At 43.2% G+C, this 143,842-nt stretch overlaps 8 protein-coding genes across 9 annotated transcripts; 1 reads left to right on the plus strand and 7 right to left on the minus strand.

Annotated features, from left to right (window-relative positions):
• Positions 1-5,481: 5,481 nt before the first annotated feature.
• On the minus strand, positions 5,482-29,494 carry slc66a2 (solute carrier family 66 member 2). Of its 2 annotated transcripts, XM_029735241.1 has the most exons (5): positions 28,493-29,494; positions 28,069-28,202; positions 25,997-26,047; positions 20,506-20,722; positions 5,482-8,196 (listed from the first exon to the last, which is right to left on the minus strand). In XM_029735241.1, exons 1-5 carry the CDS (start codon positions 28,693-28,695, stop codon positions 7,986-7,988), a joined length of 816 nt encoding a protein of 271 aa, XP_029591101.1. In that variant the 5' UTR covers positions 28,696-29,494; the 3' UTR covers positions 5,482-7,985. The 2 variants fall into 2 exon arrangements, with proteins under 2 accessions (XP_029591101.1, XP_029591102.1); XM_029735242.1 differs by lacking the exon at positions 25,997-26,047.
• Positions 29,495-29,905: 411 nt separating this feature from the next.
• On the plus strand, positions 29,906-31,291 carry hsbp1l1 (heat shock factor binding protein 1 like 1). Its single transcript, XM_029735243.1, has 4 exons — positions 29,906-30,034; positions 30,315-30,450; positions 30,539-30,605; positions 30,928-31,291. Exons 2-4 carry the CDS (start codon positions 30,406-30,408, stop codon positions 31,020-31,022), a joined length of 207 nt encoding a protein of 68 aa, XP_029591103.1. The 5' UTR covers positions 29,906-30,034; positions 30,315-30,405; the 3' UTR covers positions 31,023-31,291.
• A 1,227-nt stretch (positions 31,292-32,518) lies between these two features.
• Positions 32,519-42,229, minus strand: LOC115175764 (thioredoxin-like protein 4A). Its single transcript, XM_029735247.1, has 4 exons — positions 42,151-42,229; positions 33,811-33,989; positions 33,596-33,699; positions 32,519-32,890 (listed from the first exon to the last, which is right to left on the minus strand). The coding sequence occupies exons 2-4, from the start codon at positions 33,961-33,963 to the stop codon at positions 32,719-32,721; spliced, it is 429 nt and encodes a 142-aa protein (XP_029591107.1). The 5' UTR covers positions 33,964-33,989; positions 42,151-42,229; the 3' UTR covers positions 32,519-32,718.
• On the minus strand, positions 37,610-42,265 carry LOC115175763 (thioredoxin-like protein 4A). Its single transcript, XM_029735245.1, has 4 exons — positions 42,151-42,265; positions 41,710-41,888; positions 39,461-39,564; positions 37,610-38,033 (listed from the first exon to the last, which is right to left on the minus strand). Exons 2-4 carry the CDS (start codon positions 41,860-41,862, stop codon positions 37,862-37,864), a joined length of 429 nt encoding a protein of 142 aa, XP_029591105.1. The 5' UTR covers positions 41,863-41,888; positions 42,151-42,265; the 3' UTR covers positions 37,610-37,861.
• Positions 42,266-42,464: 199 nt separating this feature from the next.
• Positions 42,465-55,815, minus strand: LOC115175762 (activity-dependent neuroprotector homeobox protein 2). Its single transcript, XM_029735244.1, has 4 exons — positions 55,503-55,815; positions 46,962-47,083; positions 46,516-46,629; positions 42,465-46,227 (listed from the first exon to the last, which is right to left on the minus strand). The coding sequence occupies exons 2-4, from the start codon at positions 47,067-47,069 to the stop codon at positions 43,558-43,560; spliced, it is 2,892 nt and encodes a 963-aa protein (XP_029591104.1). The 5' UTR covers positions 47,070-47,083; positions 55,503-55,815; the 3' UTR covers positions 42,465-43,557.
• A 2,106-nt stretch (positions 55,816-57,921) lies between these two features.
• LOC115175766 (nuclear transport factor 2) lies at positions 57,922-62,827 on the minus strand. Its single transcript, XM_029735249.1, has 5 exons — positions 62,722-62,827; positions 62,062-62,182; positions 60,988-61,059; positions 60,780-60,878; positions 57,922-58,460 (listed from the first exon to the last, which is right to left on the minus strand). Exons 2-5 carry the CDS (start codon positions 62,158-62,160, stop codon positions 58,344-58,346), a joined length of 387 nt encoding a protein of 128 aa, XP_029591109.1. The 5' UTR covers positions 62,161-62,182; positions 62,722-62,827; the 3' UTR covers positions 57,922-58,343.
• Positions 62,828-63,208: 381 nt separating this feature from the next.
• On the minus strand, positions 63,209-72,349 carry LOC115175765 (biogenesis of lysosome-related organelles complex 1 subunit 4). The gene is made up of 5 exons (XM_029735248.1): positions 71,986-72,349; positions 71,759-71,830; positions 70,832-70,933; positions 70,348-70,482; positions 63,209-64,754 (listed from the first exon to the last, which is right to left on the minus strand). The coding sequence occupies exons 1-5, from the start codon at positions 72,277-72,279 to the stop codon at positions 64,659-64,661; spliced, it is 699 nt and encodes a 232-aa protein (XP_029591108.1). The 5' UTR covers positions 72,280-72,349; the 3' UTR covers positions 63,209-64,658.
• Positions 72,350-72,557: 208 nt separating this feature from the next.
• Positions 72,558-115,808, minus strand: LOC115175767 (partitioning defective 6 homolog gamma). Its single transcript, XM_029735250.1, has 3 exons — positions 115,409-115,808; positions 110,999-111,221; positions 72,558-75,614 (listed from the first exon to the last, which is right to left on the minus strand). The coding sequence occupies exons 1-3, from the start codon at positions 115,481-115,483 to the stop codon at positions 74,533-74,535; spliced, it is 1,380 nt and encodes a 459-aa protein (XP_029591110.1). The 5' UTR covers positions 115,484-115,808; the 3' UTR covers positions 72,558-74,532.
• Between the last annotated feature and the right edge of the window lie 28,034 nt (positions 115,809-143,842).

The following is a 143,842-nucleotide window of genomic DNA, read 5'->3' on the forward strand; positions in this document are numbered from 1 at the left end:
ATTCGGAAAGTATCAGACCCCTTTTTCCACATTAGGCATATTCTAAAATGGATTACATAGTTTGTTTTGCTCATCAATTTACACACCATACCCCATAATGACAAAGCAAAAACAGGTTTAGACATTTTTGCAAGTTTTATTAAAAATAAAAAACTAATCACATTTACATAAGTATTCAGACCCTTTACTCAGTACTTTGTTGAAGCGCTTTTGGCAGCAATTACAGCCTTGAGTCTTCTTGGGTATGACGCTACAAGCTTGGCACACCAGTATTTGGGGAGTTTCTCCCATTCCTCTCTGCAGATCCTCTCAAGCTCTGTCAGGTTGGATGGGGAGCGTCACTGCACAGCTATTTTCAGGTCTCTCAGAGATGTTCGATTGGGTTCAAGTCCGGGCTCTGGCTGGGCCACTCAAGGACATTCAGAGACTCGTCCCGAAGTCACTCTTGCGTTGTGTTGGTTGTGTGCTTTGGGTTGTTGTCCTGTTGGAAGGTGAACCTTTGCCCCAATCTGAGGTCCTGAGCAGGTATTCATCAAGGATCTCTGTACTTTGCTCCATTCATCTTTCCATCGATCCTGACTAGTCTCCCAGTCCCTGCCGCTGAAAAACATATCCACAGCAGGATGCTGACACCACCATGCTTCACCATAGGGATGGTACCTGGTTTTCTCCAGACGTGACACTTGTCATTCAGGCCAAAGAGTTCAATCTTGGTTTCATCAGACCAGAGAATCTTGTTTCTAATGGTCAGAGTCTTCATGTGCCTTTTGGCAAACTCCAAGCAGGCTGTCATGTGCCTTTTACTGAGGAGTGGCTTCCATTTGGCCACTTGACCATAAAGACCTGATTGGTGGAGTGCTGCAGAGATGGTTGTCCTTCTGGAAGGTTCTCCCATCTCCACAGAGGAACTCTGGAGGTCTCTCAGAGTGACCATAGAGTCTTGGTGGTTCCAAAGTTCTTCCATTTAAGAATGATGGAGGCCAACTTGTTCTTGGGGACCTTCAATACTGCAGACATTTTTTGGTACCCAGATCTGTGACTCGACACAATCCTGTCTCGGATCTCTATGGACAATTCCTTTGACTTCGTGGCTTGGTTTTTGCTCTGACATGCACTGTCAACTTCGGCGCCTTATATAGACGGGTGTCGAATCATGTCCAATCAATTGAATTTACACCAGGTGGACTCCAATCAAGTTGTAGAAACATCTCAAGGATGATCACTGGAAACAGGATGCACCTGAGCTCAATTTCGAGTCTGGTAGCAAAGGGTCTGAATCCTTATGTAAATAAGGTATTTGTTTTTCATTTTTAATAAATGTGCAATCATTTCTAAAAACCCGTTTTCACTTTTTCATTATGGGGTACTGTGTGTAGATTGATGAGGAACAATTGTAATTTAATACATTTTAGAATAAGGCTGTAACGTAACAAATTGTGGAAAAAGTCAAGGGGCCTGAATACTTTCTGAATGCACTATATATCCACTATCAGAAAAGAATAACATAGCTGGGCAGCTCATCCTGGAGAATTGATCTACAGCTACCCTTTGGTCTCCCATCAAGGGTTTTAACCAAGCCCAGCCCTGTTTAGCTATGATATTTGTCACTGACTTTTACCAATGTGCTATTGTGAGAATGATTGTTTGTTGAGAGATCTTCACTTAAACTAAATAGATTCACTGGTTCTATCGAAGTCATTCCAAAGGGTAGGTTTAACGGAGCAAATGAAATGTAACCACCCTTATTGATCATCAATGACGCTATTTAGGCCGATATAGCATTTGCAAAGTCATCAAAAGCAATTGTTTGTTTTTTTACCCAGAATTCAACAAAATGTACAATACAATAGGCCTAAGGTTTCAAGCTCTGGTTGATTTAAAATGTAATGATATTGAATTGTGTTTGGTTGTCAACACAACAAAATATTAGCATTTGAAGTAGATGTATATTCTGCTTGGACAGTTCCATCTGTGCTGTTCACTTAATTCCAGTTTGTCTTCAAATAAAACAAAATTATATGTTGGATTCAAGTTCCCATCTCAACCAAAAATCTTAAAGAATAGGACCAAATCAAACTATATTTTAAGTGCATTTAATGTTTGATTCAATTTAGTCCTATTCGATAACTTAGATTTTTTTATTAAGATGGAGACTTAAATCCAAGATATATTATTCAGTTCTAGACAAACTGGAATTACGATTTTTTTAATTCATTTTTTTTTTTTAAACAGGGAGTCACCGTTGAGACCAGGGTCTCTTTCACAAGGGAGCCCTGCATATACAATTCAGGAGAAAAAATTAAGTCAAAATCAGATACAATGTAAAACAAATACAACACAAATATTCAAGAAAAACAGTAACATTACTTAGTAAGAAGTTTCCCAATCAATATTTTAAATTGCATGAGCAGCACCAGACCATCCAATTATAATGTTATAATGTATTTTGTAGTTGGTTCCAGCAATGTGGTGTATTAAAACTAAAAGCGGATTTACCTAGTTCGGTGGATACTCGAGGAACCTCCAGAGTTAACCAACCCTGTGAACGGGTTTTCTTATCTCATGTTTTATATTGGAAGCTTGTGTAAATTGGAAGCTTGTGTAAATTGGAAGCTTGTGTAGTCGAGCTTTGTTAACAAAAAGGGATTAATGAAGATCTACGGGACTTTAATAAGGACCAGCCAACCTTTTGATACAGGATGCAGTGGTGAATATTAATTAAAACTGTCACTTGTGATAAAACGAATGGTTCCATGGTAGGTGGCATCCAAAGGTTTAAGAGTAGTGGCTGCTGCAATCTGGTAAATGGTGTCACCACAGTCGAGAACTGGCAGGAAAGTTGACTGTACAATCTGCTTCCTACCACTAGGGAGACGCAATATCTATTTCTAACAAATAAGCTTTAAATCTTAGCGTTTTACCTAGCTCATCCAAAGGCTTTTTAAACATGATCTTTGTCAATCCAAATGCTCAGATATTTAGAGTCAGCGAGACAGATGGAACTATCCAAGCAGAAGATACATCTCCTTCAAATGTTGATATTTGGTTGAGTTGACAACCAAACACAATTCAACATCACTTTTGAAATACAAAAAATAGCCTATTAACGTGACGACAATTAAAAAATAATATGTTGGATTCATATCTCCAATTCAATCAAAAATGAAAGTTAAAGAATGGGATTAAGCCAGTGGCTCAGGTGGAACGATCCAAGCAGTAGATACAGACGTAGGATCTTAATTTGAGCCAGTTTGCTACAGCAGGAAAAGAATCCTGCAGCAACAGGAATGGATTGATGTGGATTATAATTAATATACATTTTTGTAGGGGTTGATGGGTTTTCGTAAGGGAAAATCAAGGCCTAGATTCCATCAGATCAAGTGTTAACTGGCGATCATTTATTTTATTTAACTATGCAAGTCAGTTAAGAACAAATTCTTATTTTCAATGACGGCCTAGGAACAGTGGGTTAACTGCCTTGTTCAGTGGCAGAACGACATATTTTTACCTTGGCAGCTCGGGGATTCCTTTCGGTTACTGGCCCAACGCTCTAACCACTAGGCTACTTGCCGCCCCTATAATGTTGCTCAAATGAAAAAAATAAACAAAATAATGAAGGTTTCTACCATCATAATTGAGGAGTAGATCACGTCTCACATTCCAGTGTTCCAGCTTGTAAACAAGGCTGCATGGGATTTCTGTTAATGAGACTCCAAGCAGCCAATGGCGATGTTGCTTCAGGTAGAATGCCAGGCGCTGCTCGTGGATTTGATGGCTCTCACTTCCACCTGTTGACACCACTATGCGGATGTCGGCTGAAGCGGATCTGACTGAATAGAGACGCAAGTCAAAATTACTACATTCAGAAGGCTTTTTAAAACCTCAAAGTTTAAAATGTCCTGCATTGAAAGTTCTCCTGAAACAGGGTGATCAAATGAAGATCAGACATCTATGTCTTCACATCTGTGGAGATCTTCACAATTTCTGTAATAATCTGCACAGAATCTTGGCATTGATCACTTGCACCATGTACTTTAATGTAATCTCAACTACTATCCAGGTAATTTGTTTCTGCTATTAGATGAAGCACAGTGAAATCACATTAGTATGTTGTATAAATAAACACTATGTATTCCCATTTTAATTTAGCTGCTTTCAACCTTTTAAAATGGTTGAAAGCGCAGTCATATACATTTGGGTGAAAACTAAACCAAAAATCAGACATTGTTTTTCCATTGGAATTTAGTTGTGCTTTCAGATGGTGGAAAACATGGTGATAACAAATTGGAAATTCAACTAACTTTTGTCTGTCTTTGAGTGGGTGAATATAGGTCGTAATCTCATTGATCAACAACTCTGCCAAATATTACCCAATTATCTACGTTGAAATGACGTAGTGTGCCCAGTGGGTTCTGTACACTAACTGAAATCATCCACCTCCCAAAATAAAGTTAATTTCATTTGCATAGTCAATACAACTTATTAGGACTGTGCAGTATGATGTTGTGTTCAGAGCCAAGTGGGTAGGTGGTAATTACCAGTAGTGAAGTCATAAATACGAGTTGGGTGCATTCACATTTTGTACTGGGAAATACCATCACAGATAAAGGTCATTAGAAGGCTTGTGATTGTGTTGCTCTTTTTTTGCCCATAAAAAGTATACCCAGAACTGTTCACTTTCTAAATTAAAAGGAAGATGAACAGAATACATTTTGTATCAACAACTTGTATTTTGTTCTTACCATAAACAACTGCTGAAGATGCTGCCATGCAAGTAGGAAAGATGCCGCCATGCTTCCCCTCTGCAAGTGGGAAACTGAGCACATGGACGATAGATGAGTTTCCCACTAGTAATTACCAGTTGGAGGGGCATTCAAGTGGATTTTTCCCAGTGTATGCGGGTATTTACAAAATTACGAGATGTGATCGCAGCATTAGTCCAATCTCATCATAGGAGGAAGAAGCAGCTCTTTTGTTCCTCCCAGTTCTTTTCCAAAAGGGAACACTATATCCTATACGGTGCACTACGTTAGACCAGGACCCATAGGACTTTGGTAAAAAGAAGTGCACTATGTAGGGAATAGGGTACAATTTGGAACAGACCCCGGTATAATTCTCTCTGGACTAGTTCTGCTGAGGCTGGCCGCCACATTCCTGTTTGTTTAGAATACGCTTTACATAAACCCTGTCGCCTAATGTTGGTATTGTGTGGTCAACACAGTGCTTGTTGTGAAGACACAGCGCAGGTGCATTACCATGTAAGTGTTGTTGATAGCTGTTGAGGCCACATGCCTGGAGCCCAAACATAGACTGTGGTTGGTGAGCCAGTGGTTCCTCTGACAGATGATGCGAACCAGGTCTCCTCTGCTGATGGAATAGTATTATCAAGACAGAGCTAATAGGTCTGCGTCAGAAATGGTACCCTATATTGCACACTACAAACATCACTAGCATAATGAATTTACACAAAGCACAGTAGAATACAAGTTCTCATTTTGGCCTTTAATGACAGCGCCACAGAGCTTTCATGAATACTGGCAACAAGTAACAGCATACCAGGCAGAGGTTGAATTAAATTGTCTATTGACGATGAACTGGCAATTCTATAGAAAGAACTGGCCATTCCATGGAAAGAGATGTGGTAATGTACTGTGTAGAAAAACAACATGGTAATAAAAGGTAATCAAATATAAAAATGGCCAAAAAAATGTATAACACAAATGGTTTGATAACCATAAAAAAAATGGGGTACATAAACTGAGGCTGTGATTCAGTCCAAGGCGCCTTAGAAAGCAGTGCACTGGACTGCCGAGAATTTCCCCCGCGTTCGCAGAGATAGAATTCATGGTATGGACACGGCGAAAGCCGGCTTTGGTGTAAATTGCCTTTAAAAGTGGCATTGTCGGCAGTCCCGTGCACTGTTCTATAACACAACTTAGATTGAATCCTGACCTAAAACTATGTAAAAAATATTCAAAAATCACAAGGATTGGCATTGTTTGATCAGCATCTACATAAACAGAGGAATAGTTTTGCAGTTTTACCCATGAACAACTAAAACTGAACAACCACCAAAATAATACAACTTAACATCAGAAACAGTGAGTCATTTTGGCCCGGTTGATACTACACAACCAGAGTTAACTAGGTGCACAACTTCTTCATACAATGACAACAACGGTCACCATTTGACATGCGGCACCGTCCTCATCCTTGTAAAAAAGAGCTGGATAAAGGGCAAGTGTACAAGGTTTGTGATTATACAAGCGTTTCAGGATTATAAAAAGATGGATAGCATAACAAAACAAATATTCCGCATCGCCAGTGATTAAAATAACATTTCCCAGAGTATCCAGCGTAAAAAAAATATATCTGCGTCTGAAATGGCACCCTATTCCTTATAGTACTTGGTCAAAAGTAGTGTAATAAACAGGGAATAGGACGCCATTTTGGACGCAAACGCCAACTACGTTTTAGCCAGCAGTTCAGAAGTGAATATAACAGCTGTAGTGCTGGTATCGTCTTGGCTACACCCAGAGAGATTCAACTTACCATGTGGTCAAACACTTCAAGAGGTTGAGTCTGGACATGCCTACTACTTGGCTAGAACAAAACCCTGCACCCACACCAGCCCTCGGCAGGATAAGATTTGTCCACGCCCGACCGATTCCAGATTCAACCACTGTTCCCACGTCTCCACCCAAAGCACACATCTAAAACATTTGAAGAAAGCTGAAGAAAGAAATATTCATATAAAATTCTAAAGGTCCTATTTAAACAAATAAAAAGGTTTCTAGGGGTGCTTGAGGCTGAGAGGAGCAGGGAGATGAGTTGAGTTGTCCATAGACCAGCAAACAGACTGTCACTAGGTCCTCAGAAGCCTTGTTTATACCTGGCGCTAACATGCAACCTTTGTCCTGATCTTGTCCACATTCTGATTGTGCCTACACCTGTCTGAAAATGTGGGCACGATCAGAATGTGGACAGGATAAAGGATGCATGTTAGAACCAGGTATAAACAGTGCTAAAGACAGGAGCTTTGTACTTAATGTCCTTCCCGATGCGTTGTTGTTGTTGTTTACCATAAAAAACACAGAAGGTCCTTCCAGTTCCCTGGCCTACAAACATGGCTGCTACTCCTTTAAATGAAAACAGTAACATAAACATAATATTTGTTTCACACAATGTCCTACCTCCCTCTCTCCACTGACTCCCTTACTGTCCGTAATACCAGCAACACAGTTGTCCACTGAACCACTGAGTCCTTAAGCTTCACCTCAGAGTCATCTGAAGGAAACGTGTTGGGCTCCCAGGAACCAGGCCTCTGGCCCAGACAGCCTTTTTCATTTTTGGTAAAACTGCTGTTGCTTCCAGTTGAATTAATCTTGTGAATTTTCCAAGCAGCAGCAGCAGCAGGAGGTCTTCCAACCAGACCAGAAGAGGCCTAATGGATCAGACAGACCAGACCCGTGGAGAACATGGAACAAAGAGCTATCTAAATTAAATGTAGAATCTAATTTCCCCAAAAATAATAATTCCATTGTACATTCAGTAAGGTTTCTGTTAGTTACTTCGATGATCCGTTGTACATTGTGATCACTGGCTGAGTAACCAGCCCTTTGTGAATGTCTGTTAAGGTTTTTCATGCAACAATCTATGGACAGGAAAGCCGGTCCACATTTCCTTAAGTGTCCATCCATACACAGTGCATATGACTGCAATGTAGACCGATGCATGTGCATAAGATTGTGTGTGTATGCTCAGGTATATTCATATACAGGGATATATTCTTGGGATATACTTGTATAACCATCTGCACAACATACAAACACATATAACTGGAGGTCCTATCTGTTTTGAAAAGAAATGGAACAAGTGTCATTCAGCAACGTTCTTCAGGCAAAGTAACTCTAACTAGTTTGTGTGCTCATGACCGATTGGTAACGATGTGTGTGTGTGTGTGTGTGTGTGTGTGTTAGGGGGTCTCAGAGTGCCTTGGTGCTGGTTGTGTGTGACACGGTGTGTGACACGGGTTTCTGCGGGTAGCGGCTGTAGTAGTACACCTGGAATAGAATGGCAACGTCCACTCCCACCTGCAGCAGACCACAGGTCCAGAACTGGACAGGAGCCTCGGTCAGCAGGAAGTAACCCGTCTTAAAGGTGTCCCCACTCGTCCACATCATCACCATTTTTATACTGCAGGGAGAAAAGGGAGGAGAAAGAAGAGAGAGGGGGGGAGATAAACATTTCACTGTTAGCAGAGCTAGACAGTGGTTGTGTCCAAAATCTGTCTTGCCTAATACTTACTAAAATGACATACTGTGTACTAAATCATACTACGCACTATTTATTACGTGCCGTTTAGTATAAATGCACTCACGGTGCGGTGAGTTCACCCATCTGCTCTCTGCAGCAGCACTTCTCCCTCCTCTCTCAGGGAGCTGCTTAGGCTGATCAGAGTAAATAAACAACTATAGTTCTGTTGTTCAGCAGTATAGCTTTTAGAACAACTCTGTGGTTTGTTTCAAGTGTTCCTTTAGTGCAGGGCTCTCCAACCCTGTTCCTGGAGAGCTACCCTCCTGTAGATTTTTGCTCCTACCCCAGTTGTAACTAACCTGATTCAGCTTATCAACCAGCTAGTTATTAGAATCAGGTGTGCTAGATTAGGGTTGGAGCGAAAACCTCCAGGAACAGTGTTGGAGAGCCCAACTTTAGGCTGTGGCCCCTCCTCTCTGTGTTACTCTGCAGGATTGTGAACTATAATGAGGCGATAGGGAAGTAACACACTAACAGTGACAGTAGAAGGGCAGTACAGCAGGAGGTCTCTAGGTATGTTGTCTACTGTACAAAGACCGAGCTTTGAAAGCCCTCTACTTTTTAGATGGAGAAAACAGCATTGCTTATTATAAATGGGTATATGCAAGGTTTCTTGGCATGCTGGGCTCCCAGGATCTCCGCTCCATGTTTCTAAAACACCCAAGTTAGTTTTTATAATGAGAAAAGTCTTGACAAAGGGTTGGTGATTATGGATAAATCACAGACAGACAGTCTCCCCAGCTACTGCTATCCCTCTCCTCCAACCTCCCTCTCATCTTTGGGACTCTTTGTTTTTCTCCCCAGGCTTTGTACTGAAACCGAGGACGGAAGGTAAACGCTGACAAAGGAAGGACCGAGGCACAAAAACAGTTAGCTAACAGCATTCAGAAGTGTTTACAATAAACCGCCTACCACAACAACATTCCCACAACAACACTCCCTTCTGAACGCAGAGGCATCCTCCATCTGCTGTTCTAAATACTACCTGCCTCGTGTCGTGACATTTTGGAGTAGGGACCCCTGCTCAGAGTGCCAGAGCCAATCCTGACATGTCAGCACTTTCCATTCATGTGTAAACAACACAGGTTAGTCAAAGGACAGAATGCTAATCTGAATATAAACACATTTAAAGGGTGAGGGTGGGGGAGAGGGAGATGCCTAATCTAATTGGTGTCAAGGGAAGACCTGTCAAATCAAATCACATTTTATTTGTCACATGCGCCGAATACAACAGATGCAGACCTTACTGTGAAATGCTTACTTATACAAGCCCTTAACCAACAATGTGGTTCAAAAAATAAAGTAAAGAAAATATTTACTAAATAAAATAAAAAGTTAAAAATAAAATAAAAAGTAACACTATAAAATAACAATAACGAGGCTATATACAGGGGGTATCAGTACCGAGTCAATGTGCGGGGGTACAGGTTAGTCAAGGTAATTTGTACATGTATTACAGACTCGGTCAGGGAGAGGTTGAAAATGTCAGTGAAGACACCAGTTGGTCCACGCATGCTCTGAGTTCACATCCTGGTAATCTTTGTGAATGTTGACCTGTTTAAAAGGTCTTGCTCACATCGGCAAAGGAGAGGGTGATCACACAGTCATCCGGAACAGCTGGCGCTCTCACGCATGCTTCAATGTTGCTTGCCTCGAAGCGAGCATAAAAAGGCATATAACTCGCCTGCTAGGCTCGCGTCACTGGGCAGCTCGTGGCTGAGTTTCCCTTTGTAGTCCCTGTAAAGGGTTTTGTATGGTTGCTGTGTACGTTTAAAAATCCAAATAATTAGTCATGATGTCATATTCCATCATGGTATGCAGTAGTAGGCCCAATAAACGAATCCATAATAAATCCAACACACATCCTATGAATATTATACTGCAACTGTGACGTTATGACTGGGTCATAAACATACAGTACTGTCAAGTATTGACTACACTGCCAATACCTCTAATATAGTACCACTCTCCCTACGTCATTTGTCTGACCCTGTATCAATGTTATTGGCAAGGCAACACGTTCAATGATCCATACAAGTGAACTGATGAAGATTTGCTGCATTGAGGCTACAAATGGTGGCTTCAAAGTACGAAGACTATTGTCTAGCAGAAGCCACTTAGCAGAGGTAATTGTCTTCAGGCTGATTACAGGGTACAGGTTCACCCCGTCTCAAGCTGTCTGCTTGGTCCAGTTGAAATTGGAAGTTTACATACACCTTAGCCAAATACATTTAAACTCAGTTTTTCACAATTCCTGAGATTTAATCCTCGTAAAAATGTCCTGTCTTAGGTCAGTTAGGATCACCACTTTATTTTAAGAATGTGAAATGTCAGAATAATAGTAGAGAGAATTATTTATTTCAGCTTTTATATCTTTCATCACATTCCCAGTGGGTCAGAAGTTTACATACACTCAATTAGTGTTTGGTAGCATTGCCTTTAAATTGTTTAACTTCGGTCAAACGTTTCGGGTAGCCTTCCACAAGCTTCCCACAATAAGTTGGGTGATTCCTCCTGATTCCGCCCATTCCTCCTGACAGAGCTGTTGTAACTGAGTCAGGTTTGTAGGCCTCCTGGCTCACACACACTTTTTCAGTTCTGCCCACAAATTTTCTATGGGATGGAGGTCAGGACTTTGTGATGGCCACTCCGATACCTTGGCTTTGTTGTCCTTTGGGATGGTGTTCTTCGCCTTGCAAGCATCCCCATTTTTCCTTCAAACATAACGATGGTCATTATGGCCAAACAGTTCTATTTTTGTTTCATCAGACCAGAGGGCATTTCTCCAAAAAGTACGATCTTTGTCCCCATGTGCAGTTGCAAACTTTAGTCTGGCTTTTTTATGGCGTTTTTTGATGAGTGGCTTCTTCCTTGCTGAGCGGCCTTTCAGGTTATGTTGATATAGGACTTGTTTTACTGTGGACAAAGATACTTTTGTACCCGTTTCCTCCAGCATCTTCACAATGACCTTTGCTGTTGTTCTGGGATTGATTTGCACTTTTCGCACCAAAGTACATTCATTTCTAGGAGACAGAACGCGTCTCCTTCCTGAGCAGTATGAAGGCTGCGTGGTCCCATGGTGTTTATACTTGCGCACTACTGTTTGTACAGATGAATGTGGTACCTTCAGGCGTTTGGAAATTGCTTCCAAGGATGAACCAGACTTGTGGAGGTCTACAATTTTTTCTGTGGTCTTGGCTGATTTCTTTTGAGTTTATCATGATGTCAAGCAAAGAGGCACTGAGTTTGAAGGTAGGCCTTGAAATACATCCATAGGTATACCTCTAATTGACTGAAATGTCAATTAACCTATCAGAAGCTTCTAAAGCCATGACATAATTTTCTGGAATTTTCCAAGCTGTTTAAAGGCACAGTCAACTTAGTGTATGTAAACTTCTGACCCACTGGAATTGTGATACAGTGAATTATGAGTGAAATAATATGTCTGTAAACAATTGTTGGAAAAATTACTTGTGTCATGCTCAAAGTAGATGTCCTAATCGACTTGTCAAAACTATAGTTTGTTAACAAGAAATGTGTGGAGTGGTTGAAAAACAAGTTTTAATGACTCCAACCTAAGTGTATGTAAACTTCCAACTTCAGCTGTAGCATCCACAGGATGAGGGGAGGAAAGAGGAAGGGGTGAGACCTGTCAAACCTTCTATATTATTCATGTCTCCAGATTCACCTCGCTCTCCTTCACTCATTTCTTTTTTAACCCCCTTTTTAATAACCTTCCCATGCTTCTACTCATACTACCTCCCTTGCATCTTTCTCTCCCTCCAAATCCATCCAAGGTAGGGAGCTTGTTAGTTCTGGGGAAGAGGAGGAACATTTATTTATTTCTCTCTGAGTGCTGACGTAGAGTTTGGGCCAGCTCTGTGTGTAATGATGTGAGAGCAGGATGGAGGATTTGATCAGCCCTCCTGAGAACTCGGTCTGCGTCTCCAATGGCACCCTATGTACTGCACTACTTTTGACCAAGGCCCATCTCTATATGGAATAGGGTGCCATTTGGGACGCAACCTCAGAGAGAATGCTGGGAGGTCAGGGATGGGGTCAGAACATGCCTGGGAGATGATTCTAAAAGTCCCCAGCCACTTACAGAAGACTAACTGGGAGGTAAAAAAAGCCTGTATGCATCGGAGGTGGAGGAGGATGGAAGACCCTCTGCATTTCATCAGGTAATCAGCAACTCCACAGCCCAGGTGGGTGGGCAAGTTGTCATATACTAGTCTGACAAGGTAGTGATGTAGTGTTGTGAATGCAGAGACAGACTTGTATATAGACTTGTATACTGACTGAATTTACTGGTCAAAGAACAGGCAGGCTAAATAAGGCACTCCCTCTGAGCGTGTTATCTGTCCATGGGAAACAGCTCACACAGAGAGGACTTATAAGGACAGTCAGTCAGTAGGCGGTCTGCAAAGCCTGTCTCTCCATGTTCCATTACCTTTATCTCAGGCCAGGGGCCCAGACATCAACGCCAGCACCCCAGGTATCCCCCGCCTAGCTACCCTCCCCCGCCTCCCACCCCAGTCATTAGTTTGACTGCTCCTGTCGGTTTATGTTCATTGCTGCCCTGCTACATACACAGACACACACCCACACACCGCTGGAGACCTGACATCATGCCAGCACACCTAGACCAAAGTGCCATTAATTCTGCACACAGAGAGGCTAATAGGGGGGGAAAGACACACACAGAAAGGAGAGGAGGGAAGACCACAATAACTAAGTACATCCATCTCCAAAACCACTGGGCAAACCAACCCCATGCTAAATCACCACACCAGAAAATATTCACAATATAATACATCTCATCCAAGGTGACCACAGGTGATAAATTCAGCAGGATTACATAATGTGTGTTTCATAAGTTCTCAACTTCAAACAGTTCACACAGCCCTATAATTAAGCCTCAAATTCGAATGAATTGTCTTTGAACATGGAGCTACGTTAGACAATGTATCTTGTTTTGACCATGGAGCTAAGTTTGAGAGAGAGAGTGGCAGAGAGAGAGAGAGGCAGAAAGAGAGAGAGAGTGAGGCAGAAAGAGAGAGTGAGGCAGAAAGAGAGAGAGAGAGAGGCAGAAAGAGAGAGAGAGGCAGAAAGAAAGAGAGGCAGAAAGAGAGAGAGAGAGAGAGGCAGAGAGGGAGAGCGAGAAGCAGAGAGAGAGAGAGATCTGTTCTTTACTGAGGTTGACTTGACAATCTTGAAGTAAATATGTGATTTGTAGCTGTACTGTAACTATAGAACAGGAGGACTACATTTACATCCACTTTGGACTTCATTTCCCATCAAACCATGACAAGACAGATCAGAATACACTTCCTGTATACAAGCTTCCCCCATTATCTCCTCCCCCACCCCAACCTTTAGAGCAACCATGTTGTGTCACCCACAGCCCCCAGTCCCCCTCCTCTTTGTGTTGTAGTAATGTTCTGTTTGGTAACTGTCTGCTAAAGGGGTCTTGCGCCTGGCTCTGACAGGTCAATATAAACAGGAAGTGATGGAAAAGCAAACATATGCCTTCAGCCTGTCATTAGCAGGCTGAAGACATACCCTCGTAAAACTGACTATCCTACCGACCCTCGACTTTGGCGATGTAATTTACAAAATAGCCTCCAACACTCTACTCAGCAAACTGGATGCAGTCTATCACAGTGCCATCTGTTTTGTCACCAAAGCCCCATATACCACCCACCACTGCGACCTGCATGCTCTTGTCGGCTGGCCCTCGCTACATATTCGTTTCCAAACCCACTGGCTCCAGGTCATCTATAAGTCTTCGCTAGGTAAAGCTTCGCCTTAGCTCACTGGTCACCATAACAACACCCACCCGTAGCACGCGTTCCAGCATGTATCGCTCACTAGTCATTCCCAAAGCCAACACCTCATTTGGCCGCCTTTCCTTCCAGTTCTCTGCTGCCAATGACTGGAATGAATTGCAAAAAAAAATAAAAAATCTGCTGAAGTTGAAGACTTATATCGCCCTCACTAACTTTAAGCATCAGCTATCTGAGCAGCTTACCGATCGCTGCAGTTGTACACAGCCAATCTGCAAATAGCCCATCCAACTACCTACCTCATCCCCATATTGTTTTGATTTACTTTTTTGTACACCAGTATTTCTACTTGCACATCATCATCTGCACATCCATCCCTCCAGTGTTAATTTGCTAACTTCTAATTACTTCGCTACTATGGCCTATTTATTGCCTTACCTCCCTTATCTTACCTCATTTGCACACACTGTATATAGATTTTTCTATTGTGTTATTGACTGTACGTTTGTTTATTCCATGTGTAACTCTGGGTTGTTGTTTTTGGTCGCACTGCTTTGCTTTATCTTGGCCAGGTCGCAGTTGTAAATGAGAACTTGTTCTCAACTTGCCTACCTGGTTAAATAAAGGTGAAATAAATCAAATAAAAAACATTTGCACCAAGTGTCCCAAATGGCACCCTTTTCCCTAATAGGCCCTGATCAAAAGTAGTGCACTATAGTGCATTCAGAAAGTATTCAGACCCCTTGACTTGTTCCACATTTTGTTACATTACAGCCTTATTCAAAAACATAAAAAAATTAAATAATCTACACACAAAGCAAAAACAGGTTTTTAGGAATTTTTGCAAATGCATTAAAAATAAAAAAAGGAAATATTACATTTACATAAGTATTCAGACCCTTTACTCAGTACTTTGTTGAAGCACATTTGGCAGTGATTACAGCCTCGAGTCTTCTTGGGTATGACGCTACAAGCTTGGCACACATGTATTTGGGGAGTTTCTCCCATTTTTCTCTGCAGATCCTCTCAAACTCTGTCATGTTGGATGGGGAGCGTCGCTGCACAGCTATTTTCAGTTCTCTTTAGAGATGTAAGATGGGGTTCAAGTCCGGGCTCTAGCTGAGCCACTCAAGGGCATTCAGAGACCTGTCCCGAAGCCTCTCCTGCGTTGTCTTGGGTGTGTGCTTAGGGTCGTTGTCCTGTTGGAAGGTGAACCATCAGCCCAGTTTGAGGTCCTGAGCGCTCTGGAGCAGGTTTTCATCAAGGATCTCTCTGTACTTTGCTCCATTCATATTTCCCTCGATCCTGTCTAGTCTCCCAGTCCCTGCCGCTGAAAAACATCCCCACAGCATGATGCTTCCACCACCATGCTTCGCCATTGGGATGCGCCAGGTTTCCTCCAGATGTGACGCTTGGCATTCATGCCAAAGAGTTCAATCTTGGTTTCATCAGACCTTTTGGCAAACTCCAAGCGGGCTGTCATGTGCCTTTTACTGAGCAATGGCTTCAGTCTAGCCACGCTACCATAAAGGTCTGATTGGTGGAGTGCTGCAGAGATGGTTGTCCTTCTGGAAGGTTCTCCCATCTCCACAGAGGAACTCTGGAGCTCTGTCAGAGCGACCATCGGGTTCTTGGTCACCTCCCTGGCCAAGGCCCTTCTCCCCCGATTGCTCAGTTTGGCTAGGCAGCCAGCTCTAGGAAGAGTCTTGGTGGTTTCAAACTTCTTCCATTTAAGAATGGAGGCTACTGTGTTCTTGGGGACCTTCAACGCTACAGAAATGTTTTGGTACCCTTCCCTAGATCTGTGCCTCAACACAATCCTGTCACAGGTGGACTCCAATCAAGTTGTAGAAACATCAAGAATGATAAATGGAAACAGGATGCACCTGAGCTCAAATTCGAGTCTCATAGAGAAGGGTCTGAATACTTATGTAAAGAAGGTATTAGTGTTTTTCTAAAAACCTGTTTTCGCTTTGTCATCATGGGGTAGTATGCATAGATTGATGAGGATTTTATATTTTATTTAATCCTTTTTCGAATAAGGCTGTAACGTAACAAAATGTGGAAAAAGTCAAAGGGGCTGAATACTTTCCGAATGCACTGAATATAGGAAATAGGGTGCAATTTGGGATGCTGATCTGTTGTCATTAACCATCTCTGGACCTGACTGGCATGGCAATGGCATGTTCTGGGGTTTGGCTTAACACATTCATTATGTTATGAAGGCATATTTTCATTATGAGTCTTTGATAATCAATATGATAATGAGCTACTCAATCTTTCTATTTGTAGTGATGTTTATTTTTAGTCTGTTGCATGATCATTCAGAGACTATTTACATTGTGTTGTGTGTGTGTACAGTGCTTTCAGAAAGTATTCACACCCCTTGACATTTTCCATATTTTGTTTTACTACAGCCTGAATTTAAAATGGATTAAATTGAGATGTTGTGTTACTGGCCTACACACAATACCCCATAATGTCAAATAAGTGGAATTATGTTTTTGGAAACTTTAACTAATTAATTAAAAATGAAAAGATGAAATGTCTTAAGTCACTAAGTATTTAAGCCCTTTGTTATGGCAAGCCTAAATAAGTTCAGGAGTAAAAATGTCCTTAACAAGTTACATAATAAGTTGCATGGACTGTGCGCAATAACTGTTTAACATAATTTTTGAATGACTACTTCATCTCTGTACCCCACACATACAATAATCTTTAAGGTCCCTCAGTCGAAGTGAATTTCAAAACAGACTCTACCAGAGACCAGGGAGGTTTTCCAATGTCTCGCAGAGAAGGGCACCTACTGGTAGATGGTTAAAAAAATATCCCTTTGAGCATGGTGAAGTTATTAATTACACTTTGGATGGTGTATTAATAAACCCAGTCACCACAAAGACGCAGGCGTCCCTCCTAACTCAGTTGCCAGAGAGGAAGGAAACCGCTCAGGGATTTCACCATGAGGCCAACGGTGACTTTAAAACATTGTAGTTCCTCCACAATATTAACCTAAATGACAGAGTGGAAAGCAGTGGTGTAAAGTTGTTAAGTAAAAATACTTTAGAGTACTACTTAAGTCTTTTTTTGGGGGTATCTGTACTTTACTTGACCATTTATATTTTTGATAACTTACTTTTACTCCACTACATTCCTAAAGAAAATATTGTACTTTTTACATTTTCCCTGACAACCAAAAGTTCTCGTTACATTTGGAATGCTTTGCAGGACAGGAAAATGGTCAAAATCACGCACTTATCAAGAGGACACGTGGTCATCCCTACTGCCTCTGGCAGACTCACTAAACACAAATGCATCTTTTGTAAATAATGTCTGAGTGTTGGAGTGTGCCCCTGGCTATCCATACATTTTAAAAACAAGAAAATGGTGCCGTGTGCTTTGTCCCTTTACCCCTACCTACATGTACATATTACATCAATTACCTCGACTAACCTGTTCCCCACCACATTGACTTGGTACCTGTGCCCCCTGTATATACTGTAGCCTTGTTACTGTTATTTTATTGTGTTACTTTAGTAAATATTTTTCTTAAAACTGCATTGTTGGTTAAGGGTTTGTAAGTCAGCATTTCATGGTAAGGTCTGTGCCCGTTTTATTCAGTGCATGTGAACATTTTATTTTGATTAATATAAGGAACTTTAAATGATTTATAGTTGTACTTTTGATACTTAAGTATATTTAAAACCCAGAAATTTTAGAGACTTTTACTCAAGTAAGACAATTGGGTACTTTTTCCACCAATGATGAAAAGTAGGGAGCCAGTACAGAATAAAAATATTCCAAAACATGTATCCAGTTTGCAATTAGGCACTAAAGTAAAACTGCTAATAATGTGGCAAAGAAATGTACTTCATGTCCTGAATACAAAGCGTTATGTTTGGGGGAATTCCAAGACATCACTGAGTACCACTCTTCATATCTTCAAGCATGGTGGTGGCTGCATCATGTTATAGGTATGCTTGTCATCGGCAAGGACTAGGGAGTTGTTTGGGATAGAAAGAAACGAAATAGAGCTAAGAGGAAAACCTAGAGGAAAACCTGGTTCAGTCAGTTGCTTACCCAGACAACACTGAATGTTCCTGAGTGGCCTAGTTCCAGTTTCGGCTTGAAAATCTATGGCAAGACTTGAAAATAGCAGTCAAGCAATGATAAACAACCAACTTCACAGAAGTTGAAGAATTAAAAAAATAAACAAAGTGTAAATATTGTACAATCCAGGTGTGAAAAGCTCTTAGAGACTTACCCAAAAAGACACAGCTGTAATCACTGCCAGAGGTGATTCTAACACCTATTGACTCAGGGGCGTGAGCACTAATGCAAATGCAATATTTCTGTATTTCATTTTCAATACATTTGGAAAAATGTCAAAACACATGTTTTCACTTTGTCATTATGGGGGTTGTGTGTAGATTGTTGAGAAAGAAAATATATGTAACACATTTTCAAATTCAGGCTGTAACACAAAATGTGGAATAAGTAAAAGGGACGTGAACACTTTGTGAAGGCACTGTATGTGTGTGTACACGCGTGTGTGCGTTGGTCATGACTCGGTTCCAACTGTGTGACTAATAATAGGAACTCGGAACACTACTGAAGATCCTCAATTAAAACTCCATGATGATGACAGCAACGGCACTAAATGGGTATAATATAATCATCATCATAATAACAGCATTAGAATGGAGCGTTAACAATGAAGCGTCATGTTTTATTTTTATTTAATTGTCTGTGCGAATCCTGCCTAAGGATTTAATCGCTAGGGAGAATGCAGTAAAAAGGCAATAAGTTAAATTAAAAAGACAATCTAAGGAGGCATCCTGTTCAAAATAAGGTCTCAGTTTAAATAATACACTATATATTCACAAAGGTATGTGGACACCCCTTCAAATTAGTTGATTTGTCCATTTCAGCCACACCCGTTGCTGACAGGTGTATAAAATCGAGCACACAGCCATGCAATCTCTATAGACAAACATTGGCAGTAGAATGACCTTACTGAAGAGCTCAGTGACTTTCAACATGGCACCGTCATAGGATGCCACTTTTCCAACAAGTCAGTTAGTCAAATTTCTGCCCTGCTAGAGCTGGCCTGGTCAATTGTAAGTGCTGTTATCGCGAACTGAAAATGTCTAGGAGCAACAAGGGCTCAGCCGCGAAGTGGTAGGCCTCACAAGCTCACAGAATGGGACCACCAAGTGCTGAAGCATGTAAAAATCTTCTGTCCTTGGTTGCAACACTCACTACTGAGCTCCAAACTGCCTCTGGAAGCAATGTCAGCACAACAACTGTTCGTCGGGAGCTTTATGAAATGGTTTTCCATGGCCAAGCAGCCACACACAAGCCTAAGATCACAATGCGCAATGCCAAGCGTCGACTGAAGTGGTGTAAAGCTCGCTGCCATTGTACTCTGGAGCAGTGGAAACGGGTTCTCCGGAGTGATGAACCACGCTTCACCATCTGGTAGTCCGACGGACAAATCTGGGTTTGGTGGATGCCAGGAGAACGCTATCTGACCGAATGCATAGTGCCAACTGTAAAGTTTGGTGGAGGAGGAATAATGGTCTGGGGCTGTTTTTCATGGTTTGTGCTAGGCCCCTTAGTTCCAGTGAAGGGAAATTGTAACGCTACAGCATACAATGACATCCTAGACGATCCTGTGCTTCCAACTTTGTGGCAACCGTTTGGGGAAGGCCTTTCCTGTTTCAGCATGAGAATTTGCCCCTGTGCACAAAGCGAGGTCCATACAGAAATGGTTTGTCGAGATCTTCGTGGAAGAACTTGACTGGCCTGCACAGAGCCCTGACCTCAACCCCACTGAACGCCTTTGGGATGAAAAGGGAACACTGACTGCGAGCCAGGCCTAATCGCCCAACACCAGTGCCGACCTCACTAATGTTTGTGGATGAATGGAAGCAAGTCCCCGCAGCAATGTTCCAACATCTAGTGGAAAGCCTTTGCTGTTATAGCAGCAAAAGGGGGGACCAACTCCATATTAATGCCCATGATTTTGGAATGAGATGATCAACGAACAGGTGTCCACATACTTTTGGTCATGTAGTGTATAAACCAAAGAACATGTTCACGTCTAGTAGAAAATCCTTTCACTGAATGAACTAAAGTCAGTACCAGTTAGGCGTCTGAATTACATATCCAAGTATTTAAGTGTTACATAAATTAGACTGAATTTATACACAGGTGTGCAAATGAAAAGACCAGTTCGAGGTCATAGGTCTCATAATAAACCACTGAAGGTCAGCAGCTGGGCTATGAGTAGTATGGAAGCAAGAGATGGGATGAAAGACAGCGAATGTCAAGTGAGAGAAAGGGGAGACAATCGAATGGCAACTGTGGTGACTTCAGTGTGTATGTGTGACGTCCTCACCTCATCCCCTCAGTACTCTTGTTCTGGTAGTTGCAGTAGAGCTGTGGCATCCCCAGCATGGCCTCAGTGAAGACAGCCAGGAAGCCCAGGCTCTCTACGAACACAGACGAGTCCAGCAGCAGGTAGGTGACGTAGGCCGCCGACAGGGTGAACGCCACCACACACTGCAGGTAGTCCACGAAACGACTCCACGACCAGAAGTGGCTCCAGTCAAAGTCTGAGGCAGACAGACATGCGGAGAGAAAGTAAGACACAATACTAACACCGATAAACTGACGGTTCTTACCTTTTTCAGGTCGATCTTTCTCCATCATGATACGCTGGCTCGAGAAGACTGTAATAAAAAGCATTGCATGTGACGTGAAACAAGGAGGCATAGCTGCATGGAAAAATTCATTTGGAACGAATTTGGAAAATGCAGAATGATTTACTCTAAATGTTCCTGCCTCACTGACTTCCCAAATGTACCCTAAAGGTTGAATAGTTTTATTCATCAGGGAAATAAACAAAAACAAGTGCAGTTCAAGTTCACTGAAGAAGGAGCCATATGAAGTCATGACTTCAAGATGAAAATCGTCGTACAACTGCAGGCCTGCGATACAATCTCTAGTGATCCGACAACATCTCAGCTAGGAGACTGGCACCTCCACACTGCATTGTGCTGCTACCACCTAAAACCTCTAACCTATAGGAGTAGCTAAGACAACCGTAACGCCATCAGTGTATGAATAAGAAGGTTAGTGATGAGGATGCTTCCTCCTTTGGCATGTTGACGATTATGTTACGTTAAACTGTCAAATGTTAGTCTTTATTGATTCATTCCCTTTCCCTGCGGTAAATCAATGACGTCACCACTGAGCTGCACATAACGCGTTTTAAAACTTCACTGAGACAACAATACACGGAGCCTGACCCCGCTCTAAATGACGTTAGGGGAGAGAAGAATAAATGGAGGAGATTAAATCACCGCTGAAAGGGGGGGGGGGGGAGAAGAAGAGGTGGAGGGGAAACGCGCTGTGCAGCATCTTCCATAGGATTTTACACAAACCTCTACGTTGTACAAGGTCATGTTGAAATGAGATTCTACTCATCGGAACATCAAGCTCCTCTGAGGCGGCCGGTGGAACAGAGTATGGGACGAGAGCGTCAGAAGGATTATGGAGAAAAACCGTTTCAGGAGCTACTGGTGAACCATCGCGACTCAAACACACTTAAACTGAATCAAATAAAAAGAGGGCGTAAACTCATACATCTCATCTAGAATGACATGGTTGCTTTGGTTTCCTACCGTTCTCCATAATCACATTTCCTTTCGACAAACCACAAGAAGAGGAATGGCACATTACATGACGTGTCCTGCTGACTTACTGAGATTGTAATTTAGAATGCACTTCAGAATTCAATGGAATGTATTTTGCTGAAATATCGATGTTCACCGGATCTGAGATTTAGATGGCATTTCTGATACGCATGGCAGACAGGTGTATGTGTGTATGTGAGAGTCAGAGTATGTGTGGAAGTCAGGGTGTGCATGATGGATTATCATGTCTATGGTCTGCAACTAAATCACCTAATCATGGAGTGGGGTGAGTCCGTCTTGCCCTCGCTGATAACAGCAATGCCTTGAGGGGGGTGAGGATAGCTCAAAGAGGCGCACACACACACGGCTTATTGTAATGGTAGAAGAGTGTTGTTACAGGGTGTTTACAGCAGCACCTTTGCATGCTACACCACACTGTACCCCTCCACCACTGTGCCATTCATCTACTCTGGGCGCTCTCGTTCCATCGCTTCCCTCATCTCCTCTTTCATCCCTCTGTTTAATCTGACACGGGGCCCCTGTCTGTGTGTGTGTGTGGGTGTGGGAGAGAGAGCTGGAATCATGTCATATTGCTTTGCATGCGTTGGTCTCCTCAGAACATTAGTTTAGAAGCTGTCATTTAGCCTGTCACGTCTACACTTCCTACAGTTACATGTTGTCATTCATAGTCCATAATCATGCAGGCAAAACAACAGCCACCTAAAATAAAAATGGTCCAGAAAAAAGAACGTGCTTTTTGGGGCTAAAAGCTAGAAGTGTGAGGAGAGTAGGAGGTGATACATTGGAACCGGTCAGATTCACGCCATACAGGAGAGACTGTGATGACTAATAAACATCGAAAGAAGAATATAGACTATTCCCAATGCCCAGCTCCCCTGTCCTCCCTGATTGTCCCTTTAACAGTACACAGGCCTAACAACCAACCCCCCTCACATATCTGGTACTGCTAAATACTGCTCAACGTTCTTTGTTTGAACTGACAGGGAGGTGAGCTTAACGCACCTGCACTCCGTGGTTATTTCTCCAGAGAGATTGGGAACCTGCTGTGATAATGGATCCAAGACGAGGTGCCATAGAGAGAGAGAAGCCAGGGAGGGAAGCCAGGGAGGGAAGCCAGCTCTGAACATCACAGAACATTAAACAGTTTGGTACAACCACAGAACACACACACACACACACAACAGTCTCAGGAATATACTGGTTCAACAGGTCCGTGTGACAGTCCGATGATAACGTGTCAGAATACTGTTGTTTCGTCTGTCTCAGTTTGACACTCATGTTTACAACTTCAGTGAAAGCAGGTGAAATTATATTCAAATATTAAATTGTAACCAACCTCATCAAAGCCTGAAACCCCAACAAAGATAAGGAGACGTCAGATCTATTTGTTACTCCCAAACTACATTTAGACAAATCGCCGTTTAGGGAGTTCACCAAAGAGTAGTTTGTTGATGAATTCCTTCTTTTACATCCCATACATACATAGCACTTTCCTTCCCTGTTTTATTTCTTTACCTCCACCTGTACTCTTTCATCCTTCCAACAATAGTGGATTACAACATGCCTCTCCTTCTTATCTCCTCCTGGATTAATCTATAGAGGAACAGACCCATGTCTATGCAACAGACAGATGAGCAACAGACACACACTACATGGCCAAAAGTGCTCGTCGAACATCTCATTCAAAAATCCTGGGCATTAATATGGAGTTGGTTCTCCCTTTGCTGCTATAACAGCCTCCACTCTTCTGGGAAGGCTTCCCACTAGATGTTGGAACATTGCGGGGACTTGCTTCCTTTCAGCCACAAGAGCATTAGTGAGGTCGGGTACTGATGTTGGGCGATTAGACCTGGCTCACAGTCGGCGTTCCAATTCATCCCAAAGGTGTTCAACGGGGTTGAGGTCAGGGCTCTGTGCAGGCCAGTCAAGTTCTTTCACACCAATCTCAACAAACCATTTCTGTACAGACCTCACTTTGCGCACACGGGCATATTGTCATGCTGAAATAGGGAAGGGCCTTCCCCAAACTGTTGCATTCGAGGTTCCATTCTGTGAGCTTGTGTGGCCTACCACTTCTCTGCTGAGTCGTTGTTGCTTCTAGATGTTTCCACTTCACAATAACAGCACTTACAGATGACCAGGGCACTTCTAGTAGGGCAGACGTTTGACTGACTTGTTGTAAAGATGGCATCCTATGACGGTGCCACGTTGAAAAAGTCACTGAGCTCTTCAGTAAGGCCATTCTACTGCCAATGTTTGTCTATGTAGATTGCATGGCTGTGTGCTTGATTTTATACACCTGTCAGCAACGGGTGTGGCTGAAATAGCCAAATCCACTCATTTGAAGGGGTGTCCACATACTTTTGTATATATAGTGTATGGCTATGGAACAGGCAGGGGCAAATAGTGAGGCTGAGGGAGACGGAGCCAGGGAGGAGAGGAATAGGGTCTGGGAGACAAAGAACCAGAAAGCCAGGGAGGCAGAGCTCCAGATCCAGACCTGTGCAGCCCAAAGTCAGGAAGAGGCTAAGGAGAACACACCCTGGTTCTGGTTCCGCCGCCAAGTACTAACTGTTTCATGTACAGGCCAGAACAGTGAACGTAAACGTGGGACACAAAATGCCAGCTTTTGATAAGGTAAGTTGAAGCCAGAATGAAGCTTTTTCTACTGTGATGAGAAGAAAGCCAGCTTACCATACCACTGGAGTTGTGCTGTAGAACAACATCATGCTGGGTGGAAACACTTTGATAAGCAACTCCGCCAGTCAACTCCCAGTTCCCAATGACACAAACACACAACACTCAATTCCAAACACAGAGGCTGAATAAAAGGGTGGCAAAAATCATTTTGATTGCTGAAATCAATATCTTCAACAGTCTGTGCCTTTCTGTACAACTATAATTGGATTCTACAATGCACAATCAAATTAAACAAAGAGATTTTGATGGGGATTTTTGAATTATGTTACTCAGAATGAAGCATGGATTTTAAGAGAGAAGACGATTGAACCCAATAAAGTGTGTGATGGATAGCAGTTCTGAGAGGGTAAACTACATCACTGTCAGTGAGGACTCTGGACAACATACAACACAGAGCATTACTGCGTCTTCACAGGTAATGTAGGCCTTTGTTATTTCCCAGCACCCCCTACTGTCCACACGGAGGATAGCAACTCCTTCCCAACTACAAAGCAGCAGTGTTAACCAGAACTAACCACAACATTGAGATCCATTGTTAGTAAACGCATACTTATGATGGGCATCACACGCTATTCACAAAAACAAAGTTCTCAGCACAATGAAACAGGTACAACTGATTGCTGGTCATCAGCCTCAACTGGCTGGGTGAGGGCTCCGTACAGTAACAAGAAGAGGGAGTTGAAACAAAAGGGCAAAGATAGAGGTTGTATAACCAGGACAGAGTTAGGAAGACTACAGTCTCATAAACTGTCACATCTGTGAGCTGTCTGTGCATATTTAGCAAGCTGGTGTGAATCCAAGTCGTCATCATTGTTTTACCAGACACGACCATGGAGCAGAGGGCAGTGCACACTAGCTTTCACATGCAGCATTTGATAGAATTGTTGCTGTAGCGCTGACAAAATAATAATTCATTTCAAACCAAGAAACATAGCCGAGCAATTAGTCTATCAAGGTCAATAACATGGCAAGCAAATAGCAACAATCAAAAGTCTTAATACATATGGTTAATCAATATATGAGTCTAGAATGCATGCATTTTCATTTTCTGAGTCAGAATCTGATGGTCATCACAATCAGACAACTCAAAGAACTGAAGCAAAATGAAATGTCCATGCACAATCACTGCAATACAGTAGATGCATGCTATAGTAAACTAATATCAGTAGCATAAAAAGCATTTTACAAACTGAAACAATTCAAGCTATTGACTATAGCTAACACACATTGTGAACTTCCATGCGAACACTATACCAACTACATTGGTTCTTTAGGAATCACAAATGGAGATATAACGATGCAGGAGGATGCAGGAGGATGCATGCCAGGTTAAGGCATGATGATGCTGATGAGTTAGTGGCAGTTAATACTGTGAATGGAGCAATACGAGAGGGAGAGCCACACAAGACCATGCGGTAAGGAAAGAGAGAGAGATGAAGGGAGGAAGGCAGAGAGAGAGACAGTACCTACCCAGAAAGAACTTCTTAGGGACTTTGATCTCCTCGTCCTTACTGTCTGTTGCTACAGACACAAAATAAGAAGAGGGAACAGAGAAAGAGAGCTTGGTTTCTCTTGTGCTACAGACCAGAACTGACCCACAGTTTGAAGTCAAGAGAAGTTTATTTTTGACATAAGGTTAGTGACTTCAAAATGGACAACCCAATAACTACCCTGTGGGAATTAACATAGTTGAAACCTCAACATTTGGATCTGACTGAGTTGAAACCTCAACGTTTGTTTTAAGTTAGAGTTGAAACATCAACGTTTGGGTCGGACAGAGTTGAAACCTAAGCTGTTGGCCGGAGTAGGGACCTCAACGTTTGGCCAGAGTTGAAACTTCCAACGTTTGTTTGACGTCAGACAGAGTTGAAATCTCAACGTTTGACTAATCATAAAACAGCCTGTTTTCTCAAATCATCTGACCCGCCTACCCTGATCCTGTCAATTTGATTGGCTACCAAACTCTGAATTGAGGCCACATGATGGCAGCACTGAGCATTCAACGTTCTAGTATTCCGTTGGCAAGGAAACTGGTGTAGGTCAGTCAGTCAGTCAATCAACAGGCTGAGGAAGGGAGTTATGAACCAGATTCAGCAGCCAGCCCACTCTAGTTCCTTAAACAGATTATCAACATCCTGTTATGACTGCAATGGGAATATTTAGGATGAATAAAGTTCATGTTTAACATGCTACATGTTTCACTTTCTTTAATACACATGATTCTGCCAGTGTTCTGTTTGTGCAAGGTGTGGGTTGAATTGGAGATGAATAATCTCTTTCAAAAGAGAGACCTGGCCAAAATAGCAGCACACAAAGTTGCAGACACATTGACAACATAAAACACAAAGCACTAGAGTTTATATATATACATTTACACAATGAACAGCAAGGTGTTTTGGGAAAGTGTGGTACAACTAGGGGTCAAAACATTGACAGCCCCCTGCTTACATGTTCCATCAGTGTGAATATTATGGATTGTTCTCATATCTGTTGATAGTGTTTGACGCCAGACTGGAGGTGCAAGGGCCGAGGACACCCTGATTATCACTGTATTCTGTGACACTGTGTGATTATGTAGGCACTAACAAAGTCACTGGCTTTATGTTTTCTACAAGCCTCTCGGGCTGGTGTTTACAGAACATGTGGTCAGTGCTGTCTGATTAGTATATTTATGGCTGTTAGCCATTCTCTCTGCTCCTGTGTGGGATATTGTTCTCCTTTTTGCAAAGTCTTTTATTCACATGGAAATGACAAAGACAAACTAGAGTTGTACAGTACAAGGCCACATTCAGTAGGCAAATGTCAAATGTTGCAGATATAAATGTTTGATTTATTTAACGTTTATTTAACTAGGCAAGTAAGTTAATAACAAATTCTTATTTATATTGACAGCCTACCCCGGCCAAACCCGGACGACGCTGGGACAATTTAGCTCCGCCCTATGGGTCACCCAATCACGGCCGGTTGTGATACAGCCTGGAATCAAACCAGGGTCTGTAGTGGCGCCTCTAACACTGAGATGCAGTGCCTTAGACCACTGAGCCACTCAGAAGCTCAGAAATGTCACGAAGAGCCAACATGATTCATTATTCTACATGTCAGAGAGGCATGTTTGATCTACATAACACATTTCTAACTGACCGTTTCACAACATCATGCCCTGCTGAATGCACCCCATAGCACTGGGTTGGTTTAGATTGTCATACAACGATTTGGAGATTTGTGCAGCACCTTGAGGTTAGCTGGGTGTGTATCTCTGTGAGTGGGTGTGCAGTCAGATTTGAGTTGTGTGTTTAAGCTGTAAAATATATTACGAACATGAAGGAGTTCCTTTGAGAGGAAGGACAATTGGTTAACTAAGGAATGTGTAACACACACACACACACACACACACACACACACACACACACACACATACACTCTCCAGAGGTTGGTGATACAACCAAGCACTATCAGTAGTTCACACCATGATGTGAACAGAGGTTATAAACTGATTATAAAGCTATAAAGAGTAGGGACAGGCCAGGGAGGAGGATACCGACCTGTGAATGAACGTCGCTTAGTCTGGAGTTCGGTGGCCACGCGGACGTTGGTACACAGGTCGAGCATGATCAACATGGTGGCGATCATGACGATGCTCTGCCACAGGAGTGGCGTCTCAAAGTAGCGCCCAAACCTGGAAAGAGGAGACAGGAAGTAGTCAGGGCACAGGCTCCAGGGTGGCAATACTATTCTGCATGGAGACAATAGGCTTCTGTTGGAACCAAAGAAAAACTGTGCTATCCAAACCAATACAAGAATTCCCGTGAGAGGCAGTATCATTTATAAACACTGTAAAATCTGAAGGGCCAAACAGTTGAAGTCTGTCTGTTCTTCAAATGCACTTAGGCTACAGCCTTCACATGCATCAATGCACATTTCAATAACATGAAAGTGCAAGTTTACTGCACCTATGGCAAAACTTACCTGAACAGTATACGCAGAATATTGGCCACCAGTAGGACGAGGCAGACATAGGTGGAGAATCCCTCTGCGTTCTGTGTCCGTCTGATGTCCCTGTACTGGGGGATGTAAGGCACCACTCCACCGAACACCATAGCCCCCGCAGCGATCCATGTCACCAGTTGGTTCAGGACATACATGAGCTGCTCAAACATCTCATCTTCCATGTTCTCTCTCTGTTATCTAGTCTACCAGGGCACAGCAAATCATGGGAAGTGCCAAAGGTGCTGCGCAAAGTTCTAGTGAGCTGCACTTGCCTTTCAATAATGTGGTGTAGCCTAGTCAGAGAATGTGAATTGACCAGTGCCTTCGTATGCTTATTGACAGTCAACTATTGGATCAATAACCAATGAAGGGGACAGAATTATATGTTCCTGCCATAGAAAAAAAGTTCCTTCTTTCAAACCGGATGTAAAGCAGAAATAACTATGTCCATCAATGATGTTCTATTGAACAGTTTACAGTAGACTCCAGAGGTCTACCTTAGCAGAAATCCCGAGTAGCGGCGCTACTGTTTCATACTATTGTAACTATATGAGATGTACAATGTAACAAGTTGAATGTTAGGCTACAATTGAGAACATCAACAGTCGGCCAGAGAAATCTAGCTTGTCGGTCGACCAATCAAATGAATGCAATATTATTCAATAACAGTTTCAATTGACTGGACTTTTCGCGATTTGTAAAGAAAACTAAAATAGTCAACCCTCGATATTTGCTTTCCAGTTGTCCCCAGTCTAATCGAAGCGACTCAAATCCCCAGTCTTCCGGGTGGGTTTGTAGTTACAACTGGACAGCAGCATGAATCTGTGCATCACATGATTGTCATTTACAAAACAAATCCCGTTTGTCTGGAAAATATAATTCCAGCAAAAATCGAAAGAGCGTGAATTTATCGGAAAGTGCAAAAACCCCTGCGTCCACTGCTCTCTCACCGCCACACAAACAGAAAACTAGAGCAGCACTTCCTTCTACGTCAAAATCGTCGCTCCCTGCTTTGGTAACATCTGAGTTTGGCTGCATGGTCCTAGACAGAATCAGGTTTAAAGGGGGATCAACCATTTATGTATATCCTATTGTACTTGTCCTATTTTGAGACATTGAACATAGGCCTATATATATGTGTTTTTGTATTTGTATTTTCTTCCATCATTATCATGATGAACAGTTGACATTCTGAGAATAAGGGATGATTGCTGTGAGTCCGGATTACGACATTTTGCCGAGGTTACATAATCGTGATGACTGTAATCTGTTTGTCACAAAACAACGTTCTAAATGGATGGTCTCTTACGTAAAGAAATGGCATGGAGAGTCCCAAAGGATCTGAAATACCCACTGAGCTCAGTTCAACACAGAAAGGTGCATCATGGGTTAACTGGGTGTCATGAGGGAAACGCCTACAGCTCAAAAGCTAGAACATCTCGGGAAAAGTCAGAAAATTCAGCAACATAAACTATTTGATGTTTTAAACGATACAAACAGTAGCAAGCATGTCGTGAAACAGTAAGTTCAGCCTACGGTTTTGTAGTCCATTCTCATAAAACTTAGTTTCAGTTTGACTATCATTCTGTGCTATTTAACTACGCCTATTAGGACTACACAATGTCTTATTAAAGTTGCTGAATTATACATGTCTTTCGTCTAAAAATATCTGATTGATCTGATTGTTAGCCTACTTAATGATTTATGAAAAATGTACACACTATAGTTTTTATGGAGGCTACACACACCCTTTAGTAAAGTTCTCCGAAAGTATTGTTTCACACCCACTTGTGCGTTTCAGTTGAAACTGTTGCCAAGAACGACCCGCAGCGACAGGGACGCACAACTTCAAAGACAAATCCCATTGATTTTGAAACGACAGCTAAATCAGGATGACGGAATCCAACTCAAAAGCCGCAAAAGAATTGACAGAAATTGTACGTTTATTTTCTGTATAGCTTTTTTCTTACGCCGATGGTAACGTTGGTATCTGAGAAATAATCCTTTGTGTTGTGTCTCCCACAGATGGAAGCGACTATGCAGAATCTTCACAGTAAATTTCAATGCATGTCTGACCAGATTGTTTCAAAAAATATCCTTTATCACACTCTACTACTAGCAACCGTCTTATTGAATGACTAGCTGCTATTGAAGAACGGTATTTAATAGCTACCAGGTGAGATTATAGTAAACAGAAATCATACATATTCAAGCAAGACCGAATCTCAAAATTGCAGCTATTTTTTAAATCAGATTTTAAAAAAAGGCTTTATATGAAAATCCTAATCTGGTGGATTTGAGAATAAAATATGAATTTCATTTATTTTCTCTATAAAGAAATGTTTAATGTACAACCTAGACACAGTGTATAGTAATAACTACATATATTGCAAGACTGCCCTTAACCAACCCACTGGATGACATGGGGACTCGAATTGATGACCTGGAGAAGAATGTTGCTGACCTCATGACCCAGGCTGGTATGGATGAGCAGCAGACTTCTAAGTGACCAAGCCATCGGGTTAACACATATCAGATCAGCTAACTTCACTTGATTTGAGGTTCCACTAAAGACAGATGTGGCATGACAAAAGTCTACACATAGGTGGGCTATTACTGATCTATTGTTATGTAACAGCCTATTGCATTTGCTTTCTCATTTAACTGGATGTCATCTGTGGGGGATTTTACCATGTAAACACAATACATTGTTTTTTCTATAATACAACAAAATGTTTATTCAACTGTTCATAAACAATACAATGGGGTTGAATAATTCCAAGTCTTTCCTCTATCTTCCTGTCATCACAGCACTACCCATAGCATTTCAGGAGAAACAAGTCACATATACGTACAGATTAAACATATGGGCCAATTTTCCAGACCCATATTAAGCCTAGTCCTACACTAAAAACACACTTTCAATGGAGATTCCTTATTGAGAAAGAAGCTAGTCCTCCACTTAAAAATCAATCTGGGTCCAAGAATGCAGGCTGTGAAGTGATAACTAAATGGCAATATAAAATAAAACATAACATTTAAATCAAAGAGACCAAATTATGGTCTTCAAAAAGAAAGGAGGACCAAGGCACTCTTCATATAATTGATTAAAATGCCTTTATTAGTATGGCATGTTCAATAGAAACAATGTTTTTTAAAAAACGACGCGTTTCGGCTGCATGGCCTTCATCAGGGAGTACAAAGAAATAATACAATGTTCTCTGTTTAACAGCTTTTCACATTAACCCTAATTTGAAGAGGGAGTGGTTAAAATTGATTGGACACACCTAGTAAGCAATAGTATACACACTTCAAAGTGAAATGCTGTAGCTATGTTATCATAAAAATGTAACTCCAAACTAGAAGTATCAGAACACTTAGAAAGGTAGTTCTAACCTTAAATATGTCTGGGCGAAGTGTCAAGAATAAGAAAGCAATACATTCCATAGTACACTAGAACACAGCAAAACATGAACAACAAGAGTCTAAACATAGCTGAGGGCAATTGAGCAAAATATCCACTAGATGACAGCAACCCTACAGGAAGGGTGAGAAATCCATATCTTCATTTAAACCTGGGTATTTAGTGGCCTGTAGTTTGTAAATCCAAAAACTTTCCATTCGGTTTAACTGTTTAAGACGGTCCCCTTTTCTAATAGAGGCCGGGATATGATCAATACCCATAGCTTGTAGGGAGGCAGGGTTGCCATGGTGTAAGGACTTGTAGTGCCTTGCCATGGGGTAGTCTTCATTGCCTACCCGTATGGCGTACTTGTGTTCCGCTAGGCGATCTTGAAGGCGTCTCTTCATCCGTCCAATGTAGAACACCTTGCACTGTGGACATTCCAATCTATAGATGACATGAGTGGTTTTGCAGTTAATGAAATGCTTGACGTAATACTCCATTTTGGAAGCTGTATCAACAAAATACTTTTTCTGTGCAATATTTCTGCAATGGTTGCACTGGTTACATTTAAAAGAGCCCTTGGGTTTGTGGCCAAGCCAAGTTTTTTGAGAGTCACCCGGAAGATAACTGTGGACTAATTTGTCCTTTTTATAACTGCTGTTGAAAAAAGATAACTTGGCTATAACATAAAAGAGAGCAGGACACCTCGATCTGAGCCTTTTTGTTCTCCAGCTGTCTAGAAAGTCTCATAATGAAAGGACATATTTGCTCCCATTGGGCTTCACAAGAGAAGAACCAATCAGTATCTGTATTTTGTGGAGTAGTCCTTAGGAGATACGACCAGACCTCGTCCTTTTCTCGCCCCTCGGTAAACGGTCTCAACAATGTCAATCATCTCCTGCTTGTCCTCCATGGTCCAGTTGATCTTGTTGTTGTTACCAGTCCCCAGATCTATCATTATGTGCTTGTTCCTGGAAGAGTACAGAAGGAATATTTCAGTTTTCACAAAAATAGGGCAGCAAAGATGGGAGCAGGCTGTCCACTGAAGCAGCTTGGAGCTGTTGTATTAAAGACATGATCAGGAACCCGGGCGACTAGTATTTTTTAAACCTCCCGATTTGGGCTGAATGTGTCAACGTGTAGCTCATAAGTGCATTAGATTTTTACATTTTAGTCATTTAGCAGACACTCATCCAGAGCGACTTACAGTAGTGAGTGGATACGTTTTTGTACATTTTCCATACTGTATAATCTAGGAGCAGAATTCCTGTTTTTACCTCAATTAGCTACGAAATCCCTAGTTTGAAAGTAACGTTATGCTGCGCCATTTCCCCTACATTTTACCCCACGTGGGCCAGCCCCCTAGCAATTTGAGTTCTAGCCAATGAGCTTCAGTCCCTCGTCATTTGAGTGACAGCTAGCAAGATGCACACAGCAGAGCAATGACAGTGCACATACGCGACGTAGTAATGGGACAAGGAAATCCCAGCCAGCCAAACCCTCCTCCCTAACCCGGACGACGCTGGGCCAATTGTGCGCCGTCTCATTGGTCTCCCGGTCACGGCCAGTAGGGTCTGTGTTTACTAAACCCATTTTTGGAACCTGGTAAATGTTCGCATCAAAACTAGAGATTGGTTTGAAATGGAGGTGCAACGTGATGACAACGTGAAACTCACCTGAAGAAGAACATGACGGTGCACGGGTCATACAACTCGTACATCTTGTTGAAGTCCGGCACCGCTGTGATGTCCACCAAATAGATGACTGCAAAGTTCTTCACCTGTAGGGAAGGATAGTGATGTTTCTACAGTAAAAATAGCAACGTTCAATTAAATGTCTTAACAAATGTGAAATCCAAACATCAACAATGGTACAGTAAAATACATATTACCTTTTCAGCTACGCTGTACAACACCTCGTCCATTTTCATACATGTCGGGTCCCAATTGTGGCCAAACCTAATAACCAGGGCTCTGTCCTCCTCGGATAGAATGGCTTGGTCGACCTGCCAGCCGTTGTGGAGATGGGGTAGCATGTACGACATCTTGATGCTGCAGTGTTAACACGTATCATGGGAGAGTAATGTTGGGAAGTAACACGTTTGCCTAGCTAGCTAACGTTATAGCGAAATACTTGATATCTGGGCTGGATCTTGTCAAAAATGTTTACTAACGTAAGCTACATATACTGTGTACAACGTTGTTCTCAACAAAGAGTAACAAATGCCGCTTACATAATACCACTTTCTTTAGATATTAAACTACGATATTGATAATTGGAAGCCTCGCTAGCTAGAAACATGGCTTAACTAGCTAGCAAACGTTAACTAGCATGCCTGGCTTGGGATTTGCTAGAAAGTCAAGAGTTACATTTTTTATTTAACTAGGCAAGTCAGTAAATAACACATTCTTATTTACAATGACGGCTTACGCCGGCCAAACCCGGACGACGATGGGCCAATAGTGCGCCGCCTATGGGACTCCCAATCAAAGCCGGTTGTGATACATCCTGGATGAATGTACGAAATTATATTAAGCGCCAAAGCCTTAACCAAACTGTTAGTAGCTACAGTCTGAATAGACCCAAGCTATCTTTGATCCATTGTGCGTGAAAAGATGAACGAAATAAAAAAACACTTCTGTTGTTTACACTTGCGCTTTACATCACTAAAAAGCGACAAAACGAACAGACGGTGCATAACATACCGCTAGCTGGCTAAACAGATACAAATAAGTATGCATCAGTTTTTTTTTTTTACAATAGCGCACTTTGGTTATAGACCACCTAACTCACATAATTCTCTTAAATATAAGTTACAACAGTGAATATTCATAAGAAATAAACAATTATTCTGCACAATTCAGCAACAACGCATTAGTAGGCTCAAACCAAGTCGTGGAAACTGGCCAAGTCGTAATGATGGTGGACCCTCAGCTGCCTCGAGCCTCCTGGCCTGTGGGCCGTATCACTAAGATCATGCCTGGGACCGATGGTCGTGTTAGATCAGTGCTTACCGGACATATATCCGGCCATTTGCCCGACAAATTCCTCTCCCTGAGATGACAGGGAGCAATGAGCCTTTTTTGAGGAGTGTGGAATTTAACAAATGTCTAGGGTGGCTGTAGAAAAGGCCCATGGAGTTGGTGGAATAATCCTTTAATTCATTGCCACTTACTCAGCTGGGCCAGGAGCGCTTTAATTAGGTCAGGTGGAAATGTCCGACAGATCTCAACTCCATAAAAGGAGGAAATCGCCATCGCCTGACCGCGCTGCTTTCTCTTCCTTAACTCTGTCTAATCCAGAAGTTCTGTGCCTCCATGAATCTGTTACCTTTCATCTGAACTATCTGTTGCGATGGGGAGAGTGGGCCATCAGTTGTTTAGAGTTATTACCGCGGAGCGCGGCTTGGAGCGCACGCTTCAAACATAGTGTAATGTGAATGGTCAATGATCACGGCCCTACGGATCATAATAGGCCAATTATGCAATTGATATGGTTAATATGTAATGAAATTACATGTACACATGAAGACACTTGAAAGGGTGAAATAAGAAAGTCATTGTTTGTTGAACTGATCGACTCTGATATCCAACTAATGGCGATTATAGATTGAATAACCGAGCATTGTTTGTATTATTCTTTCATGAGTTATGATAAATAGTTACGAGCCTAAATTACTCACAGATGATTCCCATTGACTTCATGAACTGGATTGTTGAATTCCCTAAATTATGTTAATGATTGATTATGATTTGATCTATTATGAATTTGATTGGATACATGTTATTCGGTTTCCTTTGTTATGCAGCAGACTAACCATAAAGTGGTATATTTACTGAGTAAAGGAATTCCTGCCTCAGTCTCATCCATTCCTCTGTCACCTGACCCATGACCACCTGTTCACCCTCACTGTCAGTCATCCTACCTGTCCAGCTACCCACACAGATTCCACTAATCTTTCAGTAATGTCAGTTGAGTTGAAATAACAAATCAGATGGATACCCTTCCTGCTTTTACTTCCTGCAATGTCTGCTAGTCCAACCATTATGCCATCACTAGCTACGTTTCAATGAATTTTTCCTGTGATTTGTCGACATTTTAAAAGTTAGCATAGAAAATAGATACAATTGCCTCCTGCGGTGAATTTCCATTTAACTATCTTGTGTCGATAAAAACAGCTGGACTCAATGTCATCACAGCTAAAAATAAAAAAGTTGTCGCAAAAACCTAAGTGTCAAATAAAAATGATTTCCTTTACCCTTTTAGGCAAATTCTGCATTAATAAATTAGCGACAGCCTGTATGCCCTCCCACCTACAGTATCTGTCATGTCTCCGGTATCCAGTGAAAGCCAGAATGGATAGAATGCAAGAATCGATTGATAGGCCCATTTGCCATAATTATCATGTGCCATCAAATCGCCACGGTGAAATCTGCACTCCTGTAGATCTGAAATAAGTGGATGGTGAAAATTGCATCCACTCAAGCGGTGAAGCAATTCAGGCATTCCTGAACTGCAAATAAACATTTTTATTTTGAGAAAAAATAAATAACTTCACAAGCAGTAGGCATTTAGAATGGACATGGCGGCACCCCACCCTACGGGAGTTAAATCATTGGATCTGATTCAATACAATTCAATCTGAGCACTGCAACCATATTTTATTTATGCCTAAAGTCATTTTTTAAAAACTTCCATCTGGTTATTTAGCTCACATTCACCCTGTTTACATAGGCTATGGATTTCGTACAGAAAGTGTTTGCAAATGCAACTGGGGCCATGACATTAAGTTCCTCGCGTACCTTCAACATTATCAAGCAATCATTTATTCTAAAAAAACACCGTTTCCATCATTTTGTCACAATACGTAAAGTGCGACAGAAGAATCCACCTGTCGAACGGATAACTTTGTCGATCCTTCGAAAATGTATGCTTTATCTGCTGTTCACGTAACAATTTTTGTTTTGCAACATTGCTTTGGTTGAATAAACCCGAGTCAATGGGAACCTGCCTATAGACATGAATGCGGACGGCAGTTCTATTCATTATATTTTATAGGCAGCACATGCAGTCAGGAGCGGCGGGGAGGAGACAATGTACATCAATATATTGTTTTGTTATTCAAACGAGTATTACGGTGACCGTGGTCATTTGGCTGGCCAATTACCATCATCCAAAATACCATGACTGTCACAGGCCTAGCAACAATAGGAAGCCTATCATCTCACAGCCAAGAGGCTATATTATTGAACATACAGCTACTGTAATAACGCAGCACAATCATTTCACATTTGCCAAAACGCAAACCTGATGGAAGCGGTTTATGACAGATGAAAATCCCTGTTATAAATTTAGAAAGAGGGGAAATATGAAGATGCAACAACTAGGATAAGGGTTGCTAATATGACTAGGATTGTGCTTTTAGTTTGGGGACAACGAAATAAAGTTAATATGAAAACCAAAATAACAGGAGAGAAATGCTGGTTTCAATGAGTAAGCCTTTATAAAATAATTCCAATGATTCTATGGTCGGATTTTTGGCATGGCTACTTTGGAGCAAGGTAAAACATGCCTCAGTATCAGGTAAAACATCCAGTTTTCCAAAACTGTTTTAAACACGCAAACTGCCTGCATCTCAGAGGGGTGGTGGGTGATGCCCTGTCTTGAAAAGAAAACACATTCAATGGAGATTTTTCATTGATAATTATTTTTAATAAAGGACTAGCCTTATTCTAGGAAACTGGCCTATGAAGTGATATCAAATATGAACATGACATTTATTAAATCAGAGAACTAAATGGTGGTTTTCATAACTGCTGTTGAAAAAATATGACATGGCTGTAACATTATTTTTTTTTAAAGAAAAGAAAGTCTCATATTGAAAGGACAGATTTGCTCCCATTATTGGGCTTCACACAAAGCAATGGAAAGGGAAGAACCAATCAGTATCTGTATTTTGTGGAGTAGTCCTTAGGAGATACGACCAGACCTCGTCCTTTTCTCGCCCCTCGGTAAACGGTCTCAACAATGTCAATCATCTCCTGCTTGTCCTCCATGGTCCAGTTGATCTTGTTGTTGTTACCAGTCCCCAGATCTATCATTATGTGCTTGTTCCTGGAACAGTGCAGAGGAAAAGGAATATGTTTCACAGAGTCATGCAGGACTAAAAGAGGGGAGTGCTCAGTCAACTGAAGTAGCATGGGGCAGTTGTTGAGCATCCCTTAGCCCTGATTTAGACAACTTTATTAATCATTTCATTTATTAATAAGCCGGGTCTAAGGGCAATCCATAGCAACAGCTTGCGAGATTTCGCCCGACCCGTTGCTGTACCTGTTTAGCAGCATGTGTCCCGTGTTGGATGGTATTCATAATTGGTAGATGGTTTTGATGGAAACGTCATTGTTTGTATTACCAAGCAGTGCCCAAGAAAGTATTAAATCCAATTGTTTGACGCTACCACCACCCACTCAAATCTAGCTGCAATATACATTGATGTTATTTTGTTGACCAGTGCGTGGCAGCACTGTGCCCATTTTGTGTGGCTTCTGCATGTGAACCACAGACAGGAAGTGGCATGACTGTGAACAGTCTGTTTACTTGTCTAAAGGTGAAAGCATGCCATCCGTGTGCAGTCACAGATGGAACAATGAGCCAGATATTTCACCAGATGTATAAATGTGAAGCATCTGGTTGGCATTTCCATTCACTACCAAATACGGTAATGAGAGGAAGCACTGTGACCAGCAATAGGAGAAGATGGAATGAGATGGATTTTGGCAGACATTCTACAAATTATTTAATTGATGAAACATTTGAGCTCAAAACAGTTTTTTGTTCGCAAAACTAGAATCTGTTATAAACAGAGTGGACTACGTTTTGTAGACTTTACCAATTGTCAAAGTTGAAAAAAATGGTGTTGTTTAGAAGGAGTGCAAGGACAAATTGAGTTATTGCACACGCACACTTTAGGGTAGGTGTTCCCTACCGGAAATATGCAAATACACGCTAGAACGTGCCAATAGGATCTCGCTAGCTGGTGCTTGGCTCTGCCCCTCCCCCCTATTCTGCCCACTATGACTCATTTGTTCCCATTGGAAATGGCAGGCTGTGGTCTATCTTGGGTTAGTTAAAAAAAATACTTGGCACAGTTGTGGAATGCTTCTGAAAAGAGATTGGATATAATACTTTCTTGGGCACTGCTTGACGATGCAAACAATGAGCTTCCATCAGAAATGTCTACTGATTAAAAATACCGTCCAACACAGGACACATGCTGCTAAAACAAGTACAGTCATTGGCCGAATACTAATCTCACATGCTTCTCCTATGGTACGCCATAAGGCGGAACACGTTACTGTACTGTTAAACTGTACCTCCTGTATACATGACGGCAAGCATCCCTGTTTTCACAGCTAGCCTATATGGCATGAGAGCCTGTATATGCTACACCCATTTTTGTTGAACATTTGCAACAATTTAGCAAGTCAAAAATAGATTGGTTTGCAGGGCTAGGTCAGACATGACGACAACGTGAAACTCACCTGAAGAAGAACATGACGGTGCACGGGTCATACAACTCGTACATCTTGTTGAAGTCCGGCACCTCTGTGATGTCCACCAAATAGATGACTGCAAAGTTCTTCACCTGTAGGATGGGATAGTGATGTTTGTACTGTAAAAATCACAACTTTCAATGAAATGTCTCCACAAATAGGGCTGTGGCGGTCACGGAATTGTCAGCTGGTGATTGTCAAGCAAATACCTGTCGGTCTCACGGTAATTTACCATTAATTAACAAACATTTAGCGTCTCCCGGTTTCCACAAGCAACTGATGCAGACCTTTGGAACATCTACAATTTAAAACGTCTAATACATCTGTGTAATATAGCCTACACCTTCACAATAAATCCATAATTTATTTTAGACAGGTCTAAAGAAGCATGATATGAAGAAAATGTAGTCTATTTCAGAAGAACAGAACAGCACTCTGACTTGTCTTTATGTTAGGTCCTGATCTGGCTATGCCAAATGGCTGTGGGCTACACTAGTTCATTTAACAGACAAGATTTGCTTATAATACCGTGCCATTATTTTATAGTATGAAGAATACAACTGAACATAGCTGAATAAAATAGAAAGGATATTTTCGGCAAATGATTTGAGGGAGTGCCACAAGCAGCTATTCTGTGTTGAGCGGTTAACAAAATAGGTACTCCTATATGCTTAATTTAGTTAATGTAACTTTAGTTGTTCTACACATTTTGGGCTATATGTTTTGATTTTTAATACATTGTAAGGCTGCATGATGCGACTAATGATTTGAAAAAAGTCACTTGAAAGTCATGAGCTCTGCTTTTTTTGCGCAGACTGTTCACACTTCATCAGTCTCATTCACCTCATTCACAATTTGACAAGCACTTGATAATGCCTCAAATTTCAAACGCACCCCTCACTCATGACTCTCCATCACATGATTGGGTATTTCTCACAGGCTATAAGTGATGACAGTAACACATCAGTTACACAACTGTGTGCGTCCTTATCCAGTTCTGAAGTGCATATTGAAAATATTGGAAGAAATGTCCACATTTAGTTTGTCAGCCAACAAGATGAGTAGGTCTAACGAACAGCAAAAGCACTAGCCTATGTCAGTCTACTATCCCCCGTAATACAAATGTTGACCTATTCTGTGCGAGAAGTAAATATTCCAAACATACTCTGGGACAGTTGTGGGATGCGATAGATCGCAAATTAATACAACCACTAGCATCAAAAAATATTTTTTACGCAAATATGGCTGATGCAACAGATCAGAACGTTTAGCTTAAAATGTTCATAAACTAATAGGCTATTTCTTCACATTATAAGCTCAGCAATGCACACACGGCAGTAGGCTATAAGCGCAAATGTTCCATTAGCGGGAAAACATCAAAAGTGACCGCAAACGTGATTATGCATGTAATGCTTTTATTATAAAGGTGCATTTCTATGGTGAAAATGATTTTCCCCAAACTTGAAACTCACACGGTGCTTATTTATGCCAGTTAGGCTCTACACCCCTTGTAAAGCAGGTTCATGTGCTTAATTTTAAGAAGTTATTTGGCCACTTTAATTGTGATTACAAACCTTATCAAAACATATAGCCCTATGGGCTAGGCTACATGAGATGTGCGACCAAATCCAAAAAGTGGCCCCAAAAAAAGGCACTTTGTTGCCTTACGCTGTGCATCATTCACAAGTGATAGGCTAATACTGTCACACACCATTCTTGATTTAGTCGTCTTTACATATACTAAATAATGTGTCTCGAAACATCTATAGTGAATGGAGGACGCTTTTCCCGTGGTTCATTTTCATGCCAGCCAGGTAGGCTATAGCAATGTGCTTAATATTAGGGAAAGTTGAGAAATACATAGTAGGCCTAGCCTATAGAAAGCTGATGTGCGCCTCTTTTTAAGAGGCCATCAGCCGTTTTCTCGTGCAATTGCATAGCCTATAGAAATGTTGTGCATTATGTGCTCATGGGCTCTCATTACTTGTTTGATTAGATTTTCAATTACATTGTCAGAGTGATTAGAGGGACAAGAGTACTGAATACCAAGCAGTTAGCAAGTTCGGAAGGCTACTAATGACCATCAGCAGCATCAGATCTTGGAGAAGCCCAATTACCGTGACTAAATGGTCACGTGAAATTTGATTGCCGGTGTCGCGATAATACGGTCACGCAACAGCCCTATTCACAAATCTGAAATACAAACAGCAACAATGGTATAATAACATACATCTTACCTTTTCAGCTATACTGTACAATACTTCGTCCATTTTCATACATGTCGGGTCCCAATCGTGGCCAAACCTAATAACCAGGGCTCTGTCCTCCTCGGATAGAATGGCTTGGTCGACCTGCCAGCCGTTGTGGAGATGGGGTAGCATGTACGACATCTTGATGCTGCAGTGTTAACACGTATCTTGGGAAAGTACAGTAAGATTAAATGTTGGAAGTCACGTTTGTTTATGACTTGTTACAACTGTTTTTCTGAGCCAAATGTTGTTACTATCTCGGAACAGCAGAAACCCCGTTTCTTTAGATATAAATTAGAAGCCCAGCTACTAGCTAGCTAGCTAGTTAGCTAGCATGGCTGGTTCGGACATTTACAGAAAGTCAAAGTTGAAAGACAATATTAAAGTATAGAAAATATAAAATGTGCTTAGGTTTCAAAACACACTTACCGTATGAAATTCTCAAACGCCAAAGCCTTAAACTGAAACAAACGGGTAGCCTGGGTCTGTGGTGAAAAGACGAAGACCAGGAAAACGTCGTCTGTTTACGGTCACTGTCACTTATAAAGCGACAATAAAAACGGACGGCGCATACCAATCGCGTCAATATGTCTGCCACTGGCTCAATGTACTGGCTACACAGAAACATAATTATGATCTTTATAGATAGACACACACGCAATAGCTTTCTTTTACAATAGCCCACTTTGGTTAGACAAGCTTTCTCAGACAGACACCCATTAATGAGCAAGCTGAAGCAGTGAAATATTTATTGGAAAAAGTTTATTCTGCACAATGCATCAGAAGGCTCAAACCTTCCAAGTCTATACACATTTTAGCTTCTGAAGGACTGAACCCATCTAAAACCCAACAGGTATATAGTACATAAAAACCTGACAATCAATTGCAAGTGACACAGGAAGAACTAGAAACAAGGAAGAAAAACCCACAGGGGAATTAGCATACGAAAATAATGGTAAAAACACCAGGAGAGGTTGTCCGTGTTCACCAAATAACTTACAACAAAATGAGTGGACAAACATAAAAAGCAACAAGGGTGAAAGTGATGGAGGCTACGGCAAAAATCTGTATTTTTTTGCAAACTGAACGATCCACTACATAGTTCCAATAGCGGGAAGAACAGCACTCGATACACATTCTGAAAAGAAGATGGACAATGTCTTACAGTTATGAATATACTCAGTCTCATCTGGTCAATGGATTCATATAATCACATAATAGATTTGAGTTACTATTGAGAACAAAGGACAATAACTATTATACATACAGAAAATAAGTCTTATGATACAGAAACACAAAATTGACAAATACTGTTCATTAACATTCTGAACATGAGAGTTAAATGGTGTAGTAGTTTGAAAGTCCGCCAATGATCCCAGTTTGAATACTTACATAATACCAAATACAGGTGTCTTTATATAGCTTTAACATTTGACAGCATTTCAAAATATTATTCAAACTGAATCATGGTCATTAGGCTGAAAACATCTTAAAGATGCCCCCTAGGAGGAAATGGTGGATTTAACCGTGCTGTGGTTGTATGAAACAAACCCCTGAAAACAGTGTCTAATACTAATACAGTCCTCACTTGGCTTTACATTTTTTACACTTGTATACAGAGGTTTGTTTTAACATGTAGCCTGTGAGAATGTCAACATTTGATTTACAGTTCTACGAAAAGGAGAATAATAAGTCAACATCTAAAATTTAGTTGACAATTACTAGCAGGGAGATTAACATCAATATAAAAGTATACATTTCAGGGCACTGCAGTCTGTTGCAGTCATCCAGGTAAAAGTATCTATACAGACTGTACATGCACTCTGAAGTGACAACTCAGACAGCCATTGGCTGTGGTTCTAAAGGATCCATCTCTGGAACATCCATCTGATGTGGTTCTGAAGGATCTTCTTTTGGAACAGAAATTTCTGGTTTCTCTCCTTCTGGAGAATCCGTCTGTTCTGGTTCGTCGGGTTCCACTTCCTGGTCAGCCATCTTTTCTGGTTCCGCAGGTTCCACCTCTGGGATGAGGAGGTCGTGCTTAAGTTTCTTCAGCTCTGTCATGTTGAAGCCCATGAAGATGGTAGGGCTGTTCTTCTGAATGGCCTTCATGCACTTGGTGCGCTTCATTCCAAACAGGGTGGACACCTCAGTCCGGGTCAGCCACAGTCTCTTGGAGAGCTCCTCAGACTCCTTCTTGGTGGGGTACGGCTTAGTGTGGAAGTATCTGGTGAGGAAGTCTTTCCGCTCCTCAGAGGGGCGTTTCTCCATCCCACTGGGGTCCAGCGCCAGCTGAATATAGGGGTCCATCTTGGGTGCCTGCTCTCGTTTTTCCTTCTCTCGTTGCTTACGGAAAGCTGCCCGCGCATCCCTCTCTTTCTTGTTGGCCTCCATGGCCTCCCTGAAGGCCGCCTCCAGCCTCAGCTTGCTCTGTAGCTCAGCAGGGGACTCAGAGGGCAGGGGGACAGGGATGGAGGCCTGCGCTGCCATGGGGACTGGAGGGAGCTGGGCAGAGTACAGACCTGGCACCTGGACCATCTGCTTAAAGGCCATGACCTGCTGTTGGCGTCCGTTGGTGGGGGCAGGCTGGAGTCTGTCTGCGTCTTTAGGGGTCTTGGGGGCACGGCGGCAGCGCTGTAGATGGATTACTATAGCTCTCTGCGTGGTCTTGCCTGTGTAGACGCCGTTGCAGTAGATGCATTTGAATGCTGCGGTCTTAAGGATGGCGTGGACGGTGGGTGCGATGCAGTGCTTCCCACTCAGATGGGCCTGGTAGTTCTCCACTGTGACACACTTCTCTTCACAGAAGGGGCAGTCGGTCCGCGTCGTTTTACTGGGGTTCCGACACACTTCCTGTTTACCACCAGGCTGCATCTTGAGGAAGATCAGGTCTAGGGAGTTGGTGACCAGAGCCAGTTTCAGCTCTGCGTCTCCCAGGATCTCTTTGGGGGCCATGGTGTTGATGTCGAAGTAGGGGAACAGAAGGTTACCGCTGTCGTCTGTGTACAGTCTATACTCCCGCCTCATGAAGTCACAGTTGGCCTTCTGTGTGGGGTTGTGTTGTGTGTTTGTGTGTTCAACCAGTTGTTGGATGGAGTAGAACATCCCAGGACAGTAGAGGCAGTTGAGCCCGTGCAGTAGGTGTTCAAAGAGGCCCTTCTCAGACAGCAGGATCTTACACTTCAAACACTTGACTGTCTTGTCAGGCATCTTCCTGAGGAAGGGAGCGCGGGCAGCCAGGCCCTGCTGCTTAGCTGTTCTGGGCTGGGCCTTGTGGGCAGCCTGTTGGTGAGCCTCATAGACGTTGGAAGGGAGCAGTTCATTACAGATGGGACAGGTGATCCACTTCTTGGCTTTGGAGTTGAGAGCAGGATTACCTGCTGGTTTGATTGGTTGAGGAGCCTTGCTGATCAGCTGGATGTTACTCGCCTGGCTGGGCATGCCCACCGGCGTGGCGAAGGTGTAGGTGGGCATGCCGTTGACCTTGTTGCCCGTGGGGAAGAGGTGGCTGAGGAGGGACTGGGAGGTCAGCATGGTGCCCTGAGGGTTGCTCTGGAGCATTGTACCCTGGGGGGTCCCCTGGTTCAAGGGGAGGCGCTGAGTCACCATGAGGGCCTGGGACATACCTGGAATGCTGATCTGCACCCTCGGGGGCAGGAAGACCTGCTGGGGCTGCTGCTGACCTTGGACCCCTATGGTGAAAGGCACCTGGTTGCGAGGAGCACCAGGTAGTGAGGCGCCAGAGGGCAGTCTGACCATGGTCTGGCCGATGGGCATGGTGGCTGAGATGGCCCCCTGTGGCAGAGCACTCTGCAGCTTGACAGTAGCACCAGGCTGGACGAGGCCCTTTGCCTCAGCACCGGCCAGCTGAACCAGGGCCTGGGGGGGGAGGAAGCTCTGGTTGGGCCCTGCTAGCTGCTCAGGACTGGACACCTGTGGCAGCTGTTTTTTAGGGGCCAGTGTTTGGTAATTTGTGGGCTTGGCATACTGAGTGTTCTCCAAGATCCAGGTCCTGATCTGAGCGCAGGCCCACTGGTGAGTGGGAGAGGCCAGGATGTGGTGCAGCATGTGCTCCGTGCTTTCAATAGCCATCTTACACACCTTACAGAACTGCCTGGAGGCTGTATGGGGGAACTTAGTGTCTGGTATCCGTCCTGAGAAGTGGTGCCACAGCTTCTCCAGGTGGTTCAGCAGCACGTGCTTCTTCATTGAGAACAGGTTTGAGTCCACATATCGGCACTTACGACACTTAAACCGGTCCCCTTTCTTGGTAGTTGAATGCAGAGACGCTGCATCTTGGTCCACGTTTGGAGAGCCATGGAAGAGGAGGAGGTGCTTCTTGAGGAGTCGGGGGTGGGCGACAAAGGAGCAGATCTGGCAGGGAGCCAGGACACACAGTTTCCTCTCATACTCATGGCTCCGCTGTAGATGACTCTTGTAGGAGTACCAGTTCCGGGTGGAGTACTTGCAGAGGGAGCAGCACAACAGCCGCGTGCGGTACGGCCACTGGGGGAAGGAGACGCGTGATTAGCAAAATAAGACCATTTTATATTGATCCGTCATTTCACTAAGGAATGCATGTTATATTTTTTTGTACGAAGAGTGTGTCCCTACATAGCCATTTCAGATGCTGATTAAGTGTGAACTGAATTAACTGATGCATATTCATCAGTGGCTATGCATTTCCACAGAGGCCAGAAATATTGGCACATTTAAGCAATCACTTGATTTCAAACACTGTTGGTTTGTTGACATCCCTATCAGACTTCCTCATCTTTCCAGGAGCCATTTTACCTTTTTCTTCCTCTTGCCTGGGAAGGGCTCACTGAGGTCCACCCACTCAGTCTCCTGGAATGCCTCATCAGAATCAGAATCTTCATCAGAGTTCTTCTCCTTCTTCTGCAGCTCCTGGAAGTTGGTGACAGACAACAACATACAGTTAAGGACAACAAACAGCTAAGTATCATGGGAAGAAAACACTGATCAATGATCTCTGAACATTCATTATCATTTGTACCAAATGGCACCTTATTCCCTTTACAGTGCACCATCTTTGACCATCGGGAATAGGGTGCCATTTGGTACAGAGTTATGGGAAAAGTACAATCCATGCCTATAAACAATGGGTAATATGGCAATAATTTCGGCCTCATCTAGCCCCCAAACAATAGTTGCTACAATACTCTGATACCGATAAAACAGATTGTTGTGCAATTTTTATGTTTAAAACTAAAACATACTTCCAGAAGGTTTTTGCAATCCTCCAGTCCAAAATCACTCAAAATATGTTTCACTCTTCTCCTTGTTTTTCGGATGTTCTCCAAGTTTCCAACCGGGACCTGATACATTGTTCCTCAGCTTCCTGAAAGAGAGAGGCCTCATGTTAGGCCAGGTAATATTATACACATCCAAACTAGGGATGGGATTTGACTGAGTACTTGCATGATTCTTTTTCCTAGTTCTCAAAATGTAAAATAAATAGGCCTATGTACACATATGTCTATGCCAAGAGTGACGATGACTAATTTATCATATCCATTACATATAACAAATCCTAATTGCCCTAATAAATATATCGTGCCTTCGGAAAGTATTGAGACCCCTTGACCTTTTCCACATTGTTACATTATTCTAAAATGGACTAAATAAAAACAATCCCTAAGCAATCTACACATAACTGTCAGTTGTACAACTGAAATGTGTCTTCCGCATTTAACCCAACCCCTCTGAATCAGAGGTGTGGGGGGCTGCCGTAATCAACATCCATGTCTTTGGCTCCCAGGGAACAGTGGGTTATAACTAGCTCAGGGGAACGACAGATTTTTACCTTGTCAGCTCGGTGATTCAATCCAGCAACCTTTTGGTTACTGGCCCAACACTAACCACTAGGCCACCTGCCACCCCTAATTTACACAAGTATTCAGACCCTTTGCTATGAGACTTGAAATTGAGCTCAGGTGCATCCTGTTTCCATTGATCATCCTTAAGCTGTTTCTTCAACTTGGGAGTCCACCTGGGGTAAATTCAATTCATTGGACATGATTTGGAAAGGCACACACCTGTCTATATAAGGTCCCACAGTTGACAGTGCATGTCAGGTAAAAACCAAGCCATGAGGTCGAAGGAATTGTCTGTAGAGCTCTGAGACAGGTCTGTGTCGAGGCACAGATCTGGGGAAAGGTACCAAAAAAATGTCTGCAGCATTGAAGGTTCCCAAGAACACAGTTGGCCTCCATCATTCTTAAATGGAAAAAGTTTGGAACCACCAAGACTCATCCTAGAATAGGCCTGCCCAGCCAAACTGAGCAATCAGGGGAGATGGGCCTTGGTCAGGGAAGTGACCAAGAACCCGATAGTCATTCTGGCAGAGCTCTAGAGTTCCTCTGTGGAGATGGAAGAACCTCCCAGAAGGACAACCATCTCTGCAGCACTCCACCAATCAGGCCTTTATGGTAGAGTGGCCAGATGGAAGCCACTCCTCAGTAAACGGCACATGACAGCCCACATGGAGTTCGCCAAAAGGCACCTAAAGCACTCTCAGACCATGAAAAACAAGATTCTCTGGTCTGATGAAACCAAGATTGAACTCTGGCCTAAATGCCAAGCGTCACGTCTGGTGGAAACCTGGCACCATCCCTATGGTGAAGCATGGTGGTGGAAGAATCGTGCTGTGGGGATGTTCTTCAGCGGCAGGGACTGGGAGACTAGTCAGGATCGAGGCAAATATGAACAAGGCAAATATGAACAGAGCAAAGTACAGAGAGATCCTTGATAAACATCCAACAAAGTACAGAGTAAAAAAAATATACAAAAAAGTAAGCAGGCACTGTCAACCGTGGGACCTTACATAAACAGGTGTGTGCTTTTCCAAATAATGTCCAATCAATTGAATTATTCACTCCAATCAAGTTGCAGAAACATGTGAAGAATGATCAATGAAAACAGGATGCACCTGAGCTCAAGTCTCATAGCAAAGGGTCTGAATACATATGTAAATATATATTCAAACCTGTTTTCGCTTTGTCATTATGGGGTAGTGTGTAGATTTTTTTTTAGAATAAGGCTGTAATGTAACAAAATGTGGAGAAAAAGGTCAAAACTTTCTGAATGCACTGTCGACTAAACCATTCCATTGTTTCTGCAACTAACTACCCCTAACAAGCAAAGTTTGAAATGTGTTCTATCCTCATGGCTTTGAGTCTAGTGACTTGTCAAGGAGTGAAATGTAAACTTAATATACAAGAGTTTGCATGAGATACACAAGTATGTGGATACCCCTTCATATGAGTGGATTCGTACATTTCAGCCACACCCGTTGCTGACAGGTGTATAAAAAAAAAATATCAAGCAGCCATGCAATCTCCATAGACAAACATTGGCAGTAGAATGGCTTTACTGAAGAGCTCAGTGACTTTCAACGTGGCACTGTCATAGGATGCCATCTTCCCAACACGTCAGTTAGTCAAATGTCTGCCATGCTAGAGCTTCCCTTGGTCATCTGTAAGTGCTGTTATTGTGAAGTGGAAACATCTAGGAGAAACAACGGCTCAGCCGCAAAGTGGTAGGTCACACAAGCTCACAGAACGGTTGCAACACTCACTATCGAGTTCCAAACTGCCTCCTGAAGCAACGTCAGCACAATAACGGTTTGTCAGGAGCTTCATGAAATGAGTTTCCATGGCCAAGCAGCTGCACAGATGCCTAATATCACCATGTGCAATGCCAAGCGTCGCCTGGAGCGGTGTAAAGCTCACCGCCATTGAACTCTGGAGTGATGAATCACACTTCACCATCTGGCAGTCCGACAGACGAATCTGGGTTTGGCGTATGCCAGGAGAACGCTACCTGCCCCAATGGATAGTGCCAACTGTAAAAAGTTTGGTGGAGGATAAATAATGGTCTGTGGCTGTTTCATGGTTTGGGATAGGCCCCTTAGTTCCAGTGAAAGGGGATTTTAACGCTACAGCATACATTCTAGGCGATCCTGTGCTTCCAACTTTGTGTAAGGCCCTTTCCTGTTTCAGCATGACAATGCCCCCGTGCACAAAGCGAGGTCCATACAGAAATGGTTTGTCGAGATCAGTGTGGAAGAACTTGACTGGCCCAAAATCAGTGCCCGACCTCAGTAATGCTCGTAGCTGAATGGAAGTAAGTCCCACAACAATGTTCTAACATCTAGTGGAAAGCCTTCCCAGAAGAGTGGAGGCTGTTATAGCAGCAAGTGGGGGTACCAATTCCATATTAATGCCCATGATTTTGGAATGAGATGTTTGATGAGCAGGTGTCCACATATATTTGGTCATATAGTGTATATTCAGTCAAAATAAATTGCCATTTAAGGTACATTTATTGAAACGGTAATAAACTGGTTATATTATATGGTGGAATACAATCTCTAAAAAGGAGGCAGTAACTGCACCAGCAGCACTTGCTTGTAGAAGCCTATGGCTGTGCAATGGTATAGCCTTGCTTTGTTAATTTAGTCGACATGACGCTCTTATTTCCCGAGCCCTTTCAAGGGCATTCAAGACACCTTCAAGACACCTGTTTTCTAGTAAAAAAACAAAACACATGTCATATAATAAAATAGAACAGAATATTTTTCCAAATGAAAAAAAAAAAAGAGTCACTGCGAAGTGAAGTGCATCTTGCATATGGAACTGTTATTCAGAGTGATCGTTTCAAACGTGGTCCAACCTGGCAATTTTTCAGGATTACAAAATAATTACGGCCACGAAATCTGTTTGGTGAGGCCTAGGCTTTATGATTCTGATGAAAATACGCTCTGTCTTTATCAAACTAATGCATTTGCGTATTTTCAGCGTGGAACCTGTATGTTTAAGGCCCTAGCAGTTCGCAAAGTAGCCGAAGTGGAAAATAGACAGGACACAATTATTCCAAAACGGCAGCCCTCTGTTGGAACACATTTCCTACTTCAATCAACCAGTCCATTTTGAATGTGACAAAACTGTCATTTGGCAAGGAATGTAGCTTGTGTATCCCATCATTTAGATAAGTTTTTCTAGGCATTTATTTCTGTAGGCCTAACAGGAGTTTGTGTGCCCCCTGAGCATGCGTGTGTAGAGGGAGCAGTAGGAACGCAATAGAGTGAGTGATACACAGAGGGGAAAGGGAATTTAAGAAGAACTGTGTGATGCTTGGTTTGGTTTCTTTTTTGTTGTGCTCTGCAAATGCACATGTACAAATGGAGCACTAGAGTCAAAGCAAATTAACGTCTTCAAAAAAATTAAAACAGGACAATTTCACTTGTCCGTTCGGGCAGCCACAAAGCACATTCCACCAAATAGTTTTACAGTGTGTGTATAAATAAATAAAAAATAAAAAAGTGATCTCTGGTTAAAAATCGAGCTTTGACATCCATGAATGTAGCCTATGGATTAATGTGTTTATGACTCATAGGCTATTGGTTTACATTTACGGCCTAATTCTTTTAGATGTGTGTATTGTTAGATATTATTTTTGGAGCTAGGAACACAAGCATTTATTTACACCCGCAATATCTGCTAAATATATGCATGCAACCAATAAAATGTGATTTAGTGACAAGAATTGGAAATGCCTTTCATGATACCCTCACCCAATATAGCTACTCTTGCCAAATCTAGCACCATGCGCCACACAGCAAGATAACATGAACATTTGGGTAGTTGCCATACGGCCAAAACAAAAGTAAAAAATGTAAAGATTTAAAGCCAAACATATAGCTGTAATAAACTGTCTAAACAACTCAATGTTATACAGCCACCTATTTTTAAGTTTATCCAATTTAAGGAACCATTTCATGCATTAGTGCCTTGAACGTGTCCTCTGGTGTGACATTACAATACATGTTAACAAAGGTTGAATGATAGAAGTAACGAATTAGTCAATTATTTTGTCTTTAAAATCAGTAATCATATTTTGGCATTTCAATTAAACTATTTGCATGTATAACGATGATAACCAAGTGTCTCACCATTACATTTAGGGTATGATTCAGTGATTTCACTAAACCTCAATTAAAAAAAAAAGAAGCAATTCTTACTTGTGTATTGATCAAATGTTACCTGCCTCATGCTTAACAATTATTTGTTAAGCATGAGGCGGGACATTACGTCACACCGATGGACAATATACAACTGGCAGTCAAATTTGACTGTTAAAACATAATTAATAGCACTTTCACAAGTTTCTGACCACTGGAAAAATGCTTCTAAACATCAGTAATGTATCCTCATTAAAGTCTATGAAGTGTACAGGTGCTGCCAACAGGCATTTGATTGTCCTCACACCACATCTTATATCTCACGCACTGAAAAGTACTGCTGTTATTTGTAGAATTAGTCCATTGTATAGTCAGTGTGGTAACTTTTAAACTGTGCTCCAAATCGTTTTTGAAAATCAGACTCTGTGCCTGCAACTTATCACGAGCAGAACCTCTATCATTGGCCTGTCTTGCAACAGCACTGTGAACCGCAGCACATTGAAGCATATGATTGGTCTACTTATGTAAGGCAGGGGTTCCCAAAAATGTTCACTCTGGGTCCCCCTACAAGCATTGGAACATTCCACACCACCCCTATGTGCACAAGAACTGTTCATGACAAACTGTTCACACCCCTCTTCTTGGTGCAGGTTTAAAGCTTATTACCTGCAATTCTACACATTTTGTCATGTGGTGCAAAGAACCTTTTATAGTTTTAAAGCAAATTTTCTTGCAATTCTATACATTTTGCCACATCTAATGTGTATTCATGTGATTTGAATGACATATTACAACATCTATGGGCAAAAAAACATTAGCTGACATAGGCTAGTTGATCTGGACATTTCTGACAAGTTATAAATAGCTCTAAGGTATACAATGACTAACATGACAAGAGGAACTGATGATACACTGCCCACTTTCGAAATTGCACCTTGTGCATTCTATTATTACAACTTTCAAGAGTAAGTTTAAAGCCGGACTGAGCTCAAGTGTGTGTGTGTGTGTATGATATATATATAGATATATATATAAACCTGCCCCCCTCCCCAGGGGGCACGTCGCCGTTTGGGAACCACTAATGTAAGGGATCAACGGGATTGGATGCAGTCTTTAAAAACTTTTTTTTTTAAACATCCCTCAAGATTAGAGTGGAGCTAAATAGAGAAAGAGAGAATGTACTCCACTGCGTTTATAAAACTGATAGCTGTTTTATGTACAATTTTGCCAAAACTAGGTTGCTGTTACTCCCGTCCCGATTGCAGAATACAGCCTTTTGACATGATGTACTTAAACCGATTTAATCCACACTTGCATTAAATCTCCTTATTTGGCGATTGGCATTTAGGCTGTGACAACGAAAAGACAGCAGACAGACCTACAGTATGTTTTAGCAGGGAAGTTTGGTAGGGTGACATGATTTGAAACTATGAAAATAATTGTCAAGATTGTGAACCCAAGCGGCTTCCCGGGTGGCGCAGTGGTCTAAGGCACTGCATCGCAGCCGAGCCCGGGCACTGCATCGCAGCCGAGCCCGGGCTCTGTCGCAGCCGAGCCCAGGCTCTGTCGCAGCCGAGCCCAGGCTCTGTCGCAGCCGAGCCCAGGCTCTGTCGCAGCCGAGCCCAGGCTCTGTCGCAGCCGGCTGCGACCGGGAGGCCAATGGGGCAGTGCACAATTGGCCCAGCATCGTCCGGGTTAGGCCGGCAGGGATATCCTTGTCTCATCGTGCACTAGTGACTCCTGTGTCAGGCCAGGCACAGTGCACACTGACCAGGTTGCCAGGTGTACACATTGGTGCGTCTGGCTTCCGGGTTGGATGTGCATTGTGTCAAGAAGCATTGTGGCTAGGTTGGGTTGTGTTTCGGAGGACGCATGGCTCTTGACCTTCGTCTCTCCCGAGTCCGTACGGGAGTTGCAGCGATGAGACAAGACTAACTACTACCACCAATTGGATACCACGAAATTGGGGAGAAAAAAAGCAGTTAAAAAAAAGAAAAAAAAAAGGAAAAAAGATTGAACCCAAAAGTGTAAGTTTGATTCTGGAGCGGGGACAATGAATATATATATTTTTTTTGGTTAGGGTGTAGGGGCAGATTTATGGCATCTTGTATTCAGGAGATTTTATTGACTTTATTTAGCCTGATCAGTGGAAAAATTCTCATTCTTAACAATGGGCTAAAATATTGGGGAATTAGTGTGCTTGTCAGCAAGAACACTTGTTCCCCAAACGTATTTTATTATTCCACTTCTTCCCAATGTTGCCAGTGTAATCACATATTTGAAGTCAGATATGCCTACGTGTCTTTGAAAATGAATTATGAGGCTATGTATTTTTGCAGCCATTAATGGACAGTTTTGAATAAACCATACAAATAAGCATTGGATATTAAATACTCCAAGCCTCAAATCATTTTTTATTTTAGTATTGTGCACATGCTAGGCAGATGGTAGGGGACTCAACTCAAACACATATTTCATCTCGGTAGAGTAAGATTATGGCAAGGATCTTCAATTAGTAGACATAAACCACCTGAATATTGATATTCAGTCAATTGTGGGTGATTGAGAGTTGGGTGATTGAGATATGAATTATTATTACAAGAACATTTTCAAACACCCAGCACTTGGGAAACATAGCTCAGGGGTGGTGAACCCTCCTGGAGAGCAAGCAGGATATTTTTCAAGCCTTATTTTAAAAAGAGTTCACCCAAATTACAAAATGTTTGTATTTACCTTGAAAGCAGTCTATGGACAAGGAGACTGCAAACTATGATTTGGTTACACACTGCTATCAACCATTAAAGTGTTAGTATTTCCTGTGCAGAGCCTTGGTGTAGTGGTAACACTACCCTGCACGTGTCACATACTTTCCATCTGAGAATAGGGATCAATCCCCGTTTCCAACCTTCATACTGTTTCTCCCCATCTTATTTCTTTACTGTCTGAATAAAGTGTCAATCAACCTAAATAAGGTTTCACAAAAATATGCATAATGGAGGTGTGAAATGTTAAAGTCGACAAATGAAGTTAATTTCATGTTCAACGTATCCTGAAAAACACCGGACCTGTGGTTTTATTTTCCACCCTGGTCATAGGCCTAAGCCATGTCAAAATACGTAGAATTGCAGGAAATTAACTTTAAAACAGTAAACTGTCCCTAATGTCTAGGGGTTGTGCCAGGGAAAAATGAAATTCACATTGCAAATCTCACTCTAAGCGTTCTTAAAAAGTTGGCAGCCCTGAGTGTATTCGTTCAAATTACAGGCACTCGAAAGAGTCCTGTATTGTTCTTTTTCGTCACTAGCTAGCTAACGTTAGCTGGCTAGCTAAGTAGATCCCCGACACAGGAGGTGAACATCTGCGTGCCTTCCTTGGATGTGGCAGCCGTTTTACAGACTCCCTCTCCGGAAACAAATCCTGAATTCCCCCCCCCCCCCACCCTTGGTCACCATGCCCCATGGTAGGCACAGAAATTACCATCGAAGTTGAAAGGGCAGTCATTCGAATGGGACGCCTATGCCACGAAGGGTCACCAAAAGCGGCCGGTGGACTCGACAGCAAAAATATAGCTAAAACCATCTAATTGTATGCATTGGCGGGAATAAAAATAAGCTAAAATGCTAGCTAGCTAGCTGTGTTGAACTCAATGATCAATCATTGGTTGAACTGCATACAAACATGCCTGGTTGGCTGATTTATGGAAGTGGATCTGCGCAAATGTCGACAATGGCTACAATAGGTGTAGATTTGTGATGAACTGTTGAAGATGTTGACTGACCGGGCTACATACAATTACCTTTGCTTTTGCTTCTTCGGTTATAAAAGGATGGCTGTCGCGTCTTTTTTTTTTTTTTTTTTTTACCGTGTATGGATAGTTTCACCAATCCGCCAACGCTTTAGTCTCGGTGTCACGAAAGTGTGCAATCAATCCACCTGGACGAAACTCTGCCACTCACCTCCCCGGACAAGATGCAGCCGCCAAAGTTAATTCAGGAAATAATGATTCATATTAAAGTGAAATAATTGATGTATTGTGCTGTTTCACCCTCCTCCTGAAGTAAAAAATGGCGCTTGTGTTCAGGACATGACGTGTGGGTCCTAATTAGCATATATGGAGGATGACCAATGAGATTGAAGTTAGCTGTGGACTAAATTGGGGAATTTTCCAAACATAATTGAAGTTTCGTAGTGATTTCCTTCCATTTCACTATTAATTGATGAGTTAATTGGGCTAATAAACATTATATAAGAGCACAAAAGAAGTGTGGGTGTGGCTACAGACAGAATAAAGGCTCTGGAAAAAGCTAGCTAGTCACATGGTACAATTCAAAACAACCAATAGGCTGTCAGGAAATTGAGGCAAAGGGGAGGGCCAAAAAGATTTTATGGTGACCTCATATCATGCCACTGTTCATCAGCCAATGGTAGACTTCCCTTCCAGTCCATTATTTGAAGAAAAAAACAAGAATTGAATTACATGCTACCTTTTAATACAATAAAGTAGTGTGTTAGAAATTACAAAAAGAAAATTGCAATGGTATTTGAAAGGTACGAATCAAGAATAACAATTTCTTATTATCGTTATATTTTATATGTTACGCAAAAACAAATAAATCTACTAATTGTAGCCAAAGGTGTAGCCACAGCAAAATTTGGCTCGCCAGCTAAAGCTATTCAATCAACTCCATTCTGTAAAACTATCTTCAGGAACGAGACATAAACACAGATTTACACATTGTCAATTGGGTCATCATATATGGTTGTTAATGTATTGATTGGTGCCCTAACGCCATGGTCTACTAGTGGCTGGCGAGTGACTATCTCTTGAAAGCCCATTGCCGATACATTTCTTTTTAAAGCTGAACTTTCCTCAACTTTCACTCCTATAGTCAGGTTTGCATTGTCAACAGTTGCATTGTGACAGTAGACGTGTCCGAATACCCATACTAGCGTACTACATACTAAATTGCATACTCATTTCGGAGTTTAATCTATTTACAATTCACTCGTCTTTAATGAATAACATTTGACAACAGCTGATAATCAGATAAATTGTCATACTGTACCAAAATATGAATGGTGGGAGTCAACGCAATCACGCATTAGGAGTACTATTTTCACATACTATAAAACTTTTTTTCACGTAGCATGAGTATTCGGACACAGCCATTGTCTCTTCAAATCACCACCTTCAGGTGAAAATAAATTACTTCTAGCGAATTGTCGCCAAACTGTGATCGCCCCCTGGAGGCCAACAGTAATATTGCAGACCTATCCTAAAACTGTTACAGGCTTGTTATCTTCTCAAATAAAAACGGTCAGTATTCTTTACTCATTATTGTATTCCTCATGATGGAAATATATTTAAGAGCAACACTCAGAACAATGGCCTTGAGTGCGAAATTGCTCGATATGCACCTTATGTGAACAAGGTGCCAGTGAAGATAGCGAGAATACGGTGTACATTGTTTCCGAAGAGACAAACCAAGTACTGTAGCAGAATGCGTTGACAAAGTTTTGCACATCTTTCTGTGAGAGGATTTGGTGTTTGGGTTGCATTTGCTATCAGGGTCAATAGGTCATCTGGGTTTTTAGTCTTGGTCTCAAGCTAGAGGGCCTGCTGCCATCATTTGCTTGTCTGCATCTGACACCCTATTCCCTATAGAGTGCCATTTCAGACGCAGACTGAACTAGGGACTTGCTCAATAACATACTCCTTGTGTCCTCGTCTCCTCAAAACCCATTGGATGAGAAAGCCAGAGGTCCTTCTGACCTCGAACGGGAAGACGAGGAAAGTGGACGTGAGGCGTGTGCAATTGAGATCTTCCCATAGGGAAGTCTCCAGCCAGGTACAGACTGTCATAAATGGCTGCTTCCTCATAGCGTTTTGATGCTGATCCAGGAGGCACATGTTCAAATGAAGGCCAGCCAGCTTCATCCTCGCTGTTTTCTTTTCTTTTTGTGTTATGAAGAGCCCTTGACCCTTATACACTAGTATAGTAAGGTATGTCATTCATCATGTAAACTCCTAAGTTTATCAGGCTGTGTGTCTGTTGTCTTGCAACACAAAATAAATGTCTGCTTACGAAATGGCAGCCTATATACTGCACTACTTTTGACTACGGCTAGTGCCCTATATAGGGAATAGGGCGCCGTTTTGGATGCCCTAGCTCTGGTCAAATGTACACTATACACAAATTATACAGGGAATAAGGTGCCATTTCAGATATGCAATTTATTGTTCACAGAATGGTAGCATTATGCCAAAAGCATCACTAAGAGGATCATCCATTCCTTTTTATAGAAACATCAACATTATGGTCCTAATAACAAGGCATGTATGGATGAAATGTTAGCCAATATTGGGAACTAATAGGGATAGTTTGAATAACAATAAGGCAAATTGTATCAAACGTATTTGGGAATGCATTTATTCTGTTGTGTTCCTGTGCATCATTCACCATCACTGTAACAGTTTGCAGTTAACTGTCCAGAACAGTCTTAAAATTGGTTAACATGAGCTTATTGAAGACAATAGAATCTGACAAGCATTCCCTAACAAAACACATACATGTAAAGTTGAAATGTAATATAAAAAGCTAACTCTCTGGAATGTACGTGATCCTTCCATTTCCTCCTATGCGCCAAAGTTATGTAGTGCCAATCTGAACATGTCGTTGGTGCAGATCCATTTGTTGTCCACGTTCTTCAGCAGGAAAGTTTGTTGAAATCCCATCACCTGGTCCGTGTCAGCCTTTTAAAGAAAAGAGAACAGATGAACATCATCCTCTACAAATATACTGCTCAAAAAAATAAAGGGAACACTTAAACAACACAATGTAGCTCCAAGTCAATCACACTTCTGTGAAATCAAACTGTCCACTTAGGAAGCAACACTGATTGACAATACATTTCACATGCTGTTCTGCAAATGGAATAGACAACAGGTGGAAATTATAGGCAATTAGCAAGACACCCCCAATAAAGGAGTGGTTCTGCAGGTGGTGACCACAGACCACTTCTCAGTTCCTATGCTTCCTGGCTGATGTTTTGGTCACTTTTGAATGCTGGCAGTGCTTTCACTCTAGTGGTAGCATGAGACGGAGTCTACAACCCACACAAGTGGCTCAGGTAGTGCAGCTCATCCAGGATGGCACATCAATGCGAGCTGTGGAAAGAAGGTCTGCTGTGTCTGTCAGCGTAGCGTCCAGAGCATGGAGGCGCTACCAGGAGACAGGCCAGTACATCAGGAGACGTGGAGGGGGCCGTAGGAGGGCAACAACCCAGCAGCAGGACCGCTACCTCCGCATTTTTGCAAGGAGGAGCACTGCCAGAGCCCTGCAAAATGACCTCCAGCAGGCCACAAATGTGCATGTGTCTGCTCAAACGGTCAGAAACAGACTCCATGAGGGTGGTATGAGGGCCCGACGTCCACAGGTGGGGGTTGTGCTAACAGCCCAACACCGTGCAGGACGTTTGGCATTTGCCAGAGAACACCAAGATTGGCAAATTCACCACTGGCGCCCTGTGCTCTTCACAGATGAAAGCAGGTTCACACTGAGCACATGTGACAGACGTGACAGAGTCTGGAGACGCCGTGGAGAACGTTCTGCTGCCTGCAACATCCTCCAGCATGACTGGTTTGGCGGTGGGTCAGTCATGGTGTGGGGTGGCATTTCTTTGGGGGGCTGCACAGCCCTCCATGTGCTTGCCAGAGGTAGCCTGACTGCCATTAGGTACCGAGATGAGATCCTCAGACCCCTTGTGAGACCATATGCTGGTGCGGTTGGCCCTGGGTTCCTCCTAATGCAAGACAATGCTAGACCTCATGTGGCTGGAGTGTGTCAGCAGTTCCTGCAAGAGGAAGGCATTGATGCTATGGACTGGCCCGTCCGTTCCCCAGACCTGAATCCAATTGAGCACATCTGGGACATCATGTCTCGCTCCATCCACCAATGCCACGTTGCACCACAGACTGTCCAGGAGTTGGCGGATGCTTTAGTCCAGGTCTGGGAGGAGATCCCTCAGGAGACCATCCGCCGCCTTATCAGGAGCATGCCCAGGCATTGTAGGGAGGTCATACAGGCACGTGGAGGCCACACACACACTACTGAGCCTCATTTTGACTTGTTTTAAGGCCATTACGTCAAAGTTGGATCAGCCTGTAGTGTGGTTTTCCACTTTAATTTTGAGTGTGACTCCAAATCCAGACCTCCATGGGTTGATAAATTGGATGTCCATTGATTATTTGTGTGATTTTGTTGTCAGCACATTAAACTATGTAAAGCAAAAAGTATTTAATAAGATTATTTCATTCAGATCTAGGATGTGTTATTTTAGTGTTCCCTTTATTTTTTTGAGCAGTGTAGTTTACTCAACTACATTACATACAGTAGAAATTAACCATAACAGGCCCCATCGATTTGATTTATTTAAAGTTTATTATAGTTAAAGGGATACTTCGGGAATATGGCAATGAGGCCCTTTACTTCCCCAGAGTCAGATTAACTTGTGGAAACCATTTTTATCTTTCTGCTAGCAGATACCATAGACTTCCAGTCATTTTACTAACGCTAGTTAGCAACTTCCTTCATAGTGCACGCAGACAAAAATGGTATCCACAAATTCATGTGACTCTACGAATGTAAATAAACGGCCTCATTGCCAAAATCCCAAAGTATCCAAAGTATCCCTTTAAACTCAAGCATCTTCAGGTGCTATTGAAATTAAAACAGGAGCAGCTCCTTCCATGAAAAGCTCCCGCAATTCAACGTGCGCCGTTTCAGCCCCAGCGTGCAGATAGCAATACCCAGTGGAACAGGTGTCACTGTGCTAGCTTAGCAGCTTAATTTCTTCCCTCAACTTGCCACTGACTTCGTTTGAACTACGGTCCTCTGCCTCGCAAAAACAGTTAACACACGTGACCGCCAACTCTAAAACGTATACACCAGCTGTGTCACTGAAAAGGATGCAAAATCACTGGCACCATCTTAAGCTGTGGTTGAGTTTCTGGTATGAACTCTTATGCCAGCGAGTCACAGAACGTGCGTCCACTACTTTTGAAACAACCTACCTTGAGCTGTCCCATCACCATGCTCATCACACAGCTGTCTGGCGTGGGCTGGTGGTCCTGTGCGGTGATGCTGTGCTGGATCGACTGGAACGGTAAACTCTGCAGTAAGGGAGACAATAAGGTCTATATGTCTGTACCATGTGAAATAATGAAGTTATGCATTATAATTAGTTAGATGAAGTGCAGCTTAAATGAAGATGTCACTTACAGTGATCTTCTCCATAATGGCTTTGTGCCCCTGGAAACCAACTCCTTCCCATGTTAAACATGATGCATCAGTCTGGAAACACACAGTCATTTATTAAGACTGAGCTCTCACTGAACTTATCAGTTACACACTGAACAACATGAGCAGGGGTATATCCATTAGTTTTGCAACAGAAACCGTTTAGCATTTACTCTAGGAACCAAACGGGGAGGGACCTACCCAAATTTGTCCAATAGAAACTCTTGTTATCGTTGCAAAACATTTTCCGTTTACAACTGAATCTGACTAATGAATACACACCAGGGGTCCATCTCAAAAGTATTTCCTTGAGTCCTTGTTTCCTTTTCATCCATGCCACTTTATCAAAGCCGTTTGAAGGATAGATCTAGATCATCTCTCAGTTCCATTACATTACACAAGAGTCATTGGACGAAGTCGTCTTCTATACGGGGGAGTTTTGTTAAGAGTCCAGACGCTGACGTCACTTGCAGTACAGTTTCGCAAGGATAAGTACCTTATAATTTTCAAAAAACTAAAATGTACACCTTGATAGGGTTATGTCCATGTTACTGCGCTTGTTTACAGAAAACAGACAGATGACAAGAGGTGACCACCTGTGCTACCTAGCATGCCACAAACACCTGTGTGTAAGTGTAACTCAGGAAGTGTAGCAGAACTGTAGTTTGGCCAGATGGAAGCAACCATAGCTGTATGGATCTGCAAAAAAAATGCTACAGTAATTGTACGTTTTATTTGAAGGATGCTCTCGATGAAAGATAAGGGCCCTATGTTCATGTTTCGAAAAACTTATCACAAGCGATGATTGACATTTCTAAACGTTAAAACAGCGTCAGATAGTAGTTCACATGAGCCAGTCGTGGGCGAAGCTAATGGCTGAAAACTGTAGGGAGAAGGCAGAATGCCTTCTAGAGTTTAAGAGCTATTTGGAGGGTAGTCCCAGGGGAGGATGCAAGGAATTGAGATTTGAGATTTACCCAAAGGTTTCCAGATGACAAAGTTGGTCCATGAAACACCATTAAACATCTCTGAACGTGTTGAAATGAAAATACTCACATAGAGGTCAGCAAGTTTGGTTCTATCAGAATCAAACTGTTGGTAATAATGTTGCACAAAGCCTGCACCTATCTGCTCCCACACCGGTTTGCTTGCCATGGTTCAACGTGCAGGTTGGAATCTGAAGAGGAAAACGCGCCATGAATATGAGGTAGTCAGCAGCACATTCTTTATACCTGGTGATGAGCACACCCCACGTGTTTCAGAATCACCCTGAATTATTGGAATTACAATCAATCAATGGAAGTTATACACTTATCAAGAGAACATCAGCACGAGAATGGCTTCCTATATCTCGGAAATGTATAGGAAAAGCGCATTGGACCAGTAACCAAAAGGTTGTTGGTTCAAATCCCCGAGCCGACTAGGTTAATAATCTGTCGATGTGCCCCTTGAGCAAGGCACTTAACCCTAATAGCACATATACGTAGCTCTGGATAAGAGCGTCTGCTAAATGACTAAAATGGAAACGCTAGCTTGTTAGCTAGCAAGTTAACGTAGCTATATAGCTAGCTCGCTAAACTCATTTAAAGTCAGTACATCATTCCACTCAGAAAATGACAGCTAAACTTTCACTTTGCATTGCAAGTAATAATTTCCCTTTATAAGGTAAACGCGGTTATTCCTTAATGGTTGTTTAAAACTTAATATGAAACTTACCTTAATATGCAACTAGCTAGCAATCCAGTGTGGATGCACGCCTTTCCCGCTTCATCCGGAATACAGGTCGTGCTGTCATATACAGGACTAAACGACCAATAGAGGCGCGCCTAGGTTCGATTGACGGGTACCTAAGAGCGTGAATGCCCCCCGAAAGGGCGTTTTACTTCAGTGCAACCAACCTTGGTAATCAATTATTTTCAGCTCATTGATAATAAAATGTATATAAATATTAAATTAGTTGTGTTCAATATTATGTCAGTAAATGTGGACAATTGTGAGTTAATGGATATGACAATGTATACTTTTGTATAACATTAATAATTTGAAGTTATTTTACACAGATTTATGGAGCCAAAGTGAAAGTGACAAAATTGTGCTTCATGTTGCAGCTAGCTGTGCATAACTGCTACCTCTTATATATTTTGATATCTGTAGTGACACTCAATAACATCTTTCCAGATGAGGGTTTACTGAAAGTCAATCAAGAACAAAGAAACCACTTTATTTGTAATTATTTGGTATGATGATCATTAGTGACAAAAGTAAAAAAATAATATACAATTATCACAAAAGAGTATGTTAAACAAATAAATGTTGCTTGGTGCAGTGTGTGGAGGGTTTACTGAAAGTCAATCAAGAACAAAGAAACCACTTTATTTGTAATTATTTGGTATGATGATCATTAGTGACAAAAGTTAAAAAAAAAAAATACAATAATAACAAAAGAGTATGTTAAACAAATAAATGTTGCTTGGTGCAGTGTGTGGAGGGTTTACTGAAAGTCAATCAAGAACAAAGAAACCACTTTATTTGTAATTATTTGGTATGATGATCATTAGTGACAAAAGTAAAAAAATAATATACAATTATCACAAAATAGTATGTTAAACAAATAAATGTTGCTTGGTGCAGTGTGTGGAGGGTTTACTGAAAGTCAATCAAGAACAAAGAAACCACTTTATTTGTAATTATTTGGTATGATGATCATTAGTGACAAAAGTAAAAAAAAATAATATACAATAATCACAAAAGAGTATGTTAAACAAATAAATGTTGCTTGGTGCAGTGTGTGGAGGGTTTACTGAAAGTCAATCAAGAACAAAGAAACCACTTTATTTGTAATTATTTGGTATGATGATCATTAGTGACAAAAGTAAAAAAATAATATACAATTATCACAAAAGAGTATGTTAAACAAATAAATGTTGCTTGGTGCAGTGTGTGGAGAATTACAAATAGCCAATTCCACTCCAGCATTAGGCCATACAATCAGGAAACAATAGCATTCTAAAAGATGTCTACAGACAGAATGTCACTAAAACTACCATATCATGTTAAGGTTTAGTCAAGCTTGAACATCATATACTTCAAATCATACTGTTGGTGAGAGTACAAGTGTGATGATTAATATAATTTTCCTGACAGCAATTCAATATGTGACCACAAGATCAGAAATGGGGAAACACTTGGAGGAACTTGGAAAAACTGTCTTAAAAAATAAATCTTTAGATCAATAACATCATTTTCCTATTTCAGGTGTTCGCATCCAATAAGAGTCTGATTTCTTCAGCATCTTCACAGCCACTTGTGAGAGAGAAAGAGAGAGAGAGCCAACACTATATTGCTAGTTGAAATTGTTGCACCTCAGATCCTCCAGTCCAGAGCACATTAGAATGATTGTCCCGATAGTCAGGTCCAGAGCCATATCCATCTCAATCTATGGCTCTGGTCCAGTTCAGACAGCCATGAAGACTGAAGTCCCCTGGCCTAGAGAAGGAGTTAGGCTGACCATTGCATGTGTGATGTGTGGGAGCTGCAGGCCTGTTTCAAGTTACCTTCTAAATGGCACCCTATATAGTGCACTATTGTTGACAAGAGCCCTATGGGACCTGGTCAATACTATAAAGGAATAGGGTGTCATTTCAGACAAACTTTCAGTGTCCTGGGTGTTGGGTGAAATAATCATCTGTTTTGAACACTGGGGGAAGCTCCTGATCATGCTGCTGATGCCTTCTGGGGCTGGCTGGTTTCTGCAGAGATAAATAATATGGCTCATAATTTATATCCACTGAGAGCAATGTATAGGCCATGAGACCTACCATTAAATACAAAATAAAAAACATTACTAAAGCAATTAAAAAGTAAAAAAAATAAATCATGAATAGCAGATGATCATAGGGAGATATGAACCAGTATCTGTGTGTTAGGGACCTCTCTAATGCCCAGAAAGCTCCGGTTCAAACTCACATTCACCAGCTCTGCAAGCATTATAATGTCAAAATACATTCGTTGATCACCATATATGGAGTTTAGCTGAGCAACCATCTTCATGTACTGACAGGCAATCAAAAAAAATGCCTCTTCGGCACCTTCAAAAGTTTGTCACGTGCGCCGAATACAACAGGTGTAGACCTAACAGTGAAATGCTTACTTACAGGCCCTAACCAACAGTGCAAATTTTAAGTAAATAAATTGGTATTAAGTGAATAATAGACAAGAAATGAAAACAACCGTAAAAAGACAAAATAACAGTAGCGAGGCTATAACAGTAGCGAGGCTATATACAGGCACCGGTTAGTCGGGCTAATAGAGGCAACACGTTCATGTAGGTATAGTTAAAGTGACTATGCATATATGATAAACAGAGTAGCAGCAGTGTGAAATAGGGGATGGCGGGACACAATGCAGATAGTCCGGGTAGCCAATGTGCGGGGGCACCGGTTAGTCGGGCTAATTGAGGTAATAAACTCAGCAAAAAAAGAAATGTCACTTTTTCAGGACCCTGTCTTTCAAAGATAATTCGTAAAAATCCAAATAACTTCACAGATCTTCATTGTAAAAGGTTTAAATGATGTTTCCCATGCTTGTTCAATGAACCATAAACAATTAATGAACATGCACCTGTGGAACGGTCATTAAGACACTAACAGCTTACAGACGGTAAGCAATTAAGGTCACAGTTATGAAAACTTAGGACACTGAAGAGGCCTTTCTACTGACTCTGAAAAAGACCAAAAGAAAGATGCCCAGGGTCCCTGCTCATCTGCGTGAACGTGCCTTAGGCATGCTGCAAAGAGGCATGAGGACTGCAGATGTGGCCAGGGCAATAAATTGAAATGTCCGTACTGTGAGACGCCTAAGACAGCGCTACAGGGAGACAGGACGGACAGCTGATCGCCCTCACAGTGGCAGACCACGTGTAACAACACCTGCACAGGATCGGTACATCTGAACATCACACCTGCGGGACAAGTACAGGATGACAACAACAACTGCCAGAGTTACATTAGGAATGCACAATCCCTCCATCAGTGCTCAGACTGTCCGCAATAGGCTGAGAGAGGCTGGACTGAGGGCTTGTAGGCCTGTTGTAAGGCAGGTCTTCACCAGACATCACTGGCAACAACGTCGCCTATGGGCACAAAACCACCGACGCTAGACCAGACATGACTGAAAAAAAGTGCTCCTAACTGACGAGTCACGGTTTTGTCTCACCAGGGGTGATGGTCGGATTTGCGTTTAACGTAAAAGGAATGAGCGTTACACTGAGGCCTGTACTCTGGAGAGGGATCGATTTGGAGGTGGAGGGTCCGTCATGGTCTGGGGCGGTGTGTCACAGCATCATCAGACTGCCTGCAATGACAACAAGCTCAATCTCAACGCTGTGCGTTACAGGAGAGACATCCTCCTCTCTCATGTGGTACCCTTCCTGCAGGCTCACCCTGACATGACTCTCCAGCATGACAATGCCACCAGCCATACTGCTCGTTCTGTGCGTGATATCCTGCAAGACAGGAATGTCAGTGTTCTGCCATGGCCAGCGAAGAGCCCGGATCTCAATCCCATTGAGCACGTCTGGGACCTGTTGGATCGGAGGGTGAGGGCTAGGGCCATTCCCCCCAGAAATGTCCGGGAACTTGCAGGTTCCTTGGTGGAAGAGTGTGGTAACAACTCACAGCAAGAATTGGCAAATCTGGTGGAGTCCATGAGGAGGAGATGCACTGCAGTACTTAATGCAGCTGGTGGCCACACCAGATACTGACTGTTACTTTTGATTTTGACCCCCCTTTGTTCAGGGAAACATTATTCCATTTCTGTTAGTCATATGTCTGTGGAACTTATTCAGTTTATGTCTCAATTGTTGAAACTTGTTATGTACACAAATATTTACACGTTAAGTTTGCTGAACATAAACGCAGTTGACAGTGAGAGGACGTTTGTTTTTTTGCTGAGTTCATGTACATGAATGTATAGTTAAAGTGACTAAGCATAGATGATAAACAGAGAGTAGCAGCAGCGTAAAAAAGGGGTTGGGGAGGGACAATGCAAATAGTCCGGGTAGCCATTTCATTACCTGTTCAGGAGTCTTATGGCTTGGGGGTAAAAGCTGTTGAGAAGCCTTTTTGTTCTAGACTTGGCGCTCCGGTGCCACTTGCCATGCGGTAGCAGAGATAAGTCTATGACGGGGGTGGCTGGGGTCTTTGACAATATTTAGGGCCTTCCTCTGACACCGCCTGGTGTAGAGGTCCTGGATGGCAGGCAGCTTAGCCCCAGTGATGTACCGGGCCGTACGCACTTCCCTCTGTAGTGCCTTGTGGTCGGAGGCCGAGCAGTTGCCATACCAGGCAGTGATGCAGCCAGTCAGGATGCTCTCGATGGTGCAGCTGTAGAACCTTTTGAGGATCTGAGGACCCTTGCCAAATCTTTTTTAGTTTCCTGAGGGGGGTAAGGCGTTGTCGTGCCCTCTTCACGACTGTCTTGGTGTGTTTGGACCATGTTAGTTTGTTGGTGATGTGGACACCAAGGAACTTGAAGCTCTCAACCTTCTCCACTACAGCCCTGTCGATGAGAATGGGGGCATGCTCGGTCCTCCTTTTCCTGTAGTCCACAATCATCTCCGTTGTCTTGATCACGTTGAGGGATAGGTTGTTATTCTGGCACCACACGGCCTGGTCTCTGACCTCCTCCATATAGGCTGTCTCGTCGTTGATCAGGCCTACCACGGTTGTGTCATCTGTTGTGTCAACTTAATGACAGTGTTGGAGTCGTGCCTGGCCACGCAGTCGTGGGTGAACAGGGAGTACAGGAGGGGACTGAGCACGCACCCCTGAGGGGCCCCCGTGTTGAGAATCAGCGTGGCGGATGTGTTGTTACCTACCTTTACCACCTGGGGTCAGCCCATCAGGAAGTCCAGGATCCAGTTGCAGAGGGAGGTGTTTAGTCCCAGGATCCTTAGCTTAGTGATGAGCTTCGTGGGCACTATGGTGTTGAACGCTGAGCTGTAGTCAATGAATAGCATTCTCACGTAGGTGTTTCTTTTGTCCAGGTGGGAAAGGGCAGTGTGAAGTGCAATAGAGATTGCATCATCTGTGGATCTGTTTGGGTGGTATGCAAATTGGAGTGGGTCTAGGGTTTCTGGGATAATGGTGTTAATGTGAGCCATTACCAGCCTTTCAAAGCACTTCATGACTACGGACGTGAAGGCAGATTACCTTAGTGTTCTTGGGCACAGGGACTATGGTGGTCTGCTGAAACATGTTGGTATTACAGACTCAATCAGGGACATGTTGAAAATGTCAGTGAAGAAACCTGCCAGTTGGTCAGCACATGCCCGGAGCACACGTCCTGGTAATTCGTCTGGCCCCACAGCCTTGTGAATGTTGACCTGTGTAAAGGTCTTACTCACGTCGGCTACGGAGAGCGTGATCACACAGTCATCCGGAACAGCTAATGCTCTCATGCATGCCTCAGTGTTGCTTGCCTCGAAGCGAGCATAAAAGTGATTTAGTTCATCTGGTAAGCTCATGTCACTGGGCCGCTCGCGGCTGTACTTCCCTTTGTAGTCTGGAATAGTTTGCAGGCCCTGCCACACAAGACAAGTGTCGGAACCAGTGTAGTACAATTCAATCTTAGTTCTGTATTGGCGCTTTGCCTGTTTGATGGTTCGTCGGAGGGGATAGCAGGATTTCTTATAAGCTTCCGGGTTAGAGTCCCGCACCTTGAAAGCGGAGGTTCTACCCTTCAGCTCAGTGCGAATGTTGCCTATAATCCATGGCTTCTGGTTGGGGTATGTACGTACAGTCACTGTGGGAACGACGTCCTTGATGCACTTATTGATAAAGCCAGTGACTGATGTGGTGTACTACTCAATGCCATCGGCAGAATCCGGGAACATATTCCAGTCTATGCTAGCAAAACAGTCCTGTAGTTTAGCATCTGTTTCATCTGACCACTTTTTTATAGACCGAGTCACTGGTGCTTCCTGCTTTATTTTGTGCTTGTAAGCAGGAATCAGGAGGATAGAATTGTGGTCAGATTTGCTGTTGTATGCGTCTCTGTGTGTGGAGTACAGGTGATCTAGAATTTGTTCCCTCTGGTTGCGCATTTAACATGCTGAAATGAGGTAAAGCTGATTTAAGTTTCCCTGCATTAAAGTCCCCGGCCACTAGGAGCGCCGCCTCTGGGTGAGTGGTTTCCTGTTTGCTTATTTCCTTATACAGCTGACTGAGTGCGGTCTTAGTGCCAGCATCTGTCTGTGGTGGTAAATAAACAGCCACAAAAAATATAGATGAAAACTCTCTAGGCAAGTAGTGTGGTCTGCAGCTTATCATGAGATACTCTTCTTCAGGCGAGCAAAATCTAGGGACTTCCTTAGATTTCGTGCACCAGCTGTTGTTTACAAATATGCAGACCACCCCCCTCGTCTTACCGGAGTGTGCTGTTCTATCTAGCCTGTGCAGCGTATATCCCGCAAGCTGAATATCCATGTCGTCATTCAGCCACGATTCGGTGAAACATGAGTTTTTGATGTCAGGTTGGTAGGATATTCGTGATCGTACCTCGTCTAATTTATTGTCCAATGATTGTACGTTGGCAAGTAATACAGACGGTAAAGGCAGTCGGCGGATCCTTACGAGGCACCCCGCTCTGTGTCCTCTGTAGCTGTGTCTCCTTCTCTTGCCAATGACGGGGATTTTGGCCTTGTCGGGTGTCTGAAGTACATCCTGTGCGTCCTGCTTGTTGATGAATATCTTAATTTACTCCCGTTATGGCCGGTTGAGCTGTTGTATATTTCCGACCTGTGTGTGGCATTAATGAGTGGTTGGATGTGCCGAATAGGCATTTTTTCAGTTGCTTGTACATTTTTATTTAGAGACTTTTTTTGGACGTACATACCAGTCGTAACGGGATCAAATTAAGATAGTAGTTGCTCAGCGAAACTCCATATTTGGTGATCAACAAATGTATTTTGACATAACACTTGCAGAGCTGGTAAATGGGAGTTTGAATCTGAGCTTTCTGGACTTTAGAGAGGACTCTAACGCACAGATACTGGTTCAGGTGCAAAGGAGGTTGGTAGCACCTTAATTTGGGAGGACAGGTTCGTGGTAATGGCTGGAACGGAATAGTGGAATGGTATCAAATACATGGTTTCCATGTGTTTGATGCCATTCCATTCACTCAGTTTCAGCCATTATTATGAGCCGCCCTCCCCTCAGCAGCCTCCTGTGTTCAGGGGAGACGGTGATTAAGTATAGGAATAGAGATTTCACACTTCAAATAGAAAATGCCTTAATTGTTGACTGAAATGCTGATTGATTGGTTGGTTGATTAAATCCTCACATTTAGAAAGCCTGGGACATTCATGGTGCGGAACATCTTTCTGAAGGCACCCGGCAGGGTTCCTTGTTCCCTCTCTGCCTGAGTGACCTGGTCCTCCATGACATTCACGTTGGCACCTACAATCTTTACAAATGCCTAGACACAACACCAGGGAACAGGGTCAGATACAGTACTACCATATCAGTGTCCCAAATATAGTACATAGGGTGCCATTTGGTACACAGATCATGTCTGTGTAGCCTTCCCTGTAGCTCAGTTGGTAGAGCATGGTGTTTGCAACACCAGGGTTGTGGGTTCGATTCCCACGGGGGGCCAGCACAGAAAAAAAATGTATGATATGTATGAAATTGTATGAAATGTATGCATTCACTACTGTAAGTCGCTCTGGATAAGAGCGTCTGCTAAATGACTAAAATGTAAAAATGTAAAATGTCAATGAAAACATCCTGGTCATTATCAATTACATGAATTAAATCACACTTACATCCAACTTGTCAATCTTTCTGTATATTTGTCTCATCTCTTCTGATTTTCTATGTATTTGAGGTAAGTTCTCGTTGACAATCTGTGATGTGTCATTGCGGATCTATAACCAGAGGAAGAAAAGTTATTAATTTCTCACCCACTTTCACAGACGAGGACATGAACAGCACATACAGGGTTAGGCAAAAATTACAAAATACAATTACAAAATACCATAAAGATCAATGTGTCAAAATAAACTACAACATACTTGTAATTTGAAATGTGTTTAATTAAAATACATGTATTTTGTATTTTAAAATACAGAAATACATTTGCAAGTAGCTGGCCCGAACAGCAACAACATTCCCTGAACCGTTTACAGAAACATTAAATAAATTTTAATTGGTCACATACACACAGTTAAATGTTATTGCGAGTGTAGCGAAATGCTTGTAACTTTTTACTTGCTATAACTGTGATATGTTGTTATTTATCTCCCGTATTTGAATGCACTAAGTCACTCTGGATAAGAGTGTCTGCTAAATGACAAATGTATATATGAAAATACCAAAACGAACTGCAAAGCACACTTGATACTATTGGCTCATTAGAATAATAATCAGCATGCTTTGCAATTGTACATTGTTACATCTACAACTATATTTCGTTAATTTAGCAGATGCTCTTATCACACCATAGTGCCATCACACACCAATGCAGGGAGAGAAGGGGCTACACAATTGTGAACCACTATAGAAATAAATGGTATACCTAGAAAAGTATTATTGTATTTTGAAAATACAAAATACAGCTCTCGAAAGTATCTTCTTAAAAAAAATCTATTGGTATGTAGTTCAACTCAGTGTAATACAAATTGCACAGAAGTAATTGAAATGCATACTTCGCATACATTTAACAGAAATACTTCACATCTCTTAACACGTACCATGTCAAGCATTCCTACAAATTCATCCACCCTAGTCAGCATTTCCTCCAGACTTTTCTCCAAACACAGGATCTGGGGTATGGAAAGGACATGGTTATAACCACAGTCAAGTGACCTTTAACTTGGTTCACGCGTATCCACTTATAGCTAGCATGTCGCTATATTGCAACTCAGCATAGATAGGATGCTGTATTTTACCTCTATCGGAAAGGTTGATCAATTCTAACCTCATCTCCAGCAGTAGCTCTGATGTAGGAGGAGTAACTGAGAGCAGTGTGTCTCAGGATCTCATCCTCCTGGTTGTGGTCTGGGTCGGGCTCCGCGGAGTTGAAGCTCGGACTCTGCGAGACTGCTGCGCCGAAGCTGGGGCTATGCGACACGGTGCCACTGCTTAGGGCCTCGCTCAACATGGATAAACTGCTCGCACTCTGCGACACGAAGCCACTGTCCCGACTCACCTCGGCACTGGACTCCTCCAGCGGGGAGAGAAAACCTACCCTATTTTCCATCCTAGGCTCCATCTCTGCCCAGTTTCCTGATGTCGCCTTCTGCTACAGTGTTATGATTGTCAGATGATTAAATCACGTAGTTGAAACTGTGGATGGCGGCTTACAAGGGTCAAGTAGAACTAAGCGAAAAGGCGCAATTTTAAAATCAGGGCCGTTTCTCCCTCAAATTGAATTGTCAGTCTGATAATTGTTTCTAATGGACATTGAGTTATCACACAGGAAACGTTCATTTTCTTTCTATATCAGTCACCTGCAACAATGTTCTACGATATGAAAAACAGGAAAGCAAGCGCATTTAAAACCTTTATTTCCAAAAATTCTCTCCCCAAAAAATGACAAAACAGTAAGAAAATAAAATGAGCACAATATTCACAATACAATTCAAATTAATTGCATAAAGGGTTTGAATTTCAATTGTGGGAATTAGTTGAAGTGATACTTACAGTTTACTACGTTGAAAGTGCAACTAGGTCTACTAAATAATGATTGAGCAATTACAGATCAAGCCCTAATATCCATTCAACTATTGTTTACATTTGAGTGCTCAGTACATATCTGGGCTAAAATGAATTTAAAAAGGCACCAAGTGTTTTACAAACCTTTTCTCCAATGTATGTGTGGAGAACGTATTGAAATATCTGTACATCATCATAACATAGAATAAAAACAGTCCAGTTTACATGATATGCAGAAATATTCCCAATCATAATTATCCTCGTACCATTATACCTAATGGAATCACTTGTTCATAGGTCATCGTCTTTCTTGTAAAAATCTATTATAAAATCCTTATGTACATTAAAAAGATAGTAAAAAACAATAGACATTATTCCAGAAAAAATCTAGACGTTTCTGTAATAAATATAAAACCTGTAATATTTCTTAGGTGTGAATATGTGGGCCCACACTGAGTCGATGGTACTACCAGGAGGGGGCAGTGACCAATACATTATAGCACTACTCAACAGGGTTAAACTGACTGTCCATAGTGAAGAAATGCAGGGTATAACCTCAATATGGTCAGAAGACCACATTGTCAAGGTAACCGGAGCAGCCTTTGGTGAGAGGAAAAGGAAAGAGCAACAAAAAAAAGTACATGTTTGTGAACCAAAATGGGGTGATAATCCTATATTAATCCTGGGAGTACTAACATGGCGATTTAAAGAATTGAAACAAGACTGTTTAACAACAAAAAATGTGCAAACCTTGACAGCTTAAATGCTTTGACCTACAATGTGAATAATGGTGAGAAGAATCCCATACAAAAATCTAACCACAGATGGATGGCTTAGTGTCCCACATAATCCATATACTTCAAAGTCTACCATATCATGGATGGATGGATTGTGCTTGTAAATGAAAGTATAACTGGATCCGAACATGGATCTCAATGTGTGTGCCCAATAGTGTAGGAAAGTGAATGAGTGAGGTTAAGCAGACGCAAATTCAGGTGTTATCACCTTCACACTCTAGCAGTCCTGCCTGGTGTAACAGGGTTCACATCCCCCTCCCTGGTGTAACAGGGTTCACATCCCCCTCCCTGGTGTAACAGGGTTCACATCCCCCTGCCTGCTGTAACTAACAGGGTTCACAGCTGAGCCGAGGTGTCTTGAGTAAACAGTAAAGATAAGAGTATTTTTTTTCCAAAGAGCATGTTGCATTCCTGGAGTCCATTTTAGGAGCTTCACAAACAGAACTGGTGGAGAAGAGGAAACAGGATATAGACTAGGCCCATATTCAGTGTAGGAAGTATTCCTTGATAGCGGTTCAAAACGTACCAGGTATAAATGACTGCTGGTAAGGGAAGTAAGAGTTTTAGTACATGTGATAATCCAACACTTCTCATTAAAGCTTAGAATAATTTATTGGAATAGATACAGATGATTGATGAGAATCTTCCAGTTAAAATACAGAGATCGAGAATCAGTACAGACAGGCAGCATTTTACAGACACATAATTGTTCTTAAAAACAAAAGCTCAGGGTTGGTCCCAAAAAGAAGATGGCAATTCAGATTAAAAGTGGTCACTAAAGGATAGCAGGTGAATCCCATCAAGACATTTACAAGACATAGAAAACTTTCAAACAAACAATACAGAATAAACTCTTCTTTTTTCCTGGATTATTTGTCTTAGAAAAAATGTAAAGAAATTAGTAGGAGGTTTGAGGAACAATGTTCATTCTCATGGTGGATATACCGGGCAGGGGATGCTCCAGCTCACATCCAAGTGTGTGTGTGTGTGTTATAAAAGTGTAGGTGTGTGTATTATAGGGTGATGACGGTGCCATCCTCTTCCACCCCTCCCCGGGGCAGGGCCAGGCTGTGTCGAGGGTCCGTCCTCATGGTGCTGAGGATTTTATGGAGGCTGCCGTTGCTCTCCCGGAGGGCTGGGTTGCTGCTGTGGTGCTGGGAATGGTGGTGCTGGAGGGTGTGGGGCTGGTACTGTGGGTGCTGGAGGTTCAGGTCCCTGTGCAGCATATAGCTGAGGCTGCCGTGGTGGGAGAGGCCGTTGAGGCTGGGCTGGGAGTGGAAGGAGGGTTGGGAGTGGAAGGAGGGTTGGGAGTGGAAGGAGGCGGTGGAAACCACAGAGAGAGGTCGGGTAGGGGGGCTGGGGTGTTCCACGGGTGCTGGGGGAGAGGCTTGGGTGTGGGAGCGTGACGTTGATGCCACAGACACCACTGATGTGTTGGAGCGCCGCGACGGCCGCTTGAGGCTGCTCTCGATGACGATGTCTGACTCCTCGTCGCTTTCCAGCTCGTCGGCATAGCCGTGGGCACCGGTCGCCATGGCTGTGGTGGACAGGCTGGGGTAGCCGGTGGAACCGCTGCTGTCTGACGACTGACCGGAGCTGCCGGAGATTCGGCTGGCTCGCACCACGTTGTTCCGCTGGTTCACTGGCTTCACCGTGACAATCAGGTTGTGGCTGTTGGCAATCATCATGTCAGTCACCTGGTCCAGTGTCTTCCCAGTAACCTCGATGCCGTTGACCTCCAGGACCTCGTCGTTAACAGCCAGCAGGCCTGTGCTCTCAGCCAGGCCGCCAGGCACCATGCGGGAGATGAAGATCCCAGGAACCTTCTCCAGGCCATGGGGTGTCACCCGTACGCTGGTCCCGTCCCGGATGTAGAACCCTAGGGGTTTGTCGGAGCCGTGACGGTAGAGACGAACGCGGCGGTGGGACTCCGGCAAGATGTCCACATCGATGATGGAGGAGACTGGCCGGAAGTCCTGCGGCATTCCGATGCGGATGTGAGGTCGCTTCCTGTTGACGTCGTTCCTCAGCGCCACCACAGCCTTCTTCTTCCGGGTCAGAGAGTGGGTCCCGTAGCTGCTGTAGTCGACCTCCTCTGAAACACACAACATGAGAAATAGAACTGGTTAGAACCTTTTCTGAAACCCAGAACAGAAACCCAGAATATAACTGATTAGAACTGAAACACAGAACAGGAGAAACAGAACTGCTTAGAATCTCCTCTAAAACACAGAAAATATAGAACCCATTAAGACCTCCTCTGGAAGACAGGAGAAAACTGCTCAGAACCTTGTCTGAAACACAGAACAGAACTGCTTAGCTCTCAGGAACACTACATTTAACTGGAAGCATATGAGCCTCAAATGGTGAGCAGATGTTGCCTTTGAAAGAACACATCATACATAAGGTTTTATTTGCAGCAAGACATTTATGCAGCTCTCATTACCATACACATAAACAGGCCGTAGTTCAACCTCCTCTAACTCTACCCCTGGGTAAAACAAGTTTACCAGTCCCAATCTAAAGAAACACCCACACAAGGAGTTGAAGACAACGGGAAGTTTCTCATTAAAACCCTTCAGTTTGTTTAGGGTGAAATCCTTTCCCTCCACTCCAGAACAAAGATTTAACGGGGCTGAACTTGTAGCTGAACCTGTTGCACTCTGGGCCATAGAGAAAGCCTGATTGGTGCTGTGCTGGTCTAGTGTAGCTCTGCAGTCAGTGGGGTGGAACACAGAGCCATAGGAGGAACAATTGTAATCAAACCAAACCACCAGGATGGGATTACAGTTGGAATACCAATCATTCTGAGCTTCAGTTGTACATAACACAGTTTGCAAGCAAGTGTGATAATGCAAAACAATTTTAAAAGATTAAAAATAAAATAAAATGTATTTAAACCAACCCAATATGTCAAGGCTGTATTCCGTATACCGGGGTATTTGGTTTTTCAATACCGTTGAAACTATTTAAAGTTTTTCAATAAATGTGAATATTCATAGCTGCTTTTTAAGTTAATACCTGCAGTCAACTTGTGCAATACATTCAGAGATCCTTTCACCCGTCACATTATTTCACATTAGGAAGCTTACAGTAGTTCCCAAGAGCAGTTGCGCCAGTCACGTGTTTGTTTGTAAATAGCACAACGGGAGAAAGTGGGAGCTGTTGTGCGGTGCACGAGGTGATGAATTTACACGCGTATGCAATTCACTATCTAATGTTTGGTATGAGACATCTTATAAATGACCTTCTGACATGTTGGAGCAGTCAAAGAGCTCTGGATGAGTTCTGTACAGCTGCCATATTTTCCTTGCGCTTCCTACTAGTGTTTTTTCCCCTCCTCCGTTTGCCCCCCCCCTCTTCCTTCAAAAAAGCATGCATCACAACTTTGTTCATTTGCACAATCTCTCGTTTGCTTTCTCTTTTAAAATGTCCACACCCACCGAAAATTACCTTTGGTAGCTATTAGCTATGCTTCAATAACTTAACGAGCTGGATTTTCATTTAGTTTGTTCCTTTTCGCTCGTTAGCATATAGCTAATAATGTGATTTCGCTATTACTTGTACTACATTTTGTTAGCATTCTGGTAATATACGGCCAACGTTTTTTGCTGTTGCGTTTTTAGCGCCCCGCGCTAAATACCAGAAATCCCAGTATGGCAGAAGAACGGTATGACTGTATGAAAATCTGGATACCGCCCAAGCCGAAATAGGTCACCGCTTCTCTCAGACCACGCAATCACAAAGACAGGAAGAGACAAAGAGAGAGAGATGGAGATAGATACAGTATGATAGTGAGAGGACTGCTCAGGCATAATAAACTCATCCTGTGACCTTCCTTTCAGGACATGTCTGTTGTGTGTTGAGCCACAGCCAGGGATGAAGTTTGTCTGTACAGTGTGAAGCACCGTGCTGCAGGAACAGGAAGCCCTACTGGGACACACACACACTTCCATGGCACAATGGGCCACGAGTCATAGTCCCTACTGGGGTGGACACCTGCCTGGGAACTCGGTGTATGTGTGTGTGTGTGTGTGTGTGTGTGTGTGTAACAATATAGCATATGGATGTGGGATAACCATATAGTCACATGGTATGGATGTGTTCCCTCTGCCACTTCCTATGCTAAAGTATTTGTTTTGGCCAATTCTCTCTGTGCTAATAGTTTCAGTGGGAATGTGTAGCAGCACCGCGGTGGGAGTGTTTTATGCACTACTGTACTGAACCATAACTCCCAGGCAGACTGTTGACTAAATGACTTTCCCCACTAATGAAGGAATCTCATGACAGGACACAACACGCCGTTTTAATAATGCTGTTCTGAAAGCAAACTGCTGCACTCCTTGCTACAGATACAGATGGCCACAGCTATCGAAGGTACGGAACCACATGCCACAGAACCCCGTCTGGCCAGTTCTACTGTTGATTTTCACATAGAACCCACCCTGCCAGCCCCAGCCCTGCACAACCAGTCAGAGAGGCTGAAAAATACCTGTAGACACCTGTTCCTGTTTCACTGCTGCTTTCAACTGTTGTATTTATGAATGCTTCCCAAAGCTTCTGAATATCAAAGTATGGTGCAGAAGTTATTGTTAGTTGTGGGTCGAGGTAGCAGGGAGCGTGATCATTTAGATTGAAGCCAGACAGGATTTTATTATAGGGAGGAATGTATGCCACAAGTGCAAGTCTGCTGATGGGAAACACATTGAGGCTGCACTGAGCCATCTCATTACCAAGGTGGACTGGTCTACCAACATGTCCCTTCCGTCCCAAAATCATTGGCACACCTCGGCCCTGGGCAGGCCTGTGTCCCAGGCATACCTCATGCGACACGCTCTGATGGAACTACATTCCCCCGGTAAGGAAACCCCTTGACCCAGACCGCCCCAGGATCCAATATTCCTAAAAAGAGAGACCTATTTCCAATAACAAGAGAAGTTGGCAGCAGATCTAATGGGATCTGAGTCCTGGCACTAGAACCAGGATTTATCTGAGGACGTTATTCTGTCAGCTTGCCTCCTGGCTGGCTGGCCCGCCCCACAACCAGCCGGCTGGAGTTTCCATCCCAGGACTGCATGCCGTGGCAGAGGCCAGTTTGGACCAGACAACACCTGACCAGACCAGCGACTGCCTGTTGTGCCAAGAGTGGATCAAAACAGGATTCTTTCCCCTTGACTAGGCCCAGTACTGTCTGACTGGCATAGAGAGAGACAGGCAGAGGATGCTGGGCTTGTGGTCTCAGTCTGTTTCATCTGCCCAACGTGCCCAGTCACGCAGGCTGCCGTAACAACTCCTGACAAGAATAATCCCGCTGCACTGATGCATGATGGGAAAGCAAACGTGAACTCATTGATCAAAGGCTCGCCGGTCGTTACCAGACATCAGAACTAACTGACTCCCAATGTCCTTTCCGAACTAACAGAACATTGAGGGTCAAGAAAGAGTTTATGAACATTCTAAGAAACACACACGAGAGAGAGAGAGAGAGAGAGCAAGAAAAGGGTGGCGTCTCACCAAGTTCCAGGACGGATGAACAGACTGCTGACTAGAATGGAAAGACAATTCATTCAAACCCAAATACTTGGAGGGTAAGATGGAAGGAGAATTAGCCCAGTAATGTGATCGCTGCAGCCCTGTTGGATGAAATCGAATGATCAGAGCATGATGATGTGGCTTCTAGAGCGTCGGGGTAAAAGGAATTTAGAAAAAGTCAATGCTTCTAGAGTCAATAAACTTCAGCTCGATGTTGACCGACGCACCACAAAACATGTACTAATGGTACTAATGCTGAGTCAAGAGAATACAGCTGAATAGTTGGGCATGAAACTGAAAACACTGACACGAACCCAATAAACTTGAACATCTTCCTCATGAAAACTAGTCTGAAAATGAACTGGGAGGCATCTGAATTGGCATCCACATAGGCTCTGGTCAAAAGTAGTGAACTACGTAGGGAATAGGGTGCCATTTCAGATGGAGTCACAGTGAATGAAGTGCTAAGGTACAAAAAAAGAACAGCCTCAACGAAGCCATGTGATGCTGGCCAGTCACCTGACTTGGCTCTCCCATCCCAGTACAGGTCAGGGTTTAGAGGTGAAAAGTATAGTGCCTACATTCCTCTGTGTGTAAGAGGGCCGAGAAGACCCTCCACCCACGATCTGGTCAGACTGCAGGCTGGCTCTGTGGAGTTTCACCAGTCAGGAATGTGACACCTGATGGATATGGAGATATCTCTGGACAGGTTTAACTTAACTCAGTGTCTGTAGCTACTCTAGCCTTGCTTGTCTGTCAGCTAGTCCTAAACCTCCATCCTCTCTATAGGGTGGGCTGAATCCCAAATGGCACCCTATTCCCTACATTTCTCTCCTCTTGTTAACCGGACCTGTGAAAAATAGCCTCCTTTCAAGTCCTACTGGGTTTTTACTAAGTCCAATAAAAGCAGGAATATAAAGAGTTTTATGATCAGTCATTAGGCCTCCCCATGTGCTTTGATCTCAAACCTCTTGTAGTAAGTTTAGTACTGAATGTATGTATTCACCAGCAAGGTGAATGTAGCCTACTGGGCAGCACAGGGCACAATGAAAAACAAAGTACAAAACAGTTTCCATTTGAGACACTATTTTTAAGACCATTTTTTTCAGTTCAAATCTAGGAACAGTGCTTATTATGTGATGTATTGTTGTTGACATGTGATAATAAAGACTGGTACAGACGACACAAAGACTGGTTTATAAAATGGGAACATTCTACACCTCTGACAAACCAATCATTAGCCTGGCTTTACAGAACGTTAACACCAAACACTAGCTTTACAGAACGTTAATAAAAACACTAGCTTTACAGAACGTTAACAAACACTATCTTAACAGAACGTTAATAAACACCAAACACTATCTTAACAGAACGTTAATAAACACCAAACACTATCTTAACAGAACGTTAATAAACACCAAACACTATCTTAACAGAACGTTAATAAACACCAAACACTATCTTAACAGAACGTTAATAAACACCAAACACTATCTTTACAGAACGTTAATAAGAAACACCTTTGCTGCAACATAAATCACATGTCGACTTGTTCTGTTGCGTAATCTGTTTAGTAATTAGTCTGACGTAAGACTAACGATCTGAGCTGGGGGTTAGTTGGTATTTGTGATAGACGACAACATGTGGCATGTCACACCTACGTCATGCAAAAGCTATGATGCAGAGATTTTTGGGACTCTCAGCACCTCTCTCTGTTTACCAGGTATACTGTAGTCCTCTAGGATCTCCTCTGTTTACCAGGTATACTGTAGTCCTCGAGGATCTCCTCTGTTTACCAGGTATACTGTAGTCCTCTAGGATCTCCTCTGTTTACCAGGTATACTGTAGTCCTCTAGGATCTCCTCTGTTTGCCATGTGTAGCCTACGGGATCCAGACCCTGATTGTTCCTTCAGTTTGAGTTAAATACTTAACAGAGACTCGTCAGAACCATGTTGGTCAGCCAGCAGCAGCCACACAAGAACAGAACATCAGGTTTCTGTCAGGCTGGTGTGGGAGGTAAGAGTTCACGGAGAGAGGGTGAGAACATCCTTCCTCCAGGCCAGGCTTGGGTTAGGGTTAAGGTTGGCAACTGGGTGTGACCCCTGGAAGAAATGCTAGTATTTAGATGAGACCTTGCTACAGACCCCTGCTAGGCCTGAACAGCCAGCTCACTGAGGAACACATGACCCCAAAGATCAAGAGCCTCCTCTAAAAACAGCATGGGTAACCACTACTCCGGCTGTACTCCGGCTACTGCAAAGACTGCTCACGCAACACAGCTAGGCTATCGATCTGCCAGAGAGACAATACAAGGGGTCTTTCTTACACCACCACAGGAACAAAGTGACTACACAGTGACTAACTGCACTTACTGCCAGTACAGACCAGAAACACCACAGAGCATGTATAGAGGGTACAGAGGGCACAGAGGGCACGGCACACAGCTGCCTTTCCCATTATGTCCCTGGCTGCTGTGGTTAGCCTGGCCCTGGTCAGAGATTACTGGAGAAATCCCCAATCCACATCTCCAGAAAGCACAACACCAACCACCAGAGGTTGTGCATCACCTGCAGGGAGAGGGCCAGTTAGAGGTTCTAAAACCTGTGTGATCACATCAGGAAGGTCTGAGTTGCAGCAGAGGACATGCCTGATTCCTCTAACACTAACATGGAAAAAGGAAATCACCTAGAATAAAAAAGAGCATTTAAAATGTTTATTCTTTTATTTTTTACATTTGACATTCTTGCCAGGGTAGCAGGGTCAGAGAGGAATGTTTAGGGGCCTGAGAACATACATAGTCAATGGCTGGTGGGGGGAGAAACCCTTTAAGTTCCACCCCCCCTCCCCAATAAACACACATAAATATCCTGTCTCCTCACACAAAAAATGTGCCCAGGAACTATTAGTCTGAGCCCTTACAACCACTGCTCCTCTATAACAGGGAGCAGAGCTAGAGGCAGGGGAAGATAGAGGAAAGCCTCTGGAGATTTGACTATATTCAAATACTGTCATAAGACTGAGACGGGGCAAGGAAGAGAGGAGGAGCTCTAGCTCCCTAAGAGTGCACACTCAGCAGCACGGCCCTCCCCCTCCTCCCCCTGCCTGTTACCACCAGACATCTGGGACCAGTTAGGGGGCTGCTGCTGAAGAGATCAGGGTGGAGAACAGGAACGGCAACACTACGACAGAGGATTAGCCTTCTCTCCTCTTCTTCAGATGCATCACAAGAGAGAGATGAGTAGACTGCGTGTACTCTATATACTACTACTGTTTGTAATTCAGCCATCTTCCAACCGCTCAGATAAATGGCCACCCTGAGAACGCCGACATCCACATGTCCCAAAAGTACAGAAGGAAAGTCTTTCAGCAGTAAATTGGGAGTTCAGGGCCCCATATTCATAAAGGGTCTCAGTTTGCCTTTTAGATCATAATGAATAAGAGGAGGGAACTGATCCTAGATCTGAGGCGCTCTGTGAATACAGGCCAGAGCTTTCCTGTTTTGGCCACTTCACATTTACAGCTGCAGCCAGACACAGCAGATTATAGAGACAGAGGGGATTGTGAGATCTAGGGATTGTGGCAGCGTATCGGAGCAGGGTGACGTAAATCACAGCGGTATGCTGGGAGTCAGGGCCACAGGCCACCTGTCTGTTCACAAACAAGAGAAAGAGGATGGAGAGAGAAAGAGAAATAGGAAAGAGGGATAGGGAGCGAGAGACTGGAAGGAGAGAGAGAAGAGGGGGACACGGAGAGAAAACACAGGAATACATCTCTCCTAATAGACATCCCTCAGAGTCTGAACCTCTCCAGGGAGGGAATTTATCTGAAGGCCACTTCATGTCAAATGGCTCACTCCACCGAACCCCCTACTTTCCAAAATGGGAGAAAAGTGATTTCTAATAGCATCCAATAAGCATGGCCCAAATAGTCTGAAAAAAAAAGCCTTATTTCGAGCCCATTGCCATCGTAGTCCACTAGAGAGTAGGAGTGAGGGTAGACATGGTGGATTAGGAACAGATGTTATTTGAACCACAACAGCAGGAGACTGCTGCCGTTTTTAGCCTGATACCGCCTGCGACAATAGAGATTTTAGCTTTAGGAAGAGAGACTTCACTACAAAGTAGGAGGAGACAGACATAGCACAATGACAGAGGACAGTTAGAGGTGAAAGACTTTAGTTTTTCAATATCATTTAACCAGCTCCAGGTTGAAAGCCTGGATCTGGTACACTGTTCATTAGGAGAGAAAATGAACAGTAGGTGTCCTTAGTGGATACATTAGAATTCATTTACAGGAGGAGTAGCTTAATACAGTGGTTTTGTCTGGCTTTCAACTTACTCTTGAAAGTTGTATTAGTAGAATGCACAAGGTGCAATTTCGAAATTGGGTAGTGCATCATCAGTTCCTCTTGTCATTAGGGTTGCAAAAGGTCGGGAACTTTCCGGTAAATTTCTGGAATTTTTTGGGAAATTTTCCATGGGAAGTTAAGCCCAGGAATTTTGCTTAAATTCAGCAAAAAAAAAGAAGTTAACTTTTAACAGTGAACCTTTTTTTTGGGATACACATAAGGCACTACTACACTGTCTGAGCCAAGGATTACATGCTTTCTGGTAAGTTTTGATGACAATACTGGGTGGGGTGGGTATATTTTATATAATATACATCATTTTTTGTTAACTAGTAAATAGTTGCCTACAGCCAAGTGTGTTTAAATAATTTCTAACTTAACAATTTCTGCTGGTTAGTTTTTGCTTAGCTTGCACCTGTTTCCATACATGTTTCATTTTGAAACATTTATCTTACAAAAAGGAGTTGTTTAATCTAACTGCTTAACTATTTTATCCCCCTAAATCTTTACAGGAAAATGTCACGGGCACTATCTGATGTGTGGAGACATTTCACTGCAGCTAATGTAGAAGGAAAAGCTGTGTACATTTGCAAATACTGTGCCAAATCATATGTGAAGAATGCAACAAAGCTGCAGAATCATCTGGCCAAGTGCATAAAGTTCCCTCAGCGCTCACAACAAGCAACCTCTGACAAAAGTCCCTTTACTTCTATTCGAGGTGAAAATGATGAATCAGACACCTTATCGATAGCAAAAGCTCATGGTTCTCCTGGAATCAGAAGTTTTTTTGACTCAATGGAGGAACGTAGTCAGAGAAATGCTGATGAATGTCTTGCTCGAGCTGTGTATGCAACTGGTTCACCACAGTCTGCCGATATGGACAGCCCCATCAAGAGGATCCTCCTGGATGATTTATTTTGGGAGAGAGTAGTAAGCAGCCTGAAACCTATGGCAGTAGCCATTTCACGGATTGAGGGAGACAATGTCATCCTGTCCAATGTTCAGACTCTGCTTGCAGATGTAAGAGAAGAAATCCATACTGCCCTGCTCACTTCACTGTTGCTCCAAGCAGAGGAAACTGCAGTTCTGAAATACATCAAAAAGCGTGAAGACTTCTGCCTGAACCTCATACACGCCGCAGCGTACATGTTGGACCCCAAGTACGCTGGAAAGAGCATCCTGTATGGTGCAGAGATCAACAAGGCCAATGGTGTCATCACTACCGTGTCTCGTCACCTTGGCCTGAAAAAGGGCAAGGTTCTTAGAAGTCTGGTGAAGTACACGTCCAAGCAAGGGCTTTGGGATGGAGATGCAATATGGCAGTCGTGCCAACATATCTCATCAGCCACCTGGTGGAAGGGACATTGTGGATCTGAGGCTCATTCCCCTTTTGCCTCCATCATCCTCCAAATCCCACCAACATCAGCCGCCTCAGAGCGCAACTTGTCCTTGTTTGGGAACACACACAGGCTGACCAATACAAGGGTTGAAAAATTGATGGCCATCCGGGCAAATTTCAGGCTTTTTGAGCCTGACAACGAGCCATCCTCAAGGTTGGAAAGTGACCGCGAAGATGAGGCCTCAGAGTTTGATGTTCAAGAGGTGGACCTTGAGGAAGTCCGGAGAGAAGACATGCAAGCCTGAGAAGAAGACAACCAAAGTTTTAGTTTCTAGACTATCATTTTACAGATGTATGTTGAAAACGTTTTTGGGAGATACGATGAATCATTGGGGATCATTCAATATTCCCTTTCTTTTGTTGTTCAGTGAAATCATCCCATTAAAGAGTAAACTCATTTAATTAAAAGTTCAATTTGTCACTAAATTGTTTGTCTTTCTATTAGAAGTATTTAGTAATTTTCAATTGTCTACCTATGATAAGGTAAAAGGTTTATGTTTCTGTCTCCATATGATATGGTAAATATATGCAAAAAACATCTACATTTAAATGGTATTAATTTGCATACATTTCCATTAATTCCCATGGAAAGTTTACACCTCTGAATATTCCCCATATTATGCAACCCTACATGTCATGTCAGTCATTGCATACCTTAAAAAGTAGAAACGTCCAGATCAACTAGCCCTTGTCAGCTAACATTTGTTTAGCTAGTTTCTTTAGCCCATAGATTTTGCTGTAATGTTTGAGTCACAAATATCACATGAAAACATAAGAATGCTGTTCATTGACTATAGCTCAGCATTCAACATCATGGTACCCTCCAAGCTCATCATTAAGCTTGAGGCCCTAGGTCTAAACCCCGCCCTGTGCAATTGGGTCCTGGACTTCCTGACGGGCGGCCTCCAGGTGGTGAAGGTAGGAAACAACATCTCCACTTTGCTAATCCTCAACCCCGGAGCCCCACAAGGGTGCGTTATCAGCCCCCTCCTGTACTCCCTGTTCACCCATGACTGCGTGGCCATGCACGCCTCCAACTCAATCATCAAGTTTGCAGGCTTGATTACCAACGACGAGACAGCCTACAGGGAGGTGAGGGCTCGGAGTGTGGTGTCAGAAAAATAACCTCAACAAAACAAAAGGAGATGATCGTGGACTTCAGGAAACAGCAGAGGGAGCAACCCCCATCCACATCGACGGGACAGCAGTGGAGAAGGTGGAAAGTTAAGTTCTTCGGTGTACATATCACAGACAAACTGAAATGGTCCACCCACACAGACATTGTGGTGAAGGCACAACTGTGCCTCTTCAACCTCAGGAGGCTGAAGAAATTTGGCTTGGCACCTAAAACTTTTACAGATGCACAATTGAGAGCAACCGATCGGGTTGTATCACCGTTTGGTACGGAAACTGCACCGCCCGCAACCGCAGGGCTCTCCAGAGGGTGGTGCAGTCTGCCCAACGCATCACCGGGGGCAAATTACCTGCCCTCCAGGACACCTACTGCACCCAATGTCACAGGAAGGCCAAAAATATAAAAAACCACCCAAGCCACTGCCTGTTCACCCCACTATCATCCAGAAGGCGAGGTCAGTACAGGTGCATCAAAGCTGGGACAGAGATAGCTGTTTTTCAATCTCAAGACCATCAGACTGTTAAACAGCCATCACTAGCACAGAGAGGCTGCTGCCTATATACAGACTTGAAATCAATGGCCATTTTAATAAATGGAACACTAGTCACTTTAATAATGTTTACATATCTGGCATTACTCATCTCATATGTATATACTGTATTCTATACTATCTATTGCATCTTAGCCTATGCCGCTCTGTCATTGCTCATCCATATATTTATATATTCTTATTCAATTTCTTTACTTAGATTTATGTGCATTAGGTATTTGTTATGAAATTGTTAGATATTACGTGTTAGATATTGCTGCACTGTCGGAACTAGAAGCACAAGCATTTTGCTACACTCGCAATAATATTTGCTAAACACATGTACACTACCGGTCAAAAGTTTTAGAACACCTACTCATTCAAGATAGCGCAAAGCTGTCATCAAGGCAAAGGGTGGGTATTTGAAGAATCTCAAATATATTTTTTTGTTTAACACATTTTGGTAACTCCATAATTCCATGTGTGTTATTTCATAGTTTTGATGTCTTCACTATTATTCTACAATGTAGAAAATAGTAAAAATAAAGAAAAATCCTTGAATGAGTAGGTGTTCTAAAACTTTTGACCAGTAGTGTATGTGACAAATAAAATTTGATTCGACTTAGATATGACAAAAATGTGTAGAATTGCAGGAAATAAGCTTTAAACCTGCAAAATTCTCTCCACCAACAAGAGGGGTGTGAACAGTTTGTGTCATGAACAGTTCTTGTGCCCTTAGAAACAGACGTGACGTGTGCTGGACGAGGGGGCCCTGAGTGAAAACGTTTGGGAACCCCTGGCCTAATAAATTACACTCACAAAGCCTAGAGGAGTCAGGGCTGTATTAGTCATAGACAGTCTCAGACTGTAAACCAAGTGCATCATTGGATGTTCCAGTAATGGTGAAATATCAGAAGGCTTTATTAGTGCAGGGGGATGGGGGGGTGGTGAGAGGGTGACATCTGATTAAAGCCCAATAGAGTTTCTGAACTCTAGAGGGAAGACATATCCACCACTGTCCCAGTGAGACCAAATTAGACAAGACATCTGCATTGGCAGCAGAGGGGGGTTTGCTGATAAACTGTGTCGTGGTGAATAAAGGTGTACCCATCCCATCCTGGACACTAGATACAGCCTCTCCCTGGCCTGGTCTCCCGCCACCCCCTCACCAGCCTGCCTGTCAGTGAGCAGAGCCAGACCTCTTAAACATAACCTCCTCCTCCTAACCCTCTCTCTAATCTCCCCAGGTTCTGGGTGACAACTAACAGGCCCTGAGAGAAGGATAAGGACTGTATCTTCACCGACAGACACTCCATATCTCTTTATCCCCGTCCCACATCTCCTGACCTCACTTCTCCCCCTCATTACAGAGAGGATCCGGGGAGTCTGACTACCAGATCACATGGCGCTCTATACCCAGTGGGGATGAATATTTTCCAGAAAATCTACAGAGTTTTAATACCGGGAAAAAATCATATTTATCCCGAGAGTCCCAGGAAATACCACAAAAATCAGAAGTGCTCATTTAAAACCAAGATATGGTCACTATGCCAGGGTTCTCCACAATTTTCTTTTTAAATCACACACAAACACACACACACACACACAAACACACACACACACACACACACACACACACACACACACACACACACACAGTAATGGCAGTCAAACAAAATTCAAGTGACCAAAGTTGTTAAGCTTGCTAGATAACCTCAAATGAATGACAGAATATCTCCTATAATTTGGCAAAATCGAGTTGATGATTATACAGATAGCAGATCAGCTCATGAATAATGGGGAGATGAGTGGAATTAGTAAAAATCTCAAGGCATCTTAACGGTGACCAGCTGTATATCCATATCGGGCCTCCCGAGTGGCGCACCGGTCTAAGGCACTGCATCGCAACGCTTGAGGCGTCACTACAGACCCGAGTTTGATCCCAGGCTGTGTCACAACCGGCCGTGACCGGGAGTCCCATAGGGCGGCGCACAATTGGCCCAGTGTCGTCCGAGTTAGGGGGAGGGTTTGGTTTTACGCCACTTTACTTGGCTGATTACGCTCTAGTGTCTCCTTGTGGCGTTCCGGGTGCCTGCAGGCTGACTTCAGTCGCCAGGTGTACGGTGTTTCCTCCTACACATTGGTGTTACTTACTTCCGGGTTAAGCGGGCGGGTGTTAAGAAACGCAGTTTGGTAGGTCCTGTTACGGAGGACGCATGACTCGACCTTCACCTCTCCCGAGCCCATTGGAGAGTTGCAGAGATGAGACAGGATTGAAATTGGATATCACAAAATTGGGGAGAAGAGGGTAAAAATATATTTATATTGAAGTCGGAAGTTTACATACACCTTAGTCACATAAACTGAGTTTAAATGTTTCACAATTCCTGACATTTAATCCTAAATTCCCTGTTTTAGGTCAGTTAGGATCACCACTTTATTTTAAGAATGTGAAATGTCAGAATAATAGTAGAGAAAATGATTTATTTCAGCTTTTATTTCTTTCATCACATTCCCAGTGGGTCAGAAGTTTACATACACTCAATTAGTATTTGGTAACATTGCCTTTCCATTTTTTAACTTGTAAACGTTTCAGGTAGCCTTCCACAAGCTTCCCACAATAAGTTGGGTGAATTTTGGCCCATTCCTCCTGACAGAGTTGGTGTAACTGAGTCAGGTTTGTAGGCCTCCTTGCTCGCACACGCTTTTTCAGTTCTGCCCACAAAATGAGGTCAGGGTTTTGAGATTGGCCACTCCATTACCTTGACTTTGTTGTCCTTAAGCCATTTTGCCACAACTTTGGAAGTATGCTTGGGGTCATTGTCCATTTGGAAGACCCTTTTGCGACTAAGCTTTAACTTCCTGACTGATGTCGTGAGATGTTGCTTCAATATAGCCACATAATTTCCATCCTCATGATGCCATCTATTTTGTGAAGTGCACCAGTCCCTCCACAAGTAAAGCACCCCCACAACATGATGCTGCCACCCCTGTGCTTCACAGTGTTCTTCGGCTTGCAAGCCTCTCCCTATTTCCTCCAAACATAACGATGGTCATTATGGCCAAACAGTTCTATTTTTGTTTCATCAGACCAGAGGACATTTCTCCAAAAAGTACAATCTTTGTCCCCATGTGCAGTTGGAAACCGTAGTCTGGCTTTTTTTATGGTGGTTTTGGAGGAGTGGCTTCTTCCTTGCTGAGCGGCCTTTTAGGTTATGTCGATATAGGACTCGTTTTACTGTGGATATAGATACTTTTGTACTTGTTTCCTCCAGCATCTTCACAAGGTCCTTTTGCTGTCGTTCTGGGATTGATTTGCAGTTTTCGCACAAAAGTATGTTCATCTCTAGGAGACAGAACGCGTCTCCTTCCTGAGCGGTATGACGGCTGCGTGGTCCCATGGTGTTTATACTTGCGTACTATTGTTTGTACAGATGAACGTGGTACCTTCAGGCATGTGGAAATTGCTCCCAAGGATGAACCAGACTTGTGGAGGTCTACAATTTCTTTTCCTGAGGTCTTGGCTGATTTCATTTGATTTTACCATGATATCAAGCAAAGAGGCACTGAGTTTGAAGGTAGGCCTTGAAATACATCCACAGGTACACCTCCAATTGACTCGAATTATGTCAATTAGCCTATCAGAAGCTTCTAAAGCCATGACATCATTTTCTGGAATTTTCCAAGCTGTTTAAAAGGCACAGTCAACTTAGTGTATGTAAACTTCTGACCCACTGGAATTGTGATAGTGAATTATAAGTGAAATAATCTGTGTGTAAACAATTGTTGGAAAAATTACTTACAAAGTAGATGTCCTAACCGACTTGCCAAAACTATAGTTTGTTAACAAGAAATTTGTGGAGTGGTTGAAAAACGAGTTTTAAATGACTCCAACCTAAGTGTATGTAAACTTCTGACTTCAACTGTATATATATATATATATATGTATGTGTATGTGTATGTGTGTATATATATATATATATATATATATATATACATATATATATATATATGTATATATACATATATATGTATGTGTATGTGTATGTGTGTATATATATATATATATATATATATATATATATATATATATATATATATATATATATATATATATATATATATATATATATATACATATATATGTATATATACATATGTATATATACATATATATATATATACACATATATATATATATATATATATGTATATATACATATATGTATATATACACATATATATATATATATATATATATATACATATATGTATATATACATATATATATATATATATACACATATATATATATATATATATATATGTATATATACATATATATATATATATATACATATATATATATACACACACACACACATTCTTTACTGAAATGCTCATATGGGCAGCAAATACAAGACAGTGCAGAGAAGCAGGGGAAATGTTTGTAGTGTTTGTATTTTGACATACATAAACGAGAGATGTGCTTTGATAATGCTACCTATGGAGTACAGAATAAAGTTAGGAACATTCATGCGAGACAGGAGTCAGGATTTGGGGTGTCAGTGGGATCGGGACTATGTATGAAAATAGCCAAGGCTCTAAGACTGGAGAAGATGGACAATTCCATCATGCCTCTCTGAATTGTTAACAGACTTCATGGTCTGTGACAGACGCCCATGTAGGGAATTGTGCATATGGCTATCAAATGTGTGTTTGAAGAGTCACGTGTTATTTTATAGGCTATACCGTAGGGGTTTCCTATAGGGTTTATTAACTGCATACGTATGCACTACGGCAGTATCCATTATGCGTGTGCTTTCAATTTATGGCAAATACGCTACGTTTTGGCTTCTATGCTACAACCTGTTTGGATAAATGTGCCATTTTATTTTTTTCTAGTCTGCTGCTACTCATGTTGTGTATTTGTGTGGAATTGCATTAGTGCGACATTGGGGATTTTTTTTTCTAATTTCTCAGGTCTTGTCCCAGGAGCCCAGTTACCCCTAATACTCAGCCTGTCCAATCACAACAGTCCAGGTTGACATTCACACCAGCCCTCACAACTTACTTACTTACACACACACACACACACACACACACACACACACACACACACACACACACACACACACACACACACACACACACACACACACACACACAGGCAAACAAACTCACATACTAGTGAGAAGGGAGAAGTGAGCTAGCTACACATCATTAAATGATGGCTGGGGAGGTGGAATGGGAAAGAAGGGATTTGGACAGGTAACTGCAGACTAATGGTGACAAAGCATCATGGTTTCATCCACCATTAGAGAAAGACAAAACAGAGAGAGTCTCACAGTAAGCTAATGCATTGGAGGGTTTCACTCAACCACAGTAAAACTGTCATCACTGTGATTCCCTCTCAGAGAGAGACATCTTATTTTGTGGTTGGCAAGAATATGCTTACGGTACATAAAGCAGATCTACATAACAATGTGAGATCATTTGATAATATCCTGCACATGTTAAATCAATGTGCCTTAGCCATAATATTATTTCACATTGTGTAAGAGCCAGCGAGAGGCTGGTTCTGTCCACACGGGGCAGTGTCAGCCCCTCTCCTCCCCAAGTAGAACCTCTGTCCTTGGGTGTTGTTGGGTAACTGTTAGGCAGGCTGGGACAGGCCCGGGCTGGAACTACCCCTGAAACAACAAAAGGCCTGGTCTGAAGCTCTGCTGCTACACCTGAACCATCCACACAACCAGGCTGCTTCCACTCTAGCTGTCACTATCTATAGTCTATAAAACTAAACTATTTATATTCTAGTGAATTCTCCACTAGTCATCTGAGAAGAGTTGGAACTCCTTTTCTCCTCCTCCCATCCTACCGCCCTGAACTGTTGAACTGCTGAGCTGGCCTGATTGGCCGACAGCCCACATGTTTGTAGAGGGGCCGTCTCCTCCATCATCTCTCTCTCCCTCCCTGCGTCTGTCTGCTGTCAGTTATTGGGCTGCAGTCACAAAGCCAATAAGAGAGAACTAAAAATCAGACCACATGCCCTCTATGAGCAAAGGACCACAGAGAGGTATGGGGGTTGTTTATATTAGGTAAACAAGGGACGGGATTAGGCCTAACCTATTGAAATTGCTTTCCTCAAAAAATGTTTTTTCTGCAATATGAGGTAAGGCATCATAGTTAAAAAAAATAATAATTAAGTTCATGCTCAGGTATGTAGCCTGCCTGCATGTCCCAGCTCAGCCAATATCATTTTGTGATTGACAGCTCTCCTGATCCTCTGCAGCCAATCAAACACGCCACTGTCAGTTAACATTGACCAAACGCCTCACTGGTCCTGGTGGGGTGGTGGATGTTAGATTTAAGAGGGAGGTGGGGGGGGACGGCACGGCAGGCTCTCTCACTGTTTTACATGATGACCTATATCTGCCTCTTCTCTGAACACATTCTCAACTCAGATGAATTGTTCCTTTATTCCCCCTCAGCAGATTCAGCAAACCCCAACCGCCGCCGCCAAACATCGACTGTGGACTGGAAGTCCTACTACAGCCAGAAGAGTGTTGCATGTTAGCCTGTTCATATTTCATCTACACAAAGCACCATTTGGAGATCAGAGAATCAGAATTGAAACATGCTGTCGCCATGGGGATGAGAATAAAGCAGATGAACATTCCCCCTCCCACCCTAAACATGAAAGCCACAAAATAATGTCACATTCAGTGTGGTTGTTTCACAGGGGGATTGACAGACTACTTAAACAAGAGTCAAACACCCTGCAGAACACAAGTCACAACTGAGCCTTTCTAGGAAAAACATGTCAACGTTTACATGACGTGCAAATATAAAACCACAGACATTGAGTGATGCCCTCGTGTGCCCACCGAACCGCTGCATCGGGGCTACTTGTGTTAGTTCACTGAGGGGGAGGAGGGGGAAAGAGGCTGTAGCGAGAGTTTGGCCAGAGCAGAGAGCCTGTCTCTTGGTTGGGTTCCACAAGACAGACAGACGACACACAGACGCAGCAGCTGGCTGGGCTTTATCAGGCAAAGTGAATTTGGGACCATGCAGAGATAGTTTTTTGCTTCAATGATGAACTTATGACCGAGGTCAAAAGGTCATGGACTAGATAATGACTGCCGCCAACATTTCCGCAGGGTGGCTGATCTCGTGGATGAAGATCTGATGGCTTTCAGGCGACGGGATTTGTGGATCCATACATGCTAGGTAGTGGGCAATACTGCAACCAAATAGGAGAGAACCAAGTACAAAAAAACAACAAAAAAAAGCTCTTCCTAGAGCAATTATGGTTCTTCTAAATCAGTGGTTCTTAACCTTGTTGGAGGTACTGACCCCCACCAGTTTCATATGCGCATTCACCGAACCCTTCTTAACTGGAAAAATAAAATTCAAAACATAGGTATATATTTTACTGGTGCACAAAATGAACTGTGCATCAACATCAGTGTTCAAAGAACAAAACCATTAGAACATGATTTTCACACAAAAACAAAAACATAATAATGAATATTTACTGCAAATCAGCGTGACTTGCTGTTGCCTTTCAGAGACCAGTTCAGAAATGCGCGGCTTCACCTTGGCAAGTGCCACTCATGTCATTTTCGCAACAAAGTCTGTTCCTTTTCTTCGTTTTTATGTCCAGCATCCTCGAAAAGGATTGCTCGAAAAGATATGTTGTAACAAACGGTATGAAAATCTCCAGAGCTTTCTTAGCAATAACAGGGTACGTTACCATTTGTTGACACCAAAACGTTGAGAGCGTTGTTGTTCTGAAGAGTTGCTGTTGAACCTGGCTCTGCTGAATTTCAATGATTTCATCGAGGTATTCATCATTGACATCTGTTGTCTCAACACTAAACGTGAACGGCTGTCTCACCCATGCTGGATATGACTCTCTTGTAGGGAAGTATCCGTCGAGAGACTTTACAAGCTCATCTAAGTGCGTGGCAATTGCTTGCTTCAGTTCCGCGGGTACAGAAATGTCTCCGATTCCAGATACATCTTCGATCTTACTTACACAGTCGTCCAGCAGGGGAAAGTTTGCGAAGTTATCGTTCTCTGTTCGTCGTTTCCATAACGGTAGCTTTTTTTGAAAAGCCTTCAGGTTTTCTTCCGCTTCGATGATGTTGACTCCACCGCCCTGCATCTGTTGATTGAGATGATTGAGAGCTGCGAAGATATCAGCCATGTACGCTAAAATGAGAATGAACTCAGAATTTTAAGCAATCTGCATGACGATGTTGGTGCTCTTGCAAAAACAGGGCTAATTCCACACGCACGGCAAAAACACGATTCAGCACCTGTCCCCGGGATAACCACCGAACGTTAGAATGGTACAGAAGTACCTCGAATTCAGAGCCCATTTCTTTACACAGCTCACTGAAGATGCGGTGCCTCAGAGCACTATTTCGCACATAGTTCACGCATTCCACTACCATTTTTTATACTTCTGCCAGTTTTGGAGGCAAGGTTTTTGTTGCCAACGCATGCCTGTGCAGAATACAATGCGTAACAATGATGTGTGGTGCATCGGCTTTCACTAGCGCACCAAAACCAGACTTTCTTCCCAGCATGACTGGAGCTCCGTCCGAACAAACTGCAGAAACCATATCCCACGAAAGATTGTTGTCTTTGAAGAAGTCATCCACAAGTTTCTTCACATCGGCTGCCTTAGTTGTTGTCGTAAGAGGCTTACAAAATAAAAAAATCTTCCTTTATCACGTCGTCTTTCACATAGCGCACAAATACAGCAAGCTGGCTTAGATTGGAAACGTCTGTGGTCTCGTCGAGTTGAAGGCTGAATTTTGCCGGACTTGAAATCAGATCTGCAACTACTTGAGCCAAGATGTCTTTGCTCATGTCCTCTATTCTGTCGCTTAATGGTGTCATTTGAAAGAGGAGTTTGGGATAACTTAACTTCAGCCGCTTTTCCCAGCATGATATTCGCCATCTTCAACACAGCTGGTTTTATGAGTGTTTCACCAATGGTGTGTGGTTTGCCCTGCTTTGCGATCAGGTAAGCAACTTCGTACGATGCTGTGAGGATCGGTTTGTTGATGGGTACAAAGCCGAGAACAGGCAGAGTAGCCTTTTCATCGAATCTGGCTCTCTTCACCTTGAATTCAGCGAGCGTTGTGTTCTTGTATTGTCCATCTCCATGCAGCTTAAGGAAGTGTTCTCTTAGTTTTGCCGGTGCTAGACTAGAATTGCTCAACTTGGCATTGCAAATCATGCAGTTAGGACGCTGACTCTCATCACGTTCCGTTATACATGTGAATCCATATTGTACATATTCGTCCGACCACTTTCTTTTTTTGCTCGACATAGTTAGTATGAAGGGATTAAAATATTAAGAAAGAAATCACACGACGTACCATCACGACAGTCACAATTCGACTACTGAGCGCGCCAAATTCCCTGCAGCACAGATAGGCCAAGCGATGTTGCGTGATCACCTGCAGCCAATGATGGCCAAGCGGGGCGTGTCATCACGAATCATATGAGTCGGGTGTGTGTCTTGACCTCCGCCGAACCCCTGAGACTGACTCACCGAACCCCTGGGGTTCGATCGAACCCAGGTCAAGAACCACTGTTCTAAATACTTGTGTCACGGTCCGTACTTCATCGGGGGTGTTTACAGTTAGGACTACGTGGACAAAGACACATTTCTGCTTTGGACCTGTTTGTAACATGGCTTCCCAGATAGACCAGTGTTTAAGGTGGTGAGTAGCTGAGGAGGAGAGGCCCTCCTTAGTAATTATGGAGTCCAGAAATAAAACAGTGGCAGAGGCGGCAGTGGTGATGTTCAGAACACAACGTTCCCTGCACCGCTCCATTCACTCCCTTTTCTCGCGGCTCAACCCCATGTGCTCACAAGCGGCTGGGACTATTAAAGCACCCAGAAAGCGTAGCACATGTAGCCGTGTTGCCTGAGAGGGAGAGATGGGGCTGATTATGACTACTACAGAACTCTACTCTCTGATCCCTGGTCATCAACCACCACAACTCTACAGGGGACAGAGTTTTGAATGTTTATGGCATTCCAGAATTGTTTCGAGATACAAAATAAGTGTATTATGTGAAAGACAAGAAACTGCTAAAAGTAAAAGTTAACCTTACCATAAATGTATGAGAGTAAAACTCTCAAAAATAAATAAACAATTCATTTTTATTATTTTATGTGAGTGAACTACACTGACCAAAAATATAGACCAAAAATATAGACACAACGTGTAATGTGTTGGTCCCATGTTTCATGAGCTGAAATAAGATTCTAGAAAATGTTACAGTATTTCTCTCAAATTTTGTGCACAAATTTGTTTACATCCCTGTAAGTGAGCATTTCTCCTTTGCCAAGACAATCCATACACCTGGCAGATGTGACATATCAAGAAGCTGATTAAAGAGCATGCTCATTACACAGGTGCACCTTATGCTGGGGACAATAAAAGGCCACTTAAATGTGCAGTTGTCACACAACACAATGCCACATGTCTCAAGTTGAGGGCTCATGCAATTGGCATGCTGACTGCAGGAATGTCCACCAGAGCTTTTACCAGAGAATTGACTGTTAATTTCTCTACCATAAGCCGCCTCCGTCTTTTTAGAGAATTTGTCAGTACGTCCCACCGGCCTAACAACTGCAGACCAAATATATGCCGTAGTGTGGGCGAGCTTTTCGCTGATGTCAACGTTGTGAACAGAGTGCCCCATGGTGGCAGTGGGGTTATGGGTAGGCTACAGACAACAAACACAATTGCATTTTATCGATGGCAATTTGAGCGCACAGATACTGTGACAAGATCCTAAGGCCCATTGTCGTGCCATTCATTTGCCACCATCACCTCATGTTTCAGCATGATAATGCACAGCCCCATGTAGCAAGGATCTGTACACAATTCCTGGAAGCTGAAAATGTCACAGTTCTTCCATGGCCCGCATACTCATCCGTTGAGCACGTTTGGGATGCTCTGGATCGATGTATACGACAGCGTGTTCCAGTTCCCGCTAATATCCAGCAACTTCGCACAGCCATTGAAGAGTAGTGGGATAACATTCCATAGGCCATAATCAACAGCCCGATCAACTCTATAGGAAGGAGATGTGTCGCGCTGCATGAGGCAAATGGTGGTCACACCAGATACTAACTGGTTTTCTGATCCACACACCTACCTTTTAAAAAAAATTTTTAAGGCCAACAGATGCATATCTGTATTCCCAGTCATGTGAAATCCAGATTAGGGCCTAATTTATTTTCAATTGACTGATTTCCTTATATGAACTGTAACTCAGTAAAATGTTGCATTTATATTTTTGTTCAGTGTCGAATAAAGGATGCCGTTTCAGCACTCGACAGGAGACGGGGCATGTCCCGCCCAATCTCAGTGAATGCAGCGAGGCTTTAAAACAAGGTAACCTATTTCCTTCTCAAAGGGCATCATAATTCCCAACACAAGCATGCACTGGTGTTCACTGCTGTGACACACACATGCACACACACCCCCCACATGTCTGGCCCTGTCCTACATTAGATCAGTAATTAGAGGAACTAGAGAGAGATGGTTTCTGGTTTGCATAGAGACACTGCCTGCTCCCAACCCTAACCTCTCCTCAAACAGCCTGCAGACATAAAGTAGGCTAAATAGTTCCCTCCCCCAGCACCCACAATTAACCTCTTCCAGGGTCCCGCCCAGCACAGGGATAGTTCTCTCCAAAACCACATGAGACTGGGTTGGGTCCAAATTTCACTAAACACCGCCTGGCTGGGACTATAAATAACGATAGCCTTGCACTAGGCTAAACCTCCCCTCCTTTACCTGGTCTAAAAACACACTCAAGGTTCAGGCTGCTGCAGGAATGGGCTGGGCAGACAGATGTATTTATTAGAATCACAACAGGTCATGTCAGCTGACATGCAGTGGTACAGACACAGACTCCGATCATGTCGGAGAGAAACTCACACAGGAACCATGGCAGTGTGTCTGGAAACTTAAGTTGTGGGGGCCGACTCAGCCGAGGCCTTTTCAAGGCAGGTCGTAAAGCAAAATGAAGCAAGGCGAGGGAAAAAACCCATGACGTTTAGAGTTTAATTAAAGGGAACAGACTCTTCCTCCACTCTAGTTTAGAGAGAGGATGGAAAGAGGTGTGTGTGTGATCTCTAGAGCAGACAGAGGAGACCAGGAAGGAGGGATCCAAGGATGGGGAGATTCATAAAAGGAAAGAGTGCAGATTACTCTCCTCCCCTCTCCTCCCAACCATCCTCCCCTCCCCTCTCCTCCCAACCATCCTCCCCTCTCCTCTCAACCATCCTCCCCTCTCCTCCCAACCATCCTCCCCTCTCCTCCCAACCATCCTCCCCTCTCCTCCCAACCATCCTCCCCTCTCCTCCCAACCATCCTCCCCTCTCCTCTCCTCTCCTCCCAACCATCCTCCCCTCTCCTCCCAACCATCCTGCCCTCTCCTCCCAACCATCCTCCCCTCTCCTCCCAACCATCCTCCCCTCCCAACCATCCTCCCCTCCCAACCATCCTCCCCTCTCCTCCCAACCATCCTCCCCTCTCCTCCCAACCATCCTCCCCTCTCCTCCCAACCATCCTCCCCTCTCCTCCCAACCATCCTCCGCTCCTGTGAAGCTCCTGAACAACAAGCTGCTGTGTTATTGCCATGATCGTATACTGACTCCACAAACAACCACTAAACTACAAATACCACCAAACACCAAGACACAAACAGGGGAAGTCATGGAAAAAGCTTGCTTGGGTAAACTAAACTACTGTATCTGGAAGAGCGGGTGGTGTGGCATGACTGACACCCAAACAAGTGGGTTCATTTAGGGCCCATCTAAAAACTGTTCATAATAGTCCTGCTTCAACAGAACAGGCAGCCTGAGGCAGACAGAGGGCCAGCCCCAATCAGGCATGGTGCTAACCCTTCATGCTGCTCCTAGCAAGCAGCCACAGCTCCATCACACTCCAACTACTGCACTCTCTGTGAGGACCACAGGAGGAAACGACCACACACACACACACACACACACACACACACACACCACTTTTAACTGCTCTGGTCAGGCCAGCATACCACCGTAGTGTTGATACACTTGGCATGGTCCAGGAACACACACAGGACAGCCTACTACGGGAAGCAGGCAGGATAACCAAATATACTGCAGAGGGAAGCCAAACACAGACCGGCCAGCCAGGCCAATCATCCCCCTTCAAAACAACTGCTGTAACAACCTACAGGAAGGCAGAAACTATTTCTATGAACAGCATGTAGGTGTGTTCAGCCAGCCAGTGTCCCCCCTCTCTGGGAGTTAATGGTCCAGCATAGTGCTGCTCAGGCCGTCTCCTCTCTGGATATGACTGGGATTACCAATGACCCAGACAGGGCTGTCTGATGTCTGACTGAGGAATAACAGAACCACAGCAGACTGGACTAGCCTAAACCTGCAGACGCCTTTCTCTCCCTTTCAGGTTCTCCCTCTTTCAGACTTTCTCTGAACTGTCCTTCTGTCAGCTTCAGCACTTTCACCAGAGTGAGAGGAAAGAAACCCCACACTGGGGAGCGGAGTGGTGGAAGTGGAGGGGCAGAGGGGTTACTGACAGCTGGTTCTCTTCCTCCCCTTTCAAGAGCCTGTCTGCTTGTCCAGAGCAACATGTGGACCGGCACATACATTTCCCGTTTCATAACCACAGAACCAGGCGTTTATCCCTGAAATCTGAGCAAGAGATGGACAATAAGACAAGTCAACAGCACAGTTAATGCATTCCCATGGCCGATAATACAAGGGACGCTGCAGTCCTCTGACCAGGCAGCATGAAGGTTGTATACTGACATAAGGCCAGGAGAGGAGAAAGGAATTCTTGCATGAATAAATATTACATTAAAACTAAAATCAGACATCTAATCCGATCTCAGCACGGGAGTGACATCCCTAAGCCTGCTCTGCTGTCACTGTTCTGACTGGGGGGGGGATAAAGGGCTGACGCTAAATTACTCTACACCCTGGTTTAAAATGCTCAGGGGACACAGCTTTTTACACAACACTGGTGGAGAGGTGAAACATCTGCCATGCGGGTCTCTCTTCAGGAGGAGACTGCAGTGCAATGGGAGTGGTAACACAAAGTGTTCCTGTTCCAGGGGGGAGTTCTTAGAAGCCCTGTGGTAATGAGGAGTCTGGGTGAACCAGATGTTCAGCCGGTACCCCGTGGCTGGCTGCTGTGGTGGTAGACAAACACAAACAACACCCAGCGTACATAGGAGGGATGCAATGACAGACTAATAGTGCAGCGAAGCTACAGGCAAGTCGGTCGGGATGTTTTGTAAGTTGCAGCCAGTGACTATTAGTCACATACTTAAGAAACATTTCACAGAAGATTAACTTTGGATACAACTCAAATCTAAAATGGCAATACTGATGAAAGTTCTATGTCGTTATGACTTGGACTCAATTAGATATCAGACTATTTGTCAGTTGGGGCTTTCTCTACGTCGCGACACAGTCCGCAGTCTGGGCTCAGCTTTCTGTAGGGACTTCAGAATTGACTGTCTGGCTCTCTTCAATACTCTGGTGTGGAGTCACATCCTCTCTGGGGAATTAACTTATACGTACTGGAGAGGGTTGTTTGTTTCAATGCTTAGTAAAGCACCACCCCACTTTGTTTAGTAACGACAGAAATACAACAAAGCAGCCGGTTCACTATATAATCAGTCCAGTCCAGACAGCGCCCCACGGCAGGGTTCTGTTGCAGTGTGAATGACATTCCTCTATTCAGACCATGCCAAGTTTTATTCCTCAACAGATTTATACTTCGAATAGTCTACAATTACAATAACACTTTCCCTGAACGTCTGTTGTGAAAACAACTTGATTCCAAGTCAAAGCAGTAAAAACAATAATACCAATTTGTTCACTATGATCCTTGCCAAATTAAGTGAAACTAAGAGACAAACTTGGACAAAGCTGTTTCCTTCTGACAGTCGTTCCTGTGGGTTTATACTGAGTAACAGAGCCACTGTTTTGGCTAACACAATTACCTGTCCTCTAGTTGTCACAGGTGAGGTTCCAGAAGGTTATTGAGGTTATGTACACATAACACCACATGTTTAAACAGGCCACATTGCGACGACCTTGGCCTAAATCACCCACCTCCTCGCTCCCAACTTCCCAGTATTTATTTCAACTGGGGGTTTTTGCGAAAGAGGGGCTGTCGTCGCCTGTTTAAAGTTTAGTCGGTGTTCGGCGCTGGCATTGTCTTCAAAAACAACATTCCCCCCAAAACTAAAGTGTGAAAAAAGAAGTAATGTATTTTGCTTGGTTAAAGGCAGGAAGTCTGCTACATTAGTGTAGTTGAAGGTAGGATTCTGATGGAGCACATTCAACATTACATTTTCTAACTCTACATGACTGTTTGTTTTAATTAATTACGTGCACTGGGGGAGGATTCAGGTACATCAAACAAGCAGTGCTTTCAACCAGAAAAAACAACAGTTGGCTGTACCTGAAAATTGAGGTTAATGAATCCCCCTAAGGTAAACTTATGTTGACTGTGTGGCACCCCAGTAAGATCTAAGTGAAATGCGTTCCTAATTTCTGCCTATGGGCACTTCCATCTGAAAGGACCCATGAGCACCAACATGAGAAGTTCATAGGAGCATGTCGAATTGGGTGTCAAATGAAAGCGAAGTCTATATTTTGGGGAAATTAAGGCACAAATACATTTAAGCATTTTCCATCTTAAAAAAATGTGGCATTAGTAAAGGCTTTGATTTCTGGATAAGTCTTAAAAAAAGCTATGTGTAATTCCACGGTTACAGAATTGCTCTGACACTCAGATTTCTCCTTTAAAATTTATGCCAAACAAATACCTGAGGGAGACTTTACCGTAATTCTGTGACAAGTTTTCATCTGCACAGTTTTTCCATTAAAATTTGTTTTTATAAATGTTGGTGGAAATTGTTACAAGTAGTCCTTGTGCATAGAGTTGTATGGTTTGTTAAACTTTGAAATCAATGGTTTTTGTTTGGCATACATTTAAGTGAAAGAACTGAGTCAATGCGTAATTCCATTACCGTGGAATTGTCCCAACACAAAACAATAAAAACCCATCTATGCTTTGCTTGTATACCAGTGGTTGGCAACAGGTGGCCCATGTGCCAAAACTGGCCCACGGGTGATTTTTATTTTGGTCCCCAAAAAATATCAACAGTTTAAATTCAGGAAATCTGTTCAAGTATTCACACAAATAAAAAAAACTAGATGTGATCGTGTCTATATGTAATCAAGGTACAGTGCCTTCAGAAAGTATTCATACCCCTTGTCTTTTTCCACATTTTGTTTGAATATAAAAATGGATTGAGATTTTGTCACTGGCCTACACACACACACACACACACACACACACACAATACCCCATAATGTCAAAGAGGAATTATGTTTTTCCAAAATTTTACAAATGAATAGAAAATGAAAATCTGAAATGTCTTGAATAAAACAGTACTAAACCCTTTGTTATGGCAAGCTGAAATAAGTTCAGAATTAAACATTTCCATAACAAGCCACATAAGTTGCATGGACAGTGTGTGCAACAATAGTGTTGAACATGAATTTTGAATGACTCTCTCATATCTGTACTCCACAGATAATTGTAAGGTCCCTCAGTTGAGTGGTGAATTTCAAACAGATTCAACCAAAGACTAGGGAGCTTTTCCAATGGCTCGCAAAGAAAGAATGGCATCTATTGGTATATGGGTAAAAATTTAAAAACAGACATTGAATATCCCTTTGAGCAAGGTGAAGTTATTAATTACACTTTGAATGGTGTATCAATACACCCAGTTACTACAAAGATACAGGCATCCTTCCTAACTCATGAGGCCAATGGTGACTTTAAAACAGTTACATAGTTTAATGGCTGTGATAGGATGGATCAATAACATTGTAGTTACTTCACAATACTAACCTAAATGACATTGAAAAGGAAGCCTGTACTGAATAAAAATACTACAAAACATGCATTCTGTTTGCAACAAGGAACTAAAGTAATACTGCAAAAAATATGGCAAAGCAATTAAGTTTTTGTCCTGCATACAACATGTTATGTTTGGGTCAAAATCAATACAACACATTACTGAGTACCACTCTTCATATTTTCATCAACTGTGGTGACTTCATCATGTTATGGGTATGCTTGTAATCGTTAAGGACTGGGGAGTTTCAGGATAAAACAGAAACAGAATGGAGCTAAGCACAGGCAAAATCCTAGAGGAAAACCTGGTTCAGTCTGCTTTCCAACAGACACTGGGAGATTAATTCAATTTTTCAGCAGGACAATAACCTAAAACACAAGGCTAAATCTACACTGGAGCTTACCAAGAAGACATTGAATGTTCTTGAGTGGCCGAGTTACAGTTTGGACTTAAATCCGTTTGAAAATCTGCTTGAAAATCTATGGCTAAATCTGAAAATGGTTGTCTAGCAATGATCAACAACCAATTTGACAACACTTGACGAATTTTGAAAAGAATAAATGGGCAAATGTTGCACAATTCAGGTGTGAAAAGCTTAGACTTACCCAGAAAGACTCACAGCTGTAATCACCGTCAAAAATGATTCTAACATGTATTGACTGAGGAGGTTGAATACTTATCTAATGAACATAGTGTTTTGTTTTAATGTTATAATTTCTCTTCCACTTGGACATTAAGAGTATTTTGTGTAGATCATTGACAAAAAGTGACAATTAAATTCATTTTAATCTCACTTTCCAACACAACAAAATGTGGAAAAGGTCAAGGGGTGTGAATATTTCCTGAAGGAACTGTATGAAATTGTTATTTTCAAATAACATTTGTTTTTGGCCTTAGTTCTGGTCAATTTGCAGTGTACAAATTATTCTAATTATGTTCCGGCCCCCAGACAATTCCCTCTGAAAAAGAAATTCTTAAAAAAAAAAAAGAATTCAGCCTGCAGCTGAATCTATTGCCTACCCCTGACAAAAACCATGTGTGCCAGTTATTTCATTCTGTATTTATAATGCAATTAGAATCAATTTCAATGAAAAGTTACAATTCACATGTTGAACCTTTATAACCCTATGCAGCCATTATCATCAGCTTGGGCTACATTAGAAGTTGTCAGGCCAGAGCTGGTCTAAAGACTAAAGCCTGTGACCCTATATGACCCTCTTCAAAAGCAATGCACGATATAGTGAATAGGGTGACATTTCAGACCCAACCTAAAGCTCCACCACTGCAGTGCCATGGAGGCCACACAAAGCTGGCCCACTACAGCTCTCTGACCCAGAGCTAATGTGAGTGACCAGCAGGGCCCCATGCCTGGACAGCTACAATCACACCCACACATTGTCTCAGGCAGGGAGTCTGAATACAGGCCTGCTTTCCACAAACTATTTTTCCTCTGTCCTTATACTCCTGTTGCATCTTCCCCAGCTCCCGAACTGTAACAGTCATACACTAGAATAGAATGTTCCAGAGTTCCCCACTGTCTCTGCTCTATACGTCTACAGGACAGTCCTAATACTGTTCTTCCTCCGTGACCAGATTACTAGTCGAGGCCACAGCTTCAGCATCTCGGCAGTTTATTGATCATTAGTTTGCAAAACAGACGTGGCTCCAGTAACAGGATGAGCTAGGAAATGACATCAGGGAATTATTCCAACTTCCTGGATCTCCCTGTTTTACAGGAAAATATTGTATAATAGCAGGTGGAGAAAGATCCTCAAGCCTCTCCCACTCAGTCTGAGTTGATCATCCTACCTCATAACTCACTGAACAATGGACAGCACAGGCAGGACGGGTGAAAGCCAGCTGCACCGATGCATGTGGCTACCGACTGATTCCTCTACACTAACGACAGGCCTTGTTACCGGTCAGAGAGAGAACATTGTAAATGCAGCAGCAAGGTTCCCACACTCATAGGGGGGTGGAGTTGGGAAAGGTAGTTGGGGGGAGAGTTCGAATTAAACCAGGAGGGGCCTCCTGAGTGCTGCAGCGGTTTAAGGGGAGGGTTTTGCCGACTGGGATGTCCTTGTCCCATCGCACTCTAGCGGCTCGTGGCGGGCCGGTCACAAGTTGTACTGTGTTTCCTCCGACACATTGGTGCGGCTGGCTTCCGGGTTAAGCGAGCAGTGTGTCAAGAAGCAGTGCGGCTTGGGAGGGTCGTGTTTCGGAGGACGCATGTCTCTCGACCGTCGCCTCTTCTGAGTCTGCACGGGAGTTTCAGCGATGGGACAAGACTAACTACCAATTAAATACCACGAAATTGGGGAGAGAAAGGGGTAAAAGTACCCCAAAAAATCTAATGTAAACCAGGAGGAAGTGGAACCTCTGCGGGGCTCTTCCAGGTTCAGTACCCCCCTGGACTCAGATTAGTCATTACCCAGAGATCTGAGGGTCTTCGTGGATCCCAGGAGGAGGGGTGATGTGCACCTGTGCAGCAGCACATCAATGGGTCCTTCTCATGGCAGAGGACCATGGAGGCGATGTAGTTATCCCCCTAACCTGGCCCTTGGGGCCTTGTCTGACTTTATGTCTACTCTGATTGGCTGGGTCAGATTTCATGTGGTGAGAGAGAAGTCTCTATAAACTGACAGGCAGTGAAGGGTTCTGGGCCGTTGTCAGGGAAATTAACCTGCTCTGTTCAGTCTTATAAACCGATTCCAGAGTTTCACTCAGAGGTGTGTTTTGCATAAATAATTTCCTCTCCAGCTTTCTCCAAGTATGAGGTCACACAAAACAGAGTGAAGAAGAATGTTTAAGACTGTTGCTGTTGTGAGCAGCATTGTTGTCTCTGAGGTTAAGGTCTAGTTAAGTATTTGTTCAGTCAGTCTGCAGGTCCAGATGACCCATACTGCATTAGAATAGGATAAGAGTGACCGAGTCGTGACTCTGAGTCAAACTAATGTCTCTGTGAGAGGCTCTGAGAGAGGCCTGTTCTAACTACTGACCGTCTCTGACAGAGGCCTGGATTGTTCTCCGGGTGGTCCGGAGACGCTTGGACAGCGTGACTGACGGGAAACCTGTGGTGCTTGTTAACACGGTGCTCCTGGTGCCCTGCTGGTAGGCTGGTACGACCCAGCGCTAGTCACCACAGGGACAATTTACTCACAGATACACAGGCAGGAATACACCTCAGTATGACTAGAAGTTAGTACAACAATGGCCTCAATACTAGAGGTTGACCGATTAATCGTAATGGCCGATTTCAAGTTTTCATAACAAATCGGTAATCGGTATTTTTGGCCACCGATTTGCCGATTTCTTTTTTCAGATTAAGAATGCTTTCTTATTTTCAATGACGGCCTAGGAACGAGGGTTAACTTCTTTGGGATAGGGGACAATATTTTCACGGCCGGATAAAAACCGTACACGATTTAATCTGGTTACTACTCCTGCTCAGAAACTAGAATATGCATATAATTAGTAGATTTGGATAGAAAACACTCCAAAGTTTCTAAAACTGTTTGAATGGTGTCTGTGAGTATAACAGAACTCATATGGCAGGCCAAAACATGAGAAGATTCCATGCAGGAAGTGCCCTGTCTGACAATTTGTTGTCCTTCTGTTACAGCTCTATCGAAATTACAGCATCTGTGCTGTAACGTGACACTTTCTAAGGCTTCCATTGGCTCTCTAAAGCCGCCAGAAAGTGGAATGGGGTGTCTGTTGTCTCTGGGCAAAGTATAGGAGCAGAGTTTGTAAGTGGTCAGCCTGGGGACAGTGAGACTGGAGATGCGCGTTCACGAGAACTCCCCATGTTTTTCTTTCTCTTTGAATGAATACAACGCTGCCCGGTTGGAATATTATCTATATTTTATGAGAAAAATAGCATAAAAATTGATTTTAAACAGCGTTTCACATGCTTCTAAGTACGGTAATGGAATATTTGACATTTTTTGTCACGAAAAGCGCTCGCGCGTTACCCTTCGGATAGTGACCTGAACGCATGAACAAAAACGGAGGTATTTGGATATAACTATGGATTATTTGGAACCAAAACAACATTTGTTGTTGAAGTAGAAGTCCTGGGAGTGCATTCTGACGAAGAACAGCAAAGGTAATCCAATTTTTCTAATAGTAATTCTGAGTTTAGGTGACCCCGAAGTTGGCGGATGTCAAAATAGCTAGCCGTGATGGCCGAGGTATGTACTCAGAATATTGCATTATGTGCTTTAGCCGAAAAGCTATTTTAAAATCGGACATAGTGATTGCATTAAGGAGGTCTGTATCTATAATTCTAGCCTTCCCTGTAGCTCAGTTGGTAGAGCATGGTGTTTGCAACGCCAGGGTTGTGGGTTCGATTCCCACGGGGGGCCAGCACAGAAAAAAAATGTATGAAATGTATGCATTCACTACTGTAAGTCGCTCTGGATAAGAGCGTCTGCTAAATGACTAAAAAATGTGAAGAAAAAAATAATTCTCAAAATAATTGTTATGTATTTTGTCAACGTTTATCATGAGTAATTTAGTAAATTCACCGGAAGTTTTCGGTGGGTATGCTAGTTCTGAACATCACATGCTAATGTAAAAAGCTGGTTTTTGATATAAATATGAACTTGATTGTTATTCAATACATGCATGTATTGAATCAATGTCCTAGGAGTGTCATCTGATGAAGATCATCAAAGGTTAGTGCTGCATTTAGCTGTGGTTTGGGTTTATGTGACATATATGCTTGCTTGGAAAATGGCTGTGTGATTATTTGTGTCTATGTACTCTCCTAACATAATCTAATGTTTTGCTTTCGCTGTAAAGTCTTTTTGAAATCGGACAATGTGGTTAAATTAACGAGAGTCTTATCTTTAAAATGGTGTAAAATAGTTGAGAAAATTGAATTGTGGTATTTTAGTTAGTTTTGTATTTCGCGCCGTGCGATGCTGTTGGCTAGGGGTTCCACAGGCAGAACGGGGTTCCGCTAGCGGAACGTCTGTCCTCAACAGGTTAACTGCCTTGTTCAGGGGGGATTCGTTTTTGCAACCTTCTGGTTACCAGTCCAACGCTCTAACCACCTGCCTTACATTGCACTCCACGAGGAGCCTGCATGGCAGGCTGACTACCTGTTACGCGAGGGCAGCAAGAAGCCAAGGTAAGTTGCTAGCTAGCATTAAATGTATCTTATAAAAGAACTATCAATCTTAACATAAACACTAGTTAACTACACATGGTTGATGATATTACTAGTTTATCTAACGTGTCCTGCGTTGCATATAATCGATGCGGTGCCTGTTAATTTCTCATCGATCACAGCCTACTTCGACAAACGGGTGATGATTTAACAAGCGCAACAAGCACTGTCGTTGCACCAATGTACCTAACCATAAACATCAATGCCTTTCTTTAAAATCAATACACAAGTATATATTTTTAAACCTGCATATTTAGTTAATATTGCCTGCTAACATGAAATTGTGTCACTGCTCGTGTTCATTGCCTGGCTCATTGCGAACTAATTTGCCAGAATTTTACGTAATTATGACATACCATTGACGGTTGTGCAATGTAACAGGAATATTTAGACTTAGGGATGCCACCCGTTAGATAAAATATGGACCGGTTCCGTATTTCACTTAAAGAAAAAACGTTTGGTTTTTGAGATGATATGGTCGAATACGGAAACTATTAATGACCTAAGGCTCGTATTTCTGTGTGTTTATTATATTATAATTAAGTCTATGATTTGATAGAGCAGTCTGACTGAGCGGTGGTAAGCATTCATTCAAACAGCACCTTCGTGCGTTTTGCCAGCAGCTTTCGCAATGCATTGCGCTGTTTATGACTTCAAGCCTGTCAACTCCCAAGATTAGGCTGGTGTAACCGATGTGAAATGGCTAGCTAGTTAGCCGGGTGCGCGCTAATAGCGTTTCAAACGTCACTCGCTCTGAGACTTGGAGTAGTTGTTCCGCTTGCTCTACATGGGTAACGCTGCTTCGAGGGTGGCTGTTGTCGATGTGTTCCTGGTTCGAGCCCAGGTAGGAGCGAGGAGAGGGACAGAAGCTATACTGTTACACTGGCAATACTAAAGTGCCTATAAGAACATCCAATAGTCAAAGGTATATGAAATACAAATCGTATAGAGAGAAATAGTCCTATAATTCCTATAATAACTACAACCTAAAACTTCTTACCTGGGAATATTGAAGGCTCATGTTAAAAGGAACCACCAGCTTTCATATGTTCCCATGTTCTGAGCAAGGCACTTAAACGTTAGCTTTCTTACATGGCACATATTGCACTTTTACTTTCTTCTCCAACACTTTGTTTTTGCATTATTTAAACCAAATTGAACATGTTTCATTATTTATTTGAGGCTAAATAGATTTTATTTATGTATTATATTAAGTTACAAATAAGTGTTCATTCAGTATTGTTGTAATTGTCATTATTACAAATAAATAAATAAAAAATATATATAATAATAATTTTTATTTATTTTTTTTATAAAAAAAAAAATAACGGTCGACCTCTACTCAACACACAGCACCTGAATGTTAACTCATCCCCAAAGAAACAACAGAGCAAAATACCCTAAATACTACTCATGCTTACACCATGAGTTATAATGCAATAAGTTCCCTTACCCTGCCGCTCACATATGAATACTTCACCATCTTTACTTAACTCTTCAAAACACCCAATAAAACCTTCATTCTTTATTTAGGAGAGGCTGTGTATAATCTTCCTGTGGCTTCTTCATTCTGTATAAAATTATAGACTACTGGAGAGGCATCATTTCAACAGACAAATCCTTTGTGTCAGCAATGTGCTATGATAACACCCCGCTTTGTTCAGCCTCTTGTATTACAATCAGTGGGAGTATTGTCATAACACGGACTGTAGCAGTATGTAGTGAGACAGCACACCAGGAAACACAACACAGCCAATGACGTGAACATTCCACTGAGGATTTCACATGAAACATGAATGATGGAGTCACTTGTATGCTGGGGCCGGCTGCAGTGGGCTCCCCATGCCTGGTATACAGGGGGAAGCAGCCTCCGCATGCCTTGTGTATACGGGGGGGGTGGGCTCCCATTCAGTGTTTGGGAGTGTTGCATTTGGATGAGCAGCACTCAGCTCAGACCTACACAGTGAGGAACCTCTCATTCAAGCGGGGCTTTTGTTCTCAGTAATGTCTGGTATGTCAGCACACTGGCTCCCATCGACTTCTTTCTATTGGCTGCATTCGCCTGCAAGCATTTCACTTTAAGATAGCACACAGGACTAAACCCCCCCTCCCCCCCACACACACGCGCACACACACACACACACACACACACACACACACACACACACACACACACACACACACACACACGGCCAGCAGTACAGGACAGCCACCTCTCCAGTGTGAGGCAGACAAAAGGATCCCGACAGCTAGTGGTGAGAAATCAGACCGTATTCATTGCATAACCACTGACGACGTAAAAGAAAACAGTTGTCGCTGATAGAGGAAAGTGTACCATACAGGTCTAGTCTATCTCCTCCTCACCTTGTCTCTGTATGAAGACTCGGAGCAGCGGGTGGGCCGTAGACACCGCCTTACAGAAGTTGTCGTCGTTGTTGATTGGCAGCAGGTCTCCGTGGATGTCAGCGTAGCCAATCATGACCTCCATGTTGGAGATGCGGTGAACGTGCATGATGAGCTTATAGAAGTCCTCGAACTTCCCCGGTTTGACACGGTCCACGGAGAACCGCCGGAACTCTGCTCCATACTGCAGGGACAACACATAGGGATGACTTAGCAAGAGTGGCTATGGGTGACAGAGCACAGCACTGAACCCCGATTGAGACTCAAGTAGAAGGTCGGCTCAATCTAATCGATCTGGCCTATAAACTCATAGGAAGACATAAATAAACCTCGGTGGAAAAGAGTCCTAAAAAGCGAAGCAATCACAGTGTCACAAGACTGAGGGATGTAACATGTAAGGGGGACATTTTCAGGACACTTAACATACAGCAAGTATGAAGAGAAGTGATTTACAACGGATTCACATTGGAGAACAATCTACCACTAAGGTTATATGACGTTCTGAATTGAATTGGCAGAGTGCCAATTCTGTTTTGTCTGACAGACACAATATTCATTCAGGACATCTGAACAACATGATACTGACCTTCACAGACAGTCTAACCAATATAAAACTGTGTACACAATGTAACAAGTGACGACTCGGCTAAAAACAGAGCCAGATTGCTACAATGTGACTGCTACGCCCAGGTCTTTGATTTATCCCACTGAAGCAACAGAGGGAAGTGGAGGTTTAGGCTTGTCTCAAATGCACCCTTTCCCCTATATAGTCCACTACTGTTGACCAAGGTCCCAGGTCAAATGTAGTGCACTTGCACTATATAGGGAGCAGGGTGCCATTTGGGGAACAGACTTCAAAAATGGAACAATGCAGGTGAATGAGACAGCAGTAAACCGGCCTATCTGGATGAGATGACGCGAACACAGTTGACGTCAGAACAAAATTTTACACTGTCTTTGTCTGAGCAATATTATATGGACAAACTGACTGCGTGCACACACACACACACACACACACACCATGTTTGCTCAGACAGGATGCCTAGAGGCGTGATTGTCTGTACTGGCGTGTCATTGTGTGTGTGTGTGTGTGTGTGTGTGTGTGTGTGTGTGTGTGTGTGTGTGTGTGTGTGTGTGTGTGTGTGTGTGTGTGTATGACTGGACCACCACGGAGAGCAGCTGGGTTGACCTAGGGGTCACAGCTGTGGTCATGTGACTGACACGGCCAGTAGAAACTCTAGTACTGTATGCGTGGGCACTGGGCCTGCATAACAAGCTAGGCTTTGTCTCTGACAATAGCACTGTCACATTACAACCTCAGTCATTTGTGAATGGTGGCGCGATGTGCTGCACTCTGCGATGGTCCGGTAATTATTTGCTCAGAGACCAAGGTCTGAATGGCAGTTTGTCCTAGAGGGAGGTCTGGGTTAGACTGCTGGGAGACCTTTGTTAGACTGGGCCTGTCATGAAGGCTGCCATTACAATGTGAAATACCATCGGAGCATGTTGCTACGCCAGGTGTGCCATCCAACTCATACTGATGCCAAACACAAATAAACACACACACAGGCAAAGTCGCATATGAGCACACACTAAAATAAATCGGCAACTGAGCCTTCCATTAAGCAATAAGTGATGAGTTTGTGACAGACTGTTCTCTCTCCGCTTCTGGGCTAATGAGGTCTTGTGGGAAAAACTCCTAAAATGACAGTTATGAAAAATATAAAATCAAATGGATTCAAAAACAGAACTCTAGAAGTGCTAGATATGTTAGTCGTTGAAAGTAGGTCGTCACCTTATTCCCCCCCATTTTTGTAGGTTACTGTGTCATCCATGTGACTGAGCTGTTAAAACAGCCTGTGTATTAAAACTGAAAAGGCCCTAAAGGGGCCAGCTACAAGTCTAGACAAGGCCATGAGCTAAATCTGAATCTAAACCTGAAGTAATACATCACACTAACAAAGAACCCCCCCACAGCAGAACGTCAGCGGGTCCAGACAGGTACAGACTACACTGCTCAAACATTAGGCCAACACACTGACTGACATGGAGGCTAGTCTAAGCTCGCCAACGGCTTCAGTCTTATCACGTTCCTCCCGTGTGACAGTTAGTCTACCCTGCTCGGCTAACCTGTGGACAGTTTTGCATGGAGATGAAAATGCCAGTGGTTGAGAGATGAACCATGATGGGTGAGGGAGGGAGGGAAGAGGGTGAGGTAGATTCTGTCGGGTGAGAAAAGACATGCTAACGGTATCATCTTACACCTCTGCAGATAACACCTGATGCAGAGACAAACCAGCCCGCTGCAACACAGCTGTCCTTTGAGAAGCCCTGTTGTTCTAGTCTGTTCTGTTGCAGTCTGGGGTTAACAGAAACAGAACGATTCCCCTGAGAACAGGTTCTCATCCTGGGTCAGTGAGAAGCAGGAACTAAAACCCTTTATGACATCCCCAGGAGACGGATACCGACTCACTCCATCAGGTAGTGGTGCCTGGGTGATGTAACACTCCCAACAGGCATGAATAGAGTGGTGATGGTGAGTATGGATGTTGTGTCACTAGAGGACACTGGCTGACTCACCATCACTACTACAGACAGTTCTGTGATGACACGTTTAGTCCTGCCCAACCTAGCCCATCCCACTAGGGCTCTCGATGACACATTTCTCCTAAAGTTTCCCCCTCAACCTGTCCGAGGTTGTGTTTTAAAACACAACACCCAAAAACAAAAAACAGCTTGATCCTTAATGGGTTCCCAGGAGAGAGAGCCCAGAAGGGGGGGGGGGGGGGCTAACTCTCTCCTAGGGCTCCTGAAACAGGGCCTCCTTTCACCACAGACAGAGAGACAGTGGGTCAGCAGCATTCCAGCCCTGGTATGAATTAGAGTGAGGCTGAATACTAACTCTGAATTAGGCTGAATACTCACTCAGCCCTCTGAGACAATGGAGGGGCTTGGCTCTGCAGCAGGCATGGTGCCATGATGCACTTCACCAAGGAGAGCCTTGAGCCTTCATCAAAACACAGCCAGCCACAAATTCCAATACTGCACAACAAAAATTATACAACGTGCCTAAGTGGGCAGGCTGTGAACGACACCTGCAAATGCACTAGACTCCAGTTCCATCTTAAACCTTGCTTATACGAGAGGAGGATAGGGAGGAATGATGGAGGAACCTGAACAACATATCATAGGAGTAAAAGAACACACTATCAGTACAATATCTTGACATGTCAGGATGGAGGAAAGGCAAGACATGGGCCAGTAGTTTAGAGATCTAGTATCTGAACTTATCTATTTCCCTCAAACAGTTTCAACAGCACCTTTTCATCTTATCACCAGTCTGTCTGTCTGTTGGTAGGCAGGCAGACAGGCAGGCAGACAGGCAGGCAGGCAGGCAGGCAGGCAGGCAGGCAGGCAGGCAGGCAGATAGATACTCCAGTCTTAGAGTGATGTTTACAGTGTGAGGGGAAGAGGTAGCTTCACATAGAGTCAGACCCCCACCAGGTCAAGAGATCCTTGTCCTAATAACTAAAACACTAAATGTCTCAGGTTTCTGGCATTGCTGCTGGAAGTATTTTGGGGCTGGAGTTGCAGATGGCTATATCGGTCCACTAATACAAGACTATTAAAGCCCAGTACACTATCTTTGTGAATACTTCACACACACGTTTCTGGCCCAAATCGATAGATGACTAGATTGTTGTTTTGCAACAATGAGAACAGATTTGTTAAAATAACTGAATCAATTGATCTTAGGACTTGTATTGGAATGTTATTTGTTTGAGAAAGCACAGCTATGATATATATTGTAAGGTCGGTCGGTGTATTGCCGTGGTGCTATTGAAATCCACACGCTGTCAGTGTCAACTAGGTTACTTAGTAGCAACAACAACAAAAAGTCTAGTTTCAGAAAGTATCCATGTCTTGACTCTACTTACTCTCTTGCAAATTAACAGGAGTCTTTCGTTCTAATAATTAACACGTTTAAAAAAGGACTTTCCTCATTGCAAAACCAGTTTTTCTAGAAAATCGTGACAGTAGTGAAAAATCCTGCTGCCATGGCATAAGGATTTACATGATTAGTCCTTAGGGTTTTTTTCCCTAGAAGTTGCCTTGTGAAAACCAGTTTACAACCAATTGTTCATTTAGACAACTGGCTTAATTGTTGAGAGTGCAAGTTCCCATAGCATGTGCCAGGTCAAATCTAGACAAGTAGTTGTATGGTCTGCAGTCTCCACCACCCCCCGAGTCCCTTTTGCCGCAAACCCCATTCCAGAGTATGTGAAGTAGTTTAGCCTAATTTAGCCTAATTTGAGAAAAAATGCCACGATGGTGTCTAAATGGGTGCATTCGATAGGGTAGTCTGCTTACCTTGCTTTTCACTTCAACCGCGATGCAGTCCAAGTATTGCAGGGAAGATTGGGATTTATTTAAACTCCGATTCATTTTTGGGGTTCGAATAAAAGTTGACGCGCTCGCCCACAGAAAAGGGGCTGTTTGGTTCTATGTCCAGTCGCCAAACCCCCTTAGTCCCACGTCGTTTAGACAGCAAAGCGGATCTACAGTTTAACTTTAGTTATTTGACTACCTCGTTATTTGACTACCTTGTGTGCTGTGGTCCGCGACGCATTGGAGAAACTCTAGGGCGAAAATAAAAAACAAGAAGAGAACAAATCGGCGCGTTTGACTTGGGGGAGTGAGTTTTCAGATGACATCACCGAGCTCCTCCATGAATGTTTTCAGCGTTCAACCCTCCCAAAACACCAGTCCTCCGAGACGCCAGGGACGCGAGGCCAGCACAGTGTATAGAAATCCATAAAAATACTGTCAATGAGAAAAAAAACAATCTCATTATTATTATGCAATAATGGCCGAGGAGGTGTGGCAAACGTTGGAAACCACTTTATAATAGCAATAAGGCACCTCAGGTGTTTGTGGTATATGGCAAATATAGCATGGCTAAGGCTGTTCTTAGCAGGATGCAATGTGGAGTCCGCCATTAGCAGTGGAATATTGGCCATATACCGCAAACCCTTGAGGTGCCATACTGCTAATATAAACTGGTTACCAACGTAATTAGAACAGTAAAAAGTCATGTTTTGTCATACCCATGGTATATCAGCCAATCCGCATTCAGGGACGAGTTGCATCATCCCTAAGAACAGCTCTTAGCCCTCGTACAATGGCCATATACCCCCCAGGCCTTATTGCTTAAATATACCAGGGCTATGATGTAAAAATACTAGTTTACTGTTCTATTTATGTTGGTAATCGGTTTATAATAGCAATAAGGCGCATTGTGGGTTTGTGGTATATGGACAATATACCATGACTAAGGGCTGCGTACAGGCACTTTCACTCGGGCCTAGTATTTTCAAACTATTCAATCTGACTGAGAGCAATCTCTGACAATAACCTAGTTTATAAATCATGCAGCATTCACTTACTGAATAATACAAACTGGTTTACATCCCTTTGTCCTGTTTCCTCTCTAGAAATAATTTATAGATGTAAACTTAGTAGAGATCCATACAATAAGCCAAGAAAGACACCAAGTTATTCAGGGCCAGCCATGAGGTTTGAGAAGCAACATGGTCATGGTGTTTGTGTGTTTATTTCATTTATTTAACTAGGCAAGTCCGTTAAAAACAAATTCTTATTTTAAATGATGGCCTACCCGGCCAAAACCCTAACAACACTGGGCCAATTGTGCCCCACCCTATGGGACTCCCAAACACACATGGTTGTGATACAGCCTGGAATCGAACCAGGGTCTGTAGTGACATCTCTAGCACTGAGATGCTGTGCCTTAGACCACTGCGCCACACGGGAGTTAGTATGTCTGTCTGCAGGTTTACTGTCTGCATTCTGGCGGCATGAAGACATCTGCTGAACAGAACAGCTGCAGCCCAGCCCTCTGGTCCAAGCTGTGAGGCAACGGGAGCATCTCTTGACCTGCTGGGTGTCTGTTGACTCTCTGTGTATGACACTACCACCTCCCCTCACACTGTAAACATTACTCTAAACACAATATTTGTCTACTCTTGGCCTACTCTTGGCCTACTCTAGACCAAAAGTCAATATCAGTTCATTTTGATTAGGGCCTCAACAGAATGTGTAAGTGAGGCCTGAAGTTACATCTTTAAAAAAAACATTACTTTTATTTGCTATTTTATGTAGGATCTATAGTATTTTATTATTTGAGATCATAACAGTTTTTTTTATAAATGCAGTAATATGGACTGATCATAAATAAATAAATCAGATATTATGTAATGTAGTTCATATTTGTCTGGTATTGAACCAATTTACATACTACTTGATGATGTATCAAGAACTACCTGTACCCAGCTTAGACTGCCCTCCAGTGGCCTGTGGATGTCATTGCACATGTGCCAATAGAGTTTTTTAGGTTGGCACGGTTGGCATGAGGACACAGACAGACATTGATAAAATGGCCTATACACTACAGACGGTATCAGCAAACAAAGAAACGTCCTCTCACTGTCAACTGCGTTTATTTTCATCAAACTTAACATGTCTAAATATTTGTATGAACATAACAAGATTCAACAACTGAGACATAAACTGAACAAGTTCCACAGACATGTGACTAACAGAAATGGAATAATGTGTCCCTGGACAAAGGGAGGGTCAAAATCAAAAGTAACAGTCAGTATCTGGTGTGGCCTCCTCCTCATGGACTGCACCAGATTTGCCAGTTCTTAGCTGTGAGATGTTACCCCACTCTTCCACCAACAGGTCTCAGACCTGCTCAATGGGATTGAGTTCCGGGCTCTTTGCTGGCCATGGCAGAACACTGACATTCCTGTCTTGCAGGAAATCACGCACAGAACGAGCAGTATGGCTGGTGGCATTGTCATGCTGGAGAGCACTTTTTGCCAGTCCTGTCTGGTCCTGCGACGGTGGGTTTGTGGCCATAGGCAACGTTGTTAACGGTGATGTCTGTTGAGGACCTGCCTTACAACAGGCCTACAAGCCCTCAGTCCAGCCTCTCTCAGCCTATTGCGGACAGTCTGAGCACTGATGGAGGGATTGTGCGTTCCTGGTGTAAGTCGGGCAGTTGTTGTTGCCATCCTGTACCTGTCCCGCAGGTGTGATGTTCGGATGTACCGATCCTGTGAAGGTGTTGTTACACGTGGTCTGCCACTGTGAGGACGATCAGCTGTTCGTCCTGTCTCCTTGTAGCGCTGTCTTAGGCGTCTCACAGTACGGACATTGCCATTTATTGCCCTGGCCACATCTGCAGTCCTCATGCCTCCTTGCAGCATGCCTAAGGCATGTTCACACAGATGAGCAGGGACCCTGGGCATCTTTCTTTTGGTGTTTTTCAGAGTCAGTAGAAAGGCCTCTTTAGTGTCCTAAGTTTTCATAACTGTGACCTTAATTGCCTACCGTTTGTAAGCTGTTAGTGTCTTAACGACCGCTCCCTTTACAATAAAGATCTGTGAAGTTATTTGGATTTTTACGGATTATCTTTGAAAGACAGCGTCCTGAAAAAGGGACGTTTCTTTTTTTGCTGAGTTTAGTATAAAGATTAATTTGCAGGAATATTTTATGACTTTTCCTGTAAGTGTTTGTAACAGAGTAGATTCTGTCCGTATCTCACCACTGACTCCGAGGTATTGTTTTTTTATGGTAGTGTATGTCACCTTTACAACCCCTGCTCTTATGGGACTAGAAGCAATGTCTGTTCCAGCTGAAATTGGACTGGCTGCAACCTAGTCTCAGAGCATTTCGTATTATTATGTATGTAAATCAGTGATGTCCATTTAGTATGGCACGTATCAATTTCTCAATGTCTTCATCCATTTTGTATCATATGTTACGAATTACAATTCATATTATATGTTAGGAATTTGGTAAACGTAGTATATGTTCCGATTTAGCAAAATGTATAATATGTTACGAATTCTAGCTAGGTGGCTAACGTTAACTAGCTGGCTAGGGGTTAGGGTTAAGGGTTAAGTTTAGGAGTTAGGTTAAAGGGTTAAGGTTAGGGAAGGGTTAGCTAAAATAGTTAAGGTTAGCGTTAGGGGAAGGGTTAGCTAAAAGGGTTAAGGTTAGGGAAGGGTTAGGTTTCATGCCAAGTAGTTGCAAAGTAGTAAGTAGTGGAAAAGTTGCTAAAATCGCAGCCTTTGGGTTGCTAGATGTTTGTGTTATTGCCTTAAATTACCCTTTGTCTTATGTAACCATACACTACATAACATACTGTATTATACTAATGTAAGCGTGCCAGATTTACGTGTGTTATATTACGTGTAGTCTATGACACCAGGCTGTTGGGCTCTATTACTTCAGCACACCTGCCCCTAGCCCTCGACGTCCGTGTGCTTCCCAGCCGAAACAGTTCAGTTCGGAACAGTACGTGCATATATTATGAAAACATTTTGTGACGTTTTTGGGGGGTTTGGACTTCGGTAAGGTTTTTTTTCGGCTGAACGGCCACAGAAACATTTTCTCGAGGGAACCGAAGTCGGTTGCCGAAGTCTACGCCCCCTAGTCGGCGATTGGTCGACAGTAGGAATTCTTCAACCAAGTACCTGTTGTGTTTCAACTACAGAAGACGTTTCGGGGGAAAAGTATCGTTTCAAACGTGTAGCACACGCGACGACGAGCACGAGAAGAAGCTGTCGGGAGAAGCGAAATAGAATCCATAGTTGGTGGTATAGCAACAGCTGGACTGTGGCCGACATGGATGATAGTACTGATGGTATGGGTGGGGATGATGAAAGAGGGGCATAGAAGTAAAAGTCCGTAAGTAGCCTACTATTAATGTTTGAGAAGGTTTTACCTAAGAAAGTACAGATGGGCTTCCTGGCTTTCACTGTTGGAGAGTTTGTCCCACAATGTCAAGGTTAGAGGTTGTAATTGTGGTGGGTGGGGGAGACACAGTGAAGCATTTGGTGGATGCAAGGTGCAGAAAGAGGCTAGAGAGGCCCAAAGATATAAAAGAGATTTGAAATGCTCATGTTAATGTGTATAAGTAACATGATACTGCTGACTCTTCTTTGGATGCTGTTTTTACCATACATGAGATGTGTTCAGCCTTAATAGGCTGTGGATATACAGCCCCGGGTCATGATCAGTTGTGCTATGTAATCAACACCATTATCTCAGAAACCCTAGACCCACTCCAATTTGCATACCGCCCTAACAGATCCACAGATGATGCAGTCTCTATTGCACTCCACTCTGCCCTTTCCCACCTGGACAAAAGGAACACCAATGTGAGAATGCTATTCATTGATTACAGCTCAGCGTTCAACACCATAGTGCCCTCAAAGCTCATCAATAAGCTAAGGACCCTGGGACTAAACACCTCCCTCTGCAACTGGATCCTGGACTGCCTGACGGGCTGCCTCCAGGTGGTAAGGGTAGATAGCAACACATCTGCCATGCTGATCCTCAACACTCTTTGCCTTGATGATAGCTTTGCACACTTTTGGCATTCTCTTAACCAGCTTCATGAGGTATTCACCTGGAATGCATTTCAATTAACTGGTGTGCCTTGTTAAAAGATAAATGGTGGATTTTCTTCCCTTAATGCGTTTGAACCAATCAGTTATGTTGTGACAAGGTAGGGGTGGTATATAGGGCTATCTTCTATTTGGTAAATGACCAAGTCCATATTATGGCAAGAACAGCTCAAATAATCAAAGAGAAACAACAGTCCATCATTACTTTAAGACATGAAGGTCAGTCAATATGGAACATTTCAAGAACTTTAAAAGTTTCTTCAAGTGCAGTCGCAAAAAACATCAATCGCTATGATGAAACTGGCTCTCATGAGGACCGCCACATGAAATGAAGACCCAGAGTTACCTCTGCTGCAGAGGATAAGTTTATTAGAGTTGCCAGCCTCAGAAATTGGCAGTTAGCTGCACCTCAGATTGCACCTCGCATAGTTCAATTAACAGACACATCTCAACATCAGCTGTTAAGAGGAGACTGTGTGAATCAGGTCGAATTGCTGAAAAGAAACCAGTACTAAAGGACACCAATAATAATAAGAAGAGACTTGCTTGGGACAAGAAACACGAGCAATTGACATTAGACTGGTGGAAATCTGTCCTTTGGTCTAAAGAGTCCAAATTTGAGATTTTCGATTCCAACCACTGTGTCTTTGTGAGACACAGAGTAGGTGAACGGATGATCTCCGCATGTGTGGTTCCCACCGTGAAGCATGGAGGAGGAGGTGTGATGGTGTGGGGGTGCTTTGCTGGTGACACTCTGTGATTTATTTAGAATTCAAGGCACACTTAACCAGCATGGCTACCACAGCATTCTGCAGTGATACACCATATCATCTGGTTTTCGCTTAGTGGGACTATCATTTGTTTTTCAACAGGACAATGACCCAAAACACACCTCCAAGCTGTGTAAGGGCTATTTGACCAAGGAGAGTGATGGAGTGCTGCATCAGATGACCTGGCCTCCACAATCACCTGACCTCAACCAATTGAGATGGTTTGGGATTAGTTGGACCGCAGAGTGAAGGAAAAGCAGCCAACAAGTGCTCAGAATATGTGGGAACTCCTTCAAGACTGTTGGAAAAAGCATTCCTCATTAAACTGGTTGAGAGAATTCAAAGAGAGTGCAAAGCTGTCATCAAGGCAAAGGGTGACTACTTTGAATAATCAAAAATATATTAAGATTTATTTAACACTTTTTTGGTCATTACATGATTCTATATGTGTTATTTCATAGTTTTGATGTCTTCACTATTATTCTACAATGTAGAAAATAGCAAAAATAAAGAAAGACCCTTGAATGAGTAGGTGTGTCCAAACGTCTGACTGGTACTGTGCATGGAAAGATCATGTCATCAATGTTGAAACAAAGTGTAAGAAGGTGGTAAATGTTATGCGCTCGGTCTCTGGCTGTGAATGGGGTGCTGACAGACAATTGTTGATGGATATTTATAGAGCTCTGATCAGGACAACAATTGATTACGGTGTATAGTTTATGGAACAGCGGCAAAGGCTTGGCTTTAGAGGCTGGACAGAATCCAGTATATAGCTTTAAGGATATGTATTGGTGCATTTAAATCAACATCTTTATGTTCCTTACTAGTGGAGGCAGGTGAGATGCCTATACGGCGTAAAAAATTGTCATTAGCTTATTGGGTTGAAAGGCTGTGAGGTAGAGCATCTCACTGCTACTGTTCTAGATGACTGTTGGGAATATACTAGTAGACAAGGCAGTGGTTTTGGTTGGACAGTTGGAAAGCTTGCTGATGAGAGTGGTTTGAAGGAGTTGGAGGTTGGCCCTTCTGTGGTGATAGGGGATGTTCCTCCATGGTTACTCCCAGATCCTGTTGTTGATCTAACCTCGGTAGAGAAAAGGAAAGATCGGTCAGAAGTCAGTGGTATAGTGAAACTGGTTAACAATTACACTGGGAGAAGTTTTTATTCATTTTTACCACTTTTCACAGATGGATCCAAGGACCCAGATAGTGGGCACACAGGAGCAGATGTTTACCTTCCTGAATGTGATGTGCAGATATGTAGAAGACTAACAGATGAACTGTCAGTATACTCAGCTGAACTGTTGGCGATAGTAGTAGTTAGCGATGAGGGAGGGTCTATTAGAAGTTAGTAGGGCTCTTTTTAATTTTCTCAGGAGTACTGAGTTATGTAGGAGGGTTTAGACATGTTGTAAACCGTGATTGATCATACACTTCAGCACAGTAGGTGGCGGCATGACCCTTTAAAGTTTGTTTGCGGACGGCCATTACATCATAGGAGATGACGAACGAGCGAAGACGACTTGTCCTCATGCAGTTTTTATCACTTGAGAAATGCTGCACCAAAAATCTTAGTTAAATGTACAATTATTTGAAGGGAGTATGCTCGTTCGGTTCGCCTTTGCGAGTTCGGTGAGGCACCAGCAGAACTGAAGCATGCTGATTCAAGTTACGTATTAAGTATTGAACTAGTTAGCGTATACAGTACACGATGCAGCCTACTGTAAAGCATTTAAATGAAATTATTTCAGAAGGTCCTGAAAGATACTTTTGTCATTGCACCAGAGGCAGTGGATATCTGAACATTTGATGAGGGAAAATAGACAGTACTTACAGTGAGCTCCAAAAGTATTTGGACAGTGACAATGTTTGTTGTTTTGGCTCTGTACTCCAGCACTTTGGATTTGAAATGATACGATGACAATGAGGTTAAAGTGCAGACTGTCAGCTTTAATTTGAGGGTATTTTCATCCGTAACGGGTACATGGACTTTTTGTACATGGATGAAAATACCCTCAAATTAAAGCTGACAGTCCGCACTTTAACCTCATAGTCATCGTATCATTTCAAATCCAAAGTGCTGGAGTACAGAGCCAAAACAACAACAAAAATGTTCCCTGCCCCAAAACTTTTGCGTATTGATTGTTGATGAATAATACCAACTTTGTTGTTGCAGAAAGAGGATTTTAACCAGCCTAACCAGCATTTAACCAGCCTAACCACTGATTTGATAGGGGATGAAGCCAGATCAACTGAAATGACATTTCCAGCTCTCCATTGACACCATGAAAAACTCTGGGCTCCACTTTTGCCCTGATGCATTCAAAAGTAAATAAAGACATTTGACTAAATCAAGGCGTTTTGCTGGTCTTTGTGTATTGTGGTTATTGTTTTTGCACCTTTTTAAAAATAAAAATACATTTCTGCAATCGAAACATAAACATTTGATTTGACATAACTAGAATATATCACATGGCCAGCAGAGGTCACTATAACCACAGATAATGAGGGACGAGGGCTGGTCTCAACCCAACAGGCCAAGGAAATACCCAGTTACAGTTTGGTCCAGCAACTTTTAATTGATTAAACACAAGGCAAGCTGACTCGGTCCTGATTAAGTTCTAATAACGCCACCATGGAGAGTTCACTTAGGGTTAAAGAGGAGAAAAACAAAATATCTGACAATAGAAATCAGTAGTCCGAACAATGTTTACATTCATGGGATTGAGGCAGAGAAAGAGATCTTAAGAGAGATAGAGATGTGGCGTTGCCCCGAGGTGTTTACAATCACACATCATGTAGCAATTTCATTCCATTACACTAATCACGTTAATCAATCAAAAACTTTATTTGGTTTGCAAGCAGGGGTAACATAATAAAATACACAGAGTCCTTACAAAATAGTAAAAAACAGATCACACTAAGGACAGACTGAGTCAAAGACAGTATCAGTACAATATTATATTTATAGTATAAAGATACATTTGCGGGAATACGTTCCTATAAGTGTGTGTAACAGGGAAGATTATGTCTTCCTTTCTGCCCTCAAACCTGCAATCTTCTGTTCCCCGCAGCAACCACAGCAGTCCAGCTGTGGGCCCAAGTCACGTAGCACCACTGTGACCTTTGTTCAACGCCAGGTTCATGTGTCACACCTGAGACAAGTGTTTAGAAATTGAAACCAATCTAGACACAATTGTTAGGAGGGAGCACTGTCAGAGCTATCACCAAGTACAGTGTTTCCCAACCTGGTCCTCCAGTACCCCCAACAGTACACATTTCTGTTGGAACCCTGGACAAACACAACTCATTCAACTCATTGAGGGCTTGATGGTTAGTTGACAAGTTGAACCAGGTCTGTTTGTCCATCCAGACAGAACTAAACTTAACTGAACAAAAATTGGATGGGTGTGTAATTTGTTCCATCATCTCTGTTGCATTAGCCTACTCTTGTCTGTGAAATGATTATTTTACAAGGACAATAGAATGATATGCCTTTGCCTGATGTCAGTTCTACCTATTCATCAATCTCACTTAGCTGCCTTCTGTCTGCCTGCCTGAATATTTAAGCAGAAATACATGAGGCCATGTGTTATGACATTTTTATCATGGCAGTGATGTGGTCATAGCCACATGGCCACTTTATAGGAACATGGCAATGTGTATATTGTCTTATATATCATGGGCCGTAGAGGCTCTAACAATGGGAATTCCAAACCACCCGTTGTATAAAGTCTGATAGTTTACTGATGGCTTATAACGGGAAAGTGTTCAAGTTAAACAATGTTGGAAAGTTTAATCAAGTATTATTTTTTTCTCCAGATGATTTGTGTCTGTTGCAGTCGCTAGTGGTTCCAGAAAAGCAGCAATTTGCTCAGTTACAGGCCCTGCTCTCGTGGCAATAGCAGCTCTCGTGGCAATAGCAGCTCTCGTGGCAATAGCAGCTCTCGTGGCAATAGCAGCTCTCGTGGCAATAGCAGCTCTCGTGGCAATAGCAGCAGTGGTCACTGTAGCTGCAATTAGGGGTTTGATCTACAAAACTACCCTTACCGTTAAGTCCATTGTTTTTTTATTTCACTATTGCATTTTATGAGCAAAAATAGACCGTACTTCATATGTTTGTATTGAAGTGTGTTGTTGCAGGACATGGATTCATCCAACCTGCATGGAGGATGAAGCCAGATCAACAAAACGTGCGTTTTCAACTCTCATTTGAGAACAGCTAAACTCACGGCTCCACACGTTTTCACTGATGTACAAAAAACATATAAAGTGAATGGACTAAAACTAGTTGTTGTTTCAGCTTTCAAAACAAAATATATTTTCTGAAAGATACAAAACTACAATATATCACAAGGCCAACAGAGGTCCCTATAACCACAGATAATGAGGCCTGAAAACTGATCGCTCAACACAGAACAAGTTTATACAGATTATTCCAGCCATTTTTAATTGATTAATCCCGAAGCGTGCTTGCTCAGTCCTGATAAGGCTCCAATAACACCATTGCGGAAAGTTCACTTAAGTTTAAAGACTAGCAAAACTTAACATCTGTTTCATAAAATCCTATTTTCCAGCCAAGAAACATAAATAGAGGTCAGACTAATTTGGAGTGTCTGGAGGCGCATGTCTCTGCCAGGCCAAACGGTCATCACTCAAAGATACTATTCTCTCTGTTCTGAGAGTGTTACTGTGACTGCAGCAGCTGCTGAGAGCGTTCTACTGTCTGACAGGACAATATTAGCGTAACAACTCTCTTCTCTCCCCCTGACACTAGAAATCAGTAGCCCGAACAATGTTTACATTCATGGGAGTGAGGCAGAGAAACAAAGTGATGTTGAGGGAGAGAGAGAGAAAGAGAGAGAGAGAGGGAGGGGGAGGGAGGGATGAATGGAGAGAGCGAGAGAGACGTAGCATTGCCCTGAGGTGTTTACAATCACAATCACATATTACACGACCAGCCTACATTATTACATTATTAAAAAACATTATTTATTTGCTCAGCAGACGCGCTGATAGAGAACAAACCCGGACAATTTTACACAGCAAACATGTTACACATCATCCACATTATCCAGCTGTCTGTTTCCAGCGGCAAAGAGAACAACAATGTTCTGGCCAAGAGTAAACACATCATTAACTACTTCTGGAGCTAGAGCTCCAGAGTTCTGAGTTCCCTGAAAGCAGAATTACAGTAACTCCCTTTTAGAAGAGGATCATTCTTTTTCTTTTTCTTCCCTCTAAATGGTTTCAGGGTTACACAAAGACGTAGCCCCTGAAGGCGGACAACAGCCTGAGTCTTAAAGCCACTTTTTATTTTCTCCATTTCTGGCCCACATGTCAGAGTCATTTGGTCCCTCTGGGTGAAACGGGATCCCAGAAGATTAAATTGATCTGAAGAGATCTAATCCAGCTATGTTGAATCACAAAGGAACATCCGGAAATGTTTAGAATGTATTTAGACGACTCCGCTGCCAGCTAGTCATGAGAACGAGGGGGGACCTCCCAAATCAACCCCTCTAACACTCCGCCCCTCTACCCTCTGAATCTCTGTTTCTCTGATTAGGGCGTTCTGCCGTATGTGATACTGTCTCTGTGTGGAAGTCATGAGGATGATCTCATAGAGGGAGAGACAGAGTGGAGCTGCTCAACGTAAGCAAAGCTATACTCTTACGGCCTCCTCCAGAGGCGGCAGTGATTGAGAACACATTTCTAGTGCTGCGCTGTCGACTTTTATACCGCTGTGTTATGGTCTCCGGGTCCTGGTCGGGACGGAGATGAAATGGGAGCAGGCATGGTGGTGTGAGACATCGTCTGTGCGCCGCTGGATGGAAACCCTCTGAAGTTACAGAGTCTGTGTTTCTGGCCAGCTCTGTCACTATACTCTTACGGAGGGAGCGGATTCCCGGGGTTATAGAGCTGTATAGGGAGAGGCAGGATCCTCCAGTCTGGAAGTAATTTGTTTCTGGCCAGCTATGTCACCTATCTGTCGGTCTGTTTGTCTGTCTGTCTGTCTTTCTCTGTCTCTCTTCTCTGAGACCACAGCAGAGTTAGGAGAAAAATTGCAACATAAAAGCACAGAGGAAGTCAATTCTCACCTCGTCTGTGTGTTTTTTAAGTTGATCATTTCCTACTCTTCCTTCTCAGGACTCCGGAGGGAAGGTTCTGACATTGTCAGGAAGTGACATCATCAGGAAGTGAAGTTAATTGTCTGTCTACCTGCTCTCATGTAAATTACTACCAGACTGGAGGATCCTGCCTCTCCCTATACAGCTCTATAACCCCGGGAACCCGCTCCCTCCTTGCTTCGACTCGGTTATCTATCTCGTTCTCTCTCTGTGTCCCATAATAATCATCGTCATTATTGCTACAGCCTCATTTGTTCAACGGGCTCCCTCATTCAAAGTGGCGAGCGCAGCCCGAGAGGAGCCGACACAGAGTGCAGAGCAAACACATCCTGCTGAGCACATCACAGCCGGGACAGATGAGAGGAAGATGTCGGAGTAGCCCTCTACAGGGTGGTGTGGGCACACAGAGCAAACAGTGCTGAGCACAATGGTAAACATGACAACAAACATCTCCAGGGCTACACACATATCCCCTGATCTACTCAGTGTACTGCAAAAAAAGATGTCCTCTGTCTTTACACACACACCAGACCTATACCAGACTGCTCCCCTAAGTGGAGAGGCTTACTGGAAGTGTATGAACAGCAATCAAAGAACTCAGTCATCTGGACAGGGACTGACAGCAGTTAGGTTAGAGGTAGAATATATGATGGTTAGGGGTTGATATGCCTGCTGCCTCACAGCAGGCTTACTGCACCAAGAGGTAGAGTCACAGAGGGTTGGAGTGTTTGGGTTAGACAGATATCTGATTATAGCATGAAAAGTTAGCTGGAGAACCAGCCAGGAGCTGTTACACTGTGTCATTCTGCGTTTACATTTGTGTGTGTGAGAGAGATCGAGAGAGAAAGCGGGGCAGGGAAAGATATATCTATATATATATATATGGAGAGAGGTAGGGGAAGAGGCAGAAAGAGACCCTTTCTCTCTCAGATCATTTACTGTCAAGCCACTAACACCCTTGTCTGATCACAGCCAAATTACATTGTTCCTCAAAAGAACAAACATGGAAACAACCACACATTCACAGCCCAAGCTGCACAACATCAGAAATTCATACAGATGGGCCCAAAACAGCACAGAAGATTACCAGAAAGCAACCTGGAACCAAAATATCCAAACACTCTTAGATAACTTTCTGGACACCACATCCACTCACAGTAAAGAAGGCATCAATCTAGCAGTAAAAAACACCAACAATATATTCAGGCAAATGGCAAAAGAAGCACAACTGAAATTGATTAAAAAAAACTATTTTTTAAAAGACCACAAATGACAACTGGTTTGACGCAGATTGTAAAATTATAAGGAAAAAACTTAAAACACTATCCAACCAAAAGCACAGAGACCCAAATAATAGTTAATTATGCCTTCATTACTGTGAGCCTTTAAAACTCTATAAACATACACTCAGAACCAAAAAAGCACAGTACAACAGCAAGCAGCTGACACTAATTGAGGAGTCCATAAACACAAACAACTTTTGGCAAAATTGGAATTAGCGATACGAAATGGTGACATATGGACAGCCCATTTTAAAACAATCTACAACACCATTCAAATTGATGCAAACACAAAACAACACCAAATTCATGAGAAGTTGAATGGATTAGAAAAAACTATAAAGGACAATCAAAATCCATTACTGACCAGGAGCTCTATAAGAAACTTCAGACCCACAAATTTAAAAAAGCATGCGGACCTAGTGGCATCCTAAATGAGATGCTCAAATTCACTAGAACAAAATGTCAATTGGCTCTATTAAAACTGTTTCGTTTGATCCTGAGTGTCGGATATTTCCCTGACATCTGGAATCAAGGACATAACCCTAATCTTTAAGAACGGTGACAAATTTGATCCTAACAATTACAGAGGCATTTGTGTGAACAGTAACCTGGGGAAGGTTTTCTGTAGTATTATAAATGTACATTTCTAAACTTCCTTAATAAGCACAATGTCTTGAGTAAAAAACAAATTGGATTTATACCAAAACATCGCACAACTGATCATATTTACCCCCTACACACCCTGATAGATAAACATGTCCACCAAAATAATACCAAAATATACGCTTGCTTTATCGACTTCCAAAAAGCATTTGATTCTATTTGGCATACAGGACTGTTCTACAAAGTTATTGAAAGTGGTGTAGGGGATAAAACATATGACATAATTAAATCAATGTATACTGGAAATACATGCAGCATCAAAATTGGAAAGAAAATAACAGAATTCTTTAACCAGGGGTCGGGCCTTCGCCAGGGTTGCAATCTGAGCCCTGCACTTTTGAATATTTTCATCAATGAATTGGCCACAAATCCAGAAAAATCCTCAGCCCCTGGTGTTAGTCTCCATAATTCAGAGGTTAAATGCCTATTCTTTGCAGATGACCTGTGCCTGCTGTCACCCACAGCACATGGCCTACAGCAGAGCCTGGACCTGCTAGAGCAGTACTGCCAGACCTTGGCCCTGGCAGTGAACCCCAAAGGTACAAATTTTCCAGAGAAGATCCAGATCTCAGGGAATTAGACCAAAGTCCTCAATTGGTACAAACTATATGGAGTACTACACACACTACAATTACTTAGGTTTAATTAATTAAACAGTGAATGAACAGAGAGAGAAAGCATTTTACGCCATTAAAAACAAATTCAAATTGAAATACCTATTCAAATTTGGCTAAAATTAATTGAATGTGTCATTAAACCAATTGCACTTTATGGCAGCAAGGTCTTGGGTCCACTTGCAAAACAAGATTTCACCCAATGGGACAAACACCCAATTGAAACCCTGCATGCAGAGTTCTGTAAGATTGTCCTACATGTCCAGAGGAAAACTCCAAACAATGCATGTAGGGCAGAATTAGGCCAATATCCACTAATAATAACAACTCAAAAAAGAGCAATTAAGTTTTGGAAACATCTAAAATACAGTGACCCGCTCTCATATCATTAAGGGAAAGGGGTATACTTAGTCAGTTGTACAACTGAATGCCTTCAACTGAAATGTGTCTTCCACATATAACCCAACCCCTCTGAATCAGAGAGGTGCGGGGGGTCTGCCTTAATCAACATCCACGTCATCGGCGACCAGGGAACAGTGGGTTAACTGCCTTGCTCAGGGGCGAATGACAGATTTTTTACCTTGTCAGCTCAGGGATTCAATCCAGCAACCTTTGGGTTACTGACCTAATGCTCTAACCACTAGGCTACCTGCAATGCCAAGAGTTGAGCAAAGAATAAAGTCCCCTCATTGAGCTGTACACCGTGGCTAACTCTTTGACCATGGTTACTGATCAAAACCTTAGAAAAACCTTGACAAAGTACAGGCTCAGTGAGCCCTGCCTTGCCATTGAGAAGGGTAGACACAGGAAAACCTGGCTCCCTGTAGAGGAAAGGCTGTGCAACCACTGCACCACAGCAGAACCCGAGACAGAGCTGCATTTCCTGACAAAATGTAAAAAATATAAAACAATTAGAGAGTGTCATTTCCCCAAATATGAAACCCTTATTCAAGGTTTCAAAGACCTCTCTGATGAGGATAGGCTACCCGTCCTGTTGGGGGAGGACACAGAGAGCTGTGGGTTGGCAGCGCACTACATTGCTGCCTGCCATAAGATGAAGGACAGTGTCTGACAGACCAATAAACCTGCACATGTCCTCTACTGTATGCTTATTGTTATTGTTCAATGTATGGTTATTTTGACACGTATATTTTTGTTGTTACTTTTGTCCCGTTGACAATATTGATTATTATTATTTTAATTATGTTAATATTGTAAATCTCCAAAGTAAGCTTTTGCAATATGTACATTGTTACATTATGCCAATAAAGCAAATTGAATTGAGAGAGAGAGAGAGAAAGAGAGAGGCAGAGAGAGAGAGGCAGGGAGAGAGAGAAAGAGGCAGAGAGAGAGAGGCAGGGAGAGAGAGAAAGAGGCAGAGAGAGAGAGGCAGCGAGAGAGAGAAAGAGGCAGAGAGAGAGAGGCAGGGAGAGAGAGAAAGAGGCAGAGAGAGAGAGGCAGGGAGAGAGAGAGAGACAGAGAGAGAGAGAGAGAGAGACAGACAGAGAGAGAGCGAGAGACAGAGAGAGAGAGAGAGACAGAGAGAGAGAGAGAGAGGAGAGAGAGGAGAGAGAGAGAAATAGAGACAGAGAGAGAGAGAGAGAGAGACAGAGAGAGAGAGAGACAGAGAGAGAGACAGAGAGAGAGAGAGAGAGACAGAGAGACAGAGAGAGAGAGAGAGAGAGAGGCAGGGAGAGAGAGAGACAGAGAGACAGAGAGAGAGAGAGAGAGAGAGAGAGAGAGGGAGGGGAGAGGAGAGGCGCTGTGTGTATGTTGCAGCAGGATCCCAGCAGTCAGTGTTTATCTGCAGACTGGAGCTCTCTGACTCTCTGATTGAACCAAAACAACATCAATCTGTGATCAGCAGCCCAGGGCCAGTGAACCTTTCACTGCCCTCTGTCCTCTCAGACCCCTGTGTGTGTGTGTGTGTGTGTGTGTGTGTGTGTGTGTGTGTGTGTGTGTGTGTGTGTGTGTGTGTGTGTGTGTGTGTGTGTGTGTGTGTGTGCTGTTGATGTCAAGGTCAGAGAGTGGTCCTGTTCAGAGAAGTAATGCTGCTTTCATTCCAAACTAGAGAAAAGAGAAAGAACCACAGAGTCTGAATGCAGAACTTAGTAAAGCGTGGGTTTTCCTTCTTCTCCTTCTCTCGTGCTTTTTTTGTTACCCCTCCCCTCACCCCTCATTGTTGGCAGGGGGTTTTGGGTGTGTGTGTAAAGGGGGGTAGAAGTGGGTGAAAGGAGGAGGCTGGTGGGGGCAGAAGGGTGCAGTGTGTTTTTTTTCTCTGACTGGGGCCTGATTTGGCTTCTCTTAATGTGTTTTACGGAAAACCCTGCTGAACACAACAGGCCTGGGGAGAGGAGCTGAAAATCCCCTCACCCCTTCTCACCCGCCTCTCATCCCTCCTCACTCCCACCAAGTAAGGGCACGGTGCAGAGGCCTCTAGAGAACATGCCCCCATTTCTTCTGCTGCTTTTCTCCCTACTTTTCCCTCTCTTTCTCTTATCCCCCCTTTCTCTCTCTCTCTTTCACTCTCGCTCTCTCTCTCTGTCTCTCCTCTCTTTTACTCCCAGTGCAGTGCTGCCTTCATTTAAAAAGGCTGCTGGCTGATTTTCTTTCATTATGCAGGCCCAAACACACTCCATCACACACTTGCACACACTTGCACACACATGTACGTATGCACACACACACACACACACACACACACACACACACACACACACACACACACACACACACACACACACACACACACACACACACACACACACACACACACACTCCATCAAAGCTGAGCTGAGCTGGTAGCAGGGGGCCGCAGGGGACAGGGCTCTCCAAAACAACATAATCCCTTTTTATTCCTGAATTAACACTTCAGGACCTCATTGAAAATGTTACCCAACTTTGCTATGAATTTAGGTGTTACCCGACTTGAATTTTGTCATAAAGCATTCAACGAGATAGAAAGGCATATCATTATATTCAAACCATCTGCAGTATAACTGCATGGAGGAGTATGAGGCCTGGCTATGTATGCATCTCTGTCTCTGTCAGGCTGTAGAGCAGTCCGCTGGGTGCACTGGAGTAACAGTCCACTTGTGGTCAGTGGTCAGATGACGCGGATGCTACGCTACAGGACTGTTTTGCTAGCACAGACTGGAATATGTTCTGGGATTCTTCCAATGGCGTTGAGGAGTATACCGCCTCAGTCATCGGCTTCATCAATAAGTGCATCGACGACGTTGTCCTCACAGTGACCGTACGTACATATCCCAACCAGAAGCCATGGAGCTAAAGGCAAGAGCTGCCGCTTTCAAGGAGCGGGACATTAATCCGGACGCCTATAAAAAATCCTGCTATGCCCTCAGACGAACCATCAAACAAGCAAAGCATCAATACAGGATTAAGATTGAATCTTACTACACCGGCCCTGAAGCTCGTCGGATGTGGCAGGGCTTGAAAACTATTACGGACTACAAAGGGAAACCCAGACGCGAGCTGCCCAGTGACGCGAGCCTACCAGACAAGCTAAATGCCTTTTATGCTCGCTTCGAGGCAAGCAACAGTGAAGCATGCACGAGAGCACCAGCTGTTCTGGATGACTGTGTGATACCGCTCTCGGTAGCCGATGTGTGCAAAACCTTTAAACAGGTCAACATTCACAAGGCTGTGGGCCAGATAGATTACCAGGACCTGTACTCAAAGCATGCGTGGACCAACTGGCAAGTGTCTTCACTGACATTTTCAACCTCTCCCTGACTGAGTCTGAAATACCTACATGTTTCAAGCAGACCACCATAGTCCCTGTGCCCAAGGAAGTGAAGGTAACCTGCCTAAATGATTACCACCATGTAGCACTCACGTCGGTAGCCATGAAGTGCTTTGAAAGGCTGGTCATGGCTCACATCAACAGCATCCTCCTTGATACCCTAGACCCACTCCAATTTGCATACCGCTCCATCAGATCCACAGATGACACAATCTCAATTGCATTTCACACTGCCCTTTCTCACCTGGACAAAAGGAACAGCTATGTGAGAATGCTGTTCATTGACTACAGCTCAACGTTCAACAATATAGTGCCCACAAAGCTCATCACTAGCTAAGGACCCTGGGACTAAACACCTCCCTCTGCAACTGGATCCTGGACTTCCTGACGGGCCGCCCCCAGGTGGTAAGGGTAGGCAACAACACGTTTGCCACGCTGATCCCCTCCTGTACTCCATGTTCACCCACGACTGCGTGGCCAAACTCCAACACCATCATTAAGTTTGCTGACGACACAATAGTGGTAGGCCTGATGAGACGGCCTATAGGGAGGAGGTCAGAGAACTGGCAGCGTGGTGCCAGGACAACAACCTCACCCTCAATGTGAGCAAGACAAAGGAGCTGATCGTGGACTACAGGAAAAGACGGGCCGAACAGGCCCCCATTAACATCAATGGGGCTGTAGACAAAATGTCAAAAATATAAAACAATTAGAGAGTGTCATTTCCCCAAATATGAAACCCTTATTCAAGGTTTCAAAGACCTCTCTGATGAGAGTAGGCTACCCGTCCTGTTGGGGGAGGACGCAGAGAGCTGTGGGTTGGCAGCGCACTACACTGCTGCCTGCCATAAGATGAAGGACAGTGTCTGACAGACCAATAAACCTGCACATGTCCTCTACTGTATGCTTATTGTTATTGTTCAATATATGGTTATTTTGACACGTATATTTTTGTTGTTACTTTTGTCCCGTTGACAATATTGATTATTATTATTTTAATTATGTTAATATTGTAAATCTCCAAAGAAAGCTTTTGCAAGCGCGGGTCAAGAGTTTCAAGTTCCTTGGTGTCCACATCACCAACGATCTATCATGGTCCAAACACACCAAGACAGTCTTGTAGAGGGCATGACAAAACCTTTTCCCCCTCAGGAGACAGAAATGATTTGGCATGGGTCCCCAGATCCTCAAAAAGTTCTACAGCTGCACCATCGAGAGTATCCTGACTGGTTGCATCACCGCCCTACAGAGGGTAGTGCGTACGGCCCTCTGTACATCACTGGGGCCAAGCTTCCTGCAATCTAGGACCTATATACTAGGCGGTGTCAGAGGAAAGCCCATAAAATTGTCAGAGACTCCAGTCACCCAAGTCATAGACTGTTTTCTCTGCAACTGCACGGCAAGCGGTACTGGAGCGCCAAGTCTAGGACCAAAAGGCTCCTTAACAGCTTCTACCCCCAAGCCACAAGACGGCTGAACAATTAATCAAATGGCCACTGGACTATTACATTGACCCCCTCCCCCTCCATTTGTTTTGTACACTGCTGCTACTCGCTGTTTATTATCTATGCATAGTCACTTCACCCCTACCTACATGTACAAACTACCTCTAACCTGTACCCCCGCACACTGACTTGGTACCGGTATCTCCTGTATATAGCCTCGTTATTGTTGTGTTATTGTGTTACTTTTTATTATTTTTTACTTTAGTTTATTTTTTAAACTCTTCTTGAACTGCACTGTTGGTTAAGGGCTTGTAAGTAAGCATCTCACGGTAAGGTCTTCACTTTATTTTATTTGATATGGCGCCGGGTTTAGACCAGCCCAGGAAGGGGAGAGCCTGCCGACTCTGCAAAAAACAGCTCTCCTCTCCTCCTTCTCCCCTGTCTCCTGCAGGAACATATGGACTCACCCCTCACCTCTTCACTCCCCTCTTCTCACCCCTTCCTCACACGCACACCCCCTCCCACACACAACCCCTCCCACTCTTTACCCCCCCCACACACACACACCTCCCTCACACCCCCTCCACCTGAAACCCTCCAGTGTTACGAGGTGTCAGCGGTTGAAGATGGACGAGGCAGGTCTGGTTCACATTAGCAGCAGCAGCACAAAGTAAGTCAACCCAGACCCTCAGAGCACCACTCCTCCCAGCCCCAGGATTAGCCCCAGCCCCAGCCCCAGTCCTCTAGCCTTCCATCCCTGGATCTGTCCTGGTCCTGGATTGTCATATAACTGTGTGGGTCCTGGACGGAATCCCGCAGGTCTACATTTCACCATCTGCTGGTCTGGATCATTCAGCACAGGCAGAACAAGGTGCTGTGGAAATATGTGCTATTAGCTATCCAGGCAGTATTGAGTGCTGTGACTGAGTCCAGGGCAGGTTCCAGTGGAGACAGTGGTTGTTAGTAAGGTGTTATCCTGACGTTACCCTGACGCTACCATGACAAAGCGTCTTCATCACATCTAGGCACGTCCGGAGGTGGACCAGTGCCAACCTAGATTACTACGGAGCTCCTCTACAGTTCAGACAGCTGGATTAGGTTTAGTTTTCTGGTTTCAGTCCTATACTGTAGAGAGGTGACGTCTACAGGTTTAGTTTTCTGGTTTCAGTCCTATACTGGAGAGAGGTTTGTTAGTGTCAACAGGAAGTTGTCTGGTTGGGGTGTTGGTTGTTGTGAGGTCCAGCCTTCTCACTGGCTCTGCTCTGTATGTCTGTTCTCAGGTTGTCTCTGTCTGCAGCCCTGTGCTGGTCCACAAACAGCCTTTGAAGCCTACAGCCCCTCGGTCTCTGTGAGGCTCAGTTTTCACACGCACACATGCGCGCACGCACACACACACACACACACCGCAGTGTCTTCCTACGCCTGACATTCACAGAGCCTCTGTAGACCAGCTCACCTCCCACCCGGCCTCAGGATGTGGCTGCTTCTGAGGCTTTACGCTTTCATTTGTGTGTGTGTGTTCGTGTGTACGTGTGTGTGTGTGTGTGTGTGTGCTTGTATGTGCTTAAGACACTGTTGAGAGAGGCCCACTACAAGGTAAAAGATAGATGCAGACAGTGAGTGAGGTTTACCTCTCTTCTCTACTTCTCTCTGCTGCACCTATACTGCATTCTCTTGCATGCACGCACACACGCACACGCATGCACGCAGCACGCACACACACGTGCACGCACGCACGCGCACACACACACACACACACACACACACACACACATCTTAAAGGAACACAGAAAGTTATTTTAGTCAATTTAATGCTTTTGTCGTTAAAACCCCAAAAACCTGTGGTTAGCAGTTCTAACTGGTGCAAAGAAAAGGCTTGTCTTAAATTAGAATGTGGTTTTTTTACAACCACATCTCTAGTTGTTATGGACATGGAATGTTATAGAAGTGTCCAGAATTTTTGGGGTCGATTTCACTTGTGTTTGAGAAACTTACCCCAACCAGCGATTCACTTCCTTATCCTCGTTGTGCAGTACGGGGGCTCTGAAAAGAACAAAAGCTAAAAAATAAATAAAAAATACGTCCTTTTAGAAACGGAAAAGCTCTCAGTATAGTGATGCAGGTCTTTAGATGTTGTACACATGAAATTGTATGCTCTGTGGCTTAATGATTTCACTTGCCATCATTAGTTACTATAGGAATAAAAACCCACCTACACTATACTTCAATTAGCCCTGTAATATACTGTATGTCCATTAGCCCATTTCATACACAGTAAGACAACAGCTTAGGTTGTGAGATTCTATTGTTCAACCCTAATACCCTCAGTTGATCTGGTAGACACTATTAAATGGAATTCATACGTTATTATGGTATTAACGTAAGTCAGTTGGTCCCATAAAAACTCAGCTTTCTGTTCTTCCATGGGGGCTTATTCATCCTCTTTATCCTTCGTAAGCTGTCTGGGATATGTGTGTTTTATATAGATCAGTAAAACATACTATAGATACTGCAGTCGTGTAGGGTTCTGTCTGGGATATGTATCAAATATCAAGGTAGATGCAGACAACGTCAAATTAACAATGGTTTAATAATCCAACAGGGGCAGGAAACAGACAGGTCAAGGCAGGCAGAGGTCAGTAAACCAGCGGTGGGGCAACGGTACCGGACGGCAGGCAGGCTCAGGGTCAGGGTAGGTAGAGGTCAATAAACCAGAGGCGGGGGAACGGTACAGGTCGGCAGACAGGCTCAGGGTCAGGGGCAGGCAGTGGTCAGGCAGGCGGGCTCAGAGTCAGGACAGGCAACAGTCAAAACCAGGAGGGCGAGAAAAAGAGAGACTGGAAAAAGCAGGAGCTGAGAAACAAAAACGCTGGTTGACTTGACAAACTGGCAACGGACAAACAGAGACCACAGGTATAAATACACAGGGCATAATGGGGAAGATGGGCGACACCTGGAGGGGTGTGGAGACAATCACAAGGACAGGTTAAACAGATCAGGGTGTGACAATATGTGTGTTTTATATAGATCAGTAAAACATACTATAGATACTGCAGGTATGTAGGGTTTTGTAGAACAGTTTAAACTCACACAGCACGTTTCTGCTCATCTCACTTCCTGTCTTTGTGATTGCTCTGGAAAATAAATGTAAAGCCACCGCTGTGCCACAATACAACACACACACAAGTGTGATTGATCACAGTGCCTTGTAAGCACCCTGTGTAACAACAACAACAAGAAAAACATCAACAACAACACACCAGTTTTACCCAGAGACCTAAACCTGAAACAGTCATGAAAGTAACACGTTTATCTGTCAATGCTGAGCAGACAATGAACTGCTGAGAAAATACTTAAAAATGCCAAAGACAATTTCCAGGCACCCCAAACACTGAGAAGGCCAACGGTCATTGTTGTTTCAAATCTGTAAAATGTTCAACGTCTTTTTTAAATTATCTTCATGGTAAAGAACAGTGCATACAAATCAGGGGGCCATTTTGTGGGTTCTGGGTGAGCTTTTCCCTTTCTCCATGCTCTGTTTCTGTCTGTGTTTCAAGTCTTCCATCCACCTCCATTCTTCCACATTAGAGAAGAGTTCCTTTGGTTCAGGGTGCAGATTAAGATGTTAATACCTACAGCCTGGCTAGCTGGGAGGCAAACATTGATCATTGGTTCCTTCTGCTGTGTGTCTGTCTGGCCCCTGTGACCACGCTAAAATCTATCACCTTTCAGACACTCCTTTTAGAGCCACACCGCAAATAGACAGATTATTATTCCACCTTCTATAATTATTATACAATTACAACACATTTACTGTATTTCTCTTTTTCCCCCCCTAAGTGTGACATCTGTTGAAATGTGCATAAATTAGCAACACCGTTTCCTATTTCCCACATGTTGATTTGTACATTTAACCTCCAATAGAATATTCAACACATTTATCAGGTGGTTTCTGCTTGTTGGTTGCTGGGCAGGGCAGGTGCAGGGTGTGGTTAGTATCTTACCAGGATCTCTGTTTAGAGGAATGTACAGATTCTGGGTTAGAGTCCAGGCTCTGTCACAGCCGGCCGCGACCGGGAGACCCATTGGTCCAGCTTCGTCCGGGTTAGGGGAGTGTTTGGCCGGCAGGGATGTCCTTGTCCCATCATGCACTAACGACTCCTGTGGCGGGCCGGGCGCAGTGCACGCTGACAAGGTCGCCAGGTGTATGGTGTTTCCTCCGACACATTGGTGCGGCTGGCTTCCGGGTTAAGTGGGCATTGTGTCAAGAAGGTGTGCGGCTTGGTTGGGTTGTGTTTCGGAGGACGCAAGGCTCTCGACCTTCGCCTCTCCCAAGTCCGTACGGGAGTTGCAGCGATGAGACAAGACCAACTACCAATTGGATACTACGAAATTTGGGAGAAAAAGGGCTAAAAAAAGGAATGTATAGTAGATGTAAGGGCTGCATACTGGCAGCAGAGAAGTCAGGTGCAGGAGAGCAAAAACTGATTTACAACGGCGCAGTTTAATAAATAAAACCACCTTTAACAGTAGAATAAATCAATGGGTACAAAACCCGTCACACACCAGCATAACGTGCACAAGCACTACAATAAACAATTCCGGACAAGGACATGGGGGAACAGAGGGTTAAATACACAACATGTAATGATGGAATTGAAACCAGGTGTGTGGGAAGACAAGACAAAACAAATGGAAAATGAAAGGTGGATCGGCGATGGCTAGAAGACCGGTGACGTCGACCGCCGAACGCTGCCCGAACAAGGAGAGGGACCAACTTCGGCGGAAGTCGTGACAGTAGATATGTTTGTGTCCAGGGTTGGGGAGTAACAGATTACATGTAATCTGTTACATGTAAGGGATTAGGCCTACAAAAAACGGTAACTGTAATCCGTTATGTTACCAGCAAAAATACACTTCTCTGTTTTCTCAATGACATTCCAATCAGCATTGAAAAAAGGCGCAAATTTAAGTTTGTTCCACCCGAGCGAGTCAGACCACAAGTCAGAGACCACTATGATGACACAACAAATGTGTTTGATGGATCGCGGGAAAAGAGCAGGAATAGGCTTTTGTAGGCTACAGTCTTCTTCCAATGGTATGACTGCTGTCGGCATCCAAAGATTATCCAACATGAATAAACGCTTGGAAGTAAGGTTATTAAAGATCAGTGATACTATCAAGAGCAGTGTGCGGTTTCCTTTTTCATTCATCTTGTTCAATTGTTGCCATGCACCTGCAAAACGTTTGCTCAGATGTGCGAGTGCCTTTTGAACTTTGAATGGCTCTTAAGGGGAAAGTGTCACACCCTGATCTGTTTCACCTGTCTTTGTGATTGTCTCCACCCCCTCCAGGTGTCACCCATCTTCCCCATTATTCCCTGTGTATTTATACCTGTGTTCTCTGTTTGTCCGTTGTCAGTACGTCTTGTTTGTCAAGTCAAACAGCGTTTTTGTGTCTCAGCGCCTGCTTTTCCCAGTCTCTCTTTTTCTCGCCCTCCTGGTTTTGACCCTTGCCTGTCCTGACTCTGAGCCCACCTGCCTGACCACTCTGACTGACCCTGAGCCTGCCTGCCAACCTGTACCTTTGCCCACCTCTGGATTATTGACCTCTGCCTGCCTTGACCTGTCTATTGCCTGCCCCTGTTGGATTATTAAACCATTGTTAATTTGACGTTGTCGGCATCTGGGTCTTACCTTCATACCTGATAGAAAGTAATCTAAAAGCAACTGAATGTAATCAAATTATGTTACTTCGTTTGGGTAATCCAAAAGTTATGTTAGTTACGTTTTGGACAGGTAACTAGTAACTGTAGTGGATTACATTTAGAAAGTAACCTACCCAACCCTTTTGGTGTCCAATGGTTGGATGACATCAGATGCATCACTGACATACAGTGGGGCAAAAAAGTATTTAGTCAGCCACCAATTGTGCAAGTTCTCCCACTTAAAAAGATGAGAGAGGCCTGTAATTTTCATCATAGGTACACGTCAAGTCTGACAGACAAAATTAGGGAAAAAAATCCAGAAAATCACATTGTAGGATTTTTTATGAATTTATTTGCAAATTATGGTGGAAAATAAGTATTTGGTCAATAACAAAAGTTTATCTCAATACTTTTGCATTTGTTGGCAATGACACAGGTCAAACGTTTTCTGTAAGTCTTCACAAAGTTTTCACACACTGTTGCTGGTATTTTGGCCCATTCCTCCATGCAGATCTCCTCTAGAGCAGTGATGTTTTGGGGCTGTCGCTGGGCAACACGGACTTTCAACTCCCTCCAAAGATTTTTGGGGTTGAGATCTGGAGACTGGCTAGGCCACTCCAGGACCTTGAAATGCTTCTTACGAAGCCACTCCTTCGTTGCCCGGGCGGTGTGTTTGGAATCATTGTCATGCTGAAAGACCCAGCCACGTTTCATCTTCAATGCCCTTGCTGATGGAAGGAGGTTTTCACTCAAAATCTCACGATACATGGCCCCATTCATTCTTTCGTTTACACGGATCAGTCGTCCTGGTCCCTTTGCAGAAAAACAGCCCCAAAGCATGATGTTTCCACCCCCATGCTTCACAGTAGGTATGGTGTTCTTTGGATGCAACTCAGCATTCTTTGTCCTCCAAACACGACGAGTTGAGTTTTTACCAAAAAGTTTTATTTTGGTTTCATCTGACCATATGACATTCTCCCAATCCTCTTCTGGATCATCCAAATGCTCTCTAGCAAACTTCAGACGGGCCTGGACATGTACTGGCTTAAGCAGGGGGACACGTCTGGCACGGCAGGATTTGAGTCCCTGGCGGCGTAGTGTGTTACTGATGGTAGGCTTTGTTACTTTGGTCCCAGCTCTCTGCAGGTCATTCACTAGGTCCCCCCTTGTGGTTCTGGGATTTTTGCTCACCGTTCTTGTGATCATTTTGACCCCACGGGGTGAGATCTTGCGTGGAGCCCCAGATCGAGGGAGATTGTCAGTGGTCTTGTATGTCTTCCATTTCCTAATAATTGCTCCCACAGTTGATTTCTTCAAACCAAGCTGCTTACCTATTGCAGATTCAGTCTTCCTAGCCTGGTGCAGGTCTACAATTTTGTTTCTGGTGTCCTTTGACAGCTCTTTGGTCTTGGCAATAGTGGAGTTTGGAGTGTGACTGTTTGAGGTTGTGGACAGGTGTCTTTTATACTGATAACAAGTTTAAACAGGTGCCATTAATACAGGTAACGAGTGGAGGACAGAGGAGCCTCTTAAAGAAGAAGTTACAGGTCTGTGAGAGCCAGAAATCTTGCTTGTTTGTAGGTGACCAAATACTTATTTTCCACCATAATTTGCAAATAAATTCATTAAAAATCCTACAATGTGATTTTCTGGATTTTTTTTCTCATTTTGTCTGTCATGGTTGACGTGTACCTATGATGAAAATTACAGGCCTCTCTCATCTTTTTAAGTGGGAGAACTTGCACAATTGGTGGCTGACTAAATACTTTTTTGCCCCACTGTACCTGATATACCCGCAGGGCTCTCCAACCCTGTTTCTGGAGAAATACCCTCCTGTGGGTTTTCACTCCAACCCCAGTTGTCACTAACCTGGTTTAGTTTATAAACCAGCTAATTATTATAATCCAGTGCGCTAGATTGGGGTTGGAGCGAAAACCTACAGGAAGGTAGCTATCCAGGAACAGGGTTGGAGGGCCCTGGTGGAGATAGATACCTGAGAGAGGAAGCAGACTGACTGTCAACCACAGAGTTTTATTTCACTCATCACTGCAGAGATATAACTAATGCAGCAGCTTCTTCTCCTGGCTGAAATATTCAGTTCCTTCTGAACAAACAAGATAAGAACAGCCTTGTAGACAGACTGATATGAAAGCGGCTCTGTTTGGAGACAAAAGCTGTGTGTGTGTGAGCTGTGTTTGTGTGTTGTTCCTCTCATCCTGCGATGGTAAGGACATCCGTTTTTTTTAAACTCGTTTAGAGGTTACTGACATCAGCCCTGACAGAACACACTTTTATCACTAAACAGTTATTATGAACGTCTCTTCACTGTCTTTAAACCACCCCAGCTTCATCCCCGTCCATTTATTACCAAACCTTCAGGTCCCGGAAGTATTTTCTTCCCCCGATTTGAAGCTTTGTCATAACACTATCAACACAAACTGTCGCCTCAGCAACCGAAAGTTCAGAATGATGAATCTCAGTTCGTATTACCGTTGCTTCTCCTGTCAAATCTGATCTTCCTCGGCAGTGATGTAGCAGTGCTATAGCCAGAGGACTAGAGGCTGAGGAACAGAGGTAAATCTAATACTTTCTGATGGATGGAGGAGAAGAGTAAGTCAGAGGAGCAACCCATCAGAGCTGCTTCTTGCTTGCCTTAGACAAACCGACAGGATATATCATTCCATGTACCAGGCAGCAGACACAGCAGACACACTCCACTAATCTGTATGACAATATAATACTCCCTGACGGAACATTCTCAGTGCATTTCAATTATTGTTATCGGCAGCAGATCACTCCACCGATCACTCCACTACAGATCATACCGGATAGAAACCATAAACGGATTTAAACAATCCACACTGTTACTATTGCCCTGCTACATTGTTCCTCTGGCCTGGGGTGAGAGAGAAAACAAGGAAGAAAAAAA

This window comes from Salmo trutta, chromosome 36, assembly GCF_901001165.1.
Source record: "Salmo trutta chromosome 36, fSalTru1.1, whole genome shotgun sequence".
Lineage (NCBI taxonomy): Eukaryota > Metazoa > Chordata > Actinopteri > Salmoniformes > Salmonidae > Salmo > Salmo trutta.

Bases quoted from the DNA above. Each gene is read 5' to 3' on its own strand.
- LOC115175762 (XM_029735244.1), bottom strand. From the start codon at position 47,069: ATGTATCAGGTCCCGGTTGGAAACTTGGAGAACATCCGAAAAACAAGG. The intron at 46,630-46,961 runs GTATGTTTTAGT...ACCAACTTCCAG, and splicing joins ATTGCAAAAACCTTCTGGAA to GAGCTGCAGAAGAAGGAGAA. The intron at 46,228-46,515 runs GTAAAATGGCTC...TCCTTCCCCCAG, and splicing joins CAGGCAAGAGGAAGAAAAAG to TGGCCGTACCGCACGCGGCT.
- LOC115175763 (XM_029735245.1), bottom strand. From the start codon at position 41,862: ATGTCGTACATGCTACCCCATCTCCACAACGGCTGGCAGGTCGACCAA. The intron at 39,565-41,709 runs GTAAGATGTATG...CCCATCCTACAG, and splicing joins TGTACAGTATAGCTGAAAAG to GTGAAGAACTTTGCAGTCAT. The intron at 38,034-39,460 runs GTGAGTTTCACG...GCACTGTTCCAG, and splicing joins ACCGTCATGTTCTTCTTCAG to GAACAAGCACATAATGATAG.
- LOC115175767 (XM_029735250.1), bottom strand. From the start codon at position 115,483: ATGAATCGGAGTTTAAATAAATCCCAATCTTCCCTGCAATACTTGGAC. The intron at 111,222-115,408 runs GTAAGCAGACTA...TTGTCCCTGCAG, and splicing joins CGGTTGAAGTGAAAAGCAAG to TATGGAGCAGAGTTCCGGCG. The intron at 75,615-110,998 runs GTGAGGAGGAGA...TGTGTGTTTCAG, and splicing joins AGTCTTCATACAGAGACAAG to AGGAGGTCGACTACAGCAGC.
- LOC115175764 (XM_029735247.1), bottom strand. From the start codon at position 33,963: ATGTCGTACATGCTACCCCATCTCCACAACGGCTGGCAGGTCGACCAA. The intron at 33,700-33,810 runs GTAATATGTATT...CCTTCCCTACAG, and splicing joins TGTACAGCGTAGCTGAAAAG to GTGAAGAACTTTGCAGTCAT. The intron at 32,891-33,595 runs GTGAGTTTCACG...GTACTCTTCCAG, and splicing joins ACCGTCATGTTCTTCTTCAG to GAACAAGCACATAATGATAG.
- LOC115175766 (XM_029735249.1), bottom strand. From the start codon at position 62,160: ATGGCAAGCAAACCGGTGTGGGAGCAGATAGGTGCAGGCTTTGTGCAA. The intron at 60,879-60,987 runs GTAAGTGACATC...CCCTTACTGCAG, and splicing joins CCATTATGGAGAAGATCACT to AGTTTACCGTTCCAGTCGAT. The intron at 58,461-60,779 runs GTAGGTTGTTTC...TTTCTTTAAAAG, and splicing joins TGGTGATGGGACAGCTCAAG to GCTGACACGGACCAGGTGAT.
- LOC115175765 (XM_029735248.1), bottom strand. From the start codon at position 72,279: ATGGAGCCTAGGATGGAAAATAGGGTAGGTTTTCTCTCCCCGCTGGAG. The intron at 70,934-71,758 runs GTACGTGTTAAG...CTCTGGTTATAG, and splicing joins TTGTAGGAATGCTTGACATG to ATCCGCAATGACACATCACA. The intron at 70,483-70,831 runs GTAAGTGTGATT...TGTTGTGTCTAG, and splicing joins GAAAGATTGACAAGTTGGAT to GCATTTGTAAAGATTGTAGG.
- hsbp1l1 (XM_029735243.1), top strand. From the start codon at position 30,406: ATGACGGAATCCAACTCAAAAGCCGCAAAAGAATTGACAGAAATT. The intron at 30,451-30,538 runs GTACGTTTATTT...TGTCTCCCACAG, and splicing joins CAAAAGAATTGACAGAAATT to ATGGAAGCGACTATGCAGAA. The intron at 30,606-30,927 runs ATATCCTTTATC...TAACCAACCCAC, and splicing joins TGACCAGATTGTTTCAAAAA to TGGATGACATGGGGACTCGA.
- slc66a2 (XM_029735241.1), bottom strand. From the start codon at position 28,695: ATGGAAGATGAGATGTTTGAGCAGCTCATGTATGTCCTGAACCAACTG. The intron at 28,203-28,492 runs GTAAGTTTTGCC...TCCTCTTTCCAG, and splicing joins ATTCTGCGTATACTGTTCAG to GTTTGGGCGCTACTTTGAGA. The intron at 8,197-20,505 runs GTGAGGACGTCA...TTCTCCCTGCAG, and splicing joins AAGAGTACTGAGGGGATGAG to TATAAAAATGGTGATGATGT.